Source organism: Monodelphis domestica, chromosome 1 (assembly GCF_027887165.1).
Source record: "Monodelphis domestica isolate mMonDom1 chromosome 1, mMonDom1.pri, whole genome shotgun sequence".
Taxonomy (NCBI): domain Eukaryota; kingdom Metazoa; phylum Chordata; class Mammalia; order Didelphimorphia; family Didelphidae; genus Monodelphis; species Monodelphis domestica.
The window spans coordinates 377,578,336-377,722,514 of record NC_077227.1 but is presented as its reverse complement, the minus strand read 5'-3'; the positions used below and the strand labels follow the sequence as shown (position 1 = coordinate 377,722,514).

Sequence of the window (144,179 nt, the reverse complement as noted above, 5' to 3'; positions counted from 1 at the left end):
CTTCTCTACAACTCTCAAAGATGAAGTAATTTGCCCAAGGACACAAATGCTGTAGGTATCAGTAGTAGAGTCTGACTTCAGGTCTTCCTTGAGCCAAAGTCAGCCCTCTGATCTCTATGTCACACTGCCTTTCACATGCAAAGAGGAGTAAATACAAAATAATGTCAGGGGGCAGCTGGGTGGCTCAGTGGATTGAGAGCCAGGACTAGAGACAGGAGGTCCTAGGTTCAAATCTGGCCTCAGACACTTCCCAGCTGTGTGACCCTGGGCAAGTCACTTAACCCCCATTGCCTAGCCCTTACCACTCTTCTGCCTTGGAGCCAATGCACAGTATTGACTCCAAGATGGAAGGTAAGGGTTTAAAAAAGAAAAATAATAATGTCAGCAGGACCCAGGAGTATTAACAACTGGGAGATCAGGAGATATCTCTCCTACCAGACGGTACTCAAACTGAGTCTTGAAGAGAAGTGGGGGTTCCAAGAGTCGGGATCGAAGAAGGAAAACATTCCAAGCATTGGGGAAAGCTTATGCAAGCCACAGAGGCAGGAGATGGGGAACAGCAAGTTCAAGTTGTGTTCAGGGAATGGCGAGTAGGGCCATTTGGCTGAAGTTTAGAGAGTCTGAGGGGGAGTGATGTATAATCAGCCTGGAAAAAGCTACTGGAGCCAGACTGTTAGGGTTTTAAGTGATGTGGGAATCATTAACACCCATCTCAGGGAGCAGGATTGGGTAGTGTGGGAAAGGGACAAAAGAAAAGTTTTGCCCATCGTAGCCAATAAAGCAATGAACTAGATGCCAAGAGACCTAAGGTCAGATCCTAGCTCTGGCACTTACTATCAGCATGATCTTGGGCTGTTTTGCCTTTCTCAACCTCGGTTTTCTTATCTGTAATATGGGAATGGTGAGAGTACTTGCCCCCCGCTTCAGTTATTGTGCACTATAGGAAAATGCCATAGAAATATGGATGATTATTATAATGGGCTCCATGCAGGTAAGGGGATGGAGACAGTGTTTGTAGGAGGTGAAGAGAAAGGGAATGCCTTTAAACCATGGAGTGTGGACTTCTTCATTGAATGATGATTAGATTTACAGTAGAATTATGACCTTAGTTATTGGAAGAGAACTTAGATAGATGTCATCTGTTCCAGGTGCTTCACTTCAAAACTAAGGAAACAGTCCTCAGTGAGGTTGAATGACTTGTACAAGATTATAAAGGTGATTAATGAGTGAGGCAATTAGGTGTTACGGTGCATAGAGCACCAGGCCTGGAGTGGAAAAAAAACTCACCATCTTGAGTTCAAGCCTAAGTTCTAGCCTAAGACACTTATTAGTTGGGTGACCCTGTGTAAGTCACTTAACCTTGTCTGTCTTCTTCATTTTCTCTTCATAAAAAGAGCTAGAGACAGAAATGGCAAACCAGTCCAGTATCATTGCCAAGAAAACCCTAAATGGGTCACAAAGAATTGGCTAAGACTGAAAGTGAGTAATAAAACTGAGTCTGGAATTTAAGTGTCCCAAGTCCCAAGGTTGACGTTTTCTTCTACTGCCTCCAAAATTATCAGTGTTCAAATTAAGACAAAAGCAAAATAGTTTCTTCCCTCAAGGAGTTTACATTCTGCTGGAGGGGATATAATATGTACACAGACAAGGAAAGATCAAGCCCACTGGGATTTCATTGACATAGAGAATTTTCAGACTAGGAAATTCCTTCTTCCAATGCCTATGGGCATCTTATCTTCTCTGCATTTTATGATCTAAAGTCATTTAGAAGACTAGGAGGTTAAGTAATTTTTCCCTGGGTTATATGGTCAAAGAAGTGACTAAGGTAGAAGTTGAATTCAAGTCTTCCTCCATTTTGCCAGGAAGTAATACTGCTCAAAATCCCTAGGTGCTCCAGTTCTTATATCCAGTTCTAGGCACAAGTCATTCTTCTCTCCCAAACCATTTCCCCAGGGAGTTTCTGACAAATGCTGACCTAAGGAGGGCTAGAAAGAGAGGAGGAATTACCCTGCACCCTATCCATGTCAGAGATCCAAATCTCAGCAAGTCTTTGTTACACTGAAAACAACCTTGGAATGTCAGAGGTTGGATTTTTAAAAAACATAGTATGTTCACATTTTTACAATAATAATAATAATAATGGTTTACTTTTCTACAGTATTTTCCAGTTTTGAAAAATGTATTTTTAAAAATCCTTCACAACAATCCTGTGATGGCAAAATTATATGTGATATGATATAATATATCTTTATGTTATCTATATAACATGTGTCATGGAACATAACATATGATATAACATGTATAATGCCCAAGTATTTTAACTTAGATATTAATGTTTAATATAAATATTACGCTTTCTTTTTATAGATGAGGAAATTGACATTTAAGCAGTCATAAATCAATGACCTTCCCTATGGCCATAGTTTATATCAGAGCCAGATCTTAAACTCTTATTTTCTCATTCTAAACCACACTGCTAGGTCTTCTTCCTCAAAGGACAATACTTTTCCTCAAGATTAATGAGAAGTTGTTGTTCACCCTTCATTTTTCAAAGAGGACCAATGACATTACAGAGTGATGTCTTAACTTGTAAGTGAAATGGATTGGAGCAAGACAGAATTGCACAAAGTATCAAGTCAAGTGGCAAGAAAAAAGTCAGGATGCCTAATGATGGCCCTGGATCCACTAGATGATATCCACATCTTGGATGTCTGACTAAACTCCAAGCATTCCACAGTGCTTGCTTCAGCCACCTCCATGGCCATTGGAACAAATCGTACACATCTGTCTTTTCCTCTAGAAAAGTCTTAACATGCTTGGGGTAAGACACCTCTTTAACTCACTGATAGTTTTGAGGTCTCAACCTACTTTAGCCTGTCTGCCAAGATAGTTTTACCTGGGTGTAGCCTTGCACATGCTATAGCTTCTTAGAGCCACAGGTGAGGGTTGGATGACAGACCCACACCAAAGGTAGATGAGCAGACCTGAAAAGGGTTTGCCAAGCCCTCCAACCAGAGGTGATAATCCTCCCAGAACACCCCATAAACCCAAGATGAAAGACTGGCTGATACTACAGTGAGCCCCAATGAGGGAAGGGTTCCTACAAAATAGACTCTTTACAAACAATATAAGGCTAGGAGGACAAGGGGATTTATGCCTTCAGTGTCATCTATGTGACAGTCCTGCCCCAGGTATAGACAAAAATATTTAACTGGCAACCCTTGAATTTAATTAACTCCCTATTAACAACAAATAATCTAAATGTCCTTATATTTCCAAGGGGTTGTGGAGGATGCAGAGTATCCCCAAACAGGGGTCAGAGAGGAACAGGGATAGGCTGCATTAGTAGAGGCAAAATGAGATATTTCTGGGTCAAAAATGTATGTGTTAGAAAGTCCCTGATCCTACTTCCTATCTTCCTCAGTCCCTCCAATCTGTCTCCCAATTCTGTCACAAAGGAAGCCTAGAACTGAAAAGGATCAGACATCCAACCCAATCAACAAATCAGCCCTGCAGAATCACAAACTCTTAAGATCCAGAAGGAACCCTAGAAATCATCTTATTTATAGATGAGAAGACTGAGGACCAGCCATAAAGAGACCTAGTCAACTAGTTGGGGAGAGCTCCTCACTCCTAGTCCAGTGTTTTCTCTTACTTCCATCTTCTTCTACAAACCACATATCTTATTTCTTTAAGATCTCCAGGCAGAAATGGAGTATCCCCACTTGAAATGCCTTAGGGGATAAATTAACTGAGGTCACAGGTCAATGCCCACTTTGAGAGGCAAAGAAAGGACTTCAGTGATCTGTCCACAGTCTCCTTATCTAATCCCAACCCCAAATCCTACTCCCTCAATCATCCCAATTGACAATAGAATTGGGACTAAAATCTGGACCTACTGACTTTTAGTACCATGTTTTTAACATTGAAAGCCCTGGTATCAACCTTCTATACATACACACACACACACACACACACATATATACACATATATATGTTTTTCAAGATCATGAAGCAGAAATATTGGAAAAGACATTGGACTGCAAGTCAGGGGTACTGGGTTCTAGACATGAACCAGTCACATGCCCTTTATTTATGGGTCTCAGCCTCCTCATGTGGTTAAGCTAGATAAGGGAGAAGGGATGCTAGGAGAGGCAGCATTGGAAAAAATCTAACTCTAAGATCAAAAGACCTGGATACAAGTAGTAGTTTTCTACTGTATGACCTTGGGCAAATCAGTCAATCTCTGGGAGGTTCTGGTGTTGAACTAGTGAACTATTGAGGTTCCTTCTTCCTCTACATCTATGATCTCTGGGGTCTCACCTAGCACTGACTTTCTATAATTCAAAATATTTGTTCATTATATTTGTAATCCCTTCTAGCTCTAGAACTCTTTTGGTTGAGTTCTTGAATCAAATCCTATCTGATCCCCATCTACCACTCCCAACTCTCCTGCCCTAGTCCTCCTCCTCCTCCTGAGCTTCCATTCCAACCCCAGTTCCATCCTGGTTTCCATTATGAGGACTAATCCTACGCCAAAGGAAACTGTGGGGCCCCAGCAAGAAGTCCAATTCGGCCCTCAGACATGATCCTGTAATTAACTCTAGTCAGTGCTATTGATTTTAATCATGTTCCTGGGAACTTGGGGCTCCCTCTGGTGGCAAAGTTCCCATATGGCCCCAGGGAGGGGGAGGCCTTTTGAATACATATGGGCAGTGTAGGAGGGGTACAAGGTGGGTAAGGGGGCATTTAAGAGAATGGGTATGAGATATGACCTTCTCAGAGGCTGAGAGTCAATCTCAACTAAGAAGGACTGCCAGAGTGAGCAAGAGAGGAGCCTAAATTATTGCTGTGATTCCTAGGCCCCCCCACCTCTCAAAAAAAAAAAAGAACCATTTCCTCATCTCACTAAAAATGTGAACTGATTCCATAGAAGAAGTAAGTGGTCAGTAGCAATGAGATTGGAGACTCAAAGTGAAAACTGAGAGCTGAGGATCCCTTGGAGAAACTGGTCCAAGGAGGAGAAAAAATGAAATTATCCGATGTGGCAGAGCCCTAGGGATTCAGTGTCTACTTCTGCCTCTCATGTCTCCTCTTCTCTACACCTTGGTTTCATTACCCATCTGTGACCTGGTATCCCCAGCCAGTTCCTAGCCACCTTTGAGAGGTCATTTGGGCTTTGTGCCTCCCTACCCAACCCCAACTCCAACAGGAGGGAAATTAGGTGAGCTGATTGCCAAGTGGGGTCAAGTGAGAAAAGACTTGGGGAACAGATAGAAGGGAGGGGAGTTTCAGCTAGAGAGGAAAATAAGAATCACTGAGATATTAAACCTGGATTTTCATGGAAGATGGAAAAAAAACAAAGAAGTAATTGGGAATAGAAACATAGAACACCAGAATTGGAAGGGATTTAATCTAGTATTTTCAGTTTACAGGTTGGAACACCAAAGCTGAAAAAGGGCAAATAATGTGTCTGAGGGCACATAGGTAGTTAATGGAAAAGCCAGTACTATAATCCGAGTCCAGCCCTGACTTCCACGGTAGGGCTCATTTCATTTTACTATACCAGAAGGGAAGATTAGCCAGAGGAGACTGTACAGAGTGGGGAAGGGGATTTGGGGGAAAAAAAAACATCAATATCTCCATTGGTGGGGAAGCCTAGTCTCAAGGCCAGAACAGGGAGGGGGGTGCAGTGTGGAGAACATCTCGCTGAATCATGGAGTTAAGCTTTTTAAAAAAATAATAATAAGATGAAGTAGGCTGAGTTCCCAGGGCTGGCAAGAAGCCGAGCCGGTCCTGGGCTTTGGGGAGGACAAGGATGACGCGACCATGGGGCCATTGGGGACGTCTTAGGAACGCAAATCGAGGAGAATCTGTCAGTGGCTTGAGCCAAGACGAGCTAGAATTCCAGGAAAGATAGACACACTAGGAATCCCAGACTGCCACCTCCCTACGAAGGGTGAATGAGAACAGGTCTGGGGCTGAGGGACACTACCCTTAGACCACTAAAACTGGGGGCATGTGAAATTTTTCTAAGAAACTTCAGGGGGGGTTATCAAATCTTGACTAAGACTCCTCCAAAGACAGCCTCTATTCTAGCATCTCCTTCCCCCTCCCACCCCATCTCCTCAGCTAACAGACTCAGAGACCCAGTCCCTGGGCTTGGGTGAAGGTTTATAAAGGGACAGAAACTGAAATCTCATTTGTAAAGGGTCAGAATGGAGTAAGAGAAATTGAAATCAGGAGAGGACAAGGAGGGGTGGGGCTGAGAAACCAAGAGTCCAAGTTTCAGCTCTGGCCTGAGGTCTAAAGGGCTATTAACCCAATCAGTTCTGCCTCTGAGTATAGAAAAGATTCACCTTCTAGCCTTCTTCTCTGGCCTCTTCCTGGGCACAAGCCTTCATTACTCTCCAGGGCACACAGCCCTTCATGTGAGAAGCATGAGGGTTTACACCATTCATCTCTTCCCCAGGGAGGAAAGAAAAAAGCCATTAGAAACTCCATTTCTAATTTCTATGTTGAGGTATTAGGATGTATGAGGGATAGTTACTCAGTGTTAAAAGTATGGAATTGAAGGAGAGAGTATTTTGGAAGAAAAGGAATGCTTTCTGATTGGAAAACATGACCATTATCTCAAAACTCTGGTGAGATTTTGGCCAGAACCGTCCTTCCACTCATCCTATGCAGGACCATAGCTAGAAGTCCAGAACCTGAGGTAAATTCAGGTAGGGGAAGGAGGTGAGAATGATTTCAAACTCCCCTTATCCTCAAAAGGAGTTAGAGGGGTGGGAAGTAGCAAGAGAGGGGAATAAGAGCAAAAGACATGAGCCCCAAGGAAGAAGTGTATCTAACCTGAGATCCTAAGGATGCCCAGGCCAACGAGACTTTAGGAATACAGATCAGAGGAATGTCAGTACCTTGGCTCCTCAACCTACTTCTTGGTTCTGCCCTTGAGTAGACCTCTTATAGTAGGCCATCAAACCATGAACGATTAAGGGCTCAACCCTCACAGGTGGCACCATTCATCTAGATCTCCTGGGCCCATGGGGAAAGAGCTTGGAATCCTGTATATAAATGGAGTAGAAAAGCATCACCCAATGGAAGAAGGTTATCTGGGACAGAAGCTGCCTGAGGAGCTCAGAGCCCTGTGAGGCTCTCATTTTACCACATGAGGCAATATTCTGCAGGAAACAAAGGGAATCAGTGCTATGCTACATTTGGCACACAGATATTACGGCTCTGATCTGGTCCTCTTACTTACCATAATCCCCCTGGGGGGTAGAACTGAAGAGAAGGAAGAAATCCAGGACTCTCCATGACCTCAGGACGGAAAGAGGGCAGACCCTTGGCAGACATTCATTAAGTTCTACCCTGACCCCTCCAAACCATGAGAGGAAGAATTGTCTCCTGCTATGTCCCTCCTAAAGTGAAATGACTAAGGAGTCCTGGGTGTCTTAAAACTTTTGTCCTTGAAAAGGGAAAAAAGCCAGCATCAATGTGATTTTCCCCAAACTGCGCCCCTCTAAATGCTGGACTCCGGGCTTTCACGCCTCTGGTTAAGGGAGGTAGGGAGAGATGCTCCAAACTCCTCCCTCTGACCTCTCAACCACCCTTCCTGATCACCGAGCTCCAGGCCTCCTCCCACCCCTAGCCCCCAAGGGGGTCTCTCTTGCCCTGACCCCTTGTCCGGAAAGTGGCCCCCGCCTCCCTCCTGAGCCCGAGTCATTGCAGCACTTGATCGGCTTCCCTGGCCTGGCCTCATAGCTTGGCCTCTAGCAGTCTCTCTCTCCTTCCCTCCCACTCCGTGCTTGGCAAATGGCGCTGTCTGTTCCTAAGCTATGACCCAGGGGGCCAGGGCTGGGCCAGCTAAGTAGGAGGTTGGGAGGAGGGCATGAATCTGCCCTTCTCAGAACAGGCTCCCCCTTCCTAAAGGGCTCAGAGGCCAGGGCAAAGGTTGAATCAAGTTGAGAAGGAGAGAGCAAGAAGGGATGGAGGAACCAGAAAGGATCATCAATTTTAGAACTCAGAAGGTAGAGTTGGGAGCATCTGTCTCTGCAAGAGACAAAACAGGAAGAAGAAACAAGCTTCAGGAGGTAAAGAAAGAGAAGTTAAATGGACTCCTCAAAGAATTTCTTAACCTAGGGATAAATCAACACAAAGGAGATCCTTAGCATCTGTCCTCTGTCCTGAAGACCCTCATGAACAAGTAGAGGAGCTCTCCACCTGAGCAAGTTTAGCCATTCACCTTCCTGGAGTCAGAGGAATGGCCCAGACCAATTCCCCAACAAGTTCAAACCCAGTACCTGCTCTATGCAAATAAAGAATAAAAGAAGAGTAAGGTAGAATCCCTGCTCTCTGTAAGGCTTGCAGCTGTTTTAGATTCTCTTCAGCTGGTGATAATGATTCCCTGCTCATTTTCTTTACCCCATACCCTTCTCAGGGACCTAAGAAGCGAGGTTTAACTAGCAAAACTGGTACCTGGGACAAGCATCATGAAAGGTATCCTCAAATCACCATTCTTGAGGGGGGAAATAGCTCAGGGGAAAAGGCTCATGAGGGGAAAGGCTTCAAGACTCCATGGAAGAAGAGAGAACAGACACTGCCTTTCCCATTTGATGTTATGAGAAAGAATATAGGAGACAAGATCAAGCTTGTGTGCAAGAGGATAAATCTAAGTGAGGAATAAATATATCTCTTCATTAGGTTGGGCAGGAAATGAGACATCTGGTAGTTTCCTATTTTAATTAATTATTCTTGCTAACTGGTATCAAGCTTGGTTGTTCCTAGTTACTGAAGGAGTTCAAATAATGACAATACCCTCAAAGTTAGCACTTTGAAGGCAAATGCTGGGTTGCCCTGCCTTAGTCATACCTCTTCCAGGAAGAAAGTCTTACTCTTTTCTAGTTGATCCTTCTATTTCCTTAGCTGGTATCATCAGATGTCAGTGGAGATGCTCCTGCTGGCCATGAATTCGATTGATTTCCAGAAATTCATTAAGTCCCTATTGTCCTAGGCACTAGAGGAGCTAGAGTTGATTAGACATTGAGGCTATAGAAGCATGAGTGCTAACCAAAGCATAGGAAAGAGCAAGGTTTTCAAGTCCTATATTCCCTTCTACATACTGGTCTCCTTGAGCCTATACTATGACCTCTCCTATTAGGATGGGGAAGAAGATCAGAATAAGATGAAGGAAGACCACTAGTCTCTTCTTCCTTTTAAGATCTCCTACTTGACAACATTGAACCCTTTTTAATTGGTCCTGGCCATTTCTACTTAGATCAGTTCTTCCCAATCAGGGAGATTAATTTCAAGTTGATCTAAATGTCCCTCTGCCCAAAAGGCGGAAAAATCAATTATAAAGAATAAGACAGTTTTAAGGGATCTTCAAGATTATCTAGTCTAGGGGTTCTCAAATTGGAATCCATGAACATTTTTCCATATTTTGATCATTATATTTCAACATAATTGGTTTCCTTTATAATCCCATATATTGCATTTCTTGAATTTAAATTCATTGTTCTGAGAAGGGGTTCATAAGCTGATTCTCCAGACTATTACAGGATCCATAACACATGCAAAAAAGTTAAGAACTCATGCTCTAGAAGACTATATATTTAATAAGAAAAACTAAGAATCTAATAGCTCTCAGAACCTTGACTTTGAGGTTGTACCAGGCCACTAACTTTAAACCAAGACCAAGAAGAGGTTGAGAAAGAAGGATGACAGAACTCCCAAAACAGCTCAAGATGTTGTTGGATTTAATGAATATATGATAATACTTTGACTATTATATAGGGGCTTTAATTGTGGGTGGAAATGAATGATCAGAGAAAGGCTTACATCCAAATACAACTTAAAAGGTCTTGCCAGGCAAGACTAAAGGCAGGGGCAAAAGGGTTCTGTTTTTGGAAGAAGTCAAAAGAAGTAGCCTTGGTGAATAAAAGGATGAGAGAAAGAACACCCCTGGGCTCCTAGAAAAGTGGACTGTAGAGAAGGAAGCATCAGGACATGGGAGACAGGGGTATTGAGAAGGGAAGTAGAAGGGGCTAGGGCACTATGATCCTTTAGAGATACCACCTGGCAAGCAACTGGTTTTCCTACTTTCTGCCTCCTATGACAGAAAGAAGTGGAATTTGGACATTAGACAATCCATTTTCTGAGATTTCTTACTTTGTCTCCCCTTCAACTTTACTCCCCACCATCCCTGTAGCTTGTCACTGACCATTTACTGCTTCCCCATTCACTTAACAACCTAGAACTATTTTTAAAGTTCCAGGCACTGTGTGAAGGCATTAAAGATACAAAGGCAAAAAGATAAGTCTCTCCCTTCAGGAAGCTTACATTCTAGGTGGCACAGATATAGGGGAGCAAGGGGAACAGGCACATACAGAGCAGCAAATACAAAATACATACAAAATAATTTCAGACAGAGCAAGTTAACAACCAGAGAATGAGGGAAGGCCTCAAGTAGAAGATGGTGCTTCATCAGATCCTTGAAGAAATCTAGGAATTTTAAGAGGCAGTTATGAAGTCCATTCCAGGCATGGGGGACAGCCTGTGCAATAGGCATGGAGGTAAGAACTGGAAAGTTATTCAGAATAGAGCCTGCCTCCTCCCTCTTCCATGTCAACCAGCCATATCTCTAGGTCACTAGGCTGCTTCCCCTAACCAGTGAGTGTCTTCTTGGGTTTTCCCCATTGAAAAAGTATGGGAGTTGCTCTCCAAGTTTCTAATAAATTCATTATTGCCCCCTAGGGAAGAACTATACTGATTGAAACTGGTCTCTACCCGCCAATTATTTCTCTCTCTCTGGATATCTCAAGCATTCCCTACTTGTCTAGCATCACCAATGTCTCCCCTCACTCCCACACATCCACCACCCCCCAAATTCTGAGCCCCTATGTGCAGAGACATGTACTGGGCACTGGAGGGAGACAAAGAGGGAAAAGAATCTCTGCCCTCAGAAAACTCTTAAGTAAACATTGAAATTTGGGATTCAAGTGTGGTTAGTCATAGAATCATAGATATAAAGTTCCAAGCAACCTTAGAAACAATCTTAACCAACTCTCTCATTTTATACACGAGGAAACTGAGGCCTAGAGAAGGTAAATTACTTACCCAATATTATATAGAAAAGCTAAGATTTGAATCCAGTTCCTCTGACTCCAGGTGCTAGACTCTTTCCATGGCACCAGTCTAAATGGCCTTCATAGATAAGGCAAGTTTTGAGCAGAAACTTTTAAATTTCTTGGGCATCTCATTGGCAAGGAATTCCTGGAGGGGCTGCCTAGCTAAAGCCACCCCTTCATCCTGCCTGGGGAAAAACAGAGTTATTCCCCCCCCTCCAAAGGAAACCCCAGAGTTTCCTGCCTTTTTGATCCTAACTCTGAGCTACCTTCTTTCCCATAGGGCTCTCCTCCTCAGAGATCATGCATTGAAATTCAAGCTCCGCTACTGCCAAGTAGTTAGAAATCTGCTGAGTATTTTTCTTTTTCTTTAAAAAAAAAAGGCTGGAAAATATGGGGAGAATCTGGGAATGTTTTCTCTGTGGCTTTGTAAGCTGACTCTCCAGCTCTCATGCTCTGTGACAAGTGTTTTCAGGTGGTGTAAGTCTCTGTGAATTCCAAAGTCATCACCTCTGAGTTCAACTCTACTCTTCCCAAGAGGGACTGGAAACAGAGCTTGGCTGATCCAGTGGGACACAGAGGGCTAAATGAGAGCAAGTAACCACAAGCAGGCCTGTGTCCACAGCAAGCAAATCCCCACCCTCCCCCCAAACACACAAACTCTCCCATGTAGCTTTAGTCTAAGTCGACCCTGCTTTGTCTTCCCTTCTCACTCGATGTGTTGAAGGCACATTACTTGACTAGCTGCTCTATGCCCTCCTTGAAAACATCAGGTGTCCCCCGGATCATATTCTTCCAAGGATGTCAAAGCTGCCCTCAGGTATATCTGGTCCTCCAGTATCTTGTCATCCCTTGAATCTGGGAGGCTTGGTAGAAGGGTGAGGAAAATAGTGAATTTAGAGCCTGAAGACCAAGGTTCACCAAGGTTCACGTCTACTTACCATTGGATTTTAACTCACTTTGCTTCTTTGGGTCTGTTTCCACCTTGGTAACATGAAGGTTATGACTTTAGCTAGAGAAGGGACTTCTGAGGTCAGCTGGTCCAGTCGCTTCACTTACCAGATGAGGAAGCTGAAGAAACCCAGAGAGATGAAGGGATTTGCCCAGGTCACACCTGTAGGAGGTCACAGAACCAAGTCCTGGACAACAAACTATTTCCATTTTATCTGCTTCCCCCTGGAGCCTAGACAGTAATAATAATTAATAATTATAATACCTGTATCACCTGCCTCACAAGATTATTTTGTGAAAAATGCTTTGTAAACCTTAAGGCCCTTTAGAAATGGGAATGACAATTTTTACCCTCCTCTTGATGCTGAGAAAAATCAACACACTTTAAATCGTTGTTGTCTGTTCTAGCTGAGAACGCTGGCTAGCTACTCTTTGCGATAGTGGAGGTGTGTCACAAATGGTAAGGCACAACTGAAAAATGACTGAGCAACAGCAACAAAATAAATGTATGCTTGAGAAGAGGAAGGAGGAGCAAATGTGGAGGGAGCAAGAGAAAGTAGTGGAGATACCCATAGATGAGATCTTTCCAGAGGAGTCAGGTGGAGCTGGGGAGGCATAGGGGAAAGGTAGTAAGGATGAAGATATGAAGGGAGAGGAACATCTGGGATAATAGGAGAAGGGGATGGGGCATCAGGGAAGAACAAGAGACATATATTAGACCCATTTCCCAGAATTCTACCCAACTGGGATGGTTTCTAGTCCCTCTCAGCCCTGAGGCATTCAGTGTTGTAGCAATATACATATTGCTGTGTAGCAAGGTAAGCTTAAAAATGGAAAGGACAGCCTCAGGAGAGAATGAACTCCTAGTCACTGGCAATGGTGCAACAGAAGTGAAATGACCACTTGCTGAGGGCATCAGGTGAGATTCTTGTTCAGGCATGGATTGAATTAGACCAATCAATAATCAATCAATAAGTACTCTGTTCTTTCCAACTCTGAACTTTTAAGTTTTAAACATTTTCTTCAGTTCATGCAATCAGTCCATGAACATTTAAGTGCCTGCTGTGTGCACTAGGCAGGGAGCACTAAGATACAAAGACAAAAAGCAAGACAGTATCTGTCCTCAAGGAGCTTACATGGCACCCAGGTCGGGGGAAACGTATCCATGTAACTAAATGCAAACTATGACAAAGAAATTTGCACAAGGGACTGTAGCACTAGCATGAAGGAGGAGAGGAAGAATCAAAAAGGGAACCCCAACATATTGTTTCTCATTTCACATGAGGAGTGTGTAAGAGCTAAGTGTTAAATTTCCAGCATGTGAGGATTTACACCTGGGAAATCAGCAAACTAAAAATTCAGGTTTGATTAATCAGTTTGTTGATTGGCTAGACTTAAGGAAATAATAGGGAAAATGTTAATAATACAGATCAAAATACAATTTGTTATAGGCACATTTTTTTTCAGAGAGCTAGTTGTTAAGCATCACCAACACACTCCTGTCCCATTCCTTCCCTGTTCCAAATTATCTCCATTCTACCATGAGTCCTCAGCAGAGAGAGAATTCCAATAAAGACATGAAGAGAGTAATAGTAGTAGTGGTAGTCTCTCGGTGACCGAGAATGACTCTGAGTTTCTCTCTGGGAGAAATTTTATCATTCAGCAAAATAAGGAAAGAAACCCCAAATGTGATAATAGCTTAAAAGATAATCTGCTTTCTTGATACTTAGCTAAATTCATTGATGATGGCTCTATAGCAGGTTAAAAGGATGTTGAGACAGGAGATGGGAGTTACAGAATCGGTGTCCACAGTTACAATCTCAATCAACAAGGGCTTATTTATAAGGGAACAACTTATACAATAATATAAAGGAAAACAACATTGAAAGACATCAAAATTGACTAAGCCAATGGCCAGTCTTAACTTCAGAAGACTGATGCACAAAAATTGCCTCTCTTCTTTCAACTGAAAGGTGGTGGGTTGGCAACCAATAAATCAATGAGCATTTATTAATCACCTGCTGTTTGTCAGGCCACATGCTAGATACTAGGAGTACAAATTAAGAAATTAAATAGACCCTGTCCTCAAGGAGATTCCACTTTATTTCTATCAGGGGAAATAGTATTTACACATATATCAAAAAATAAATAAAATACAAGACATTTTGGGAAGGGAAGGTCTGAACAACTTGGAGGTAGGGATATAAAGGGATAAAATATGGAAAGACTTCATATATGTGGTGATGATTCAACTGGCATTTAAAGGAAACTAAGGTTTCTAAGAGTTGAAGCTGAAAAGGGAGAATATTGCAGGCTTGATGAACAGATAGTCCAAAGCCATGGAGATGATCTGTTATGTGTAAGAGACAGTAAGAAGGCAAGTCTAGCTTAGGGGAGTAACATAGAATAAGGCAAAAAAGATAGGTTGGAGCCAGGTTATGGAGGACTTCAAATCTCAAACCCAGGCATTTGTATTTTATCTTAGAGATAATAGGGAGTCACTGGAATTTACTAAGAAGGAGAGTGGCATGGGACTAGAGGGACAGGATGAAGCATATATTTTTAGACATGGTCTATAATTTATTGGCCTTGTTTTCCTTAGCTATGTTTTTTTTTAACAAAGTAAGATCCTGTTGAGGGTTGGGGAAGAGAGGCAGTGGAAAGTGATATTCATATAAAAAAGAATCTACAAAATATTTATTTTCAAAAGGAGCTAGTTTATTGACATTTTATTGGTTAGAAGAAGCATAGTATAGTAGATAAGAGAACTGGCCTGGAAATCACAAATACCTAAGTTTAGGTTGTAAGTCTCACCCATACAGCCATGTGACATCAGGCAAGTTATCTCATCACTCCAGTTCATCAGGTTGAAACTCATATAGAAATTTCTATCAATCTGTACAAATTTATAAAATCTCTTGTTATTGCTCAGTCATTTCAGTCATGTCCAACTCTTTGTGACCCCATTTGGGGTTTTCTTAGACAAAAATACTAGAGCAGTTTGTCATTTCCTTCTCCAGTCCATTTTATAGATGAGGAAACTGAGGCAAACAGAATTAAGTAATTTGCCTAGCAAGCCTGCTAACAAAAGTCTGAAGCCAAATGAGTTTTCCTGATTCTGAGCCCAGGAAATACTCTTTCTACTACACCATCTACCTGCCTGGTTTAATTTTAAATGCTACATTTTGTTTTAAAATGTGATATCATCTATGTTTTATTGTACTTTTATTTCTTTTGTTAAATATTTCTCAACCACATTTTAATCTGGTTCCCTGGCACCGAGCAAGTTCTGACATGGCCCCTTGAGTGATTGACAACTGTGTCTAGGCAGCTCTTTAAGTTGTCCTGTGTTAAAGGATGGAGCTTCCTCATCAGGAAGTTCCCTGTACCAAGGAAGTCCCTGTCCTTTTATTATTTAGACTCTTCATTTATCATTGCTTCTATTCATCTTTAGTACAAGAAAATCTGATGTTCATAATGATGACACTGAGAAAGTATTGGAACCTGGTGAGTTGTCAAAGGAAGTTTAAATTGTGTTCAGAATGAATAATCCTTCTCTAGAGCCATGGTTTCAAATATATATAGAAACAAGATGTGTAAAAAGTATAGAAGGATCCCTTGAGAGTGCATGTTGACTTAGAAAACTACCTATTAACATCATCATCTTGTTAATAATAGATAGACTTTATATAGCACTTATTACTTGCCAAACACATTATCTCATTTGATCCTCGCTACAACTCTAGTAGGTGCTATTTATTATTTCATTTTACAGATGAGGAAACTGAGGTAGACAGCAGTTTAGTGATTTTCCCAGGGTCACACAAGAAGTAAATTCCTGAGGCTGGATTTAAACTGAGGTCTCCCGAACTCCAGTTTCCAGTGCACTATCCACCCAGTCACTTATCTGACTCTGTGGGGCATTATCTAAGGTCTACTGCATTTTTATTTGTTTTGTTAAATATTTTACAATTACATTTTAATGTGAATCAAGCCTCACTCTAGAGTGTCATGGACCATAATACAAAAGCCAGCAGACTACATGTTTGACACCTCTGCTCTAGAATATCAGCATGGTGTGGAGGTGACCCTGGGTTCTCAGACTATCAGAGTGGGCATTCTCTCCACTGCTAGAGATTGCAACCCTTGTTCAGCTTAATAAATATTAATAATTAATAAGTGTTCATGAGATGCTCTGGGGGGAGCCTAGAGCCAACTTTCTGGTGATTATCCACCCCATACTTAATTAAGCTTATCCTCCTACCAAGAAAAAGGGGAAACTATCAATAATATCCTTAAAGGTGGGAGAGAGGTGGAGAACTGTAATCCATAAATCTATTTGTGGCAGCTCTCTATCAACCAGGATATTGGATTAGCCAAAATACACCACTCTTGAATCATGATGGATAACAAGGTTTACTAAATATTTGTACCATCACCCACTCACTCAAACACAGAAGCCTTGGGCAGACACTAAGATAGGAAGTCTGAGAAAGTCACCCTGGCCCAGAGAAGCTCCGATGAGGATTACAGTCTGCCTGAGAAGGATGTTCCACTGGAATATCAAGCATCAAACTGTCTTTGGATATCCATCTGCCCCCTCCCCATTCCCCAGCTAAGTTATGAGATATTTATATATGGACCTCCATCACAGCTGGGACAAAATCTGTCAGCCTTTGCCATCTGTATCATCTGCAGAGAATACTGAAATAAGTAAGCATGATGATTCCATAAATACTCGTCCATTATAGGAGACACACCATATAGGACCCATTATAGGCATGGCAGATCATCAAACCACTCACATCCTGTGGAAATTCTGACCCAGGAGATTCAGACACAACAATGTCGGGGTTCCCTCCTCCCCTATCCCCAGCCCCGGCCCCAGCCCAGTAATCTAACTTGGTTAATTAATGTAATGAATTATGACAAATTTGTACGACGCCTCATATTTGCTGACAGTTGATACAAACACAGGCAGCAGCCAAGAATCCCAATGCGTACATTAAAAAAAAGGAGGGGGGGAACTACCAAAAATAGTTTGTAACTGACTTTGCCATTCGGCAACTTTTCCATCTGCTGCCTTCCTGTGCCTGAAATATAGCAAGAAATGGTTGTTTCTGTGAGAAGCACTAGAGATAGGCAGGCGGCAGGGATGTGCTCTCTCCTAGATCATCCAGACAAAATCCCAGAAGGCTAAGAAGCCCCCAAATCAGCCAAACTGGTTTCACTCAGAACGTTAAAATTCTTGGAGAGTAATGAGATTTGTCCTTAGGTACCGATCCTCTATCCTTCATATACACTTTCCAGAGGCAGACCCCTCCCAGAGGGAAATGGGGGTTTATTCCTAAGTATTTCCTCCCACAAAGAATTCCCCAGAGCAAGACTCCTCCCAGAGGGTAATGGAGCATGTGCCTCTTGGGAATATACAAAAATTTAAAAAAAAAACAAACTTCTTGTCTTGTCTTTTCCTGGTAGGGAAGGGAATAGCCAGTGAGGTAACTAGGACAAGGTGACTTGGGGCTGTACTTTAGGGTGTTGAAATGGGAGAGGTTCACACTTCCTTGAGTGGTCCAAAAGCCATCATCCCCACACATGGCAATTTATGACCTTCCATGGTTGAGACTATATAACCTCCCCTACTCTACTACCAAGCCCCAAGCTGCCATTTCCAGGGTCCAGCCATTGTGGTTTCCCTCTTAGGAGGCCTAACATCCCCTCTAGACCCAACAAGGGTGAGGGCTAGAATCCCCTCCTGGAGCAACTTCACTTTAAGAGTTGGATTGTCTTCTGTCCCACAGCTGCCTCCTCCCTGCCAACATTATTTTTGCCCCAGGTGGAACAAGGAAGAATTCCTTGTTTCTGCTCTAGGAGCAGGTCAGTGGATGCAGCCTCCAGCCAATGAACCAGGCTGACGTGGAGAAAGTGGCCCATTTTGTGTTCAGGTAGCCAGAGTGCCATTAATTACATCTTTAGGATCCTCCTGGTCTTTCATCTTCTGCCTGCTTCCTTCTCTCTTGCTCAGTAAATAAGTGACTATCTTTGGGGCCTCGCAGGAATACTAGAAGCCTTGATGCTTGCATATTTCTGTGTTCCTTCCGCTAACTACATCCAGAGCAGAAATTGATGATGGGAGGGATATTCCCCTTTCTGATCCTAGATATAAAATCAGATGCCATCAGGCTGAGGGAGGGGAAGGAAGAAATTGAATGGAGGGAAGAAGTAAGAGAAAGTAAGGGAGGAAAAAAGAGGGGGGGCAGGAAAGAGAAAGGAACAAGGTAGGGATAAATCAAGAAAAATCTGTCCCTGTTTCTGCTAATCTATCTCCCTCTACTCCACAAGAACCTTCTCAGTTAATCAGGGTTCCTCATTGTCCCTCATACATACTATGTCTCTTAGAATCCCTCAGTTTCCAAATGATGCTCCTCCTGATCTCTTCCTTCAGCTTCTCATGTCCCCAGTTGCCTTGAATTTAATATAGTAATAATAATTAATGACAACATTTACATAATGCTTTAAGGTTTACATAAAAGTTTATGTATGATAACTCATTTGATCCTAACAACCCTATGAGGAACCTCCCACCTTCCAGTAATCTATTTAACAGATGAGGAAACTGAGGCAAATAAATATTAACTAACTTGCTTAGTAACATGTTGGACACCTTCCAGCCTAAGGAGCTCATCTTCTAATGTTATATCTTTTATTCTCTAATGTCTGTTGGGTTTTCTTGGCAAAGATACTGGAATGCCAAAGCCATCAGGAAGCTCAGCTGTGGATGTGTCTGGTGACAAAAGGAAAGTCTGATGCTGCAAAGATCAGTATTGCATAGGAATCTGGAATGTAAGCTCTATGAACTAAGGTAAACTGGATGTGGTCAACAAAAGATGGAAAGTCTAAACCTCCACATCTTGGATATCAGTAAAGTTAAATGGATAGGAATGGGTGAACTTAATTCAAGTGATCATTACATGTGGCAAGAATCCCTTAGAAAAAATGGAGTGGTCAATAAACAGTGAGAAAAGCAGTATTATCTTATATTACATATATAATATTTAATATATATTAAAATAATATAATATATATTATAATCTTTAAAATAGCAGAATGATATCTGCTCAAATCTAAGGCAAACCACTGAACACAGTAATACAAGTCTATGCACCAGACACTGAAGGGGGCAAACTTAATCCGTTCTGGGAAGACCTACAACCTCTTCTAGAAATAACACCAAAAAAGATGTCACATTCATCATAGGCATTTGGAATGCTAAAGGAAGAAATGAAAAGATAATTAGAATGATAGGCAAGTTTGGTCTTAGAGTACAAAATGAAGCAGGGCAGAGACTATTAAGAGTTTTGCCAAGATAACTTACTGGTCAGCAAATACTCTTCTTCAACAACCCAAAAAATGATACTACACATGAATATCACCTGATGGTCCACAGCAAAATCAAACTGATCTTATACTTTGCACCCAAAGGTAGAGAAGTTCTATACAGTCAGTCAAAACTAGAGGGGGAGCTAACTGTGATTCAGAACACCAGCTTCTTATTACAAAATTCAGAATGATTTTAATTATAATTAAATAATTAATATATTATAGATTATATATTATAATATAATATGAATAATATATTAATATCATATCATATAAAGTAATAATTTAATTAAAATGAAGAAAGAGAAAACTATAAGGCCATAAATAACATCCCTTATAAATATGAATTGGAGATGATGAATACATTTAAGGAATTAGATCTAGTAGATAATGCATGAATAACTCTGGACAAAGGTTCATAATACTGCATAGAAGAAAGTAACAAAAAAAATCTGAAAGAAAAAAGAAGAGCAAGAAACCAAAATGACTATCTGATGAGGCTTTACAAATAACTGATGTGATGAAAGAAGGAAGGGGAAAGCAGAAACAAAGCGATATACCCAACTGAATGCAGAATTCTAGGGAACAGCAAAGAGAGATAATAAGGTTTTCTTAAATAAATGATGCAAAGAAATAAAAGAAAAAATTAATAGGAAAGACAAAAGGTCTCTTCAAAAACATTAGAGATATCAAGGAATCATTTAATACAAAAATGGAAATAATAGAAGGACAAAGTAGTAGCGACTTAACAGAAGTAGAAAAGATTAAGAGGAGGTAACAAGAATATATAGAACTATACAAGAAAGATCTTAACACCACCAATAACCATAATGTTGTGATCTAGAGCTACATATCCTGGAGAATGAAGTCAAATGGGCCTTAGGAAGCATTGCTAACAATAAGGCTAGTGGAAGTGACAGAATTCCATTGAGCTATTTAAATCTAAAATACAATGCTGTTAAAGTGCTGTACTCAATATGCCAGCAAATTTGGAAAATCAACAGTAGCCACTGGATTGGAAAAAAAGAAAATCAGTTTCTGTCCCAATCCTAAAGAAGGGCAATACCAAAGAATGTTCAAATTACCAAGCTCATTTCACATGCCAGCAAGATTATGCTTAAGATTCTCTAAGCAGAGACACTACTACTATTCACTGGAGGGATAAAAACTGAAGCAGAAGATTAAATACTTTGACTAGTTGAGGGTTGGTTATGGCAAATGGAGGAATTTTGAATGGCGTATTGAAGTTCACTTACCTGGACAATATATTTTCCTTAATGTACAGATAGATAATAAGGTTAACGCACACATTGACAGAGCCAGATCAGCACTTGGGAGGCTCCAAAATAAATTGTGGGAGAAAAGAAGTATTAACCAATCTACCAAACTGAAGGCCCACAAAGCCATTGGGATGACTTCCATGTTATCCCTATGAAACCTGGCCAGTCTACCAGTGCCACATCAGAAAATTTTAACTGCTTCCATTTGAATTGTCTCAGGAAGATTTTGGAGATCATCAGGCAAGATAAGATATTAAAATAGCAAGGTCCTTTTTAAAGGTAAACTGCCAAGCATTCAAACTCTACTGCAGAGAGTGAAACTGCATTAGGATGGCCACAGAGCCAGTATGCCAAACACATGTTTACTTAAATGACAGGGAACTCGAATAAAGTAAATACTTACAAGGAGGTCAAAAGAAGCAGAAGAAGGACACTGTCAATATCTCCCTGAAGAACTTTGGTGTCAATTGTGAGCCATGGGAGACACTGGCACAGGGCCATCCAGCATGGGATGCCTACATCCAAAGAAGGCACCATGGACAAAGAAGAATTGTGGTGACTCAAAAAAAAATGAAACAAAAATTTAGAGACATCTCCAATCCAAATGTTTATACAGACTATTTGTGTCCTATCTGTGGTAGAGCCTGCCAAGCTCACATTGGCCTGCCTAGCTATAGTACATTGACTTCAGCATTGTGGTATCATTTTGGTCCTCTTTAAGTATGAAAGACAATGACCAACCCTCCACTACCCCTTCAAATGTGGCTCCCAGCTCCATCACTTAACTGAAAAAACTCTGTACGAGATCATTAATGACTCTCTTGTTGACAACTTCTTTACTCTTTTTTTATCCTCATCTTTCTCTGCCTCTCTGGGGATTTGGTATTTCTCCTCTTCCTTGATATGTTCCTTCTAAGCCTTCCAAATTCATATTAGACTGAATAGTTACAGTTGAACACATTGTACCCTGACCCCAATATCATGATGTCATTAGTCCTCTTCAAGTAAAAAGAATGAACAACAACAACTTTGACCATATAATGGGAAGACAGGATTCATAGGAAAAGACAGTGATGTTGGAAAAGACTGAAGCCAAAAGGAGAAAGACAAGGGATGAGATGAATATACAGTGTCATGGAAGCAATGGACATGAGCTTGCACAAACTTCAGGAGATAGTGGAGGCTGGAAGTGTCTGGTATTCTAAGTATCTGGAGTCATGAAGAGTCAGAGCTGGTTGAATAACAACAACATTTGCCCAGGATCACACAGCTTATATAAACACCTAATGCAGGATTCAAACTAGGGTCTATTTGACTCCAAGTCCCACACTCTATCCACTGTGCCACCTAGTTGCCTATACATACATATGTATATAAAGTAATTTCAAATATACAAAGATGTAGAATATATTTATATGTGTACATATCTCTCTAAAGAAAAAGTAAGCTCTTTGAAGGCAATAATGGCTGTATTTTTTGCCTTGATATCCCTAGTGCTTAAAGTGGTTCTACTCTATAGTAGATAATTAAACACTTATTGATAGATTTTACATCGAATATCTTTCTTATGTTCTTTGCCACACCTGGAATATGTTCTCACTTTCTCTATGACCATTGGAATCTTTACTATCCTTCAAAGCCCATCTTGTATTGATACAGAAAGTCTACCCTGATAACACCAGTATACCTTGATTTCTCTCCTTTCCTACTGTTCTAAATATCAGTCAATCAACTAAAATTTATTATTCACCCTTTATATAGCTAGGACTGGAAAAAAAGACACTAAGAGGGACCACTAGATAGAACTTTAGACTTGGCAGTCAGGAAGAACTGAATTCAAATTCTGCCTTACATATTTATTAGCTACTTGGCTCTTGACAAGTCATTTCATTAGTCTTAAATTCATTATCTGTAAAATAGGAATAATAATAATAATAATAGCATCTGCCTCCCAATTAATAAGCCTTTGTAAACCTTAAAGTACTATACACATGTTAGCTATTTTTAAGTATTTAAGTATTCATATTTTACTTTCTTATTCCTGTAATCTCTATCATCCAAGAACACCCTCCTAGCATAAGTCTCATCCTTTTGCTGTCCTCCAAACCCCTACACTACCATTGTCCCCTCCCTTCACCTTATTTCCCTTGGATGTTAATAGCCCTCATTTCTAATATTGGCCTTTTATTCTGTTCATGGCTTCATCTGAGTGCTCTAATATTTCTCATAAACTTCTGTGGTCTACTCTATCCTTTAAATTTTCTAATGTCTCTTGGTTCTATGTATGAATGTGGGACAACTCCCGGAGCCACATAGGAGTTACATTTCCTAGAGTAGGGCTGGGATTCCAATACCCAGTCTTTTGTTAGAGAGTTTTCTAACTGAGGGCATAATCATGAGTAGTTCATATGTTTTGTAGCTACACTTTCAAGGGCAAAATTACTACACACCTGGGACCTTTTACACTTGCTTCATCAGATCACAAGCATAACATCTGCTTCTAGAGTTCCAGATGGCAAGAATGGCAAGAAGGCAGTGTAACCTGGGTTTTGGAGGGCAGAACAGTCTGTATTATAGTAGGAAAGCAAAAAGAAAAGAAGGAAGAGAATAGAGAAGAAAGGAAGTCTGGAAGAAAGGAAGAAAGGTATCATTTAGCACTGTACTGTAAATCATACTCAATAGTTTGCTTCCCAGCTATTTATGGATTGTCTGGTATTAATCAACAATCACTGTTCTAAATTCTGGAAATACAAAGTCAAAAATCAAATAATCCTTAACCTCCAGGAGCTTATATTCCATTGGGGAAGGCCACATCTACATAAAGAAACATATACAATAAATACAAAACATATAAAACAGAAATACAAGGAAAATTCATTGAGGAGGTACCTTAAGACAAAGAAGAAACTACTAGAGTATTCCCAGCATACCCCTCTGCCTAGTTGATTCTGTCCTAGGAATTTAGAAACTATAGAACAAAAGAATTATTATTCCAAGTCTAACTGAATCATAATATGCAAAATAATAATGATAATAATGATGATGTTGATGACAATAACAATAATAATTCATGGACTTTCATTCCTGCCACAAGTCTTCATTCAGATCCACAAATGCCACCCATCTGCATGGTATAAAGAGAAGTCCCTTAAAACCCCATGAAGTGCTTTACCCAAATCACCTCAGCTGATTCCTTAGAAAACCATCATTCATGCCCTTCGATTGGGGAAATGGTTGAACAAATTGCAGTATCTGTTGGTGATGGAATACTATTCAGCTCAAAGAAACAATGAATTGGAGGAATTCCATGTGAATCTGAAAGACCTCCAGGAACTGATGCAGAGTGAAAGGAGCAGAACCAGAAGAACATTGTACACAGAGACTGATACACTGTGGTACAATCAAATGTAATGGACTCCTCTACTAGCAGCAATGCAATGATCCAGGACAATTCTGAGGGATTTATGAGAAAGAACATATCCACATTCAGAGGAAGAACTGTGGGAATAGAAACACAGAAGAAAAAGAACCACTTGATCACATGGATTGATGGGAATATGACTGGGGGTATAAACTCTAAATGATCACCCTAGTGAAAATATCAATAATATGGAAATAGCTCTTGATCAATGACACATGTAAAACCAGTGGAATTGTGCATGGGCTATGGGAGGGGTGGGAGGAGGGGAGGGAAAGAACATAAATCATGTAACCGTGGGAAAATATTCTAAATTAATTAAAGTTATCCAAATTTAAAAAAAGAAAACTGCCATCCATGTGACCCTGGGCAAGTCACTTGACACCCATCGCCTAGCCCTTACCACTCTTATGCCTTAGAACCAATCCAAGATGGAAGGTAAGGATTTTTTTTTTAAAAGAAAGAAAACCATTATCCAAGTCCTCCAGAAAATCCTCTCCCCTCCCCACTTTTCCACTTCCCCTGTGCCTTTAAAGAGCATTTCTTCAAGTTCTCCAATGAGCTTGTATAATAAAGAGCTTGATCACACACACACACACACACACACACACACACACACACACACAATTTAATGACTCTCTTGTGCTTGAAACAGACTTAAGTTGGAGAACATTCAAAGAAGGAATCAGAAAAACCTTTTGTAAAAGGGAGTGTTTAGGCAAAGTTCTGAAGGAAACAAGGGATTCCAAATGGCAGAAGAAAGGAAATAATGCATTCTCAGTGTGAAGATGTTTAGAACAGATGTATAGGATTATAAGTAAGGAACAAAGCTTTCTTTCCAAATCCTCTTCTCTTCCTAATTTCCCTAATAGTATTGAAGGTACTGCCAACTTCCCAGTCACCCAGATCACAACCTAAGTGTCATCCTTGCCTCCTTTCTTTATCACACTGTCCCCCACATCCATTTGTTGCCAAGTCCTACTGATTTTACCATTATAAAATCCTCGTATAACCTCCCTTCAGTCCTATAACACTACCACCACCCTATGTTTACATGCACATGCATATTATATATTATTATATTATGTCATTTTATTATTCTATAAAATAATATAATATTAAATGTGGGCACATATGTGTTTTTTGTACATAATTGTTTGCATGTTCCATCTCTCATCAGACTGTAAGTTCCTCAAGAACAAAGACTGTCTTTTGCATTTCTTTGTATACCCAGCACTTAGTAAAGCTCCTGGAACATGTAGATACTTAATAAACATCTACTGACTGACTGGTTAGCGTTGAACAATAACTTTCTGGGACCAAGACTATGTAGGAATTGAGTAAAGTTTTGAGCCTGCTCTCCCCAGAGACCAAAGTATGCCCTCAAGGCGTTGAGGGGAAATATTTAGGAATTTTTTCTTATTATATGTTCTAGTAAATATCCCTTTATAAAAGCTAATTGATGCTAAATGGTTAGATGGAAGAGGGGACTAGTTACAGACCTACAAAGGTGGGAATAATGCAAGGAGTTGGGGCCCAAGCCAATGGGGTTTGAGAAGAGAAACACCCACAACCCCTGAGGGTACATTAGAACCATTTGGGGCACATAGAGACAGACAGGCTCTGGGAGAGCTGGCAGAAAACATACACTCCATAGTACACTGGTGGGTTCTCAAAAAGCACTTTTTTCATTGTAGGAATCCTCCAGAAAGAAGTCCTAATTGTAGATTTATATCTAAATAATTTGTAGTTGTATATTGTAATACATAATCTATTTCTTCATTATAGCATGGAGATGACCATAGTTGTCAAAGATTATGCCAATGGAAAGCAAGCCCTAAGAGTTTTTACCATATCAATCAATTTTTTAAAAATCTTTACCTTCTGGGGGCAGCTGGGTGGCTCAGTAGATTGAGAGTCAGAGCTAGAGATGGGAGGTCCTAGGTTCAAATCCGGCCTCAGATACGTCCCAGCTGTGTGACCCTGGCCAAGTCATTTAACTCCTATTGCCTAGCCCTTACCACTCTTCTGCCTTGGAGCCAATACACAGTATTGACTCTAAGACAGAAGGTAAAGGTTTAAAAAAAAAAATCTTTACCTTCTCCCTTAGAATCAATCCAAAGTATTAGTTCTAAGGAAAAAAAAAACAAAGAAAGGGCTAGGCAATTGGGGTTAAGTGACTTGTCCAGGGTCACTGAGCCAGAAAGTGTCTGAGGCTAAATATGAAGCCACATCCTCCCAACTCCAGAATTAGTCCTCTACCCACTGTGCCACCTAGCTGCCTCATTATGCCAATAAACTTTTGAAAGTTGTCTCAGTGATAGGCTGAGTCTACTATGAGAAACAGCTGAGCTAATTACAGGGAAGATTGGCACGAGGAGGGGGGCCACTCAGTAATGTGTTCTTTAACCATGACAACCCATAAAGCAAAACCAAAAAAAATTGCAAACTGGCCTTTGGTCCTTTGGGATCTCCATCTGCTTCTGCAGTGACAGTAACAGAAAAGGAGTCAGAGGACATCAGAATCATCATTTTTAGACTCTTTTCTAACTTTTACCCAGTTGTTGGTACTCTAAATGTAAGTAAGACTCTCTTATTGAGAAGCAAATGAACACAACCACTGGAGGAACTGAATTGCATCAATCTTGACATTCTCGGTACAAATGAAAGCTGAATAAAGAATGAGATCAGAGCTAAATGAAAGGATGGTTCAGATTGTTTTTGGAAAGGCAAATTTAAAAGATGGAGGAGTTGGTTTTATGATATATTCAAAGACAACAAGCAACAGTATTTCATGGAACATTTGATCATCTCCTACTACAGTGCTTACTTATGGCAGGAGAGGACCTGTGATTTCATTAGCTTTCTTACACTTTGTTCACTCCCATGTACTCTGTGATTCAGGGACACTGGCCTCCTTGCAGTTACTCAAATGAGAAACTCCCTTTCCCGAGTCCATGCATTTTACTCATGATTTGTGGAAGATCGGGCATTACAGTTGTTTCTGACTCTCTATGACTCCATGTGGGAGGTTATTGGCAAAGGTACTGGAGTTTGCCATTTCCTTCTCCTGCTCATTTTTCAGATGAGGAACTGAGGCAAACAAAGCTAAGTGACTTGCCCAGGGTCACACAGCTAATAATTCTGAGGATAGATTTGAATTCGGGAAGATGAGTCTTCCTGACTCAAGCCCAGCACTCTCTCCACTACATCACTTAGCTGCCCATTTACTCGTGATGAATAATAGTAAAAAGAAAACAATTACAGCTTAGTTACCTCCATCTATTGCAGAGGAAGAGGCAGGGAAATTCTAGGAAGAATTCTATAAGGGGGACAAAATGGCAGAATAGCAAGAAGAAATACATGCAGCTCAGGTCCCCACCACATTTCCTCAGCAATAATCTAGAAAACACATTGTGTCCCTGTCAGGAAATTCAAGGGGAAAAGGTGACAGTCATTTTTCTAGCCTTGATCAGCAACTGAGGTCAAGGAATCTATTACACAGAGCAAACCAGAGAATGAACCAAGTTGATGTACCAGGTCAAGTAAAGATTCCAGACTCATACAGATCACTCAAACATCGTAAAGAATGCAAGAACAGGTGCAAATTGGCAGCTGCATCACTGAGACTACACAATTCCAGATCACAATTCCAGGATGGACAGAAGAGGAGATCTGGGCATAGGGGTGGTATTTCAGGGTAAGGAAGAGTGGCCAGTAGTGGGCACAGGAACAAACTCAAAAACAAGCAGCTGCTTTCTGTCTTATCCCCTCCAAGAGAAGATAAAGGTCTCAGTTCTAGCTTCTAAAAGTCTGAAGTCTAAAGAATGACTAGGGCAAAAATCCCAAAACAAAGGGGAGCCTATAATGTGGTTGCTTTGAAATTACAAAGCTTTCTAGCTGGTTGATAGTTTCTAAGTCCAGCAACAGCCTATTGGCACTTCAACCAGGGGCAAGTCAATAGGTATGTTGCTCAAACAAACCCAAGTCAGGAATCTGCAGCACTCAGAATAGAAGGGCAACAACTAAACTGCATTGATCAGACTACTTTGGGAGTGCTGAAAGCTTGCAAGCCCCCAGCCTGAGATGTCCCTGGCTGAGATCCTGGAACAACAAAACATGCAATACTCAAAGAAAGCATCGGAAGGATCCAAGAAGACATACACCCAGCCAAGAAATTCCTTCCAGAAGTGTGCAAAGGCTGGCTCTAACATAAAGTTTGACATCAGGAAATAGGCTAGAAGAATGAGCAAACAAACAGACAAAAAAGAACTATTATGGTGACAAGGACATTTAAGACACAACCCAAGAAGATAATAACTCCAAAATACCTACAAGTAAAGCCTGAAAGAAAAGCACAGCTTGGGCACAAATTCAACTAGAATTCCTGGAAGAGATGAAGAGGTGTTTTTTTAATAGTTTTCAATTATTTTATATCTCAAAGATCAGTAGTAGAACAAAGGGGAGAAGGTGCAGAAAGAAATGTGAGCTACAGCAGAAAGAATTGAAAAGAGAATTAACTTAAAACAAGAAAGTATAAAACCCTGCCCAAGCAACAAACTCCATGAAAATTAGAATGGATCAAATAGAAGCTCACAACTCTAAGAGATGACAAGATGACTGAGAAAATAGAAGAAAATGTGAGATATCTCACAGCAAAAAAGAACTGGATTTGATGATTGAGAAGAAATAATTCAAGACTTTTTGAACAATCTGAAATTTGAGAGAGACAAAGACAGAGAGAGATTATTGTTCCAGAAATCTTTAAAAGTATCCAAACCTCATGGCCAGAGGGCAAAATGGAAATAGAAAGAATGCACTGATCAGGTCCTGAATGAAACCCCAAAATAAAAACATCCAGGGTTAGTGGGGTAGGAGAGAGCCTACAGAATAGATTTTTAATGAAAGAGAGAGAGGACTTTCAAGCATTCCTGATGAAATACTAGAACTAAGTAGAAACTTTGAAACACTAACACAGGAATCAAGAGAAACATAGAAAGGTAAATACAAAGGTCAATATGAAAGTAATTATAAAGGATTAAACAAAATTTTTTTTTCATTCCAATATGGGGAGATGATGCATGTATCTCTTTAAGATCATAGATAGAATTTAATATGACAGAGGATTTGGCTGTGGTTTGTTATATTTTAATATTAAAAGAAGAATGGAAAAATCAGGAGGGAAAGGGATATTGAGAAAGGGTTGAGAAAAGGAGAAAAAAAGATGGGGGAAATAATCTCCTATAATTAGGGCAAACAAGGAGGAAAGTAAGAGATACCTACCTGACCCTCACTCATCTGTATTCTCAAAGAAGGAATAACACACACAAATACATAATTAGATATAGAAATAATTCATTCAATTGGGAGATAAGAGAAAAACAAAAAAAAACGTGGAGGACAAATTAAGGGAAGGATTAGTCTTAAATTTTTAAAAATCTGTAACAAAGGAAGACAGATCTCAATAAAGAGTTTAAAGTACAGAAAGAAAGCATATGAATCTATGATAAGGTACAGTGTTAAGGAAAGAAAAATTGAGCAGGGAAACAAAAGATTACAACAAACCTAAAGAACTAGTACTGAACACATTCCTTCTCTCTCACTAACCTCTTGGTTTTTTTTTTATTTTTAAAAGGGTGGGGAGGATAGTAAACAAAAGGAAAAGTGTTAGAGAAGAGAATGGAAGTAAATATAATTTAAAATAATTGCTGTGATTGTTAATGGGATGAACTCACAGAAAGAGGATAGGAGGATGGATGAGAAAGCAGAATTCAACAATATATTGCTTACTAGAGATACACTTGGACCAAAATTAATTAATAGCAGTACTAAAGTACCAAATACTATTGTGTCTTAACACATAAAGAAAAAATTAAATGAGTTATAAAAAAGTAGAAAATACAACTAGAAGAGTTGTAAGATCTCAGTTTACCATCTTAGACCTAGATAAACATAACCAAGAAATAAACATGAAAGAAATTGAAGTTATGAACTCAAATAGAATTTCTTAAATGTTAGATATGATAAATGTTTAGAGATCAATGAATGTAAATAAAAAGGAGCATGTCTATTTCTTAGCTGCATATTGCAATTTTATAAAAATTAGCCATGTATTAAGGTATTAAAACCTCACAAATACAGAGAAGCAGAAATACAAAACAATAAAAATTTGCTACTAGTAAATGGTTACTGAAGAAATTATTTTAAAAATTGGAATCTAATGATCAACAAGAATGGCTAAATCAAAGAAGAAATCATAGAAGCAAACAAAAAATATTAAAAATAATAACAAGATGAAACAGGAGAGAGGGAAGAAAACAAGCATTTAAGTACTTACTATGTGTCAGCCACTGTACTAGTGATTTACAAATATTACCTCTTTTGATCCTCACAATAATCCTGGGAGGTAGATGCTATAATTAACCCACTTTGCGGTTGAGGGAACTCTAGGCAAACAGAGTTTAAGGGACTTGTACTTGGTCACATGGCAAAGAAGTATAAAAGGCCAAATTTGAATGTAGTGCACTATTTATTATGCTATCCAAGCCCAGTATTTTAGGCACTGTGCTACCTTGCTGCTTCTAATTTGGGGGATTCAGCCAAAGTAGTCTTTATGGGGAAATTTATATCTCTAAATACTTTCTTCAACAGAAGACATAAAGGGTAGATCAACATATTAGGCGTGCAACTTTTTTTTAAGCTAGAAAACAAATAAATTTTTAAACCCCAATTAAACACCAAAATAGAAATCCTTAAAATGAAAGAAGAGATTAACAAAAATTGAAAGCAAACTATTCAACAAATAAATGGAGAACCTATTTTTTAAAATATACAAACCATTAGCTAATTTGATTTTAAAATAAAGAAAACCAAATTTCTAATAATAAAAATGAATTTATAACAAATAAAAAAGTAAAATAAATTATTAGAAACTATTTCGCCCAACTATATGCCAATAAAACTAATAATCTAAATGAAATAGGAAAAGATTTTGACAAACAAAATTCTCAAATTATCAAAATAAGAAACAGTAGATTTAAATAATCCAATTTCAGGAAAAAAAAATTGAACAAACCTTAAATCAGTTCCCAAAAGGGGAAAAAGGACCTGATGGATTTATAAACAAATTCCATCAAACATTTTAAAATGCAATTATTCAAATAATACTAAAAAAATCATTTAATAGGAAAAGAAGGGGTCCTACCAAATTCCTTCTATAATATAAATGTGTTGTTTAAACCTAAATAATAGGGAATCAAAACAGAGAAATAAAACAATAGATCAATATTTCTAATGAATTTTGATGCAAAAAAACTTTAAATAAAATTTTATCAAGTAAACTACAGTATCGTATCACTAATATTATACACTATTACCAGGTTAGTTTTATGCCAGAAATGGAAGACTGGTTAAATATTAGGAAAACAATGAGAATAATTATTAATATTAATAAAGAATTAATTAATTAATTAATAAAGAATAACAAAAATCACACTATTGTGCCAAAAGATGGGGGGAAACTTTTAAGATAAAAGACCTATTATAAATAAATAAATAAAAGCATAGGAGTAAATGTATCTTTCAGAGACAGAATTATCTGTAATGGAAGCTAACACTAGAGGTATTTCCAGTAAAAACAAGGGTAAAATAAGGATGTCTGTTATCACCACTATTATTTCATAAAATGCTAGACATGCTAACCATAGCAATAAAACAATTTAAAAATTGGAGGAATAAACACAGACAAAGAAGATGCAGAATTATTACTTTTTACAGATGATATGAAGGTTTTCTGAGAAAATCCAAGTCAACCAAAAAATAAATTGAAACAATTAGCAACTTCAGCAAAGCAGTAGGTTACAAAATAAATCCACATAAATCATTAGTAATTATGTATACTACTAACAAAATTCAGCTTGAATAAGTAGAAAGAGGAATTCCATCTAAAAAATACAGAAAGTATAAAACATTTGAATTTCTACTTTGCAAAGCACAAGCAGAAACAATACATAATACACTATATAAAGATAGATTCAAATAATTGGAGAAATATTAATTATTCATGGGTACTGTGAATCTTAAAAACTACTCAGATTGTACCTTAGAAGATTTGATTTAGATATTCCCTTATTGTAACAATGGAGATACTTGGTCTAACAAGAATCAAGAATGTATTGGGAACTTTTAAAATTACTCCACCCTACTCAGACAGTGCCTTAGGGGAAGATAAAGCTGTAAACTCCTGATTGAACAATGAAAGTCCCTAACTCATACCTTATAGTAAAGCTAGAACCTTAAGATAGGTCGATTTTTAGATCTAATACAAAAAGGTGTTAAGTACCTGTAAATGTTAAATTAGTACCCAAATAGGCCAAGTAACTTACAAAAGACAAGCTTAACAAAGAGGTGTGAAGTACTCAGAAGATTTAATCTAACCAGAGAAGGTGAAAACCAAAGAAGGTGAAAACTAAGAATGGGCAGTCCTGGAAAAAAACGTCTACTGTGATTGGTAGATGTGAAAATTTAGGGGAGGTGACATAAGAGAAAAATCTCTTTAAAAGGAGGCAAAGGAACAGTTCAGGAACAATTGAATTCAGTTTGGAGAATAATTTCAGTTTGGAGTGGAAGAACCCAGCTTGGAGACTATCTTGTGGTGAGTGATAAATACTGACTCGCTCTCCCTTAGGCTCAGGCCTAGGCCATTATGGCCTAGGCCTTTTTCTACTGCTTGGTTCAGCCTGAGCCAGAGCAGTTTAAATTAATTCTCTCTCTCTCTCTTTCTCTCTCTCTCTCTCCTTCCCTTAATTCCTTCTTTCTTTATTAATTAAAATCTCTATAAATCCCAGCTGACTTGGGTATTTTCATATTTGGGAATTTCCCATGGCAACCACTTACTTAGATTTTAAATCAAAACACTAAAAATTATCCTTTTACAGTTTTGGCATTTACAGTACCCAGAGCCAATATAATTAAAATGGCAATACTACTTAAATTAATTTACTTATTTGGTGCCATATCAATCAAATTATCAAAGGATGACTTTATAAAGCTACCAAAAATATCAATAAAATTCATCTGTAGGAAGAAAAGATCTATAATCTCAAGGGAAATAATGAAAAAAAAGTGGTTAAAAAAGAGACTCTAGCAGTATAGGAGCTCAAATTATTAAAACAATTTGATGCTGGTTAAGAAATAAAGAGGTTGATCAGTGGATCAGATTAAGCACAAAATATATAGTAACAAACAAGCACAGTAGCCTAGCATTTGGTAAACCCAAAGATCCCAGATATTGAAGTAAGAATTCAATATTTGACAAAAACTGCTGCAAAAATTGTAAAGCACTCTGGCAGAAAGTAGGTATAGACTAACATCTCACAATGAATAGCAATGTAAACTCCAAATGGATATGGGATTTAGACATATAGGATGACATCATAAGAAACTAGAGGATCAACAAAAAAAAGTACCTCTTTCTATGGATATGGAAGAATTCATAAACAAAAGATATAAAGAATCTCAAGAGGTAAAATGAGCAATTTTGATGATATGATTTTAAAGTTTTTGTATAGAACAAAACTTATGTAGCTAAAATTAGAAAAGATACAGGTAAATGGAAGAAGTCTTTTTAGCAAATTTAGCTGATAGAGATCTTGTTTTTCAAATATCCAAACTGATTCAAATAAGAGCAATTAGCAAATAAATGGTCAAAGATATGAATGAGCACTCTACAAAAGAAGAAATCTAAGCGATCAATAGTCACATAAAAATATGGCCTAAAATGCACATTAAAACCACTCTGAGGTTTCACTCCATCAGATTTGCAAGGTTGGCAAAAAAAAGGGGGGGGGGACAACAAATTTTGGAATGCCCATGAGATAATAGATCTATCAAGGTACTATTGGCAGAAATGTGAACTGGTCTGACCATTCTGGAAAGCCAAATGGAACTATCTTCCTAAAAGTTATTAAACTATGCATACCCTTTGACCTGAAGATATTCAATAGTAGATCTATATTGTAAAGAATAATTTATATTTTTGAACCAATTACATGTAATAAATTTCCACACAAGTTTTCCTCAGTTATGTGATTGAACTTATCTCCCTTCCCTTCCCCATCCTGGTGCTGTCAGGCAATCTGATCTGGGTTATACATGTATTATCATGTAAAACATATTTCCTCATTGTCCATTTTTGTAATGAATAATATTATAAAACCGAAACCCCAAAACATAAATCCAAATAAATAATTGAAAAATTATATGCTTTCATCTGCATTCTAACTCCAACAGTTCTTTCTCTGGAGGTGGATGGCATTCTTTGTCATAAGTCCCTCATCATTGTTCTGTATCTAAGTCTATCACAGTTGATCATTCCATAATATTGCTATTACTAAGGATAATTTTTAAAAAAAGAAAAAGTTGTATATGTGCAAAAATAGTTACAGCAGTTCTTTTTGTAGTGCCAATGAACAGAAAACTGAGTGTCCATTAATTGAGGAGTAATTACAGTAAATGAATGTAATGGAATACTATTGTTCAAATGAACATACACTCTCATTTTGTGAGAATTGTTTTACAACTATTGTTATGTATTCTCAGCAAATCTCTTTTCTTTTTATATTTTTTGTTCACGCATTTTATTTTCCCAATTATATATAATGATAAATTTAAACATGCTTTCTAAAATTATAAGATACAAACTGTCTGAACTCTGAAGTGGTGTTTTAAATAAAATAGGGAAAGACCAACTAAGCAAACTTATCCTATATGTATTTTTTGTCTTATGTGCATTTAAGGATAAAAATGAAAGGAAGATGACAAGCAGAAGAAAAACCGAAAAGAACTGTAAAAAAAATTATAGCAAACTTTTCCATCATCAACAATAGACTCTTAACATCTCCATCCAGACTGTGCTTACAGAAGAGGTAGCAATGGGACTCGAATAAAGACAAGAAAAGTGGCTATATTAGATGAACTCTATATAGTCCAGATTTGTGGTGGAGGTGACATAAGGGCACTGAAGTATTTAGTCACAAAGTATCTGAAGGAAAAGAAGATACCAGAAGAATGGATACTATCTGAAACATTAAAACTGGGGAAAAAAAAAACTTTAAAAATCAGCTACCTACTGATAGATTTACTTCCACATCCATCGAAAGTGTTTATGAAAATCATCTACATCTATGTTGGGAACATCTTCAGTGAAGGTATTTGTAGGAAACAGGCAGACTTTTACAAGTGACATTCCATAGTTAAACCACATCTTTTCCATTACACAATTGCCTGAAGGCTTCAGAGAATACAAAATTCCATGGTAGTTACTGTATTTGGTTGGGTTTTTTTTTTCCTAATGTTCACTTCTTTTTTTGTGATTTGAAATTTTTATTTAATTAATTAATCTAGAATATTTTTCCATAGTTACATGATTCATGTTCTTTCCCTCTTCTCCCTCCCAACCCCCCTCCCATAGCCAATAAGCAATTCCACTGGGTTTTACATGTGTCATTGATAAAGACCTATTTCCATATTATTAATATCTGCATTCGAGTGGTTGTCCTACAGAGTCTACATCCCCAGTCATATCCCCATCGATTTGGTTTGGTTTTTTAAAGCAGTTGATAGGGACAGCTAGATGACTCAGTATGAGCCAATCCTGAAGTTCAAATGTAGCCTCAGACACTCCCTAGCTATGAGACCCTGGGCAAGTCACTCAAGCCCAATTGCCTAGCCCTTGCTGCTCTAATGCCTTGGAACTAATACTTAGTATCCATTCTAAAAAAGCAATTGATCTGATCAAATAAAATGTTACCATAAAAGTTCTGTTCCAACAAGGAGTCCCCATCAGTACATCAAAATTTCTTAGTATTCCTTGAAAGAGGAAACAAGAGGGATGACACTGTAGATATCAGAAAAGGCATAAAACAGGGAGACATCTGCTTGACAGGCATTCACTGCTGCCATGGAAGAAATCCAGTGCAAAGTCCAAAATGAAGAGGGATTTCCCCAAGGAGAGTGAATGAGATTCTCCACATGCTTCTGTTTGTCAGTGACATCCTGCTCTAGCAACATTGCAGAGCCTCCTGGAAGAGATCTGTAATCACTCAAAAGAGCTTGATCTAACCATCCACATGGAAAAAAAAAACCAAGCAGATAAATAATAGAGATTATTTTGTAGATTTTGACATACAGTTAGATGGATAAGCTATAGAGCTTCTCCATAAGAATGAATATCTTGGACCTCTGTGCAAAAAAAAATTGGGCCCTGAATTAAAAAGGAAGAAGAGAGCAGGCTGGATTTTGCTTTCAGAAAATTACAAAGCTCTATTAGTAATTCCCAAACTTCTAAGAAATGTTTTAATCTTAATAACTATAAATTAATATTTAATATGAATAATAATAGCTCTTTAAAGTTGCAAAGCACTTTACATATGTTCCCTTTTAGCAATCTTATGAGGTGGGTGCTATTTTTATCCCCATTTAACAGAGGAGGCAACTGAGACTAAATGGTTAAGTAACTTGACAAGGTCACAGCTGAATAGTAGCTGAGGGATATTCTCTAGGTTTTGTCATATCACTATATATCATGAAATACTCTGAATAGTCTCTGAATAATTAAACATGAGTCACACCTAGAGAGTTGTGTGTGTGTGTGTGTGTGTGTGTGTGTGTGTGTGTGTGTGTAAGAGAGCTACAACCTATAAAAACCAAAGAACTTCAAAAGAATACCTAGAATAAAAAATATCATCTGGGGACTTTGTGATTGAAAAAGAAGATGAGCTGGTTACATGGTAAGACCAAGAAATAAGGCTTACATTCCACAAAAAGGTCAAGAAGGATGAGTATTGATACTTCACACAATCTCAAACACTGGGAAGGACCACAGAATCCACTTAATCACAAAAAGAAGAAAGAATAGAAGTTTTAAAACAAATATGTTCATATAATAGTTGCATGATGTTTATATGTTACATTAGATACACATTATATACATGCATGTGCATGTATATATACTATTTGCATGCATGTGCATATAATATATTACATGTTCATATAATAATTTTAGAATGATTAATAAAATGTATCCACAAGTGTCCCAGATCCTCTTCCTCTTCCTGTAAAACAGAAGACATCAATCTATCCAGGAGTTGGACATAGTCATACAAATTATGTCTTTCATGTTTCTGACTTACGTTCACTCTCTGGAGGTAACATTCCCAATTTATTCTTCAAGAATTACATCTGTAGCTGTGCATGATGTTCTCTTGGTTCTACTCATCTTGCTGTTAATTAGTCCATGTAGTTCTTTCCAAGTTTTATTAAAATTAGCCTGTTTATCATTTCTTATGGCACAGTAGTATTCTATCACAATCATATGCCACAGTTTGTTTAGCCATTCCCCAAATGATGACCATCCCCTCAATTTCCAGGCCTTTGCCACCTCAAAAAAAGCTGCTATAAATATTTTAAGACATATAGCTTCTTTTCATTTTTACCCAGCAATGGGATTGTTAGGTCTATGAGTAGACACAGTTTTATAACTCTAGGTGTAATTGCAAATTGTTCTCCAGAATGGTTGGATCAGTTCCATTAACAGTGTATATTAGTGTCCTCATTTTTCCACATGCCCTCCAACATTGGTTGTTTTGACCTTTTGTCGTTTTAGCCAATCTGAGGGGTGAAAAATAATATCTCAGAATTGTTTTGGTTTGCATTTCATTAATCATTAGTGATTTCAAGCATCTTTTTAAATATAACTGTGTCTGAAAATTGTTCATATTCTTTGGCTATTTGTCAATTGGGGGATGGCTCTTATTCTTATAAATTTTATAAAGAGTTCTCTCTGTGTTTCAGATATTTTAGATAGATTTTAGATAGATTTGGATTTCTATCCAAGAGGCTCTCTATAAGTCCCTCCTCCCTCCCCCATTTTCTACTTTCCTTCAAATCTTGGTAACATCTGTTTTATTCGTAGGAAAACTTTTCAATTTCATGGCCTCAAAATTATCTGGTTTATATTTCACAATGCTCTCTCTCCTGTTGACTTATAAGTTCCTTTCCTATCCATAAATCTGATAGGTAATATGTTCCCTGTTCTTTTGGTTTACTTATGATATCTCCTTTTATGTCTAGATCATGTATCCATTTTTGATCTTATCGGTGAATGGGGTAAGATGTTGATTTATACCTAATTTCTGCCAAACTACTTTCCAGTTGTCCCAACAACTTTTACCAAATAGTGCTTTCTTATCCCAAAAGCTTACATCTATGCTTTTGTCAAAAACAAAGTTATTATAGTCTTTTACTATTTGTTGTTTGTCTGTCTTGTTCCATCGATCTACTTTTCTATTTCTTAGCCAATACCAGATAGTTTTGATAATTACTACTTTATAATACAATTTAAAATCTGATACTGTGAGACCTCCCTTTATGTTTTTTATTAATTCTTTTGATATTCTTGACCTATTGTTCTTCCAAATAAACTGTTATTATTTTTCTAGCTCAATAAAATGATTTTTGATAATTTAATTGGGATAGCATTGAATAAGTAGATTAGTTTAGGTAGGAATGTCATTTTAATTATATTGACTCTGAACAATTAATATTTCTCCAATTATTTAAATTTGACTTTGTATTAAAAGTGTTTTATAATTATGATCATGTAGTTCCTGGGTATGTTTTGGCAGGCATACTCCCAGGTACCTTATTCTATCTGTGGTTATGTTAAATGGAGTATCTTTTTCTGTCTCTTTTAGGACTTTATTAATAATATATTCAATTTATTATATAATTTTGAAAAAAATGATCCCTTCTCAACCAGTGTCAATGATTTTCTATTCCCTTGAGTATAAAATATAAAATCCTGTTTAGCTTTTGAGCCCCCTTAAAATTTAGCCCTAGCCTTTGCCTCCAGCCTCATTGAACATTACTCTCCTTTCCTCTGTGATTCAGCTCAATTCATCACTCAAGACACTTCAGCTTCATATCTTTGCACTAGCCATGTCCCCAGGCAACAGGTAGCCAGTGAAGTTTCTAGAGTAGAGGAATGACACAGTCATAACTGAATCATTCAAATCATGTCTTAGACAAGACCTTTTCTGATTCCATCACCACTTACCTTTCAGTCTTCTCCTCCTTCTTTAAACTACCCTGTCTTTACTTTCCCTATATTTCATATTTCCATATTGATTCTCTTAATGTAATGTTAGCTCCTTCAAAGCAGGCACTGTTTTCATTTTTGTCTTTGCATTCCCACTCCCTAATACAATGAACTTAATAAATTCTTGTTGAATTGAATTAAAATGAAGCACAGCACAATAATCAATATTCATAAGGATGACTCAGGGTCAGCAAGGGTTGGTTAAGTCAACTATCAAAGATGAATAGAGTGCTGGCCTAGAAGTCAAAAACATCTGGGCTCCAATCCTTCCTCTGTCACCTACTGCCTGGGTGACTGACCATGGGCAAGTCAATTAACTCCACAGTACCCCAGGCAAGATTCCAAGACTATAAGTAGATGAGTTCTGATTCTACACTGGAATCAATCAAAAGCATTTATTGAGCCACTACTTAAATCCCTTCATCCATGGATCTAACCTAACTTTCTGGACTGGATTTTATACTAATCCCCCTCACATATGCCATGCTCCAAGCCCAGTTGGCCTACCAATTCTATCTCCCACCTCTGCATCTTTGCATAGACTCTCCTCCTATGTTTGGTATTCTCTCCCTCTTCTGTTTCTTGGAATCCCTAAATTCCCTTCTAGGCTCTGCTCAACTAGTGCATACCCTCATCAAATCTTTCCTGGATTATTATAATAGCATCTAACTGACTCCTCTGCCTCCACTCTCTCCATTCTCCCATCTATCCTTCACACAATTGTCAAGTTGATCCTTAAAAGCACAGGGCTGGAGTTAGCCAAGTGGTTCAATGGATTGAGACCCAATCTTAGAGATGAGGTCCTGAATTCAAATCTAGCCTCACATATGACCTAGCTGTATGACCCTGGGCGAGTCCCTTACCACTCTTCTGCCCTGGAATAAACATACATTATTGATTCTAAGATGAAAGATGTGGAAGAGGCATGAAGAGAGAAAGGTTTTGTAGGACAAGCCAAGATGCAAGAGACTAAGCTGGAGACATGTTTTGTCAATCAAGATGAAGATTCTAAAACAGAATGTTCCCAGGAGGAGTGGCAGCTGAGCTAAAGAGGGGGAGGGGCTAGGAGAAATGAAAGATAAGAGTTCTTTTTTTAAAGCAAAAATGTGATCATATCATTGCCCTGATATATTTCACATGTTGTTGTTGTTGTTATGTCATGTTCAACTTTTCATGACTCCATATGGCATTGTCTTGCCAAAGGTAATCCAGCTCCATTTACAGATAAAGAAACTGAGGCAATTGGGGTTAAATGACTTGCCCAGGGTCATACAACTAGGAAGTGTCTGAGGCCATATTTGAATTCAAGCCTTCCTGACTCTAGCCCAGACCTCTATTCACTTCACTATCTAGCTGCTCCCACCCTCTAAATATATTTCTATCTGGTATTTACTCATCTTTGTGCATGTTGGCCTTCCTCCTCCCCACCCAAAAAAACAAAAACAAAACCAAAAATCCTTCTTGAAGGCAGGAAATAGCTAATGGGCCAGTTAGACTAGAATGTGGAATTTATTGCCCTCATGTGAAAAAAATACTCAATACTGATTCTAAGTCAGAAGGTAAGGGTTAAAAAAAATTGGAGGGTGAACACAAACAACTGGGATGTCAGGATAGGTTTAAATAGAATGTGACACAGGCTGATTCTCAAATGAAAGTAGGGATTCTAGGAGGCAGAAGTAAGCAGGAATAGTATGCCAAGCAAGTCAAATCTATACAAAAATTTTGGAGAGAGGAAAATGTCATGTTTTCTAGATTATAGAATGTCATTTTTTTTTATATTTCTGGGTCTAATACTATGCTATAGTTTTAGGTTAATGGAAGTCTGACCTCTGGATGTAAGAACGAACATTTCTAAACATTGTATAACCCTAACAGTGCCTTCTTAGTTATATATGTAATATGGGTCTTACCCATATGTGATTATCTTATTTTACTGCAAAAAAATGACTAAGGCATGGAAAGGACTTAGAGTTCATTTTCGTATTTTCTTGCCAAAAATATATTGGATCATGTATTTAGAATTAGAGGTCACCTAGACCAATGCCCTCACTTTACAGATTATAGAACTGAAAACCAAAAAGTAACATCTCTGACTTGCATCTCTTACATAGAGTTGTTGTTTTTGACTTTCATTTTCAAAGGCCATTGACGTCACAGGATGATGACTTGACTTGCTTGTGAGTTGGATTTAAGTGATGCAGAGTTGCACAAAGTCATTAGTCATCCCTGTTCCAAAGTCATCAAAGTCCAGTGGCAAGACAAAAATCAAGACAACTGGCTATGACCTAGAATGCAGTAGATGACTTTGATGTCTTCCATGTCTGACCAGGCTCTAAGGCTTTACCCAGTCTCCTTTGGCTGCCTTTGTGATCCTTGGAACTAATTGTTTTTATCCAGTTATTCTGCTGTGGGGAGGTTTCATGCTTAAGGAACACACACACACACACACACACACACACACACACACACACACACACACACACCTAACTTACCAATGGGTTTGAGGCAAAATCTTTTAACCTGTTAAACCTTTAACCTGGTTTAGCCTATCTTTTACTGGGTTTTAGACCTGGTTTTACTAGCATGTGGCTGAGGTGCATGCTACAGCATCTTAGAACCACAGATAAGAGTTGGATGAAAGGTAGTCACCAAAAGTGGATGAGCAGCCCAGAAAAGGCTCACACACCAGAAGTACTGGTCTTCCCTGAACATCCCAGATACTCTATAAAGAGTAAGCAATAGAATTAAGATTCAAGTGAAGCTCCCCTGATCAAAATCCACTTTCCACTATGCCACACTGTTATTTGGAAAGAAAAAAAAAACAACCTATATATCATGTTTTCACATTTCCTTGCTTCCTGGAAAAAATCTTGATCACCATTATAAAAATCCTAACATTTACTTCAAGAACGGTTTCTTTTCTTTTCTCTTCTTCCTTTCTTTCTTTTTCTTTTCTTTCTTACTTCCTTGTTTCCTCCTTCCTTTCTTCTTCCCTTTCTTCCTTTTCTTCCCTCCCTTGCTTCCTTCCTCTCCCTTCCTTTCTCCAACATCTTCAGGGACCTTGACTAAGAAGGAGTGGTAAAAACTATCTAATAAACATCACTTATTTTATAAATAAGAAAAAAGATAGGCTTACCAACTCACCTGAGGTCATACAACTAAAAAAAAAAAGCATAGCTAGGATTCAAACCTAGATTCTCTTACTACAAATCTAATGCTCTCTCATCCATGCTATTCTGTATCCTAATCTTCTCCTCTCCTTTGTCTGTGAAGACTTCTATCTACCCAGCATATCTGACATGCCCAAGCTTCATTCTTTTAACACTGGCCCTAAACAGCATTCCCTTCACTTCAGAATGTCTCAGGTCTGGGAACTCTGTATGTGAGGGAAGTATGCATGTGTATGTAGGAAGTCAGGCAAGCTCTGCCTTTGAGCAAGCACACAGGTGTGTGGCTCTCTGGGTAGGTTTGTTTTTCTCCACATTTGGAATTTCTCCCAGTAGCTGACAGTGTAAGTTGTTCTAGACTAAAGAACTAACAGAATCCCATAACTATGTTTATGAAATTCCAGAACATCTGTTGCAACTTTGGGGGATGGTAGTGGTATTTATTCTCTTTCTATTTCTTCTTGTTGTGAGGATCAAATAAGAGAATATTTGTAAAATGTTTAGACAGTGCCTCCACTTAATTTGTTGTTGTTCAGCTACATCCTACTCTTCAAGATCCCAGTTAGGGTTTTCTTAATAAAGATCCTGGAAGAGTTTGTCATTTCCTTCTCTAATTCATTTTACAGATGAGGAACTGAGACAACGGGGTTAAGTGACTTGCTCAGCATCACACAGCTAGTAAATGTCTCAGGCCAGACTTGAACTTGGAAAGAAAATAAAAACCTTCCTGGCTTCAGACCTGGCACCCTATCAACTTTGTCTTCTAATGTCCTTGCCTGTACTTAGTGGGTGCTACATAAATGCTATTCACAAAGAATTTGTATTCTAATGACAAGAGAGGACAAGTGTTAGTAAAAATTACAGCATAACTATGCAATGAGTAAATATATGCAAAGTTGTTTAATGCAAGGTACTTTGGGAGGGAGCAATTGGAAGAAAAGGTCAGGAGAGGTTTCATGCAAAAGATGGGGGAAAGGACTCAAATCACAAAAAATTGGAAAAATGCACATTAAAATAACAGATTCTACTTCACACATTGGCAAAAAGGACTCCCCCCCCCTAAAAAAAGGAAAATGACAAATGTTGGCGAGACTTCAGGAAAATAGTCACATTAATGCATTGTTAGTTGAGTTGTGAATTTGTATAGAGATTCTGGAAACAATTTAGAATTATGCCCCCATAATCACTAAATTCTGAATATTCTTTGACCCAGAAATACTGCAAAAGAAAAAAGAGGCCCATGTGTACAAAAATATTTATAGCAGCTGCTTTTAAAATGATAAAGAACTGGAAAGTAAATGTTCATCAATTGGGGAGTGGCTGAACAAATTGTAGCATATGAATGCAATGGAATACTATTGTGCCATAAGAAATGACACAAAGGGTAGTTCACAGAAACCTAGGAAGATTTGTATGAACTGATACAGAGCATTTTGAATAGAATCAGAATGATTTATGCAACAAGAACATTGGAAAAACAACTTTGAAAGATGTAAGTAAGGTCTGACCAATGAAATGATCGACCTCGAAAGACCAGTAATAGACTGTGTTGCCTACCATGAGAAGTGATGAACTCAAGAAACAAAATGGGATATATATATATTATGGACATGGTGGAATTTATTTTGTTTGATTAAGAATATTTGTTAGGATTGTTGTGAGGTTGTTGTTTTTTTCCAATGTAGGGGGCAAGAGAAAGAAAAATAAATGTTTAATTGAAAAAAGTAAAATAAGTTACATTTTTAAAAACTCAGCAAAGGAGTTTATATTTTATTTTAGAGGCAAGAGAAAGCTACTGGAGTTGTTTGAGTAGGGAAGTCACACAGTCAGATCTGTGCATCAGAAAAATTACTTTGGTAAGAGAGTATAGGATGAACTAGAGAAATGAGAGGCAATTTGTATGTGTACTAGTAATGAAGGTTCCAAATTCAGGATTTGAATCAGTATTGACTGTCTGCCTACAATAAGTACATGGCTGTTAAAGCTTTTCTTGACCCACTTAATTGATGCTTTAAACTACAGGGTATGAATGAGTATTAGTGCAGAATGTAAGACTAAATCAGGATGGAGAGTATGAATACTGCATGATCAATATATTTTTGTTTTGTTCAGTTGTTTTTCAGTCACATCAGGCTCTTCATGACCCCCATTTGGCAGTTTCTTGACAGAAATACTGGAGTGGCTTGCCATTTTCTTTCCCAGCTCATTTTACATTTGAGAAAATCGAGGCAAACAGGGTTAAGTGATTTGCCCACAGTTGCACAGCTAGTAAGTGTTTGAGACCAGATTTGAACTTGGGAAAATGAGTCTTCCTGACTGCCACCTAAATATGTATAAAAGAGGGCTATGAATTCATATGGTATATCAATCAGTCAATAAGCACCTTCAATATGCCAGCCACTGTGGTAGGTACTAGGGATATAAAGACAAAAGAACAATGAACGTACATGTATATGATTGCATTTACATATATTTATTTGACTTAAGCAGGTCTGAGCATGCTTTATAGAGTATGCATCAGTTGGGCTAGGTCATAGAATTATAGATTTAGAGCCTAAAGGGATTTTCGGGGTCATCCAATCCCCTTTCCCCTCTCCCCCGGGTTATAAGTGAGGATACTGAGTCCCAGGAAGGCTAAAAATGGCTTGCCCGAGGCCAAACAGGTAAGCAAAGAGAGGAGCCAGGAAGCGAATAACTCCCGGGGTCGCATCCAACTTCAGCATTAACGATGCTTTCATGTGAAGGGGTTTGTGAGTGTTCCCGAGAGTGGCTAGGGTCTGCCTCGGGGGTGGTGACTGTCCCACAGCCACAGTTGTGGTCAGACCAGTGGGAGGGAGAATTAAAACCTTATTTAAATTTCTTTTTATTCTCCAAGCGGAGAAACTAGGGGGAAATTCTAGCAAGTGCTAATTAAGCCCATGGGGTCGGCTCAAACAAGTGGATGGAATTCTACTTTAATTACAGGCCCAGGAAAAGGGGAGGGGGTGGCATTTTGCGGGTGGGGCCTGATTCCTGGAGCTACCTGCGGTTCCCACTTCATTTCCCCCAGCGGAACTCTCGGGCCGAACTGCAATCCCAGGCCCTGATACCCGCCGTCCCCAGGGAGGGCGGGCAAGCGCGGGGCCGCGAGGCCGGGGCCATCTGTTTCCAAACTCCCAGCCTAATGTTTGTAACAGACACGCTACCTAATTAAATAGTTAGGGAACCGGCTTTTATATCTTTAGCACCTAATTTACTATTGTTTCTTTGAAAGCGCCCGCTTCCCCGCGGCTTTGGTGCCTCGGTCCCCCCGTTTTATGGCAGCTTTCAAGTCTCCGCGCGTTTTTTGCGCCCGGGATTCCGGGCGGCCGGAGGCCTCGTTAGGACCCCAGCTCTGCTCAGGCCGAGGGAAGCGCGGGTCCGTTTTATGGGGATTCACGCTGGGCCAGTTACCACCGCTGTGTTAATTGTGTAATGACCCTCGTTTTAACGACCACTGCCTGGTGCTTTATGGGCCCCAGCTACCCCTTCCTTCCGCGGCCGCCCTGTCCCGCGGCTCACTCCAGCCCGCTGACCCACGCAAGGCGACTCCCACTCCTGAGGTCTGCGCTGGGGACCATCCGTTTCCACAGAGGCTCTGGGGAAACCCGAAAACTCCATCTCCAAGCTGACCAACTTCCCCCACCAAGTCCCTACCCTATAGGAGCTCAGGTTGGAGATCAAGAAGATGCTCTAGTGCAGCAGGGTTTGGAGAAATATTGAAAATGCGTCCTCTCACTGCCTGGACAAAGGAAGGGAGCCTCTATTAGAGAGAAGGAAGTTGCAAACTTCTCTTGCCCTTGGTCCAGTCCTACCAGGCTGAGCCCCTGGACCCAGTATGTTGAGGCGAAAGAAGCCTGCTGGCAGAATCCGTCCCCAAAACTCGAGACTTCATTTAGCATGGGGGGGGGGGTGTCTGTAACAATTCACAGCCTGAAGAGTTAGAGGTGCATGTGAAATGCTTATCTCCGTTAGGGTGGAGAGTGGGGAGTTTAGCATAGGATTAAAGGTGAAAGGGATCCTAGAAATTTTACAAATGAAGGAATTGTGGCCCAGAGATTGGAAGTGATTTTCCCAGTCGCACGTGGTACATAGCAGATATGGCTATTCAACCCAGAATCTCCGATCCCAGAGCTTAAGTTCTTTGCACTTGAGGTTAGAAAACCAAATCAGTTACATCTACAGTGGTGATGTCTTGCATAGCAGCATTCACACAGTTCCTAACCATGTGTAGTGGGACTTGGATGCGGGTAGGGAGTGGGGGGTCAGAGTTGGAAGTCTGATATGTCTCAGCACTTCGATTTACCCAGACTACTGTAGCTACTAAGCCAAACTTTCTTTCTGTGGAAGGTGGGGAGATACTGGGGGGGGGGGGGGGTGAGAGAGAGGAAGGAAGAGGGTATTCTCGAGGACATATACACATGCAAAGACTCGCCTACAAAGACTTGTCTGAACCCGCGGCTGGAGAGACTCGATCACACCCCTGCGGGGGTGAAGAAGGGGAGGTGAACGTGAATCTCAAGCTGCCCCCCTTCCTCAGTAGCTCTGTCCTCAGTGGTTAGCGTCTCGTCGGACGGTTGCTAGGTAACTGTCTGGTGCCGGCATCTGCCCCCATTACACCTAGGTGATGAAACCGAGTCCCCCGGGCAAGGGGGCTAGGCACCTACTCTCCGCATCCCCCTACCTTTTCATCCTCTTCTAGACCTTTCCCCTCTTCTTATTCCCTCCCTTTCTTCCCAGGCCATTCCTTCATTCACCTCACTCTCCATTCTCTTCTTCTTTCCCCTCCATTTGCTGGATCTCCTTTCTGACTCACAGTGGATGCAATCTGTTCTTCTGTCCACCTGTCAACCTTCAGCTGTGACTTTCTCTAGTTTAGGTCATCCTTGTTTTTCCTATCCCTGGGGGAAGCTTGGACTGGGCAGGTAGAATACTGACACTGGGAACATGGCAGTGTCACAGAGCTCTGGAGTTGTGAGTCTTGCTATGGCCATCCCTGACACTCCCGCTTCCCTCTAATATAGGGTGGGAGGAATCATTGAAAGAATCTTAGTCCAGGGTGCACAAAAAAAAAAAATCCAGGTTGACCCTATTTTAGTCCAGTTCTGAAGGCCAGAGGGAGTGGGAGCCCAGGAGATGTAGTAAACCCGGAAAGTGGTTGAAGCCTGGGACTCAGTTCCCTTGGAGAGAATTGTTCCCCAGGGTTATTCCAAACGTCTAAATATCATTGAGGGGGCAGAAACACATCAGGAGCCAGGTTCAGGCTTTTCACTTCAGTGAGGTAGAGCTAGTCCACAAGGGCAGACTGACGATTGTAATACAAGGTCGCTTTCCTTATGTTTATATTACTAATGGAACATCATTTGCAACTGGGAAATATTCCCACCAGAAATATGCAACTGGATATAATTAAAATATTTCTCATAGCTCAGGAAATTTCCAGGAAGGTCTACTAGTAAACAAAATCATGGAACCACATTTTCCAAACCGATAGCGCCTTCATTTGGGGGCCAACAAAGCAACACCATAATTGAACCCCAACCCACTGAATCTCTGAATTTTCTTGAAATTGATGGGTTTTCCAGGGGAATCGGGAAACTGAGAAATGCTTTTCCTCAGAGCAGCAAGGGCCTAATCCCCATGTAAGAGCTGATTGGATAAGAAGATGAGACAAGTAATGGAAAAGAAAATGAAGAGGAAGCAGGATTCTGCCCAAGGGCATACCTTAGATGTAGGGTCATATAGAACTCTAGACATGAAAGGATCCTTAGAGAGCATCCAGACAATCCCTTCAATTGTAGAAGAAGAAGAAGAAGAAGAAGAAGAAGAAGAAGAAGAAGAAGAAGAAGAAGAAGAAGAAGAAGAAGAAGAAGAAGAAGAAGAAGAAGAAGAAGAAGAAGAAGAAGAAGCAGAAGAAGAAGCAGAAGAAGAAGCAGAAGAAGAAGCAGAAGAAGAAGCAGAAGAAGAAGCAGAAGAAGAAGCAGAAGAAGAAGCAGAAGAAGAAGCAGAAGAAGAAGCAGAAGAAGAAGCAGAAGAAGAAGCAGAAGAAGAAGAAGAAGCAGAAGAAGAAGCAGAAGAAGAAGCAGAAGAAGAAGCAGAAGCAGAAGAAGAAGCAGAAGAAGAAGCAGAAGAAGAAGCAGAAGAAGAAGAAGCAGAAGAAGAAGCAGAAGAAGAAGCAGAAGCAGAAGAAGAAGCAGAAGAAGAAGAAGCAGAAGAAGAAGAAGCAGAAGAAGAAGCAGAAGAAGAAGCAGAAGCAGCAGCAGAAGAAGCAGAAGAAGAAGCAGCAGCAGCAGCAACACAGCAGCATATTGATAGGGTGCTAGGCTTGGTGTCAGGAAGATGGGCATTCAAATCCTCCCACCCCAAGAGCTACATGACTCCTCTAAGATTCTGTTTTCTCACCAGTAAAATAAGGGTTATGTCTCTATCGCCTTTCTCACCAAGTGGTTCAAATGAGATAAGGTATATAAAGTACATTTGAGAACTTTAAGTTAATACATAATTTGTCAGTAGCTATTATAGTTAGTACATCATGGAGCCTGCATTGTAGTGCTTAGAGCCTTGGAGTTGGGTCTGGGATCAAGTATTGCCTCCATTTTATACTGTTTTTGTGACCTAGAGCAAAACAAACACCCCTCAGGGCTCCAAGCAATTCTCTTAAGATTATCTATTACAGACTTAGATTGCCTGTGCACCTGAGAAGAGTTCCCATATTTAGGAGTTTCCTACACCAATAAGTTAACATTCATGAATGTATATATTATATATATACATATACAGATGCATTTTGCATATACAGTAAATATGTATACATATATGTATGTATGTATATCTGTGAAACAGGATTCATACTGGGTTTTCCAGGTTCAAACCCAAAGCACTTTATACCATTTCTCAGAAAGAACCAAAGACCCTGCCCGTGTGGTCTAGAAAGAGTTTGGGGAGGCTCTGAGGCAAACCATAGTACAAACATGTTAAGTCATAGCTGTTTGTGGGTGGGTTGTTAATATGCAGAGGGTACAGGTTGCCATAGATTTGAGATGCTACAGAAAAGGGGCTGTCCCATGTGCCCTTATCCTGGGAAGCTACCCTTCCAGCAGGTGCTACAGTCACAGGTACTGAAGAGCCAGAAAAGAAGGCTCTTGTCATCCAAGTCCTTGGCTCTGTCAAATGGCTCAGCATCAGAACCTTGATAGGATTTTATTCATGGAAATGACATGAAAGAAGAACTATGTCATCCGTTTTATTGCTGCCTCCTAAGGAGTAGGTTTGGAGTTTGTATTTTATGGACCTTTCCTTCTGACTTGACTTGCAGTAGAAACCTCCCATAGGTGCTGCCTCCCTCATTAGAGTGTGAACTTCTTGAGGGAAGGGACTGATTCATTTTCCTATTATCTCCAGCACTCAGCAGGGTGCTTTGTACATAGTAAGTGCTTAATGTTTTATTCATTCATTCTTGGTTTTCAAAACCCTCATTGAATAGAATTATAATAGTGAGTAGGAAGAAGTGCTTGATGGGAGAGAGGGACAGATATGAAATATAAGGACCTAGGGTTGTGTTTTGGTTGATATTTGCAACCTATGTGGCTTTAGAAGAGTACCAACCACTCAGGATCTGTTTCTCATCTGTGGAGTGGGATTGGTTGCACTAAATGATCTTCAATGTCTCTTCCAGCTCTAGACCTTCTGTGGTCCACAATAGCCTGTTTGTTTGTAGAGTTGCCCCTTTTATAGCTACATCAACATACTGAATTTTCTGATTCAGTTCAGCAAATATAGTAAATATCTATTCTATGTAGATTCTGTACTCTAAGCTAGGGATATAAATATGGCAGAGTTCTTTCCCTCAAGGAGCTTTCAGCCAACAGGGGGAAGGAAAGCAACATAATCAATATAATACAAAGGAGAGTACCACAAGAACACATGACAAATTTTCCTTAAAAAACTTGAAGAGGAAGAGATCACTTTTAGATGGATATTTAGGATGGGTAGTGGATGAGGAAGGTCTTTATAGATAAAGTGGCACTGGAGATAGACCTTCAAGAAAAAGAAGGGTCTCAACTCAAGGAAAGGTGGAGAGGGCTTTATAGGCATGGAGGACCATTTGCAGGAAGGCAAAAGAAGACAGGACATCAGGCAACAGTAAGGAATAAAAAGCATATTTTAAAAGGGAGTATTCAATAAGTCGAGAAAGGGAGACTGGGGCCAGACTGTGGAGGGTCTCAATTTCTAGGCTAAATTTCTATGTTATCCTAGCTCTACCAGGGAGTTCCTGAAAGTGGCATGAGTTTTAGAACCCTACACCAGGAAGATGAGGCCAATAGATGTGTGGGGATTGACCTGGAAAGGGAAGAGACTAGAGGACAAGAAAACAGGTTAGGAGGCTGTTAGAATAGTCCATGTGAGACATGAGGACTTGAGTTAGTGAGGACAATAGGCTTAAAGAGGTGCTAGATTTAAGAGATTTGACAACTGATTGGTGAAGGAGGTGGGTTGGAGAACCAAGACTCAAAGATGCCTGAGATTTTTGAGTTTAGGTATACCTGATGTATGAAAAGTAAAACCTGCTTTAAAAACTAAAAAGTTTAGCTGCACATCATTTGACTCATCATCCCTTTATACCATCATTCCTGATGGTATTAACAGCCTTTTTAGCTTTGGGCAGGACATGCCTTACTAGATGAGTTAGAAGAGCAGCCACACCATTTGCTTTGTACAATGTTTGAAATGAAAAGTATTATTGGCTATAGTTTCCGCCTCACCCGATTGTCTGCTTTTCCATATGAACCAACCTTCTGAGGGAGAGTAGATGAGGTCAGTGTATGAAATAAGACAGAAAAGATAGGTTACAGCCAGACTGTCCAAGCCCTCAAATGCTAGGATAAGGAGTTTATATTTGACTCTCTAGACAATGGGGGAAAAACTGGAGGTCTCCAAGTAGAAGGAAGGGAGGAGTTACATGGTCTGGCATTTGGATTTTCTGGCAGCTGTATGTAAAAGGATATTGTAGTACCAGGCCCTTGGAGGACAGACTCTAGAATGTTCTGTGCATTTTTATCTGCTTATAGACTCCAGGTCTGTTGTGGTTCTGAAATCATTTTTAGTCACATTTCCCAAGAAGTGAATTGTCTGATTTGATAATCAGGGTTTTATTCCACTCATATGAATAAGCATGGAAAAAAACTCAAGCCTGGAGTGTGAGCTAATTCAAATAGGTAGAATTGGAACTGATTAAATGGGCAGACACAAAGAATATTAGTGATTCAAATGGAAACAAATCAGGATCCCAGATTTAGAGGTGGAAGGACTCCAGAGTAAACTCCAGGGAGGTTAAAATAGATTGCCCCAAGGTCACCCGGGGAAGCACTAGAGATCCCTGTCTCCAGTGCACATACGCTCTGCTGCATCACACTGCCTTGTCGATGTCAACCAGGAGTGAGATCTCTCCTGGAATGTCCTGGACATCTGTCCTTGCCCCTGCCCCAATCGACATTTTAATCAATGGCCTAGAAAGCCTGTTTATCAGATTCATAGATGATACAACCTGGAGAAGACAGCTCACACACTAGATTATAATCAATATCTGTCCCACCACTACCGCCACCACCAAATATACATGTAAAATTCTGGCTAGAAGAATGAACTTCCTCTTGTCCAGAGGAGGGCTATAGCATAGAAAGGAGTTAGAAATCACCTTTGGGCATCAGTGGAAGGAATTGGGGATCACTTAGCCTGGAAAAGAGGACTTGGGATGGGCCTGGGAGGGAAGGGTGACCAGATTGTTGTCTTCAAATATCCCAAGGGCTGTCACGTGAAAGAGTCCGTCAGTCAGTAAACAATGAACCCGGCATGTGCTAAGCAATCTCAGAGACACTGATTAAGGCCTGACATAAGGGAGAAGGAGGGGATCTGTTAGTTGTGCTTCTACTTCTCCAGGGCACAGTCAACATATCCAGAGCAATCATTTGGCTTTCCAATCCTCTTTGTGATATACTTAAAAGTTGGGGAGGGAAAGAAAACCCAGAACATCAATCTCTGTCCTCTTCCCCATCATCCTAACACGCTTCCCCTCAGTCAGGGTGCAGATGCCCAACTGCCACAATGGCAGAGATTAAAATGAAGCTCATAAAAAGCCAGAATTCAGAGCTGGAAGGGACCCCACGGATCCAAATTTCCTTGCTTTACAGATGAAGAAATGGAGACCCAGAAAACCAAAGTGAATTGCCAGGATTCTAATTTTTCTATTCTATCCAAGGAGTTCAGAACTCCAGCTATTCAGGACATTATCAGTTTCCCTAACTTATTGCAGCCTTATTACCATGGCTGGGGGTAAAATGGGTGTATAGACAGAGGAGGGAAGATGGGATGTCAGGAGAATTTGTGAGAAATTAATCCTTCTCCCTCACATACACCCAAAGACTCCCCTCCCCGCCCCACTTCCTCCCTCCAGGCTCCCTTCTAAGATCCAGAATCTTGGTAAATTGAGAGATCAGGCCTGGGGTCAAAGAAAAGATCAAAGCAGCAGGACAAGTAACCAAACTAAGTGCTGCACAGGTCACAAAATGAGAAAAGATTGGCCAGTCCAAGCTTCCCACAGCCACAAGCACCATGTTGTTTTAGATAATTTGTTTGTTTGTTTTTAATTGTTGAGGCAGTAATACTTGGTTCATGGAACTGCAATATACAGAGAGGTGAAATAAATAGCTTATATATATATAATATATATATAATATAGCTGGTTTTAAAATATTCCCTTATCATTGGTGTACTAGATCATTTGAGTCAATGAATGTAATTAGCAGCATTCTCCAGAACTGAGAGCGATGCAGGGTCACGGAGCTAGGACGGAGCCGTCTGTCGTCAGAAGGTCGATGCGCTGAGAACTCCAAGGACACGCCATCCCCGCGCGGTGTCGCCATCTTGTCTCTGTACAGCTTGCAGCAGACAATAAATAAATGACTGCAAACCAGAGATTTTTGTTGATGGAAGGGTGGGACAAGGATGGGGAGAGAAGAAGGGTGATTTGTGGAGTTGGTTTTTTTTTGGGGGGGGTGGAGGGTGTTTTTTTTTTTCCAGTAACTTTGGAAAAAAAGGACTTTGGTTTCCCTTGCTTGTTGGTTCCTTTAATAAAGTTCTCTGGGGACCAGCTTAAAGTTGTCTGTTCCGAAAGAGAAATGAGCACCCAGTCCACTTAAGTTAGGTAAGAGTCTTTTGTTGTGGGTGGTTTCAAGTCAACAATAAATCCTTATCGCTTCCCCTAGCGTTTGGGTTCAGTTTTTTTTTTCTTTTAAACACAATGTACAAAAATAGAACTTCTTCCTTATTTTAATGTAAAAATATTTCTCTGATGCAGTTTTTTTGTGTGTGTGTCTGTGTCGGTGTGTGTCTGTGTGTGGTTTATGGTTGCACCATCCTGGTGGGGGTCGCAGGGCGGCTGCTCTAGCCAGGGTGCGTGGGCCGGATTCGCCTTGTCCGCTTGGTCACCGTTGTATACTTGAAGGGCTTCTGCAACTCAGCCTGGCCCTTGGGGTAGCGCTTCATAAAGTGTACATCCTGCTGATTCTCTCGAGTCTTGGGGCCCTTCCTTGGTCGGCCCTTCTTGGTGAAGCCCACATACCAGCCTGTGTACTTGGCAGACATCAATGCTGTGTAGTTATTCTCCAGGACCTTCTCAATGAAGACACATTCTTTGCTGGTGCCATCAGGCTGAAAAGAAGGGGAGAAAAAAAGAAATAAAGAGAGGTGAGAAAAGAGCCCCCCCTGGTCCTGTGAACTTATCCCATACCATGAACTCTGCTGCAGCCAGACTGGGCTTCTCCCAGCCTCTCAATCAACCTAGACATTCCCACCAACCCTTCTACATGTCCCTCCCCAATCTGGAAAGCTCTCCTTTTTTCTTCCCTATAGGTAAAACTGCCCACTCTTCAAGACAAAGTTCAAATGTCATCCGTCTAGAAAGATTTTTCCAATTACTCCAGTCCACGATGCCTCCTACCTCTGAATTCAGGTAATATCTTCACTTGACTATCAATCTTCTCAAGCCCTAGTGCTACATCTCTTCTTCTTTCATAGACAAACTCTTAGAAAAAGCAATCTAAACCCTCAAATTGCATCCATTGTCCATCTCCCACTTACTCCTCAATTCCCTCAAGTCTGGCTTTTCATTCTACTACTTAAATGAAAGGTTCTCTCCAAGGCCCAAAGCACATTTATTAACTGGTAGATTCAATTGCCTTTTCTCAGTTTTCATTCCCCTGACATCTAACTGTAGCTTTTGCTATTGTCCATCACTGGTTATACCTTGGCATGATCTCTGACCTTGGCTTCCAATTTCTTGGTCCTCATCCTGCCAGTCTGATCACTCCTCAAGATTTGAGGAGTGGGTTCCCCATGGGTTCCCCAAGGCTCTGTCTAGGCTCTCTTTTCTTTCCTCTCTACACTTTGTCCACTGGTGATCTCGGCAAGCCACTAGGGATTCGATTATCACCTCTCTGCAGACAACTCAAACTTATACAGTCACAAACTCTCTCCTGAACTCTGGACCCACGTTATCAATTACTTAGCGGCTACCTCCATCTGGTTGATCCCTAGGCATCCCAAACTCAACACGTTCAAAACTCTTTCTACTCCCCCTCAAACTTATCCAACCTCCAAACCTGCCTATTTTTTGTTAATGATAACAACATCTTTCAAAGTTTCATATCCTTGGAATCACCCTTAACTTTTCCTTCCACCTCAGCCCTCACATCCAGTCAGTCACCCAGTCTTTTCAACAATCCCTCTTCCACATCACTTGTTTCTGTCCTCTCTCCACTCACAAGCCTCCAACACAATTCAAACCCTTCCCACCCCTCATTTGGACTATTGCAACAGTCTCCTAATGGAGACCCCTAGCCCCCATCCAATTCATCTACCACACAGATGCCAAATTAATATTCATGATATTCATAATATGACCGTATTTCACCCCCCCAAAAATAAAACACCTTCAAAGACTCTAGTACCTCTAGGATAAAATACAAACTCCTGAACCTAGAATTTGAGGCCCTTTTCAGCCTGGCTCTCCTTACCTTTCTCTCAGTCAAACTGGTCCATAAAGGACATTCTGTCTCTTGTCTTCTTTGCACACATGGTCATCCCTGTCTGGAACACTCTTCCCCCTCCCTCTTCTGCCTCCTAAGTCCCTAGTTTGCTTCAAAGTACAGTTCAGGTACCACCTCCTCCTCCATGAGAAACCTTTCCTGACCCATTGTCCCCCATCCCCCAGGCTTTAACACTTTCCCTCCTGAAATTCCTTTGGTTTTGGTTTTTTAAACCTTTACCTTCTGCCTTAGAATGGCTACTAAGTATTGGTTTCAAGGCAGAAGAGTGGTTAGGGCAAGCTGGTGTAGTGTGTCTTCTACCCATCACTGCTTCTCATTTGCTGGCCTATTTTATTCAGAATTTAAAAATAATATACATACACTGTATCTCCTTGGTAGTCAACTGTAAACTCGCTGAAGGCAGCCTTAGGATGCTTTTTTATATCCCCCAAATCTAGCACATTCATTGATTCACTCACCCTTTGTCAAATTCCAGCTATATGTACATACATGATGTGATACAAGGATAATGAAGATGCTGTCCTGCTCTAGAACTTACCATCTAGCATAATGTGAGATATGGCACATATTAGAGGATTCTAAGAAGACCTTCTGAGTGGTTTGTTCAGTTTCCTATTTCCTACAATTTTCCTCTGTTCTGTTCAGGCTAATTATTGCCCCTCCCTGAGGATTTATCAAAACAAAGATCAAATAAGATAATTGTGTAAAGTTCTTTGTAAACTTTCAAGTGCTGTACCAACAGATAGAATGCTGGGTCTAGAGTCAGGAGAATCTGAATTAAAATCTGGTCTCAGACATTACTCAGACATTGTGTGACGTTAGGCAAATCATTTAACCTCTATTTTCCTCAGTTTCCCCATTTACAAAATGGGGGTGGGGGTAACAATCATACCTGGCTCCCAGCATTACTGAGGATCAAATGAGATGATATTTGTAAAGAGCTCAGTTCAGTGCCTGGCACATAGTAAGTGCTATATAAATGCCAGTTATTAGTATCACTATTGTTGGCCTTTGTCCCTGTGTACCAGCTCTGATTTGGAATAGGACCCAACCAAGCTCTCCCTACTTCCCTCCCATGCCCGTTCCTCAATGCCCACATGTAACTAGGGTCCATCTGCCTGGCCTGTTCCCTCCCTCTAGAGTCCTCTCTTTGATCTGCTCCTCTGACAACCTTGCCAAGACCGTCCCACTTCCCTTTCTCTGTGCCCTACCCCTATTTCTCTATTTTCTCAGTCCCCTCATTCTTGCCTTCTCCCTACATCTTAGTCCTCCTGACTCTCAATTATATATTGTGCCCAAAGACTCCAAATATGCCACCTGGCCAACCCCTCTGGTGGGGCTAGAAAAGAGCAGAGGGATCAGACAGGAGTTGTTGCAACAAGAGAGGGGAGATGGAGACCCTGTAAAACCAACCAGGTTTTCCCCCAGGGCCATCACCATGTGACTTGTATGATCACTCCTGGGTCTGTGCTGCCTTTGGCTGCATTCTAACTGTAGATTATAAATTCCTTGAGGTTAGGGATAGTCTTTTGCCCCTTTTTATATCCCCAATATTTAGCACAGTGCCTGGCACCCAGATGGCAGTAAGTAAAATTTGTGGGATTGAATGGAGCTGCCATATTATCTGTCTGGCAAGAAAACAAGGGGGGGGCTTTAGAAAGAGCCCCAACTTTTCATCTGACAGGCCTGAGCTGCCCTTATCCCCTCATCGTGTGGTAGAAAGGGCCCTAAATCCCTTTTTTCCAGAAGTCCTAGTCAGCCCATTAGGGGCCTCTGTACAGCCCTGACAGAGATCATTGCAAGGCGAAAAAAGCACAAATACCAGGCTGGAAGGACATATTAATATTGCTTGGGTTTCCAAGAGCTTCTCCAGACTTAGCCAGAACATACTCCTCGTTATGGACCAATTCTCAGCCAAGTTGGAAATCTCAAGGTCGGTCTGTTTTTTTGTTTTGAGGTTTTTTCCTTCTTTTTTTTGAGATTAAGTAGAGGGTTCCAACCTTTTGTTTGAAGTGGGAAACTGTAGGGTTTTTTTTTCCTTTCAGGTTTTCATAACTTACTGATGACTCCAAGGATTTCTCCCAAATGCTTCCAGTAACAATCACCTTTGAGTTGAGAGTGAGCACGGACACTTTGGTGTGCTAAACTTTACAAAAACTTATAAACAAATACAAAATGCTCTTCCAAGATAAAGTGTTTCATGGAAATTGCTGAGAGTTCAGCAAGTACACAGGACAGGGTGTTGGTATGCATGTGTGTCCCTGTGTCTGAGTGAATTTGAATTCAGTAGGATGTGTACGGAAAGAAGCTCCTTAGAGAATGGGAAGGAAGTTGGAAGTTGTAAAGGGGCTGTGGAGGTGGGAAAGATCCACATAGGGCTAGGGAGATAAAAAAAAAAGACCTATTATATTCAAGGGGACTCAGATTCTTGGGGAAGCATTAAATATCAGGAGCAAGAATATGGATGTTAGGATCCCAAGGGACAGCCTATCTAATGTAAGACCAAACAGTTTGGTCAGTCAGGAAAATATCAGGGATGGTTGAGGGAAAAGGTTCAAGAAAAGAGGTTCAAAATTTAGAAAAATTATAATAATTCTACTTTTAATTTCTGCTTCCCTTCACCATACTAAAGAAAAGGGGGAGGGGTTCTGGGAAGAAGAGACCTACTGCTAGATTCTGGGAGAAGAAAGGTCTGGAGCCTTCACATTAATCCTCTTTCCTTGCTGAATTCCTACTTGTTCATTTAAAACTCATCTCAAAATCTCCAAGCTCCATAAACCTCTCTGCTATATTCTCCTCCTCTGCCTCGTTCTGTCTCCCTCCTGCCCCTACTTCCTTTCCCAAACTCCCCCAATCCAGCTCAATAACAACCTTTCCCCAATTCCCCAACCCAACTCTGAGTAGACCCCCCTATAGCATTTTGTTTTCTTTTAGACCTTTTTCTAATACCAGAGTAGAGTATTTCTCCCAAGTTTGAGTGTGTCCCAGCCCCTTTGAGTCAGCAGTTCCCATATCTCCCACTCCTAAGGGCAGTCTCCCCCAGAACTGGGATGGAGCATTGGAGTACTCCAGCCAAAGCTGTATAACTTAAGAGGTTGTGAGCCTTTATCAATAAGTTCCTCCTATATGCCAGAGAGTCTGCTAAGCACCAGGTTAAAAAAACAACAACAAAAAAAAGAAAAGAAAAAGGTAGCACCTACCCTCAAGGAGCTTACAATTGCTTCTCCATTATCAGGAAATACCTATAACATACAGGCAGACTTCCTTGGCATTAAAAATAAATGAGACTCATGATGAAAAATGCCACCTTTTCTTCCAGAAAGTCTGAATGCAGACGGAAACATACTATGTTTCATTTTCTTTCTTTTTTTTAATTTGAGATCTTTTCCACAAAACGACTAATATGGAAAAATGTTTTACATGGTTACAGATGTAAAATTAATATGAGATTGACTGCCATCTCAGGGATGAGGGAGAGCAGGAAGAGAAAGACAGAAGAAGGGAGAGAATTTGGTACCCAAAACTTTTTTTAAATGTATGTTTAGAAAGTTGGTTTTACATGTAGTTGGGGGAAAATAAACTATTTTTTTAAAAGGAAGAACAAAAAATAAATTATAAAGTGTGTGACTTATTTCATTGCCCCCATGTGTTGTACCCTAAAGAGGCTGCCTGGTTTCTCTATCCTTAGTTCTTCTAGTCTGCCCTCAAGTTCCTCACCATGTTCACTTCTATTGAGTTTTTTTTCCCCAGCAAAGATGGAAGCCAAATCTTCTCCAATAACATGCAGGCTCACAGACAACTCCAGTTTGCCTCCTTCACGCCCCTATAGCAGTCTAGTGGAAAAGGAGCCATACTCTTGTAGGATTTAATGAGATATGGATTCAAATCACAGTTTTGAGGCTTACTTGATAACTGACTTGAGACAAGCCACTTGGGTTCTCTCAGCCTTGGTTTTCTCATCTGTAAAATGGGGTTTATTGATAATATCTGCCCTTTTGACTTCAGGAGGATAGCTAATGGAAAGAACTTAATCTTAAAGTGCAACGGAAATAGGAGTTGTTATAGAGATGTCATGATGAAGCCTTATTTGTTCCTTCAACAGCATGAATGGGGGCAGAGAGGTCAAACCTTGGTTAACTCACTTGTCTACCCCTCAATTTGTCTTTTCCTTCCTTTAGCACCGAGCACAGTGACCTCCCAGTGAGACCACTGGCAATGGCCAGCAAGCCAGCTGGGCCAGCTCCTCTTTCACAGCTGCCAGAGAAATCGCTCTCAAATGACTTTTTTTTTAATAATGTGGCGCTTTCCTGCTTGTTTCCTCTTTGAAGATCATGTATTTGAAGGTACAAGAACGGTCTACAAGCTGTCCATTCCCCAAACTCTAGACTGAGAATCTTCAAACAGTTCCGGCCTTCACAGAGCATCTAGACAGAGGCTCCCAATTTCTCTAACCTCATCTCCTGTTACTCCCAACACAGTTCCTCTCCCCCAGTCCAGTCAAAATCTATATCCTTCCCTTCTCCATCCCTCAACTCCAGTCCACACAGCGTGCTCTCTCCATTCCCATCCCTCAGGGTTCCTGCAGCTGGGTAACACTCAGGTAACTTCCTGATTCTATCCTAGAATCAGGAAGACCAGAGTTCAAATCTGGCCTCAGACATACTATAAATTTTACATACTATAAAATTAGGCATCTTGGCCAAAGACCCAGGGCTTTAATCCCGATTATGAGTGGTTTGTCAGGGACTCCATTTTACAAACGAAGAGACTGATAATCTGGCCTCACACACATGGGCTAGTCACTTAACCTTTGTCCACCTCAGTTTCCATCAACTAAAAAATGGGGATGCTAAAAGAACCTACTTCCCAGGGCTGTTGTGCAGATCAAGCAAGGTAATGTTGCTGGTACACAGTAGATTCTATATAAATGCTTCTTTTCTTCCTTCCTTTCCTGATTAAATGTGCCAGATTCTGATCCATCACTTGGCTTATTCCCTCATTTCTTAGGTATCATAATATGTAGTAGACTGTCATATAAATCGCTTCCTACTTTTATATTTTGCTTCCTTAAATAAATTATAAATACTCTCAAGGATAGGGACTATGGCATCTACTGGTACAGCACCTCCTGCAGGGCTCTGCACACAGCAGGTACTTAACAGAAATCAGTGGAATGAATGACTGGGTGTGACCCATTTTGTTTTCCAGTCATTTCAGTTGTGCCCAACTCTTTAGGACCCCATTTGAGGTTTTATTGGCAAAGATGCTGGAGTGGTTTGTACTTTCCTTCTCCAGCTCACTTAGCAAATGCAGACTTTGAGGCAAACAGTATTGAGGGACTTGCCCAGGGTCACATAGCTAATATGTGTCTGAGGCTGAATTTAAACTCAGGGAGGGGAAAAGAGTCTTCCTGACTTCAGGCCCACCTCGCTGTGCACTGTGCCACCTACATACCCCCTCAGTTTAGAGATGAGCAAACTGAGACCCTACCACTCCATTATTTAAAAATTCATCACTGCTTCCCAACCATCCAAGAATAATTCCTTGGTCAGACATTCAAGGCCTTACTTGATCTGGTTCCAAACTGAGTCTCCAGTCTGATTTCATACTATCCTGCTTCAGTTCCAACATATTCTGGCCAAACTAGACACCTTGCCATTCCTTAAATCTTGTCCTGCCCTCTCTATCTCTCCCAAAGCCATCCGTCCACCATGCCTAAAACATACTGCCTTCCTCACTCACCTACAGGGCTTCAAGGTCCTCCTCAGGAGCCTCCTTCTCTACATGACTGCTGAAGTGATTGTACCCTCCTCCAAACTCTGTAGCTCACTTTGAATCTCTCCTTTGGTTTCTTCTTCTACCTTGAGTGATATTTATGTGTATATATGTCTTATTCCTCCCTTCCCTTTGTTAGCCAGTAGGCTCACGTGAAGGTAAGGAGTCTATATAATTTTCATTTTTTGTGTCCTTGGACCTAAATGTAGTGCCTTGCCCATAGGAAAAAAAAAAGCTTAAAAATGTTTATTCAGCAATTTAATTGAACTTGCAATGTTAAGAGCATTGGATTTGAACCCAGATCTTACATTCTACAAGGAAGGAGAAGAAATTTACCCAAATCAGCATGATACAACTCAGCTATTTATTTTCTGAGGCTTGGGGAAGATTTGTTTTTGTCCTTTCCCCCTCCCCCTCCCCCAGTCTCAGTCACTTCATCTATAAAATCAGGGGGCCTGGACTAGATAATAAAATTCCTTACAGCCTTAAACTCCATGAGCCTTGGGATCTTCCCTTTGTCCTTATCTCATTCTATCTTGTTTCAAACGTATGAGGGTCACATCACACACACACTATAGACAAAATTATCCTGGAGAACAGAGATAGGTCTTTAGGAGAAGTATAGGGTGGAGGGAGGCTCCTTCACAGGGCAAGGCCAAGACAGGTGAATTTTTGGAGGATGACTCATAGACCAGGAGTTAGGACCGTGCCACTGAAGATTCTGCCAGGAGCAGGAAGAGGGGATGCAGAAGGAGAAAGCTAGGGGAAGAGACTAATGAAGAGAAGGAGGATGCTGACATAAAACAGGACCCGGGCTGGAGAGGATGAGGAGCGGTTAGGAGAAGAGAGGTGGCTCTGAGGAGTGGAGGGATGAAGGGAGGGAAGGGAATGGTGATCGAAGGTCAGTGCCAGCTGTACAGTCACCAATATTAATGAACAGGAGAGAGGGTGAGAATGCAGGAAACAGAAGACGGGCTCCTGTGGAAGGGGTGAGTCACCAAAGCTGGAGGGAGGGGTTCAGCCTGGCGGGACTGGGGCTGCTCTTTTGACCCTGAGGAGGATGGATAGCCTTCACTGAACAGAGCTGCACAGGACATGAGAGCAGCTCCTGCCTGGCCAGGTCCCATACCAGCCCAGATGGGTCTAGCTCTTAGTAGGTGACCATGAGAAACAAACAAAAAAAATGTATTCTAATAAAATAAAAAGTACTAAACTCAAAGCAGGTTTGTGCCTGGGAAACATCCCAAGATGCTGAGTGGGAAGGAGAACAAAGCAGGCGTGAGGGATTATGCAGGGTAAGGCAACAGGAAACAATTGGAGGACAGACACAGTCCCCACCCCCAGCATCCCTTGGGAGTCCCTCCAGTGGCAATGAGATCAGCTGGGCCTGGGTCCCCAGGAAGCCTGGGCCACCATAGGCTATACCCTCATTCAGGAGTGCCCCCTTTTCAACCACCCCCAAGTCCAGCCACAAAAACAGTGGAAACTCGATCACTAATTAAAAACACACTCTTTAGCATCAAGAAGACTTACTATGATTTTTTTGCTCTTGAGAAGCTAATGTGGGCAATGTGTCTGGAATCTTTTCCTTCCAAATACAGTATTGTACAAAGCTGGTGAGGATCCTCCCCTCCTCCCCCTGGTTCTGGCCTCTTGCCTGCTACACATTTGTCATCCAACTACACCTACTATCAGGACTGGGAAGGGACCCAGGGGTGTTAATCTCCTGGAGGTGTTAGTCCCCAATGCTGGACTAAGGAAAGCAGTTTAAGAAGAGCATCACCATATAACCAGAGAGAGGACTTCATTGCCCTTGGAGATTTAGCTAGAGCTCTGACAAGTGCTTCATATGTCTCTATCCCAAGGAACACTCCTGAGGGCCCCTTGGGGCACAGGAATGAGGGGAAGCTTTCAGAATTCATCTAGCCTAACCCCCTCATTTTTGAGGCCTGAGAAAATGCAACAATTTGCCTGAGATCACTCAGGTATATGTGTTGTAACAGCCCTGGGGCTTAAAATCCAGCTCTCCTGTCTCTAGATCCAGTACCCTTTCCCCATCTGAACTCTAGAAGAAGTTTGTCTTCTGGAGTCCAGTTCCAGAACTCCTGCCCCTAAACCTAGAGATGTCAGGCTGGGGAAAAAAGGTGAAGGCAGAGGATGTATAACCGTGCACATGTCCAAGGAAGGATGATTTCACTCCACATGTGACCACTGGCACGAAGAGGTTTCCAGAGAAACCAGGTTGTTAACAAAATAAAAAATCATATTTAAAAAAACAGCATATCCCCCACCTCCCTCCCAAAAAAAGAAAAATACAAGAGAACATTTTTGGGATGGGGTACACAAAAGCCCACCACTATCAGCAAAGCCCCAGTGTGCTAGCCAAGCAAACTCTCTCACTAGTAACCTTGCTCAAAATAATTCCTTTCTGCTATTGTGCAGGGATCCTGCCACCGACTTAATAAAATCTCCCTGTAATGCTAGCACCATGAGGCCCGGCACTGATAGAGATATTTGGATCTACTGTCCTACCATTATTAAAACAAGCATTAAGCCTCTAACCTGCTGAAGGTCCTTTCTGCATTTCAAGTGATCAAGGAGATGGCCAGGGTACCTATCTTGGTCCTGACTGAACACACCCTTACTTTGAAAGAGGATAACCCACTGGTCAGCTAGGTATCTCGATCAGGGCCCTGGACTTGCAATCAAGAAGAGGGCCCTGGACTTGGAATGAAAAAGAAGCTGAGTTCAAATGCAGCCTCAGACACTTACTAGCTGATAATCCTGGGGAAATCACCTCTCTCATTCCCAGTTTCCTCATCTATAAAATGAGATAATGAAAGGATTTACCTTCTGGGGTTACTGGAATGATCAACAATCAATGAAATAATATGTATAAAATAATTTGCAAACTTTAAAGTCCTATATAAATTTGAATTATTTGTCATCATTATTATCATCTGCTTGGTCATCTGATGAACAGAGCCCTCTGGCAAACCACTCATAATTAGTACTAAAGCCCTGGTGATTAGCCAAGGTGCCCAGCTTTACAGTTTGGGGAAGTAGGAGGAAGGGAAGAGCAGGAGTGGGGGGCAAATGATAAAAAAGACAAGAGCTGTGAGTATTCCACATTCCCTACGTCCTGCTTTTCATTTGGGGCTGACAGGCAGGGTTCTGAACACATCATTACAGTTTCACAGTAACTACTCCAAGGTAATGCTCAAGTTACAAATGAATTAATAGGAAACACTTACCTTCCCCACAAGTTTGCCTTTCCTATTCATGCAAAGGTAGAAATCTGTCTCCTTGCCTTTGATCCGGACTTGACTGCCAAATGTGTCTGTTTCCACTAGAAGCTGGGCTTGGAAAGAGAAAGAAAAAAAAAGCATTTTTTCAAGGCTGTAGAAACACTGAGGAGAGATCCTGACTGACTCTTGTCCTTCTGCCCATCCCTGTCCCTCCTTCCTTCCCCCACCATCCTTTTCTAGGATTCCTCTTGGAAAAGAGATTGGGGAGGAAGGGTCCAATGTGAAATCTCAGGAGAAGAAGAATTCTACCACCACCACTATTTATGAGCCAAGAAGGAGAGACCCAGTCCTTAGCCTCTTCCCATTCCCCCTCCTATCCTCTGAGGAATAGGGTCTAAGGCTCCCCCAAATGAAGTAATTAAAGCTAGAGTTTAATTTCAAAAAGCTAGCTTTGTGTGATCCTTGGAGCTGAACAGCAGTACCCTGATCTCTCTGCTTCCTCTTGGCTCAAGAAGAAAGGGCTGGGGTGCACGCACATGTAAATCAGGGCCAAAAGTAGTGAAGGAGAGAGGCTTCAGGGACACTGACACGCCTCACCCTCCCAAAGCATCATCATCACATAGTTCCCAGAGCAGCTGAAATAGGACCCCAGGAAGAACATCTAGAACATGGAACACCTGCTAGCACCCCACTTCTTTTTTCTCTCCAAAGACCCTAATAACCAGGCCAGGCCCCTTGGGGGAAGGGATGGGAGAAGGCAAACAGAAGGACCCTGGAGGGAAAAAAATGGGGTAGTGCTGTTACCCCTCCTATGCTGGTCCCCAAAGCCCTGTGGGGAAGCAGAGCCTATTCTTGGATCACCTGGGGCCCTGATCTAAAAGGAATAGTGACACGGTGGTCACTGAGATAGCAACAGAATTGGGAGAGAGTGAGTGGGAGGGCAGGAAGGGTATTCAGGGCTGACAACCAGGCTTTGCCTAACATGAAGACTGAATCCAGGGGGTGATTGCTCTGAACCCACACCCTTCCCTGAACCTGTCTCTCTTTACCTTTCTCCCATCCCCTATCCATTCTCTTGTCTCCTTCCTCTTGTCATCTCTCTCCTGTTCTCTTGCCTTCACACCTCCTCTACCCAAATACATTTCATTTCAGTGATAAGTAACTTGCTTTTCCTTAACACAAATCACTGCTTTGCATTCCTGCATGTAGTATCCTTTGAGCTGCAGCAAATGGACCACGTTGCCCCTAAAACACACCAGGTATGAATAATATCCCGTCTGATTTTAATAAAACACACACACACACACACACACACACACACACACACACACACACACACACACACACACACACACCTTAGGAGATGCCAGTGCCCTGCTGTGAAAATTAAAACCATCTGGAACTCCTGATTTCCAATAATTAATCTAGCCCTACTTTGACACCACTACTAATTAAAATATGATACCTCCTCTATATGCATACGCACAAGGAATTTACATAAAATTCAAAGATTTGATAAAAAAAAAACCTAATTCCATAAACAATTGGAGCTTCATTTCTACCCTCTTCCCTTCTTCCAATACTCTGTGGGTCATGGAAGTTCATGAGAATTCACAGTAAAATGGGCTAGAAATTCTGACCCCTTCATCTTCACCACATCTCATTCTGTTTCCTCTCTGAAGCACCCATTTAGCCTTCTCCATTTGATCCCTGAGATGTCGGGGCCAAACCTCCCAGTGTCTCTGAGAACTGTCTATTCCCTTCCCCCCGCCGCAGGACATCTGACTCAATTTGGGTACCCAATAGAGGGTCATTCTACAAGAGGCAGGTCTTCCTGTTCAGTAGAAGGGAGGACCCTAGAAAGGGGACTGCTTATTAAAATCCAGGGGAAGGAGGGCAAAAGCTAGCACAGGAATTCTTAGGGGCCTGACAGATCTCAGGGCTCAAGTCAGAATCAGCTGACTCAGCTATTATTGTTAAAAATTCCTTAATGGCTACATAGTTCTAAAATGAAAAAGAAAGAGGTGTGTTGGGGAGGGAAAAGGTGGGTGGGTGCGGTGGGTCTCTGCCTCTGTTCCTGGCCCAAACACCCAGACCATTCGCCCTGAAGCCCGTGAGCTCTCCATTGGTAGACAAAAACATCTCCCAAACCCACATAATACAGTATGTAATGATCCTACACTGGGAGCTGAACATTCCAGGCTTTAGTCCTGGTTCTGTGTGTGTGATAGCTTGGTAGTAGCATGAACCAATGGAAGGGGAAAATACTGTATCTGTAATGGAGAGTTCTTAGGTTTGAATTCTGACTGCTACTATGTGACCCTGGGCAAGTCAAATCTTCAAGCATTTATTAAGCACTTACTCTATATTCAGCACTGCGCTAGCAGTCACTTAAGTGAGTGTTCTCTACACCTCAGTTTCCTCCTCTGTAAAATAAGGGGGTTGTGCTACATGATCTCTGGTTCTAAAATTTTGTGATTATTTCTAGCTGAGCATAAGGGAAAATCAGCTAGAGCCATCCCAAAGGGAATGGGGACTGCTCCATAAGATAGTGAAGTCTGTGCGCAGAGGTTGGCTAACCCTTGTAGAGGGATTCTTTAATTCTGCATTCCTCTAGATAGAGAATACACCCGCCAGCAAAAAGAGATGCCAAGGAAGCCTCTAGGAACGACAGATAAACTGGTTTGGAGAGCAATGTCAGGGCCCACCAAGGGAAGGAGACAGAGGAAGGAGAGTTTGTACCCATAAACAAATGACTGCTGGGGGTTTTGGTGTGAGGTCTAATGGGGTGAGAGGAGGCAGGTTGGGAGGATTAGGGAACAAGGGGAGGAGACAGATAAAATATGGGATTTACAGTGAAAGAGAAGTGGGTGTGTGAACAGCTGCTGGGATTTCTTGGTTTGCTCTGAGAAGACATCTGGGGAAGTTTTCCTACGTTGGTGTCCAAGGTTTACAAATCTGACCTGGCCAAGGGTTCAGAGGCCAGCTAAGAAGAGGCTGAAACTTAAGAGAGCCTGACTAGGGGTGGAGGTGGAGGGGTGGTGGAGACACCTTCCTGAGGGGTATTGTCAGAGGACTAGAGGCTTTACACCTGGAGATACCAGTAAGAGAGAAGAGCTTCACCCTTTGGGGTGAAAAGAGAGAAAGGAATTGCCAAGGAGAAGGAAATAGCAGTGGCTTAAGCTCCTGAAAATCCCTGAAAGCCTTTCCCTGATGTTCTCAGGCCAATGACTTGCCCAGGGTCCCAAAAGCAGTAAGTAGCAAAAGTGAGACTCAAACTCAAGTCTTGGGTGGCAGATCTGGGGGGCAAAGGAATCAACATTTTTAGATAGCACCTTCTCTGCAGGAACTGTGCTAAGCACTTGACACATATGATCTCATTTGATACTCATTTAATAGAATATTCAATAGAATAGCACCCTTTGAAGTGCTATTCTATTCCCCATTTAACAGCTAAGGAAACTGCGGCAACTCTGAATCCTATGTCCCTCTAAGAGATGGGATGCCCCATGGGGTAGAGCTGTTTTACTTAAAGTATCTACCTAGCACAGTACTCTGGTACCAAGTAGATGTTCCATAAACCCTACCACAGGGATAGGGATGCTCTGAACCCTGAAGATGCTGATGTCTCCACAGCCAGTACAAGCAGAGGGGGTTAGCAGGAAAAACCCACCCTGGCCTGATTTGTCTAGATTGACTGAGAAGACCTGACAACTCCTAAGTTTCCAAAATCCCATCTTCACAGACCCCCCCCCTTAGACAAGGCTCACCCTCCCTGACACCCAAGCCACAAAAGCTCAGTCCCCAAACCAGGGCCTGAACTGGGCTCAGGAAGAGCTAGAAGAGGCCGCTTTGCCAAGGGAGGCCACATCCTGTTCCCCACCGCCACCACATGGGATGGAATGACCTTGACTCCAACTCAGCATTCATGACATCATGGGGAAGGAGCCAGGCCAGAATTATGTAAAGTCTTTGGGGAGTAATATCAGCCAGGGCTCCAAGAATCCACCCTGAGCTCAGTCCCGGAACCCTGCCTGCACGTTTCTGAGCATTCCCAAGTTGGGTCCTTGGCTAAATCTGCTCCCTGCCCCCTCACCAGCTCCTTCACTGAAGCCCAACTGAGAGGCCAAGAGCCACTCAGGTTCCCAGCACAAAGATAGGCCACTTGTAGTGCTACCTGGAAGAGGCTGAACAATGCTGTTTAATGCATAAAATAAAAGAAGAAGCTTGTCATATTGACATATGGCCACCAAATATTTTCAGAGTCCAGTTCACAGAATCCCAGGTTAGAAACTCCTGGACTAAAGGAAGACAACAGAGCTAGGTTGCACTGCTGCTCCAAAGAGCCCAGAACAGTATGTGTGGCTCAAGGATCTCCCTGTCCATACATGCCACTGCCCCAGCTCTGGGGAAATCGACAGTCGTCCTAGGTCAGGGGTAATCCTCAGTGCTGTTCTGAGCCCATGGCCTGCCAGAAGGGCTCAGGATGACCCAAGACAGGTACAGCTCCCCTGTTCTAGGGGGCTCATGGGATGAACATACCTGAAGAGAAAAGCTTGCTTCTCCCAGCCTATCTCAGCCCTCTGATAAATAATCCTAACTTCCCCAAAGAGGACAACTCTATTCCTCAATTGGCTCCAGTCAAAGAATAAGAAACAGAGCTAGGAAAGGAGCTCCCAGTTACAGAGGGCACTGACCCAGAGAGGGTCAATGAAGTGGCCCAAAAATGCCAGCAGCACCCAGTTAGCCTCCCCCCTTACATCTTTTGCAGTTCTCCCCCTGGGTTGGGCTAGTCACCAGCTTCCTTCCCTTAGCCACACTCCTGGGGCATCTTGGGTCTCTGCCATTTCCCGGCCAGACCTTGGAGAGCGGCCTCTTTATTACTGAGCAAACTGACCCCTGGGCCTCTCTCGCTCTCCCCCCCTTCCCCCTCCTTCCTCAGCCATTAAGTGCTGCTAATGCATTCTGCATTAGTGCTCCAGGGCAGGAAAACTCCACTTCCAGAGCCAAGGGGTTAATTAGCATTTATGCAGCCGGCTAGTTGGCTTTCTGCTAATTAAGAGGTAAGTTTACCTGGGAGGATGGGGATCTTTGGTGCCCCACCAGCAGGGGTGCTGACTGGGTATTCTGGGAGTCCCCTTAGTCTAGCTCTCCACTTCCCACTCCCCTCTGGAAAATAGCCTCCTGCTCTCTTCATCCCCATCCCTACACAATGGGAGCTCCAGGGTGAGAACTCCCCCATTTCTCCACATCAAATAAGAAGCTCTGGGAGGATGGGAAATGTCTAGCCCATCAGATTGGGAACTAAGAAAGAGGGGTAAGAGTGCAGAGGGGGTGGGGTGTGGAGAAGATCTGATTTCTTTGATGCACCAAAGGGCAGGAACATACCTGATCCTTCTCCCCTTACGACTTTCTGCCATTGCCCTATCTACTTTTCAGGAACAGAGGAGATAAAGGCGCTTCACATTTATTAATATTTCTCATCCTTTCAGGAAAAAAAAATGTAAGAAAATCTACTCTACAGATTATCTGAAATGCTCCCCTATGTACCTCTCCTAATCCCTAGGGAAGGCCAGAAATTTGGGCACCAAGGAAAATGAGATGCCTCCTGTTTAACTGTGTAGGCACTGAGCAAGTTGGGGGGAGGGAGGGGTGAATGGTCTTCTTTTGGTGACCTCCTCTTCCAGGGAGCAAAGGTCACTGGGTGGACATGCCTGAGAGACTTGGGACCAAAGATGGCTAATGTTTCTGACTCTCATGTGATGGTTCCTGAATTGATTTCAGTTCCTCCCCCTTTCCTTGGTTGCTAAGACCTCCTCCACACCACAAAGAGCTCTTAAAAATAATCCTGGGGGAAAAGTTGAGAGGTTAGAAGAAAGCCTCTCAGGCCAGGTAACCCCTTTGACTCTAGAAACACTGGAGCATATCTACAGTGGGGAGGGACGGGAAGGAAAAAAGAAATAGTCCTAGATGTCCTTGGGGTTCTCCCTGGTAAGAGAAATCCAAAGATGATGAAATTGTTCTGATATGACATGTTAGGAAGGAGTTTCAGCTGTAGAGGTGGAGTAAAGAGAGTGTGGAGGTGACATCCCGCCCCAAAAGACACATACACTTTCCAAGGTCCTATTCTGATACCTCATCTTGGTCTGGAGGTAACCTGGGTTCCTGGAGGCTCTGACAAGGAAACATAATCTTTGAGATGTCCTATATCAAGTCAGAAAGACTTTCAATTGAGACATCTATTATGCCAAGTCCTGGAAGGTTCCTTCCAGCTTTATCTACGTCCATGATCTCATGAGCCCACCAAACTAAATTCAGAGGCATTAACCAGAAGGTTGGTCACAAGGTATGGAGTGGCTACAATATTCACTTTGAATTACCCATATCAATGGATCTTTGAATTATCAGTCATAAAGATTCACTTTTACATAATAATTTAAGGTTTACAAAACATCCTTAATCATTGGGGGCCAGGCACCATGCTAGTCAAGTACAAGTACAAAAGAGAGTGAGCCCTGCTTTCAGGGAGCTTACATGATATTTTCCTCACAAGCCTAGGCAGAACAACAATTATCCCCATTTTACAGATAAGAAAGAAGAGTTTCTGAGTGATTTTGTTAAGTGTCTGACGTGGGATTCAAACATGGTCTTCTGCCTCCAAATCCAGGACTATTTCTATCCTACCACACTGCTTGCCATCCTTTCCTTCCAACTCTGGAGAGAGGAAAAGCATGCCAAGGTGTCCCTGAGAGGGGCCAAAGACAATACTCAAGATCTCTGTTTCAGAGGGTGGAACAGAAGAGGCCTGGCATCTTGGGTCCAGGCATATGAGCAAGTAGTTCAGACAGCAACTAAACCCACTCCCACCTGACAAACAGGATTATTTCCACAGGATTTAGAGGTAGAAGGAATGTACAGATAAGCTAGCATCTTTGTTTTATATATGAGTAAACTGAGGTTCCCAGAGCCATAATGAGCAGAGGCATTAAATCAGGGTCTTTCTGACTCATCCCTGTCTGCTAGGGAGAGAAAAAAAAAAGAGAGATAAACCTGGGTCTTTCATTTTGAAAATATGGTTGATGCATCTGTCCCTTTCACCTTCATCCCCTCCCTTCCCCCACCTTGATGGGAGGTAGCCAGAAGCCTGACTTGGATACAAGACAAATGCTGACATGGTGCTCTAAGCCACTTTCCATGCATCATCCTCCAGCAGGGAAAATATCCCAGTGGTGAAGGAGCATGGAGGTCACACCAAATCAATCCCTCCCTGGTGGCTGAAGGGCTTTCAAAGGCAATGGAAGGGGAGGAGTGTATCATTACTCAGTGGGAGTGAAAATGCACCCACTATAAATAGTCTCCTCACCCTCTCCCAGCCCTCTGCTGGGCCCAGAGATCCCATGGGACAATCCTGCTCACCCTGAAGACTCTCGGGCAAACCTGCCTGTCTGGGATCCTATTAGAATAATGGGAAAGAAAGGGAGAAAAATCAATCTGCTTCAGGCTGGCTGTAGCTCTAGACCTCAACAATTTCATCTCAGAGGTCAGTATAAATTAGGTGGTCAGTTCCTGCCATGGACCAAACCCCCCCCACACACACACACACACACACAAAACTGCAGCTAGGAGATGGGCAGACTGCTGTCCAAAAGTTACCTGAGCCCAGGAGGGATGGTATCAAGTTCCCCAGATGCTCCTCCAAGAAGGATCCCATCTGTTAGCCCTGCTCCCTCCCACCCCCCAAAATACATCAAGTGGGCAGTGTGGGTGGCCATCAGGCTTTGCTCAGAAGGCCCAAAGAGCCAAGCAACTGATTCACAGGATCACTGGATCTTGGAGTTAGAGGGAACCTGAGAGATCAGCTAGTCAGACTCCCTCGTGTTCTGGGGACAGAGCAGGGGCCCAGAGGTGGAGAGGCTTGCCCAAAAGACACAGGGATTAAATAAGAGCCAGATGTAAACATAGTGCTCCTTCCTATATGCCATCAGTCCCTCTTCTGGGGTGACAGGATTCATTCAGCTCTGTGGGCCAGTGGAAATCTCTAACCCATATAAGCCCTCCTCTGCCCACATCCACAACAGGACACGGAGAGCTACCTCCTCACTCAATGACAAAGCAATGTCTGCCCCTCTGGATATGCAGACAGGAAAAGATGCCATTTGCCCTAGAAAATCAAGGGAAGAAGCAAGAGATGAAAGATGAGTCAAGTTAAAGGAAATGATGGCAATTCACAGAATTTCAGAGTTGGCAGGGACTCCAGAGGTCACCTAGTTTACCCATACCTGAAGCAGACTCCCCTAAGGTCAGTTGAATGTAATTTAACAATAACAATAATGATTGTCTCTCATATTTATATAGGAATTTAAGATTTGTAAAGTATTTTATATTAGTTACCTCACTCGATCCTTACAATAAGCCTATGAAGATGGTGCGATTATTGCTCCCATTTTAGAGATGGGGAAACTAAGGCAGACAAGTTAAACACTTCATCCAGGGTTGTATAGCTAGGAATCATCTGAGGCCAGATTTGAGTTCAAGTCATCCTGACTACAAATCCAACAGTCCATCCATTCACTAGGCTGCATTTATTCAGTGTCTACTAAAAATGCCAAGATGTTGCCCTGGCCCCAAGGAGCTTACACAGAACTCTGCTACATCCCCAACAAGCACCATCAAGTCTGAACTTGCAGCCCTCCAGTAAGGGGGGGACTCACTACCTTATAATGGAACTCATTTCACTTAGAGACAGCTGTATTTATTAGGAAGTTTGGGGTTTTTTCTCATATGAAAAGCACAGAACCATAAATTTTGATCTGGAAAGGACCTCTGTAGTCAGTTAGTCAACTCCATTTCCACTGTAGCAGATGAAATCTGTCTCTCCAAAACTTCTCCCAGTGGTTTTGCAGTTGTCCATCTGGGGCCAAGCAGCCAAGCCTGCATGCAGTCTCTCTTCCACTGGAAAGTCCTTCAGATACTTGAAGAGTCATCCATGTGCCCACACCCAATCTTTCCTCCAGGAAGCTAAGCATCCCCAGGTGTTTCAAGCCTTGGCTCACAGCAGTCTAATTCAATTCCACAAATATTTACTAAGCATAAGTGTAGAGAGCTGGGCTAAGCACAATTGGAGGGGGGCGGTGTTGGGGGTGGTAAGATCCAAGCTCTTACTAGGCCTGAGCTTGAGGGACAGACTGCTTCTAGTCCAGCATGGCCCTAGTCTCAAAAATGAGTATTACCAGAGAGAAGTACTCGAGCCTTTCTCTCCCTAATCCAATCTCAGCAAAAGCAATTTGGGCAACTATAGAAGAGAAATGCATGCAAAAAGAAACTGTTGATTGTTTTTTATGACTTCCAGTCATTTCAGTCATGTCTAACTCTTCATTACCCATTTTGGTGTTTTCTTGGCAGAGATACTGGAATAGTTTGCCCTTTCCTTTCCCTAATCATCAGCCAAGGAAACTGAGGCAAACAGGGTGATGTGACCTGCCCAGGATCACACTGGTAGTAAACATCTGAGGCCAGCTTTGAACTCAAAGAAATGAGTCTTCCTGACTCCAGGCTGCGTACTCTATCCACTGTGCCCCCTAACTTATATGATAAATCCACAAATAGAATTATAGGAAATATTTAATTTTCCTAAATGTATTATATGTATTTTTTAAAAATTTATTGTTATGAATAGTGATGATGTGTCAATATATTTCTTTATCTGTGTGTGTGCTGCTTCCCTCCAGTAGAATGTGAGGTCCTTGAGGGAAGGGATTCTTCAGTTCCCCTAGCACAATGCCTGGCACATAGCAAGGGCTTAGAATGGAAGCATTGTAACACAGTGGTCAGGATCTTCCTTCCCAGTCCTGTCACTACCTAGATGTCTGACCTCAGACAAAACATATCACTTCTCTAGGCCAGAGAGCTATAAACTGGAGGGGATGGACTAAATCTCAAGTGTTCAACAAGGGGCCTATGAACCAGATGTGACCTGTAGAAGATTTTATCTCCCCTCTCCTGCACCCCCACAAATATGTGCCTGGTTAACCAACACGATGGGCAGGTCAGCAGAAGCCAACCATGTGCCTGCTACTGTTGTTTCTGTTGATTCATTCTCACAGGCTTGGATCAATAAGGAGCTATAAAAAATTCATTTGGCAAGAATGCTTGGATTTCTGATCATGAGGCACACCATCCTAAAAACATCTGGATGTCCCTGGTCAAGACCTTCTCAAGGACCCTTCTGGTTCTAACATTCTTTGATTCTAGAACTACCTGTTTGAAAGTAGGGGAGAAATGTGTGAAATCAAACTTCTACCACCTCCCCAAGGTCCCTCCTGCCCTCCCAGAGGAGTGGTGAGGAAGGATTTATGGGAAGGTGGGATGGATGGCGTCTGGACAAACCATTCTTAAAAATTCTTATACCTGGGACAAACTACAAGGCCAGGAGAGAAAAGGAGTGGGCTGGGTGGGGGCTGGCTGCCACTTCAGACAAAGTGGGCAAGAAGTATGCCATGGGGCAACTTCCTGTTTTAGTTAAGTGTTCTTCCTAATTAGATGCTAAGTTCAATTGCTTCTTCATTGCTGGAAGGTTACAAATGCTGCTGGCAGTGTCTAAATTTCAGCACCCCAGGGCCAAGTCCACATTCACCTGCCCTAGTTACTACAATCTGAAGCCTGGACTAGGAAATGTCTTCTATCATAGCTGGACAGGGAAGGAAGTTAGGGGAGGGAAAGTTGAAGAAGGCAACACTTCAAGTCTCTTCTCTCATCAAGTAAAAAAACCCTATCAAATAATGGAAAGTCCCCTTCTTTGAGCAGCCCAGCGCTGGGAAGTCTCAGAATTACAGAGATGATAATGTTCTTTTTCTTTTCCAGGAATCTCCTATGCCTGATAGCCCAAATCTCCTCAAAGGGAAATGGAATTCCATTCCCCCTTCTGGGAGGGGATCTTCCTCCAAAACGTTGGGATTTATGCCTAGGAAAGGAACTTAGTGGAAAGGGAGAAACCTGAACATTTCAAGATCTCGGGAGCAGGATGGAGAGGGAATGGCTATGGCCTGAGTCCCTAAACTGTGGAGAGACTGTCTTCCAAACATTTAGGCCAAGGAGTCAAGAGAAACAGAGTTAGCACAGTGGTTTGGATTAAATGATCTCTGGAATTTCTCCTAATTCCATGATTCTGTCAGGGATATAACTAGAACTAGTGAAGGCAGGGAACACCAAGGAAAGGAGAACTGGGGATGTAACCACAACCTAGTTCTCAAGGGTCCTCTTAAATCAACTATCAAGGATAGGATAGTAGAGACTGCATTAGACTTGGGATCAAGAAACCTAAAGTTAGTTGCTGGTTTAGCTACAGATTGGTTTATGTGAGAATAGGCAAATCAGGCTACACAGATTTGTACCTGGCACCATGCTAAGCATGCTCTATTCTGGGAAGTCACCAACTCTCAAAGTTATCTTATCTGTAAAATGGAAATAATAACACTTATATTATCCAACTCCTGGGGCGGTTGTGGGGGAAAAAAAAGTTGAACCTCAAAGCGACACAGAAATGTGAATTATTATAATTATGTCCAAGGAATTGGGATCTCCAACCTGAGATAACTGTTTGGTCAGCAGGTCAGTGCCTCCAGTTCTTTCACCCCCCCCCCCAGCTGAGCTCAGGGGCTGGAAATACTGGGCTTTTCCCCCTGGGACACTGGACACTTACACCCTAAACAAATAAGAAAGCTCTATCCGTTCATTCAAACACCTGCTGAGCACCCACTATATACAGGGTATATAAGAAGAATAATGGCTAGCATATGTGTGTGTGCACGTATACACATGCATATATGTCACAGATGTATATCTCAGCATCCCATCAGCCTGCCCTAGTTATGACTCCAGAACCTGGGCAGAGAAATGTCCTTTATAGGTGCAGGTGTGACTATGATATAGCTAGAGAGGTATTTATATATATGTATAATATATAATAACCTATATAAAGGTCTGATTCACGTATAAGTGTCTGTGTAATTGTGTATATATGCTGTATATGTATGTAAACACATGTCATATAGATGTGTATATAGGAGACAGAGAGATAGAGTATACAGATATATAAGGCAGCAAGGTGGTGTGTCAAGCCTGGCATCAGGAAGACTCACCTTCCTGAGTTCAAATCTGACCTCAGATAAGTACTAGCTGTGGGACCCTGTTTGCCTCAGTTTCTTCATCTGTGAAACAAGCTGGAGAAGGAAATAACAAACTGCTCCAGTGTGTTTGCCAAACAAAACCCCAAGTGGGGTCCTCAACAACAACAAACATTGGGGGTGGCCTTAGGACAAGCCTGTAAACTTGCCCAGGGATCCATGATGCAAGACTTCCCAACTCCAGTCCCCTCTATCTGTGGGAGCAGCTGATGCATTAGCCACTTCCAACTCTCAAGGAACTTAAGCTATAAAAGAGAGACAATAACAATAGCTCTTTCATAGTTTTTATAGTTTATAAAATGTTTTCCTCACAACTACCCTGTAAGGTAGTGTAAAAGCATTACTAACACATTGTACTGAGGCTCTAAGAAGTTAAGTGAGTTAGTGCCATAGCGAGCATTGGAACTCAGGAGCCTGGCTTCCAGGTCCACTCTCCTTTCTGCTAGTCATTCTGTCTACAAAATAGCATGTGACAAAGGTTCAAAGTCAAGCACAAAGTGCCAGGGTGTTCATAAGGAGGTTTCTCTTTTTTCTGGGACTTAAAACAGAGAAATCCAAAACCAGAGCCACTTTGGGAAGGTGGAGTTTGGAGGGGCTTCTCCTGCTCCTTTCCCATGCTCTATGGAACAGTCTGGTCCACTTCATTCCCCAGAGCCCTGAGCACGGAAGAACCTGACAGGTGGTAGAATTCAGGGGAAATCATAGGATTTAGAGTCAGAGGCCCTGGGTTCAAATCCCAGTTATATCACTTACACAAGCCTGGATGACTCTGGGCAAACCACTCCAGCTCAGTACCCTCATCTGTAAAATTCAGAGGTTGCACTCAGTGAACACCTAAGGTTCCTTCTTGCCTCTGAGTCTTCCCTGCAGGGTGCCTACACGGCAGCAGTGAGGAGCAGTTCTTACAGGAGCCTTCAACAATCCAGGATAAGCCCTGTTCATTCAGAGCTAGGAGAGAAACACAAAGGCCCTGGAGAAGAGGGGAGAGACAGCCATCTCCTTCTTTCCCCCTCCCCACCCCCTTTACCCTTCTGCAAAGGGTGAGTCAGGTGTGAAAGCACCAGGCTGAAATGCATAATGCAGTATCGACTTGGGCATTCCCATTTTCCTACTAAGTCTGGCCACATAAATCCCCATCCCAATAATATTTGTATTGATTAAATAGGTTGGAGCATCCCTGGGCTCCAGGTCTCACTTCCCTCCCTCCCAGGATAAACAGATGGGGTCTCAGCTCCTCATCTGAATTTCTAATGAGACATTTAAATGGAGCAGCAGCATGGAGGCTTCCAAGTCCCTCTGCTGCCCTGGAGGGCAGCATCCTTCTTTAAGAGGCCAGAAGAGAAGTAAGAGGGGAAATGATCAGAGTGGTCCCTTGGGGAAGTTGAGGTATTGTAGGGAGTGGAGGAAGATGGGGATGAGAGTCTTGGTACTTGGTACTTACTTGTAGGTCATCACACTGTCTGCCTGCCACAGCCAGTGAATGGATCCTCTCCTCCTCTCCCTCTCCCTTTCTGTTATTCCTTCCCTGGCACAATTGCCTTTAGGTGTTATCTTACCCTATTAGAATGGAAGTTCCTTGAGGGCAGGAACTGTTTCTTTTTAAAAGCTGTATCTCCACAGCTTTGTACAGCACATAGTAAGCACTTAATAAATGTTCTATTCATTAATTTATCCCTCTAGCTCTCCTATCTTTCTAGAACTAGAGCAGTTCCAGAATTGGCCAAGGGATTATATGCACAGATGGTTCAAATCAGACTCTGACCCTCACTTCCAAGGGTCTGCCAGACCCCAGGCATCAACAATAGAGCAGCCTGGGAGGTCCAAGAATAGAGCAGCTTATAGGCTCACCCAGAGGAGGCAATGCCCCCACAAGACTTGTTTAACCCATGAGCAAATTGTGAAAATATTATTGTGCTGGAAGAAGTAAAAAATATGAAGGATTCAGAGAAACTTGGGAAGACATGAACCAATGCAGAGCAAAGTCAACAGGAAGGACCAGTAGAACAAATTACATGCTGACCACATTAATATAAAAGAAAACAATGTGGAATGATATCAGAAAATTCTCAACAACGGAGTGCCCAATTGTGACTTCAAAAGATCACAGATGTAGAGTTAGAAGAGACCTTATTTTTAATATTTTTATTTATTTTTATTTACTATATTATATATATTTTATAAATGGGTAAACTGAGATTTGGAGAGATTCGGTGATATGTCCTAACAATCTGAGGCAGCATTCAAACCTGGGCTTTAACAATACTACTATATCAGAGGTTTTAAACATAAGCCCCACAAACCTCTTGAATGTAGCCTGAATCAAATTAAAATTTAATTTTGGAAGGGTGGCCAGGTGCCTAGAGTGCCAGATCTGGAGCCAGAAGGTCCTGGGTTCAAACCTGACCTCAGACACTTCCTACCTGTATGTTCCTGGACAAGTGACAACCCCAAATGCCTATCCCTTTTTAGTCTTTACTATTCTGCCATGAAACTGCTACTCACTATCAATTCCAAAACAGATGGTAAAGGTTTTAAATATATGTAATTGAGAAATCTTTAATAAAAGAAATAAAACTAACGGGCAGGCATCTTTCTGGACAGGTTGGCTGCCTGTTTCTCTGAGTGATCTCAAGCTGCCCTCCCTCAGCTGATGGTCAGGTCTGCTTCCTGCCTCTCATTAGAGAAATAGCGACTACAGGTAAGAAATAAGGGACTTGTCAGACTCAGTCAACGTTTTGGTTTGAGCTAATGATACTTCTTCCTTACAAGGGAAGGTAGTCATTAAGAAATGTTACATTTTTGAAGAGCATGAATTAAACATTTTAAAAGACTTGTTTAGCCGACTGCCCTGTCAAACTTTCAGCCACCCTCCCAGAACTCCAGGGGAAACTGCCGTGGAGGCCAAAGCCAAATAGAAGGGGTGGAGGGAAGAAAGGCAGAGGGAAAGAGAATGGCAAAATCACAAGATGTTGAACCTGGAATGCACCTTATGGCCACTAGGTCCAACCCCCTCATTTTATGGAGGAGGAGAAGCGGCTTGCCCCAAAGTCAAATGATGGTAAAGGGCAGTGTCAGAGCTGGAGAGCTGGTGTTCTGACTTCTAATCTAGCCAAGTTTTGTCCCACTGAAAATAGAGGGAAGAGAAGCATCAGGGGGAAGACTGGAGAGAGGGAAATAGAGAGGGCAAACAGAGAGGAAGGGTAAGAGATGAAGGGGAGAGGACGTGGGAGAGAGACAGAGCACGGGAGAGACGCAGGGACCCACAGAAGGAGGGCGAGCTCCCGGCCAGCTGGGCAGAACAGGGCTCAGAGCTCAGCTTGCCCGGCCCAGCCCAGCCCCCGGTGACCGTGCAGCTGCCACACTCTGGGATCCCAAGATGAGGTCAGCTCTGCCCCGGGGCTGAGTGAGTGAAAATAAATGGAGACCAAGATAAAAGGTCCAAGAAATTATTTGTCTTGTTGTCATGTCACAACTGTAATGGGGCAAGGTCTGGGGGCCCAGCAGGCCAGGCATCCTGCTGTTTCAGCTGGAGAGCTCCCAGGGCACTACGCCCTCTCCCCCTGCCCCCGCCAACGCATCTACCCACATCCATCCGCAGGCCCCAAGTCCCTTGGCCCCCCAGCCCTAGGCCACCTCCCCCAACACACATGCACGCATGCAGCTTTCACTGTCTGAGCCTCCAAGTCTCCAAAACCAACTCATTTCAGTCACCAGACCTCCCTACTCCCTACCTCCTCTCCAAGGATCTGACTCCTGGGAAGAAGCCGCTTAGGGCTTTAGAACAGTCCTTCCCTATCCAGACTCAAAGGGCAGGGCCCAGGAGGAAGAGTGCAAAGTCTCTAACTTTTCTTCCAGTTCTTACATTCTAAGGCTGGGGGTAAGAGGTGGGGAGGAGACACAGAGACAGAGAGACAGAGTCAGAGAGAGAGAGAGAGGAAGAGGGAGAATGAGAGGAGAGGGAGGAGAGAAGGGAGAGGGAGGGAGAGGGAGAAGAAGAAAGAGAGGGAGAGAAGGGAGAGGAAGAGAGGGAGAGGGAGAGAGGGAGGAGGAGGGGAGAGACAGAGAGCATTTCCTAGGCCTCTGCTCAGGCCCAAAGGTTTTCCTTTTGGAAAACAATAAGATACCAATAAGATAAGGGGTTAGGTTGTTTTTTTTTTTTCAGGGTTTTTTAGAAGGAAGGAAGAGTAATGGCTTTTCTTTTCCTCACTATCCCTTGAGCCAGAAGTAATTTGGGAGGTTCAGAGGACCCCATGTGATCTCCCAGTGTTACCCCTACAGTTTAAGTAGAGCTTTAAAAAGTTCCCTGAGGGGCACCTCAACGGAGCTTTGTCACAGGGCACAAAATTAAGAGAACACTAAGAGACAGAAACAACAGATCTTAGCTCTGGTAGGAAGCTAACAGATAGCACATACCCTGGGGTGAATTCCTCTTCCCTACCCCCAACATCTCCCTCCCTCTCCAGCAGTAATCTTTTGCCAGTGTCCCAAGGTCTTTGTTTTACTCCCATAAGGTATTATCTTCTATCCCTTAATTGGGAGTGTACTGACTAGTTACAGCTCTGGGTTCTATTATATCCCTAGAGTCAGGGAAGAGAACAGAAAGCATTCTACAGAATTATTGCATAGTGAAAGCTAATATGGTACCTATTGCATATATACACAAATATGCACATACTCCCTGAATGGCTTCTCCTGCCATAGAATCTCAGAACTAGAAGGAGTCTCAAAAGGCATCTAGTCCAATTCTGAATAGGAATCCCTTCTACAAAGCCCTTTTCCAGTGGCTTTACAGATTCTACTTAAAGGCCCACGAAGTGGGGCAGCTCAGCAGCACAATGGATGAGTGCCCAGGCTGGAATTGGGAAGTCCTAGGTTCAAATCTGGCCTCAGACACTTCCTAGCTGTGTAGCCCTGGGCACATCACTTAACCCCAATTGCCTAGCTCTTGCCTTCTGTCTTAGGGTTCTTACTAAGACCTAAAGTAAGGGTTTAAGAATAAACAATAAAAGTTTATGGTATTGGACTGCCCATTCACTTTGAGCAGACCAATTGTGGGGAAGTTTTTCCTATCTTTAGCCTAAATCTTCCTTATTAAAAGAAGGACTATCAGGTCAGCAAAGATTCTGGGAGAAGCCCTCAATCCATACAGTTTCTGGGATAAGAGGCTGGTGAAGCAACAGATCAAACCACTGGACTCTCAGCTCAGGAGGGAACTCTGTGTACCCCTTATGCCCTCCCTTGTGTCCTCGTAGCCATCTCAGCCCCTGACCACCCCCTACACCCCACTATCCCTACCCCCCTCCAGGCCATGACTAACTTCCCTAGAAGGAGAGGTGGCTGGAAGAAGACCGAGTCTGCCCAGTGAAGTCTCCTACCATATTTGTCTCCATCTTCCCCTTTGGCGCTAATCCTCCGCCCCAACACCTGGATATGCTTCCCACTTGTCCGGCTGTACAGCTGGTACAGCCTCAGTTGCTTCCTGCTCACATCATCCCGAGCTCTCGTCTGGTTCTCCACATGGATACGGAAATCCACGTTCTCCTCGGCTGCCAACACCTGTAAGGGGGAAAGGGAGGCGGGGAAGAGACAAAGTGACTCTGGGAACCATGAGCATAGGGTCCTGAGTTCTCTCTTGTAGAAAAGGTCTTTCACGGGACTCAGGGTGGAATGGAGTTACTGGGGATGGGAACAAAGGAGAGCTGGTGCTGATGTCCCAGAACTCCTTTGTTTGGTTTCAGTTGTGGTTCTAAGCAATTGTGGGAAGGAACACATGACTCTCTTAAGAAAGGGTAGAAGATTAGGTTTGGAAAAATAGAATAATGGATCTAGGTTTGGAGCTGGAAGGAACCTCAGAGGTCATCCAGACCAACCCTCTCATTTTTATAGATGAGGAAACTGAAGCTGATAGAGGGTAAGTGACTTACCCAGTATCACACAGCTGAGAAATGAAGTGACTTGTCTAGAGTCAAATAGCTAGGAAGTGTCTGGGGCAGGATTGAAATCTTATCTGTGATATCACATTGTCCTTCACAGTGGAATCGAGAGATCTGGGTTCTAGTCTTGGCTCTATCACTGACTTGCTGTGTGGCCTTTAATTTCACACTGCATCAAATTTCCTTCCCTTTAAAATGGCAGCAACAACATCTGTCCTCTATCCTCACAGTATGGTTGTAAGGCTCAAATGAGACAACAGATGAGACAGCACTTTAAGAAGAAGTGTTATATAAACAAAACATATAGCATAATAGCTTTCAAGAGACAGCAGGGTAGACTGAGGGATGGAGCAATGGCATCGCCTGTTACCCAATTAAGGCAGACTCAGAATAGAAATTCAGATTCACCCTCTGACTCAAGATTTTGGAATCACAAGATAACACTCTTCTCTCCTGCTCCCCCAAGCCTCACCATAAAATGACCTTTCTAAGAATCAAGTTGCTTTTTCCAATTTTTCTTGCACTGGTTTTATTTCTTTTAATTTTTCCTCAACCTCTCTCATTTGTTTTTTAAAGTGTTTTTTAAGCTCTTCTAAGAACTCATTTTGGGCTTGTGTCCATTTTATGTTTTCCTTTGAAGGGGAGGGAGGGAGGAGATACCTAGGAATTTTAATGTAACAAACAAATTAATTCATTAATAATTTTTTAAAAGAACCAAATTCTTCCCCTTTCTTTTCCCCCAGTTTAGCCAACATAAAGGGCTTCTGAGTCACATAGTGGAGATATTGTCACCCTGAGGCGAGATTCTGATTCTTGTGCAAAGGATAGGAGTAGCCTAGAATCTGCCAGGAATTTCATCAGGAATAAGAATATCCATCTTGGCCTTCTAATACTCCCAGGACAGCCTCTATTCCAGCCAAATCAACATCCTCACTGTCCCCAAGATATACCCTAAGCATCCCAACCTCTCTCTATGCCTTCCACATAAGAGTGCATAAAGTAAGGGCATGGAATAGCAAACCCTGGGTGTGCCAACACACTAGGCCCATGCTTCATGCATTCCTATGTCCTGTGATCATATTAGTATCCCTATTCAATGCAGGTCCCTACACTCATCTGAGTGTCCAAATCCTAACCATACTTCAAGGTCCAGGTCAAGCCCTTTCTCTATGAAATCATCCCTGTTCATTCCAACTCACTCTGGATGATGAAACAATGAAAAGAGCTTGGGTTCACTTCTCATCTCTAATGTTTAGCACTGATGTGATCTTGGGAACACTGATTAACAGCTCTCAGTTTCCTCAATTGTAAAATGTGGAAGCTGAACTAGACAGTCTTTGAAGTCCCTTCCAAACGTCTAAGGTATTCACAGTACAAACTGTGAACCTCACATACTGACAAGTTTTGTTCAGGTATCTCCCACACGATTACAGGACAATGCATTCTATCCCTTTGCATGCTATCCCAACCCAAGGTTTCACCCCATGTGGGTCAAGTCTCCAACAAGGACTAATCTAAGGCCTGGATTAGGGGACATTAATACTTGGAGACATACCTCTAGCAACTTCCAATTCCACTTTGGGCTTAGGATCTCCTAAGGCAGTGGTTCTCAACCTTTCTAATGCCGTGACCCTGCAATACAGTTCCTCATGTTGCAGTGACCCCAAACCAAAAAATTATTTTGGTGGCTTCTTCAAAACTGTAATTTTGCTACAGTGATGATTCAGAATGTAAATACCTGATATGCATTATGTATTCTCATTGCTACAAATTGAGAGGTTGAGAACCACTGCCCTAAGGAAACTGAGGTCAGTTTGGCTTCAGCCTTGTATTTCATGAGGTCCATCTTGCTAATGCCAACAAGGAAATTTAACCCATTGAGGGAATCCCAAATTTTCCAGGAAGCTCACACTCCAATTATGACCTCAATATGTTTGTGTGTGAGAGAAAGGGAGAGATGCATGTCATGATTTATACCCCAGGTTTACTAAACGGATTTAAATTGTGGTCCCCCTTGGGTTCAGTCGGATGAATGGTAGCCTGTTTATAGGATGGTCTTGCCTAGAATCCCATCCATCTCTGAATCTGAATATTGTCAGTATCCTGATCCCTAGGCAGCACAGTGCTTCTCTATAGCCCCTAGGAATAAGTCTCTAGCATTCCTTATTCATCCTCAGACACCTTCTCATACTCACTAGGGACCTTATTGATCAGAGGTCAAACCAATCTTATGACCCCACATCCCCCACAGATAAGCAGGAAGCCACTGTTCCCCAGAAGCCAGTCCCACATTAATGATTTTCTTCCTGACTCCTCCAGACACAAAGTGAGTGACCTAGGGTCATCAAGAGGTATTGGGTAGAGCTTCTTCTCCAGGATGTGGGAAAGAGTCATCCTTTTCTCACAGCTTCCACTGCCTGAGCTAAACTCTCAGCTATCAGATAAATGAGGGAACACCCAAAGATGCTGTAAGGGGCAGGGATGACCATTGCGGTGTACCATGGAATCCTGAGATTCAAGATCTTAGTACCATGTGTGGTCCAATCTGTTATTTGCATCTTCAGATACATAGCAGGTCACATCACCTCCTCTGGAAGCATAGTCTAGTGTGGCTTAAGACTCTGGTCAGGAAGAAGCACCCCAGGACCTCTTAGTCCAGTGTATAATGTGGTCATTTCCCCTTTCCTTCTTGAAAAGATTTTCTCCACCTGGGTACTTGGTTGTAGAATTAAATATGATATACACAGTAGAGCACACAGGTCTACACATAAACCCATATATGTGAATCTCCCTTCTCAGGAATGCTGGAGAAGCCTTTCTAATCACCTTTGCCTGAACCACTCCACCAAGAGTCATCTCTCAAAGCCTGCATGTGGACCTGGGCTCTCTCCCCTCCCACCTTTTTCAACGAGCCAAGAGAGGGGCCCTTTTCTGGACCTCTGGCTGCCATCATCTGCTGAGGCAGTCCAACATTTTTTTATTAAACCTTTTACAGATTTGCAAAGGATTCATACTCCTGAACAACCTGAATGGAAATCAATGGTATTTTTTTTTTTGTAAATTGACTCACGTTTTAAATGCAAGGGAGGGGTTCATTATCTTAAAGTATTCCTAAAGTTAGGACTTTTCCCCAATTTGACTTTTAACATAAACATATTTTCCAAGGTCAGTTTTTTGTAATGGAATAACACCTGACCCAAGAATAACTTGCTTACTTCCCATTCCCCTCCCCACCCCAAACTTCATTTGGCTCCAGGATGAAATGTCAGAAAATATCTTCCTGTCTCCCTGTTTCTTGAAGGTTAATGTGTATGAAGAAGCAACCAATAGCAGTAACAGCAACACACTATCTTGATGGCCCAATAAGATTAAATCTCTTTGCTGATACAAGGTCACAAGACCAAAGGATTTAGTTGAAAGGCACCTTAGACACCTTTAAAAAAAAACAACGGAGAGCATGTAGACTTTTAATTTTTGATTCTCACTAGCTTAACTGATTTTATTTTAAAATGAAAACTACATGCCTCCCGTCCCCCACAAATCCCACTGTTTCCAAGTTCAGAAACCTTTCCTTGATTGGCAAACGTCTGACTGTACTTTAACTATGCCCCTCAAATCAAGAGTTTTTCATCAGGGTCAGAACAGTTATAAAAATAGGAAGATTTTAAAAGAAGCAGGGTACTATGGAAAATGTGCATTAGCTAGGTCCAATTTCCTTATTTTATAGCTAGGGAAACTGGGACCCAGAGAAATTAGAAGACTTCAAGTTATCACACATTTTACAAAGCAACTAAGGCTATGAGAAGGTATTGTGCTACCAAAAAACGCAGTAGGGAGGCAACAATGGAAAACATGGAAGGTCACACAGGTGAAAAGTAATAGATTTGGGATTCAAATCCAGGTTCTCCGGTTATATATCCAGTGCTCTATTCACTACAGCATAATGTCTCTGTCCAGCACTGTGGAGCAGCTAGTGGGCAGAACTTGGAGGCCTTGAGGCTGCAAGGCATTAAGAGTCACTTCCTCCTAAGGGCCCCAGGCCCAAAGAGACTGAAAGAGAGAAGGGGGGGGGGTGGAGGGAGGGAGAGAGGAGACCGAGATAGAGACTAAAAGGGGCCTTTTCCTGGCCCCTTCCTTCTCTGAATCCAGGACCACCCAGGATCCAATGCTGCACAGGAGTCACCTGCTGTGTGGCAGATACAGGCAGGCCCTTATCTCCACAGCACTCCTGACTTAGTTTTTCCTCCTCCAGGTGACCCTTCCCTTAGTATAGAGTACAGGAGAGAATAACAATGGAGATTTAGATAGCTTTTAAGGTCTGTCAAGCACTTTATCCACATTGTCTCATCAGATCATTGCTACAACTCCCAAGCATCACAGTTCCTATTTTACAAGAAAAGTAAGCATTAGAGAGAGGGTAAATGATTTGTTCATGGTTTCACAACTGAGAAGTGTGAGTAGCAGAATTCAAACTAAAGCCTTTTACTCCAAGTCCAGCACTCTTTCTTTAGAATTTGGATGCAACAGACCCAAATTCACGTCCTGGATCTTCCCCTTACTATTTGTGACACTGAAAATGCACTTTCAGTTTCCTCTTTGGTAAAATGAGGGAATTGAAGTATGCGATCTCTAGGGTACCTTCCAGTTATAACTTTTATGACCCAGATGGGGATTTTCCTGTATCTCTAGCAGTTTTACAGCCTCCAGGATCTCACCTATATCCCAGTGTCTGTTTAAAAGTCCTTCCAATCTCTTTGTATGATGTAGATAACACCATGAAAGCAACCTGGTTCTCGGTCCCTCTTTCTCCTTCAGCTTCTTTTCTCTCTAGGACCCAACCTAAGAGCTCTCCTCTGGATCTTTTCTCAACCCCTCCTTCCTCCTGGGACTCCCAGAGATGGAAGGGGCCTCCCCAGGTCTGCCTCCAAATGGCAGCACATTTCAACCCATCATCCTCTGTAATATTTCCTGTGCTCTTTATGAAGAGTCCCTGACACTCCAGCCTGAAAAACACCATGACTGTCATCCTGCCCTCCTGGAAATCACCAAGGAAACCCAGGACAGGCAGGACTTGTGGTGAACAATAACTGAATGGAGAAATATGTCTGAGGTGTTTTTCAGTTTATCAAGTCTTTTCCATACATTATCTCATGAGTTTCTCACAAATCCCCCGGGAAGTAGGTGGTGCTCTCTACCTTATTCACAGTACAGTAGGTATCTCCTCTTTTACAGATGAGGAAACTATCACATCTAGAACTTATGTGGTGAACACAACTACCAAGGGGGAGATCCAGGATTTTGAGTCCAGAACCAATGTTACTTTGCTGTCTTTCAACCCCAGTACAGCTGCTTCATGGACACTCTGAACCAGACTCAGGAGGGAGGGTCAGGAGCGATAGAAGATAAGGGGATTTCTCCAATTATCAGTCACTTGACCAAAAAATGGAGGGTGTAGACAGAAACAAATTTTTCTGTTTAGGCAGGTGATACTAGTACCTCATGGAATGGATGTTCTGACATCCATCCTTCTTCAATACTAACCCTCCCTCTATCACATCAACCCTCCCACCTCACTCTCCCTTCCCAAGTTCAAGCTCCTCTTCTTCCTGTTTCTCAGACCAAAAGAAACAAGACAAAGTCCCTAAGAGTGAGAACTTGAGGCTGTCTTATATCATGAGATGTTTAAGGCTATGGATGAGCCTTTCCTAAGAACCAGCTTCTAAAGATTTCTAAAAAGAGTCACCTCCCCCTAAGTCAGTCAATGATATTCCCCAAATCCAATATCTATTCTCTGCTGGCCTTTTGGGATTTACAGAATTTTCAGAGCTGAAAGAGATTTTATTTTATTTTATTTTTTTAAACCCTTACCTTCCATCTTGGAGTGGCAGAAGAGCAGTAAGGGTTAGGCAATGAGGGTCAAGTGACTTGCCCAGGGTCACACAGCTAGGCAGTGGCTGAGGCCAGATTTGAACCTAGGACCTCCTGTCTCTAGGCCTGGTTCTCAATCCACTGAGCCACCCAGCTGCCCCCTGAAAGAGATTTTAGAGAAGAGGTCATTTGGTTGAATGACTTCATTTTCCAGAGGAGAAAGCAAGCCTAAAGATATTTAAATTATTTGTTCCTGGTTACTCAGGAAATGGGGCTAAGTCTGGATTTGAATTCAAGTCTTATGACTCCAAATCTACTCTCTCTACTAGAAGTCATTCTTTTATGACATATGGGGGGGGGGGGGGCAGAAGAGTTTGGGCAAATGATGTCTATGCCACTGATTAGAGATAGAAGTAAGGAGGACAAAGCTTCCCAAACCAGATCCCTTTCCACCTAAACAGAGCTCTAAGAGATAGAAGCAGATACTCAACCTCCTACCTCCCACAACCTTTATTTCCTCTCCTTCCCACTAACCCATAAATAGAACACATTTGTGTCACCTTCCCACATGGACACCAGCTCATTCACATGTGCCACAGGCTCTAGGAAGCATGCTAGGGAAGTCTACTTGTTTCCTACCCATCCCCAATTGGGGATCCTCATCTATATGAGAACAGAGACAGCCAGAAGAAATAGCAGAGACACACATCGATTTTATGGACACATGGAAACAGAATAGAGAATGTTCCCATCCACTAGCATAGTATCACACACCGCCCCCGACATTTATCATTTAGACACACATACACTCCTTCCCCAGGAGAGCAGGAAGAAGTCCTTAGTTCTAGAACTAGGCAGGGTTCTGAAGAAGGGAGAAGAAATAAGGAGTGGTGCCTCATCTCTGGCCTAACGATAATAAGGTTTGCTCACAGTCCTTCGAACTCTAAGAGGACCAAGAACCCATCGCCATGTTGGGCTCAATGTACACAGCGTCCAATGGATAGGAGCTCAGAGGGCTCCAACACAGGCGGGGCACAAGTAGCCTTTATGAGCATACGGACAGAGATGACTCCAAATATGCACAGCTCATGTTTCTTTTGAGCTACTGCAATTCTGCTTTGTTCATAGAGCGCAGTGATTCTCTGGCACAGGCCCTCCATGTAGACTCTCCTGTGCCAGTGTCTCCCAGATCTCACAATCAAAACCAAAATTCCTCAGAGAGACCTTGAGACTATCCTTATATCACCTGTATATGTATTTTTCAGCAGCCAAGCAGCATAGTTACAACATTAGGCCTGGAATCAAGAAAACCTGAATTCAAATCTGACCTCTGACACTTATTAGCTGTGTGACCATGGGCAAGTCATTTAACCCAGTTTGCTTCAGTTTCCTCATCTATAAAATGAGCTAGAGAAGGAAACGGCAAACTGCTCCAGTATCTTTGCAAAGAAAATGGGGTCGGAAAGAGTCAGGCATGGCTGAAATGACTGAACAACAATAGTTTTTTCATCTAGGCTTGTGATTTTAATTATGTTAAGAATTCTCTGTTGGAAAATTCTCTTTACCAATGCAGATCTGCAACTGTTCTACAACTAAGTCAAACAAGAGTAGCACAGAAAAGTCAAGTAACTTGCCAGGGTCACACAGCCAATTTGTATCAGAGGTGGGAACTGGGCCTCATGACTTGGAAACCAGATTCTTTAACCATTAAACCACATTACAGCACACTGATATGTGTGTATGCTTATTCTCATGTATGTTTACATGCATATAGAGATTATAGATTGAGAGATGGAGAGAGAGAGAAAAAAAAAAAAGGAAGACAAAGTTATATACATACATGCATATAGTTAGGTGACCTGGCCAAGGTCACACAGATAGTAACCTGAAAGCACTAAAGTCTACAAAGTATTTTCCTTACAACAATCCAATTAAGTAACACAAGTATTATTCACCTCATTTTACAGATAAGCAAACAGAGGCTCAGAGAGGTCTAAGTGGCTTCCTTATAGCCACAAAATTAGTAAACATCAAAAGCAGGATTTAAACTCAGTTCTGTGTTTAACCCAGTGTTTTTTCAAACTACTGCTTCAATCAGACTATGCTTACTGTCAAGTGGCATTTCCTATATCCTCTGACTAACCCTTCCCTTTGTTCTAGGTTCTTGAAACTGTCAACGAAAAAGAATAAGATTTAAAAAACAAGTGGGTTGAGAACGTGGGAAGAAGAAGGGAGTGTTCCCCAGATGCCAAGCTAGGATAAGATTATCTTTTCCAAATTGCTTGTCTTAAAGGATCGGTCACCTCCTCCTCCTCCTCCTCCTTCAGTAGTGGGGCCTTACTCTCTGGCTTCAATTCTTCCAGGAATGATAATCTGAACATTGGTCCATGGTCCTATTCTCCAGGATGTGTAATTCACCTCTTTCCCTAGTATTAGTCCCATCCATTCATCTGTCCTCATACCAGGCAGCTCTCTGGCTTCAGAGGGAAGAGAGAGATACTTGTTAGAACACATAAAGTCTGAGGGGAAGAAAGGAAAATTGACTTTTAAGAAGAAAAAAGCAGTGGGGGTAAAAGGAAAGAGAAAAAGAGAGGGAGAGAGAAATCGGAGTGCCAAAGGAACTACCTTTGACTACGGATGAGAAGAGATAGGTACCAAGAAAGAGAAATAGATTATGATTAGCAGGAATGAGCACACACACACAGACACACACACACATACACACCCAAACAGAGGCATAAAGAGACATGACTAGATGAAAATAGAGGAAGAAGGGATAGAAGAAGAAGGAAGGAGAATGGGGTAGAGTCTCTCCAGAATGGTTATCAGACTTCGGCCTAGCCTCAGGAGAGTTCCCCTTCCACCTACGGGGAACTTTCATTTCATTTTACATTCCCCCTCAAGCCCCTCAGAAGCAATCCTACTCCTAGAGCCCTAATGGAAAAGTGAGAAGTCATGAAGGATCTCCTGCTTCAGCTTCAGGATCTCCAAGTCTTCGCCAAGTCAAAGGGCCGACATGAAGCTGGTGCAACTGAATCGTCAGCCCAGACTAAACTCCAGAGCTCATGATGAAAACTTCCTCTCAGCACAACTCTGGCACAAGCCAGGGGGAAGAATGGAAGAGAGGACGACGGCTCCCTTTGAGCGTGGGGTACGTGGCCGGAGGCCGCCTCTCTCCTGGAGGGGAGCTCCCAGACAAGCATGGGGAAGAGGCCTCTTTCGGTGGCACTCACAGCCCTCCCTCACCACTCCTCCAAATTACTCAGCATCTACTTCATATATATTGCATTCATGGAGAGAAGCTCCTCAAGGAAAGGGATCGTTTCTTTTGTGTGTGTGTGAATCCCCAGTGGCTTAGCCCAGGATCCAGTGTGGGGGAAGGGGGGTGGGGCTTAATGCTCATCGAACTGAATTCTCTTGGCTAGGTATATAGAATGCCTATAGGAAAACTGTGAGATGGCTCTCTTCACCAACGACCCATTCTGAGGAGCCTGGGTGAGACAATTCCACTAGGAGAAACATCTGGTTTAGAAGCACTCATATACATTTGCCACAAGAAGTGGTGCTAAAGGTAAAGTGAAATATTCCAGGACAACAGAATTAAGGACCACATCGACGTGAGACTGGGACCCTGGTGTGATGGATTGCTGGGTCTGGAGTCAGAAAGACCTAACTTCAAATGTGACCTCAGACATTTACTTGCTGTGTGACCCTAGGCAAATCACTTAACTTGTATGCCTCAGTTTCCTCAACTGTAGAATGGAGATAATAAACACCTACTCTTAGGGTTGTTGTGATGATCAAATGAGATATTTATAAAAAATATCTTTTAAGTGCTTGTCACTTAATTAGGGCTATATAAATGTGTTCCTTTCTCCCTCCCCAATCAATAACTCTCTTTCTGACATAGGAGCCATGATGAGAAATAAATATCCTAAGTAGTGCCCTTCTATATCAATGGGCAAAAATCAAGCCTTGTACAAAGTAGGCATTTAATAAATGCTTAGCAAATTGAACCAAACAACATTACTTGCAGAGTCACAGAGTTCAAGGATGCCCCACATTTCTTCTTTCAGCCAGGTTGCTCCCTCTCTCCTAATCTAAAGTCACGTTCCACCCATTCCTTGAAGCCTTGGGGGATCTCCCCTCTCCAAACGAACATGAATTCTCCCTCCAGTGTGAAAGCATGTCAGAGTTGCTGTTCACCTCTCCTTTTTACTAAAGACCTTGCAGCTATGTGGGAGCTCCCCAACCCCAACACTAATAGGAAGAAGGAGTGACTCACAGATCATTAAACTGCTAAGACAGATGCTAGAGCCCTCTTCATCTTCGTATCACCAGTCACCTACAAGACCACACTCACCGAAGGAATTGAAGAAGTTTTTTTGAATGGAATTGACTCCCCAGCTGCCATGTCACTCACTACTCTCAAATGCTTATCCTGAGATAATTTTTTTTAAACCCTTACCATTTGTCTTAATTGATACTAAGTATAGGTTTCAAGGCAGAAGAGAGATAAGGGCAAGGCAATTGGGTAGAGTGACTTGCCCAGAGTCAAACAGCTAGGAAGTGTCTGAGGCCAGACTTGAACCCAGGCCCTCCTGTGTCCAAGCGTTGCTCTCTATCCACGGAGCCCTCTAGCTGCCCCTTCCCAAGATAAATCTTAAACTGAGAATTTCTATTCTCACTTTTCCATACTGTCCCTTTCCCTGGACCCCAATGCTTTCTAGTCTCCCTTATTTCCCTCTTCTCTCCTTCGCCTGCCCCCAAAAAACATTCTCCAGTGATGTTGATAGGCTGATTGACAAAAGGTCCTGTGACCAACATTAGGAGCTGTTTACTAGTCTGATCTCAGCAGGTGGGAAGTCTTGCCCATCAGAGGAAGTTCAAAACCACTGAATCCCCCACTCGCATTCCATACATTAGCCTTTGATGCACAGATCATCGGTACCAGGCTGTGGGCCCTGCTGCCTTGGCCAACCCAACGAAAGCTGTTTGGTTTGGCAGGTTCAAAGATGGGAGAAGGAGGGAGAGGCAAAGGGGGTGGGGGATGAGCCCGGGAGAGAATGCAAACACCATCCATGAAGGGAAGGGTCAGAACACATTTCAAATAATAACAGTACAGCTCCTCTGCTCACCTAAACAGAATCCATTCTCTGAACTCCTTTGTGAAGTCTCTTCCAGTCATCCCTGCCCAGGGTGAAGTCTCCAGACTTAGGGTCTGCTCCACTCATCTGGTGCTTAGAATAACATGCCTTATATTGTGTAGTTAGCTTTTTTTTTCATCCTTACCTTCTGTTTTAAAATTGAGACAAAGTATCAGTTCCAAGGCAGAAGTGCACTAAGAAGCTAGGAACTTAGGGTTAAGTGACTCACCCAGGGTCACACAGATAGGACGTGTCTGAGGTCAGATTCCATGGAGGTCTTTAAGCAAAAGCTGGATAAGCACCTGTACCTATGCTGTAGAAGAAGTCCTGGGTGAAACAGGAGTTAGACTAGATAGTTTCTGAGCCCCTTTACAAGTCAGTAATCCTATGCTTCTCTTATTCTTTTCCTACTATCACAGTATAGTGCTAGACCCAAAGTGGGAACTCATTCTCTGAAAGAACTAGAATTTAAGACTCTCTCAAAATGACCAATGTAGAGCATCTTTTTTAATGCATAAGACAAAGAAATAGAAATAGCAAGAGGAAATTTTTTATTTCAAAGTAAAATTATGATTTCTGCTTATAATTACTTGTACTTAAAGTATATTTGCAAAAGAGGATTTGTAGTAAAAAATCTTATTAAATAGAAGAAATTATTTTTACAACCTTATGTTGCACATTGATGTAATTGACCCATCTAGTCCTTCTAAAGTTAAATGTTTATTAACGTATTAATAGTAACTCAAATACCTTTTTTCACTACTTACACGAAGGGCTAACTAGTTACTGCTGTTTAAGGCCTCTCTATCCAAAAAAAGGCAATAGATCACCCCCATTATCCTTTAGGGGAGTCTCATTTTGCTGATTATTTCCTGAGGCATTTAGGAATGCTGCATATGTATCATAGATTGGAGATGGGCAGAAATTTTGGTTGGACCCAAGGTAAAAGAAACCAATTCTTACCCCCCCCCCCTTTTTAAAGTATCTTTACACTTTCCTATCACCTGATTTCCCATTCACTTCAGATCTGTGTGTTAGTATTTTTCTCACTTTGAGTCAAAGCTAACTCAAAAAGTCATCAGATAAAGAAAATATACCCTCTTGACTCTTCCCATCAAGTCTAGTGGGAGGCTCAGGTGAGGGCTACCCCTAACAACTCCCTCCTGGATAATACCTCAAACATCGGACAGACACTGACTGCATCAACCCCAAGAAATGTTTTAAAAACTGTTTCCTAATCTCAGCATGTATGCTTGACTCCAACAATGTCCAAAGTCCACCTCCATCCCTCTCTCTGGGATATTAGCACAAGGAAAATTGTAGAGGGTTCAGTTGTTCCTGTAGGAGTTGAGCTACATAGCCTTTGAAGGTCCATTGTAATTGGACTATTGGAAATTCCAATTCTAAAAATCTGTAATTATTATATAATAGAGTTTTAGAATTTGTCAATCTAGAAGGGGCCTCATCAACTCTCTCAATCAGAGACCCTCCCAGAATGCAGCCTGAACCAGACTAAAATGTATTTGGGAAATGTTTAACAAAAATAAATTAAACTACAATGTAACACAGATAAATGTTAATTTGTGGTTTTCTAAATCAATATGCTTTGGAGTTTGACAACACTGCTCTAATCCAATTCTAGTTTTAAAGATGAGGGAACCAAGACTCTGCTCTTTAAGGTTAGGATTTGCCCAAAATAGCAAAAAAAAAAAAAAAATTCAAATCCGGGTCTCTCTGTGTTCTTTCCACTTACCACACTCTAATTCCATGATTTTAATTCCTTGCACTGGTACACTCTAGATCTATTCTACAGGAGGTCATGTGGTACAGGGAAAAGAGTACTGGATTTAGCACTAGAGGTTCTGTGTTCAACTCTTGGCTCTATTACTTCCTGTAAGTATCTCAGCTTCAATTTCCTATTGAGTAACATGAGGAAATTTGAACTAGCTGGAAGCACCAACTCAGAAACAGAAATGAGGATTATCAGTTGAGAAGTCTAATAGATCTAAATGGATCAAATCTAATAAATCAAATTTAGAGCACTATTTATATATATATATATGCATATATATATATAAAGTCTAATAGACTGAGATGGATCAAATATAACTGATCGAACATAGATATATTTATTTCTATAATAGATTTTAAAAGATAAAATCTAACAGATCAAACTTATATATCTAGATTTATAAACTCTAATCATTCAAATTTATAGATCTATAGCCTAATATCTCTAAATAGAACAAACATAGATCTAGAACAATCTAACAGAACAAATAAATCTATTTAGATCTAGAAAGTCTAATAGATCTAAAAGGAAGAGATTTAATAGATCCAAAACCTGGACCAGAAATGAGAGCTAGAAGACACAGCAACCAGAAAAACACATTCAATGCCATTCCTAAAGAAAAGTTTCCATGGACTCTAAGAGGTGGGTCAGAACCTTAGTTTCTCACCTACTCCCTCTCTAAGGAGATCTCTCTTGGTAGGATCTTTCACTCCAGGACCAATTTGTGCTTCATTTACTTCATTCTTACAGGGATGCACCCATTTCTAGAGGTTGTTTCAGTCACTCATAGAGAGTGCTAGTCAAGTCAGAAAACCAATCTGCTTCTTGGATAAATTCTATGTAATCTTAGTCAAGTCACTGAACTTCTCTCTGTAATTCCATTTCATCATCTGTAAAATCAAGGCAATTATACATGCCCTAGTTCCCTCAGCAGGTTTTTGTGAAGATAAAGTGAGATTAGAGATGTGTGAACACACTTTGGAAAGTTAAAAGTATTGCACAAATATAATAAGCTGCTCGTGGGGGAAGGTGTGGAGAGAAATCACAGGGACACCCCAAGAAATCTTCACCCTTTGGCCACCCAGTGAGCCCTAGTTTCCTATCATCATATAGGAGGGTACTGTCTCCTGACTGGCCCCCTCCCCATCTTGGCCCTTCTTAAGGGACTCAGTGAGGAAGTCGGTCAGAAAAGGGGTGGGGGGGTGAGGGAGAGGAAGGATGCAGAGGACATTCTATCCTTCCAAGTACCATGTGGTGGGGGAGGAAATGAGCTAGAGAGAAAAGGCAGTACACAGGAGAGGTGGAAACAAATCATCAAAACTCTAGGCAGAGAAGTGTCTTTCTCCATAGCAGCAGCACCCCCTCTCCCACCCCCCATCTTCAAGAACTGCAGCCTCCCTCCCACTTTGCTTTCCGCATTTTCCAGCCTCTCTCTGTCTCAGGCTAAGCCCCCATTGCTGGAACCGGACAGGGAACAATGTCAGGCAGGTGCCGGAGAAGCAGGGAGTGAAAGACCCAGGCCGGTGTCATTGTCAACGTTCAGCCAAGTGCAAAAAAGCAATTTACTTGTCACGGTTTCTGCTCTTTGCTTAAATTTTTAAAATTCTTCCAATTTTAACCATCTGAGGTGTCCTGAGTTACTCGGATAAGGGGTTTTATTAAATTCCAGGCTTTCACTCAGTGGGGTCCTGGCCAGGGGAGGGAGAGAGAGGGCAGAACTGAAACCCCAGCTAACAGGGCAGGTCAGTGTCCTCCTCTGGATATTCGCCTAGAAACATGGCTTTGATTTCAGGGTGAAGGATGGGGGTCCCTGCAGGGTCACCCTGTGGCCTGCATAGGTCTGTGTCTCCTGATGACAAGAAGGCATTGAAGTACAACTGACTGGCCTGGGCCATGTTGCATTTAACAGAAGCATGGTGGAAAACCCCAGAAATCACATTTTTAGAGCTGGAGGCAACTTTTAAAGGGAAAAAAAGGAAAGATGTGGGATTTTTTTTACTATTTTGCAGCAAGACTGCATTACTTACTGCACGGATTATAGATGAGAAATAAAGATGGAAGGCACTAGATTGTTATAGTAGGGAGACTTTGGAACATAGATTGTTCAAACTAGAAAGGGATTAAAGATAGTTTAGTCCAGTCCCCTAATTTTACAGAAAGAGAAAATGAGGCCCAGACGATAGGACTTGCCTGGGTCATAGAGGCAAGGGAGAGAGTTAAGACTAAAGCTCTAGCCTCCTGCTGAGGCTCTGGTTCTCTCTGCTATATTGCACTGCCTTCACTAGCATTCTACCTGCCTCAATTTTTCCCCAATTACTCCCTTGAGGCTATTGAAGAATTTTAAGTAAACATCATTGTCCCATCTTCTTCTCCTCAAATGCTTTCCATTTCTCTCAGGCTAACGCCCCTCTTTGGATACCCTGGTGTCCGATAAGTGCCCACCACCCTTCACCTTCATCTTTCTAATTGTTCTCATAAAGCCGCTGGGTGGCAAGATCAAAGAGACTATCCACATCAGCTGGAGATCAGGACCACAAAGTACTTCTTTCAGGGGTGCGGAATCCTAGAATAATAGCCCCATAACCCCTTCAGGTATGGCTGTGCACTCATGACTTTTTTTCTCCTGGAAAAGGGAGACAGAGAAGCCCTGCTCCTTCACCCTGGGATGCTGGGGGGAGGGCGAGAGGATGGAGGTCAATGTCCTCACTGGAAAGGGTTTGAGGAGACAACTAGATTATGAGGTTCTAATATCTAAGGTTGCCTCACTCAGACAGACCACCCAACTGCTCCCCAGAAGCACCAGCTCTCATTCTAAAGGGGGGGGTGGATGGGAGGTGGAGGTCAGGGGAGGAGGAAAGAGGCTCAGCTTCTTACAAACACAAAGACACAAAAACAAAGACCACACACACAAAACCTTCCTGGGCCCCACTTCAGGAAGCTCAGGCACTGGCCCCAGGCAGGTATCCACATCAAAAAGCTGAGGGTGGCATGAGGGTCCAAACTGTAACATGCTTCCTCTTCCTCCTTTCCCAAGCCCTTCTCCTATCCTCCTTTTCATTCAGAGGCCAGTTCAATTCCATGATACTATTGAAAAGGAATCCTAGATTAGGACTGAATGGGGATCTTAGATAATCTCTAAATCCACTCCCAGACCCATATTTGATAACTAAAGTCCACCCCAGATAGGAGATGTAGAATGAGTAGAGTACTTCAGGCCCTGACCTCCATCTCGGACCAGGGGTCTCCCCTCCCTCCTAGCAATCCCCACACTCCCTACTCCCCCGAGACTAACACACAGGGTCACATCTGCTCTTGCAAACGGGCTTGTCTTAAGTTACTGGCTCCTGCCTTATCGATCCAGAGAGCCACCCGGGACAGGAGTCACCGACCCCAGAAAGCCATGCAGGAGGAAAGGACAGTCTGTCCAACCGCAGCCCTTCCAACCCAATCATCTGGCAAGCTGACCCTAATTGCCCAGCACACTTAACTTCCAGAATTGTTGCTAACGACTCCCCAAAGGGGTGGGGGTGGGAGGGAACAGCAAAGGCATCTGTCCCCAGGACCTGAAGAACAGGTCTTCCCTGGGGCAAAAGAAAGTGATTAGCCAGGGAGGGGACACCACGGAAGGGAGAAGAGGTAGCAGAAGTCCCTTTCACACACACCTCTTGCCCTACAAAAGCCCCAACAATAAATCTGTGATACTTCTATTTCTAGGAAGTTATGTGTGCCCCTGCTCACTAGGACAATTATCCAACAAACTCCTGGCATTCCCACTAGAAAATCTGGGAAACTACAGACCTCTAGTCATCTCTGCCTCTCAACAGTTACCTGGCATTGTAAGGGTCCAATACAAAGGGCCAGCCTCCCCTGGACGTATTCCCACACCTGCCCTCAGTCAAGTCAGGGGGAATGGGGGAGGTGCATAATCCCCTTGGCTAGAGTCCAGCTCCCCTCACTGGTCTCCTCCCTCCCTGCCCCAGGTGGGTGGGGGCCCCAGCAGCTGGGGCTTTGGGCTTCCTCTCTCTCCTCCCTCCCCCCCACCCCCAGTGGAGAGGCCGCCCCTGGTCTGGTTCTAATCGTAGCTGAGGCAGCTCTCTCTCTCCTTTTTTTCCTTCTTTTCATTATTTCATGGTTTTGGAAGCCAGCGCGTTCCAACTGTCTGCATGCCAATAACTTCCCCAAGTCTGAAGGCTGCTGAAGTAAGAGATCAGATTTTAGCAAGTGCTTTCCAGGCGGGGCGCCAGCCCCTCTCTTGATTCACTGAGAACTACGAAGGGGAACAACCCTAGGTCTGAGCAACCTTCAGCGAATGAGTGAGGATTCACCCTGCTGCCCCCCCTCCAAGGGTGCTGTCCACATAGCCCAGCTAGCCCTCAAACTGTCAGGGTCTCTCCTTTTTTGTCTTTCTTTCTACTCAAATTCCCCCATCCCCCCTTTCTCCTTTCTCTTCCCCTCCCTTGAAATGCAGCAAACGCCTTTGAAACCACAGAGTAATTTACAGCTGAAGGTTTCTCTCTGGACTAGAAATCAGCTCTGCTGAAATAAGGAGTCTTTTTGTTTTTATAATCTAGGAGCAATTTTCAGGGAAAACAATGTCAAACTCCTCGAATGGGTCTTGGATCTGGTCATATTTCTGCAGCTGATCAGCGTCTCCTGACATCAAACAGTCAAGGAGAAAAAAGAAACACATCAGGTTGAGGTACACAAGGGGGATAGGGTCCGTTGTGTCCCCCACTGAAGGCCAACGGTACCACCCCAGGGCGCCTACTTGCTTTCCACCCTTCCAACATCCCAGGAACAGGTGCATAGCCAGTTCTGCCTCCCTCTCCGGGCCTGTTTCACCCTCGCTGCCCGGGGCCACCAGAAAGACTGGGGAACAAGAGGCTGGGGGAAGAGGTGCCTCCGGCTGGTTGCCCGAGGGAAGGGGGGGTGTAGCTAATGGAGAAAGACTCCAGCCATAGGCAGTGAGAGGAGAACCCAGAGAAGCTTGAGCGCACCCTCCACCCGGGAGACCATTAGGACTAGGGACAAGACCTGCCACCCGGACGTGGAGAACCAAAGCGGCTAGAGCCCTAGCACCTGCCGCTGGGGAGGGCGGGTCCGCGTCCCCCCAGTGCCCGCCCGTGGAGAGAGCCGAGAAATGTCACGTACCTGTACCTGTAAGCACAGCAGCAGGAAGTGTAAACATCTGCAGGGGGGAGAGAGAGTGAGAGCCGGTCAGACGGGGCGCTGGGTACCCGGGACGACCGCAGAAAACAGCAGCCACGGGGTGGGAATGCGAGTGGGGATGGAAAGTGGGAAGACATCGGGGGACCGGACAGACGCTAGGGATGAAAGGGGGTGGGGCGGGAGGGAGGGTGAAGGGGACACCCAAAGACCTAGCCTGGGGAGGCGCGGCACTTACAGGCAAGTGCAGGAGGAGAACACTGAATACATCGCTGAGAAGGGAGGAAGGCGGCGGCTTCTAGCCCGAGGTCACGTCACTGCGCCGGGGCCCGGGTCCCAGCCTGGACATGAGAGGCGGCGAACTACAGCGGGCGGCGCCGCGCGGCTCCGGGGGGGCTCCAGCGGCTCCGCTCCGCGGTGCTGGGCCGGGGGCCGGGGAGAACAAGGACGGGAGCGGGCGCCGCCGCCAACGCCGCCGCGGTCGCTGCTGCTGCTGCTGCTCCGCTGCCCTGCCGGCCGCTCCCTGCGGCATCAGCACCCCCGCTCCTGCTGCCTCCTCTGCCGGGGCCCTGAGCCCTCGGGGGGTCAGAGGAGCTGGCGCTTCGGCAAGACCGGGAACTTCCGAAGCCAGGGGAGGGGGTGCCTGCCCGCTCCTAACCTCCTGGGGTCGCTCCGGACCCGACTCCTGGGTGCTGCGGCTCAGAGATCTGACCCGCTGCCTCTGGAAGCCTAGTCTCGTCTGCGGCGCAAGCAGGTTATTCCGGGGACAGCATGGCCGGCCGGGCAGAAAGGTCGGGCGGGGCTGCCTCTTTGGGGGGTGGCGCGGGGCTGGGGGGTCAGGGCGCTGGGGCCGGGGAGCACTGCTTTGGGGAGGCGTTAAGGCCGCTCCGTCTGGGCTCCCGCCGGCTCATGTTTCCTACTCGCCCCCTCTCCGTCCGTTCGCATCACCACCTCCCACCACAGGCGGCGGCCGGGGCGTTTTCAACGCGGGCGGCGAGGGAGGGGGGCCAGAGGCGGAGGGGGGGCTTAAGGGGGAGGGAGGGCCGGGGCCGGAGCGAAGCCGGCACAATGAGGATGCGGGGCTGGGGGGCTCCCCCCTCGGGGCGCGGCCGGACGGGAGCTCAGCTCAGCGGTGTGCACCGCGCCCACATCAAAGGCGGCTCTGGAGCGGCACCGGCGGCGCAGCCTCCTCCTCCTTCTCCTCCTCCCGGCTCCTGGCTGAAAAAAAGGGGGTGGGGTGGGGGAGGGGGGCGAGGTCGAACTCTCGGCGATGGTACCGGCTTCTCCGGGGGGCAGGGCGAGGAGGCGCCGGAGCTTATTCAACAGGAGAAGTCAGTCTCGGTCCGCTGAGCCGGGTCTGGAGAGTCGCGGAGCCGTCGGAACTCGCGGACGCAGTTACGCTGCGGACAGCCTGCCCGCTCCGCGCCCCTGCCGGCCGCGGCCAAACTCCAGAGCTCATTTCCAGCCCGTCAGGCACTGAGCGTCCTCGCACTCACACACTGACTGGCGCTCGGGCGGGGAGGGGGAGCGGCGGGGTGAGGGGGCGGGACAGGCCCAGCCCCCGGGGCGGCTCCGGGGAGTGGAGGGGGGAAGGCGGTAACACACCCCGCGGGCCCACGCGAGATCGCGCCACCTCCTCCCGGCAGCCCCCAGACGGTCGCCCCACTTCGAGCTGCCCAAAGCGTAGCGCTTTGGTACGGATGCTCTATGGTCCACACATTACATTGCCTTTTGCACTTTGCCTCCTAATTCTTAGCGATTCCTCGAACCCCTAGTTTTTTCCCTGCCTGCTTACGAGGCTGGGACAATTTTTTTTTATCTTTTGCCACTCAACATTATTGGGGGGCCCCGGGACGCCCCCTCTGGGCCTCAAAGCCTTCGGCCATTGCTTTCAGAAATATAAATGGCTGCGGAAACGCTCGGCTGCCACCTAGTGATCCCTATGCGTCGTCGCAGCCTGTCGCCCTAACAAGTCTGACCCCAATCAAGATTGTCAGGGGCTCAAACTTTCCTCAATCCTTTAATCCCTTTCCACCACCACCACCCAAGCCCCTCTGCCATCCTCACCCTCACTCCAGTCATTCACTAACAGCTCTGGGACTTTTATTTCATTCTCTGTAGTTTCTCAAACAGTTTATGCTCTAGCCAGATTCTTTACAAATCGGTCTTCCCTCCACGTGTGCAAGTCCCCAGTTACTTCAGCCTCTTCCCTTGACAGATGGGTTTAGAACTCATGGTCACAAGGAAAATATGGGGAAGCAAATTATGTAAGGGCTTAGAAATCTTGGTATTAAAAAAAATGTTCTAGCATTAAAAAAAAATCAAGGTAGAGCTGTTCCCATTCCAAAGCATAGCAAAATTAGAGGTTGACTAAATCAGGAGGGGTGAAGTGGTATGTTTTCCTTAGATCAGAAAACAGTGCACCCAAGCCTACACCTCTAGAATCATCACAGAATTATCACTAGGTCAGGTGTAAAAAGCTCTAGCTAAAATTATTTGAGATATCTAAGGCAACATCTCAACTTTCAGATAGGAAAGTGACAAAGCAGAGGAAAAACTCTTATGGTAATGTCTAAACACAATTGATTACAAGGTCTGCAAAAAAAAAATTCAAAAATACTGTTTTCTGAACACCTATAAATGGAATAAATATCCTCCTTGAAGAAATCATTAGCACCAGCCTTGGCTACCCGTAAAAATCTTACAGGTCAAGACTAGTAGCTAACAAGTTTGCTTTGTGATGGAGCCTAAGCCTCAAAATTGTAGTGCTCAACTTGATCCAGGCCTAATTCACCTGAGCTTTTATAGAAAGGTGTCATTTGTTACCTGAAACACCCTCAAGAAAAACCTTATGAATCTACATTTTCTTAAAATGTTACTTGTGATTATTTCCCAAAGGTGCAGAAAATGCCCCTCTAATGAACTAGTATTGAAGGTCGACTTGCCAGTTTGTACATAACGGAACTTGCGATTCAAAACTCCTTTCCTACCATCCTACCTCTACCCCATTGTTAACACTGCCCCTTCTCAGAATCAGACCCTGCCCCAATTCATCACAATATTCGTTTGCATAGGTCATGGACTCTTATAGTCAAGGTCAAATAGGTAAATAGACCCAATTCGTAACGGAACATACTTTTAATATTACTCAGCCTTTTCCCTTAAAGCAGAAAAAATTACTCCTTAAATGTATTATTGGCTAAACTAAAATTTCAAGGTCTAAGTAACAGTTAACCAATTATAAATATCTTGGTCCCAATAGTAAGCCTAGTTTCTAAATAGCAGAATTTAAACATAAATTTAACCCCAACCCCCTACCTCCATCCCATTTTGTTGGCCTCAAATTACCTCCATGAGCACTTAAGACTAGATAGTTCTAAGGCTGCTGGTGCAATGGATTAGTTTTTATTTGGAGTCAGGAAGATCCTCAGACATTAGCATTGTGACCAATGGGCCAACCTAAGTCTGCCCAAAATTCCTCATTTATAAAATAATGGTAGCACCTATCTCAGTTATTGTGAGGATAAAATGTGGCTTGGCAAACTTTAAAGCAACGAATTTAAAAAATCCTATTGAAATATTATAGTACTGTTAGTAGGAAAAAACGCAAAAAGTAACAAGTTGGCAGTAACAGGATGGGGTAAAAAGAGGACAATGTACACCTGAAAAATCAAAACACGAGTGGTTTCTGGTTTCTGACCAAAACCCAATGATTGACTTTTAAAGATGAAATCCTTTCCTTGGGAGTCAAAAAAACCTCAATTTAAGATGACCCTAATTGACCTCTTATATTACCAGAAATATTTCCAGTCAATAAAGTTCCATTTGAAGAAACTTTTATCTTTGTGAATCAAATTCAGTCAATCCTACTCAATCAAATCCTGGATAACTATAAATTGAATATGCATGTCTCTCAAAAAGCATGCCATGAATACAACTAATTGGCTAACAATAGAATCAAGGTTTTAATTTGCTTTAACTTTTGAACTACTAAATGTTTATATGAAATCCAAAATTTCCTTTGATACAAGTGTAATGGAAAGTAGCCCCCACCCCAGAAGAGTGCTGATAAAAACTACTAAATACTATATGAAATTATTTTTAAACTTAAAAATAAAATTCCACTCTTCAAAAAAGATACATGAAGTTACTTCATATGCCTCAATCCTCAAGCTGCAATAAACTAAAGAAAGGCTAAAAAAACTTCAAGAGTCTTGGGGTATTCCTAATTTGCTTCCAGATTCCATCTTTTTTGGCTTCAACACAAATTAGTTGATTTTTAAGGTAATCTAGTTCCCATAAAATCTACAATCCACTCATCTTTAAATCTTCCAAAGTAGTGGTGGACAAATGTCCCTGTCCCTGCAACCATTATTTCCACCCACACGAACTAGATCAAAATATCATTGGGAAATAATTTTACAAAACTTTATAGTTCAAAACTAAGCTATAATATGCAGCTCATGGGTCAAAGTCCCTAACCAATATCCTGGAAGCCTTCTCTGGATGCCAAATAACTGTTACTAGTTAGTTCTCACTACTAGTCCACCTTAATTTTTCTGACCAAATATGAATGCACTTTTAAACTGTTATTAGTAATGCTGTACCTTGTTTACATATCACTTTTATTGCCTTTTGGGTCACAAAACTCTTCCATCTTTTTTCCTAGTGCTTGTCAAAATAGAAACCAGAATTGCTAGTTGGCATTTAGGCATAACCTTACCATTACCATCTTTTAAATATTGTTAATTTCTTGCCTTCATTATTTATAAATCTGCCTATGGTCAAATAATTGGTGGGCAGTAGACTTAACCCGTTATCAATCTACAAACCAGAGTCTTCATTTCTCCCCTAAATATTTCAACACCAAAGAAAGAACCTTGGAAATATTATTTCCAAGTAGAAACTTTGGTATTTATGAATAAATTTTGTTATGGGCTAATGAATTAACCACCTGGGAGAAGAAAGCTTACACTTGGATTATCTGACAGGGAAAACCAATGAATAAGAGTTCACAAGTTTATTGTGTTCAGCAAGTCTGTTTCAAATGTGTTCAGCAATGCTTGATGTAACAGTTCTGGTTATTAGCATTTTCTAAAGAGAAAAATCTTGTCCTAGAAATCTTTTGTTGGAGAACAAAAGCTCCCCCACCCCCCATGTAGAATACTGAACTTGCCAGGATACTCTTACTTAAGGGTCATTGTCATCATCACCATGTACCATTAATGCAGGGGGGTGGGGGGGCTTGAAAATGGGCTTGATTTCTCTTAACATCAGGGTGTACCCTTGGAATTTTAAAAAGGAATCTCGATTTCAGCTTTTTTTGGAACAGTGAGCCAAACTCCCTCCCCCCAGATAAACTGGCAAGTTTCTTCAAGTTTTCTGCCACAAAGTGCCCTTCAAGCTAAACCAAAGCGAGGGTGACTGTAGGGAGACACAACAAGGAACTCAATAGTCAATTGCAACTTTATATTTCAGGCATTCAAGTATAATATTCAGATACAGTTCCATTTCTAAGAGAAACCATACCAAAGATCCCAGGAAACAGTAAGAAAACATTTGCTACTATACTCCTACATAAGCCAGTTCTGTATGACATGCATCACAAGTATCTGGGTAAGGGAGGAAAGAAGACTGGTTATACTGCTTTAGAACACAGAATTGGCAATCTCATCTTAGTGAAATGTTAAAGTTAGTTGAAAAGATAAGTTCCAAATAAACAGTAAAATCTTCATCAAGTTTGCATTACTCAAGCCACTTTTCCCCTGACTTTTAACTGTTCACCTCAAGATTAACTTTAGCTAATTGAATTTGAGAGGCAGCATTGGAATAGTGGATAGAGAGCTGGCCTTGGAATCAGGAAAGCCTGGGTTCAAGTCCTGCCCTCTGATATTTGCTGAGTGACTTTTTTAGAAAGTCACAACCTCTCAGAGCCCCCCCAGCAAATAAAATAGAAATTGGAGAAAGTGCAGATCTACATTGTTGGCAGATCTACATTGTTAGAGGAAATTCCTCACAGAAATCTGCCTATACCAATGCAATCACAAGTCCCATCAAAAAGAAACATTCAAATTTCAATTTTGAAACATTACATTTAAGTGTCCTTGCATAATCCCAAATCAAAATGGAGATATTCCTTCCCATCCACAAAATAAAGAAACAATATTACTTTATTAAAATACTGAATTTATTTCACATGTATACTTTGTCTCCCCACCATTTCCATTTGTCTGACCACCACTACTACTATGCCCTATCATAACATTCCATACATACTTAAATGAAGCAAAGGGTGGAGTTCCATCTTTGAAAACTAAACAGGCATTTTGGACAACACATTCTTGGCAAAGTAATCTGGACGACATTTATCAGACACGGTAGGGAAAGTTCTCACTCTGCATTATAAAAAGGACAGCCAGATATCAACTGTTACAGAAATAAGACGGAAAATTTTAACAAACTGTTCAAACTTATTTTCTTAAAGAGATTTCCTCCACAGCCAGAGATCTTGAATAGCCTGAAAATGAAAAGAAATGTGGTCAAAGAACTCAACACCACAGACATTAATAAATTAAACTTCTTTTTTGCACAATTCTTAATATCTCTTTCCCTTCTCTGCTGTTAAGGTTCACAACTGCAAAAGACAATGAAGACCAAATATTAGGATTAAAAACTTGACTTATAATTGGTTCACAAAAAAAAAATACTTCAAGAACTAAGACTTGTAAAAAAAATTATTTATAAGGCACTTCAAAGGGGTTTTGGAAAAATTTGTTACCTTACATATATCAAGTCTTAAAAATCTCATCTATAAAAGGATTTTCAGCAAAGGAAAGCAAGAGGAAGGGTGGGGACCAGTTTGGCAAACATTGGCTGAACTTCATCTGCCCTGACTTTTGTCAGATCAACTTCAGTAGTGAAAGCTAACTGCCTTCACAACATTTTCTCTCACGAATTTGTGATTGTTGATTTGATACTTGGATCAAGTCAACTCTGAACCAGTGAAAGGAATTAGGAAAACATTAAACTTTCTTCCAGTGACAAAATTATTTCAGTTACAGGAATTGAGAGAAATTTAACACAAGTTTAACCTAATGCAAGTTGAGTAATAACTAATTCAGAAACCTGCTTCCTGATTCCACCTTTTGGCTTGAACACTTAAGTTAGTTGACTTTGGGAAGGTAATATAGTTCTCATAAGATCTACAGAGAAGTTTCCCCCAACACCCCTACCCCCAAAAAGAAAGCTAAGACCAGACTGGTCCAAGTGGCCAAATTCAGCAGCAAGGAAAACCACAGCTCATTTCCTTAGCCAAGAGTGCCAAAAGTAAAGTTCTGTGGGTTTAGTAACCAAGAGATAATTTACCAACCATACAAAAGCTGGAAAAAATGTACTAAAATATTAACTTCTTAATCCCTGCCAACCAAATCCCTAAAACAACTTCCATTTATTTAATCTGAAGTATTGTCTGTGGTTAGGAACCTTTTTAAAGAAGCCAGAATGTGGAGATTAAAAGTGTAAAAGGAGAATCACAATAAATCATGATGGAAAAACTTATTTGGATTTTGTCAAATTCCCAGAAAATTCAGTTACCTCCTGATCAGACATCCGGAAGCAATTCTTTACATAGTTGATGAATTTGCCTTCCACTTTTGGGAGGGAACCACCCTATTGAGACAAAACCATGAAAGGTTAAACACAAAAATATACCTCTAGAAGTTTATACAAAGATTCTATTAAGTGGAAGCCTCCAAGATAAAGAGCCAGGATGCTATTAGTCAAGTCACTTCTTCCTTGTTATTGAGGTAACCAGTAACTAGAACATAATATATCTTTTTGAGGTCCACTCATGGAAGCTATAATTTTATTTCAGAGGCTTCCTTCCATGTTCCTTATAAATTCCAATAGTGCTATGTTAATTTCAACAGTGTAATTCTACTCAATATTTAAAAAAATAGAAAGCTTAGCTTATATATCACCTATATATTCAACAAAATCCAACCCTAGAATGTATGTTAATTGCTTTTCCTCTGTGCCTCAAAGAATCTAAATCCCAAGATGTTAAAAACTACAACTAAAGATCCCTGATAAAATCATTCTGTTCTTATTTGATATTCACAACAACCCTGAGGAAGGTGCTATTCTTATCCCCATGTGAGTGTCATATAGCTATTAAGTATAAAGGTAAGGTTTCCTAGCAGCTTTCTAGGCATAACATATTGGTTTTAAGTATAATGCCATTTAATTCACAATGTTGCATCCTATTACTTTTATGTGGTCTCCAAGAGAGGGAAGTCTAGATTTTAATTCCACCTGACACATACTGGTCATTTGACCCAACTTTTATTTAAGTGTCCCATGAAATTTCCAAAGTTACAGAGATATATGCAACAAGAGTTCCTTATAATCACAGGCCAGGTCCCTATCTCCACATGCTAAGTTGGAGCAATCTCAAGACAAATTTCATTTAAATTTTAACTACTAGGTTGAATTTTTCCTGAAAGAAGGGTCTTAAAGATTGGTTATAGTTTGGATGCTTGATGGCCAAAATGAGATTTTAATCAGGTAGAGACTTGAGAATAATATCCTTTCAAGAATAGGAAGTCAGGGAATGACTGAACAAAGTATGGAATGTGTGCAACAGAGTATATGATATGCCTTGCGGACATAAAAAGAATGGCATCAGAGATACTTGGGGATATCTATGAAATAAATAACTATACTTATAACAATGTTAAACCTTTAACAAGTTTCTTCATGGTTAGTTATTACTTATTTATCAATAAATGATTCATCAGGACTGAAGATCCACTTCTTGAAAGAGATGATGAGATTATCACATACATTTGGATGACAATCACTGCTTAATTATGCATTTGTGTATTTTAAATGGCTTTTGTTATTTAAAAAATAAAGCTGGAGGTAGAGTGGGAAGATAAAATGTTAATGGAAATAAAAATTAAATTAAAAAAAATACAAGGATCTCCTTAAGATTTCTGAAGAGGGTAAACTTATTAGTGGCCTTATGAGTCTTATAACTACTGAAACAATCCTACATTAAATGATTTGTGCAAATGGCAATGCTAGCATTAAGAGGTTCAAGTCATTTTTTATTCCTATTATTTAATACTATGGTGCAAATAATTATTGTACTATAAAGAGCAAACTACACGTTTTCAAGATGCTTCTCTATCCCATTTTTGTGAGGAGCTTAATTCGAAGAAAGCTGGTAATTCATCTAAGAACAGGAACAACACAGGAATGAGGACTTTTTGTTTACCATTGGCCATAAATATCCTAAATACCAAAACCTTACTGCTTAATAAAGGTTTTCCAGTAGTTTGGAATAGACAAGTTCTATGTCTATTTTAACCTAAAAGACCTTTCAGATGAAACAATGCCCAAGTGCTTATTAACCTCTTCCTTTCTTCTGTTGTGGAAAACAGAAATCTACAAAATAGCGTATTAAAGCAAAATTAAGAATTCAGAAACAAAAACATTTCTAAATCAAAATCAAAATTTGTTTCCAACAACTATATGGGTAGAAGGAACCCCACACCCCCAAATTTGAATTCTGCTACAGAACTAATAAAATGAAAAATCTCTACAAAGTTACAATAGTCTCATTTTTAGGCAAGATTATTGATACTCAAGGCTTTTTTAAAAAGGTCATATATCTAAGAAAAAAAAAACTCATGGCTTAGTTTTTTTTCCCCTAAAACTCCAACGCCCTCTGCTGGCATTTCTGTACAACTTTCATACACAAATAGAAGGGAAAGAGATGTGGTTTTAGGAATTTCCCCCACAACCTGAATTCAATCTGTTGAAGAGTTAAGACAATTTCCAAGGGAAAAAACTCCAAAAAGGTGTAAACTTGCAAAAAAAAAAAAGCCTACAGGAATTCCTAAGCTCCTCCTTAACAAAAATTCATCTGCACTCACCTTTTCAATGCTTGCCTGCATTTTTGCTTTAATATCCTCTAGAGAAGTGGGTCCTTTGGGAGTCTTGGGAGTCTTATCCTGCTTTTTGAAGGAATCTTGACCCTAAATGTTTCAGAGGAATTAAAATTTAATTCAAATGATATTTCAAAAAATACATTAAATAACCATTCCTTCATTTATCTCAAACTCAGTCACCCATTAACCAAACCAGTCTCAAGGTTGACTTATAAGTATCAAATACTGAAAATGGCTCATTTCCTAAATAATTTCTAAAATATGAAAACCCTGTCTGGCTTTACAGCACTTTACAAAACAGAACCTGCTTAAACTAAGTAGATTCCAGATTTCTTCCTGTTTTTAATCAGCATTCCATTAAAACTGCTTACAAAAAAAAAACCACAGCCTTAAAACACACGTAGATAAGAGATAAAGGAGGTAAAGGTAAATACCTTTCCTATATGCCTATTTAAATAAGAATGTATGCTTTTATATAACATTAGTTTATAGCTGGATGGGATGAACCCTTAAGAGATACAATAGAATCCCCTCATATTTTCCATAAGCCTCAAGAGTTGATAAGACACAGATGGTATTAAAAACATCAAAATCTTTTCCATTATACCACTCACTCAAGCCAAATCTTCATTACTTGCTTCTACTGATTGAGGAAGAGTGCTTTAGTAGAGTGGATAGTACCGAGGATGGCCCTCCTTGACTTTGGAATTCAGGTTTGGTTTTTTAAACATGTTCTAACTGTATGGAGAAGTCACTTAACCCTTCACCGTTTTTAGAAACTCCACATTAAATTAGTTCTATATTGTCTCTGAAGTACAACAGTACCAAGTTGTTTCTGGATCACTTACCTTTGCTTTTGGTGTGGACGGCTTTGAATCTTTTCCATTCTGGTTTGATTTTTGTGCATTTTTTGCTGCAGTATCACGAACAGACTGCAATTATAAGTTATTAATATTTTTAATAGATTCCTAAATTAAGTCTTGTTACAATTCTCTCAAAGGTGTGCTTGTGCATAAAACACAAAACAGTAGCATAAGCTCTTCCCCCAAGTATGTTATGATATATTGAATCCCGTTCTGTTTAATTTCATCCAAATTGCTCGTTGAGTTTTTCTGACAATCACAAGAGACAAACCTGATTAGGTTTGTCCCATCAGAGGAAATCTGTAGTAGTTTAAAGAATACAAAATAGTTCACAACTAGGGATAAAAGACAAGTTATTATCTGGAGTTCTATGGTAAGAAACAATACTTACTTTCTTCACTGGAGGGGTCTTTTCTTCACTTTCCTCATCTTCAAAGTCATCATCATCGTCACTACAATTTTTAGAAACACAATAAAAATGAGTCACTCACCTCAAACCACTGATTTTTAAAACTCACTACTGTAAAGCTTTGGAGTTCCAAAGCTCCTAATTTTGAATCTCCTTTTCAACAATTAAAGGCCTACTGTAGTATATACTTTGTAAAAATTCACTACCTGTTTGCAATTCCCTTTTTTCTTCCTTTTCTGTTACTGAAAAAGATCTATATACCCACTCACATCTTTGTGACTTGTTCACTGATAATGGTGTTTATTATATATTACATGAATATATATATATATTATAAAGGTGTGTATTACTGAATGTCGTTATTGTAGCTCAGTGTCCTACTTAAGTTTCTTAAGTTTATGAAAATATTGAGTTTCTGCTCAATATTTTCATATAATTGGCTTTTCAAAAGGGGCAATAGATATATATTAAGACATTCATGATGAAAAATATAAAAATCACCTAGAACAATATGAAAATGTCTGTCAATGTCAATTTTGATGTTCTACACTCTCCCTTTTGTTGCTAGTTTTAATCTCATCTCACAATCATGAGCAGCATAAAAAAAAAAAATCTTTCGTAGATTTCCTTTAAATAGCAAAGTCAAAGGCCATGGATTCATATCAACCTTCATTATACACAGTATCTCCCCCCACCCAAATCTCAGTGCAGTTTTAAATTTATACAACAATTTCTTTCCATAAACATTCAGGCTATTAACCCTGAGGTTATGAGGACAAACCAGAACTAGGAATTCTACTTGGCTCTTCTCAAACAGTACTTCTATGAGAAATAAAAACTACTTACTCTTCATCATCATCGTCTTCTTCATCATCTTCTTCATCTTCTTCAGACAGTTTTACCTTTTTCTTTAAAGAAACAAGGGATAGAAATAATTATCTTAATTGGAAAATAAGTTTACAAACAGAAGCAAATGTAAAGTTGTATTTATACCTGTGGAACCTTGCTACCAACTCCAGGAGCAGATCTTTTGCCAGACATGTTTAGGAGTTTCATATCATCTTCCTCTTCATCATCTGATTCTGCATCTTCCTCCAGAGCTAAAAACAAAAGGAATTTTGTGTTAATAATAGTGGCTAAATTTAATTCTTAAGTGCTTCTTTCTGTCTTAAAACTGAATTCAGGAGAGGAAAAATAAACTGAACACATCATAGTAATATGTGCACTACAACAACCTAGACTCAGAAGGTGCCTCAGAAGCCCAAACATAATTCTTTAGTCATGGTGGTGCAAGTTAAAAAAAAAAAAAGCAGCATTTAAGTAAGAAACCTTTTTCTTAAGAAAAATAAGACTGGAAATTTAACAAATAACTTTTTAAAGAGAAAGACAACATACCCACTAAGTGCTGGCCACTCACATGTACAGGCCCTGAACCACATTTTAACCGCAAAACTACTGGTGGTGTAATCTCAAAGCCACCTAGAGAAACCTAGAAAAGAAAAAAAAATTTGTGACTAAATGCTATAAAATGGGAAATAGCATGGAAGAATCATTACCCTTGAGAACATTTAGTGTATAAGCTTTATTGTCTCAAACAAGTCAAATTCATTATTAAGTCACTTTAAAAAACTATTGTTAATGAATTATCTTAGCAAAGTTTCCTACCTTGGTCTCTGATAAAATAGCACTAAAGATATTATATTTATATGCAAAGCATATGCCACAAGGACCCTCATATTTCAGCAGTTTGTGGTAAGATTGACCCTGGATTTTCACTGGCAGCCAGACAAAATGCAAATTGGGACCATGTGGAAAGTCTTTAGGTTATGTCCAAGGTCTCACCTAGAGGAACTAATGTGAGGCACATTAGAGGGGGTGGGGGCAGCTTGGTAGCTCCGTGGATTGGGAGCCAGGCCCAGAGAGGGAAGTCCTGGGTTCAAACCAATACATAGTATTGATTCCAAGATGGAAGGTAAGGGTTTAAAGAAAAAATAATGCCACAGGATCATACACCAGGCAATGCTTTTGGATACATTAATTCACAAAGGAAAAGTCACAATTAAGTACCATGTGCCATACACTTGGGCTATAAAGAAAAAATACAACTTCTTTAGGTGCTTACATTACATCAAGAGACAACTGCATAAAACTGTACACAATGAAATTCGAGAGGAGGTACCAACAGCTAGATATGAATAAGGATTCATATAAATGATATCATGTGATCTTAACTTTGAAGGAAATTCAAAATGCCACTATTAAGGAAGTACAACTAAGGTAAAGAAAATATAACAAAAATTCTGCATCTCTGAAATGCTGAGTTCTATGCAAGCTTAATCCCTCATTTGTCTCTTTAAGCCACTAAAATTATTAATTTGGCCAAAGCAGTACAGAATAGGAATATACCACTTCCCCAACTAGTAATGGGCTTGAAACTTGAATATAGACTTGAGATGCAACCTAACCTAACTAATCTAAATAATATAGTAAAAAATCAATAGTGAATGCTTTGACTTGCTGGTAATACTTGCAGCACCTACATGTGAAGCAGAGTATCATCTCTAAGTCAAAATACCTAACAGTAATTTCCACCTCTGATACATAGTGTATAATGCTGCAGGACAAGTCACTATATTCTCAGTACTCCAGGCAACTCTTAAAGATTATGTGGTAGAGTTGATGAGGGCCTACACTGGTAAACTGATTTAGTACTTTTTAGACCTTGTACTTAAAAGTATCTACCTCATAGGGAAAGGTTGAATAAAAATGACAGATATAGCAATTCTAGCTGTGCAAAAAAACAAAACAAAACAAAACACAGAAATGAGGGGAAGAATTTGGTATCAATTCCTAATGGAAACATGTGGTAAGATAAGTACCAAGTCCTAATCTTAATTGGATGACAAAAGTTGAATTATATAAAAGTAGACTCAATGGATTTACCACTTGAATATTTATCAGAGAAAAAAAAATTAAGTCTTACAGTAGGCTGAACAGACATTTTCAAAGATGCCAATGTTACTTTAATTGGATTTCCTTCATAGTTCAGTGCCTCTGCTTCAACAATATGCAATTCATCCTTTGCACCAGCCCCTAGACTCACCTGTTAATGGAGAAAAGAAAAGCAACCTTTTAGTAATTCAATTTAAAAAGCTTCTCAATCAACTGTTACTTGGTAAAAGGATAGTGAACAACCAAAAAAATTGCTACATGCATTATCAGGAAATTTTTCACTTTTCTTAACCTTACTTCTTAAGCACTTAATAAATAAAAGCTATGGACAAAAACACGGATCAACCCCTTATTTTGATTTTGAATGCCCAGGTACAAGATACTGTCATGAGTACCTTAAAGGAAGCTTATTTCTGACCCATAGGAATAGAATGACAGATTTAATTCCTCAATTAACCATAAGAACATTATATTCCATCTAAAGAGATTTATTTTTTAATACCATTCATGAATGCTATTTTAAATTTGCACCATCAAGGCACTCCTGGAAAAAATTTTATCCTGTTAAGAGATCAAAAGGATGCAAAAAGTAAATTAAATAGTAAAAAATTTACTTACAGTCCTCAATGACAACTGGTGCTCATTTTCATCATTATCTACCTTAAAATGATAATCTTTGTCAGCCTTTAGTTCACAACCTGAAAATGAGCAAAGCCAGAGTTGTAACTTAAGTAGCATTTAGATTAATCTCCTAAAGTTTAAACATTATTGTATCACTTAATTTGAGCCTGTTTCCTCTTGTGCAAAATGATGGCTAAGATTATTTGCTCTACCTTTCCCTCAAGGAAGCTGGGAAGAAAACAGTTTATAAAAAGCTCAATGAATAAACAAGTCTGTATTTGTTTCAGGGGGAGAAGGATCCATTCCGATATATAACAGGTGGTGGAGTGGGAGGGAAAGAGACAGATAAGAACTTTTCATTCCCAGAGTTTTAGTAATTAGTAGTACTTTCGTACTTAAGTCTAGGAACCTATAAATGTGCTTAACTTTTATCCAAAAAAGCATTTTCAAAACATTAGGGTTGCCACAAAGAACTACTTCCCCAGGCCATCTTATTGAATGAGACAAAACATGTCCAGTTAAGTTAAAAAACAAGTGCATATAAATATAGGACTGTATTGAAATTTGATATAAATTCATCAATACAAGAGGATAGTTTCTCCAAACCATTATGGATATAATTACCACTCAAGCTACTAATCTGTGCTCTTCCCTAAACTCAACCACCACGATAAAATTCCTCTTCGTGCCATTTTTATCACTGATTTAAGGGATTTTGCATTTGCAGGCCTGAGCCCTTAGGCCTTGTGGCGATCCTACATTTCCCCAAGCTCTGCAGCACACCCACGTAGAGGGGGCGCGGGGACTAGATGCACCAGAAGTGCCTTACGCCTCAGCCGAAGGCCTCGAGGGCGCCACGTGCTTCCTCCACGCAGCTCCGCAGCACCAATGTTTTCTGCCCACGTGCCCCACCCCCCTCGGTAACGGGCCCAGCAACGGCGGCAACCAAGCGGGTCCCTGCAGAGATGCGGCTGCGCGGATACGCCAGTGGCCTTATTAGAGACGGCAGGAGGCCGGGCTCAACTAGCCTAGACGTAAGGCCGTCGCCGACCCCTCCCTAAGCCCCTCCTCAGCTCCACGAAAAATTAAATCCGGGCCTCTCAGTCGTCATCCCCTCCCCCCCACCGCCAGGCCTGCAGCCTTTGCCTCCACGGCCCCGTGCGCATCCGTCACCAGCCACCCCACATCAGGCATAAAACCCCTTCTCCAACACTAGTTCGCTACAGACAAGTTGTTCCCTGGCCCCTGGGTGTGCAGTTTGCATTTTAGGGACAGGCCTCCAGCCCTCGGGGCCCATCTAGGCCCCAGGCTCGATCTGCAGCAACCCCCCCCCCCCATACACACAGGCCCAGGCTCGCGGCTAGCCGCCCCGCCCCCATCCCTGCAGCCTCCTCCAAATACGCGGCCGTTACCGAAAAGGAAATTCTGGGGCCGGAGGGGGCTCATATCCATTTCCATGGAGTCCTCCATTCTGAGCAGCGATATTAAGGAAAGCAGAGCAGGGCGGAGAGGAGAGCGATGAGAAGGACGGAGAGATCGGAACTGGCTCCCGAGGGGCTCCGCTCAGGACGGAATCACACCGAGGAAAGGACGCGGGCTCCCTGCGCACACATATAGTCCCTCACAGATCTCGCGAGATCTTCCGCCGTGCGCACGTGCACGGATGGCTGGTCTCGTTCCCCGCGCGTCCTCGTCTTTCACTCACAGAATAAGTTTGGTGCGCGCTACGCTGACTGCCTCCTCCGCTGGCGCGCCCCCGACGTCTTCCGGAACGAGCACTGCGCCGCCATGTCCTCGACCCTACCACACACCCGCACACACAGGCACGCGTCCGGCGGGTGCTTTACACCCTGGCGCGGCCCCGGCTTAGAGGAATCGGCACTGCCGACCCTGCGCAAAATGGCGGCGACGTCCCCCCCCCCTCCCCACCCCCATCCCCACCATTTTAATATTCTTTTCGAAGAAATTAGCCAGAGATGGAAGAATCCTACTCCATTCTTCTGACCGATCTGGGCTTGTTTGAGAAAGGCTTTCAGCTCTAGCCATAATCGACCCCCTTCCTCCCTCCCCTGAAACCTCAAGAAAGAATCCGTAGCACTAGTTCCAGAATCAGATGACCTGAGTTTGAATTCCCATCCATAATACAATCTCTGTGACCTTGGGGAAGTCGTTAAATCTCTCTGGGCCTCAGTTTCCTCCATATACAAAATGAGAGTGTTGAATTAGCTGGCCTCTGCCCTTTCCTGTTCCAAAGGTACACAGTGAAAAGCTGAAAGGGACCTTTATTGTTGTTTAGTCATGTCCATCTTTTCCAGACCCAATGGACCATAATACACCAATATTGCTATAGGCAAAGATTCTACAGTGGTTTTACAGTGCCTTACAATGGAGTAAAGCAAACAGAGGTTAAGTGACTTACACAGATTCATATAGCTACTAAATGTCTGAAGAAAAATTTTAACTCAGGTCTTCCTAACTTCCTGACTCTAGGTCCAGCACTATGTTCTCTGATGAAACCAGCTACCTGGACCCTAGAGGCATTTAACTTCATCCCATCCCTCATTTTCCAATTGATGAAACTAAAGCCTAGGAAAGGGCAATGATTATTCACTATCATATGGGTATTATATGGTAGAATCCATATTTGAACCCAAGATTCCTGACTCATAATCTGCTTTTTAGGCCATTCCAGGCTAAATCATAATTATTTTTTAATCATTCCTAAAAACTAGTAATCCAGAAAGGAATTTCATGAGATTGTCTTAGAGTTTGAAGGGACCTTGTCATAGTTCAGTCATTTCTGTCATATCTGGCTCTTCGTTATCCCATTTGAGGTTTTCTTGGCAAACATACTGGAGTGGTTTGCTATTTTTTTCTCCAGCTTATTTTTTTTTCAGATGAGGAAACTGAGGTAAACAGTGTTAAGCAGCTTGCCCAGGATCATACAGCTAATAAGTATCTGAGGTCAAATTTGAACTTGGAAAGATGAGTCTTCCTGACTTCAGATCCTAAAGGAGCCATTTATTTCAACTTCCTTATTTCATGGAATTTCCAAAGAAATTAGCACCCAGAGAAGGGCAGTGATGTGTTCACAAGCCCACAAGAAGCAGACCCAGAGTTTTAATCTATATTTTGTGATTCAAGTAGAATTTGAACTCTTGGCTTTGGTTCAGAACCAGTATACTTTTCATTGAACTAGATTACTCCCCCTCTACCACAGCAGGTTCTGGCTTAGCAGAGGAGTGGGATACATTATATTGCATTGTAATGTCATGTTAAGAACTACCTACTTTTAAACTAACTTATGAGGAGCAGGCTGTCACCCTCATAAGATAAGTTGATATTAACAGGTGTTGAGACTAGACAAATGAAAAATGCCAAGAAATAAATAGAGAAGAGAATTGGACAAGATCATATTTGGGAAATTATGTAGTGTTTTAGATTATCCCATTACATCAAAAGCACATTATCTCAGCCCTTGCTGTTCTTCTGTCTTAGAATTAATACTAGGACAGAAGGTATGGGTTTAAAAATAAGTAAATAAAAAATCTCTTTAACATCATTATTCTGGTGATGACATAAGACTCCATTATCCTGGTAGAATCAAAATTACAAATTCAAAGAAAGCCAAATGGTGGTTGAATGTAAGACTGTATGTAGTTAGCAGCAACAATGTAAAAAAGAAGCAACAATGAAGAGAATATTGAAGTCATGTATGAATTAAAAAGGTATCAAGAAAATTACATGTACAGTATGGATCATGGAGTCACAAGGCGTGAGGCATGACTGGCCAACAACAAAGATTCTAACGTGGTTGTAAACATAGAGAAAGGAGCCAGTAGTCCAGGAGAGATTGAACTCGATAGAATAATTTAAATTCCCATTCTATCATCAAGGAGTGAGCCAATCAAGAAGTACTTATAAGTCCCACTATTCACCTGGAGCTGCACTAAGCACTGGGGATACAAAAACAAAACAGCTCCCGTCCACAAGGAACTTACATTCAATAGATGCAAGCCCAGGCCTTAACCTAGTTAAGAACTGCTACCTCATCCCTGAAGGGTGGTGCAAAGCAAGAGAGAAGAAAAATACCAAACTTTTGTGATGTGAACTTAGAGGAGATAAGAGAACTAGTAACAGTCTCAGCTTTCTCTGTCATGTAGGCGGCTAGGTCATCTGTTAAGCAGAAGGGAGTGAGAATGACTTGGGGTTTGATGAGAGGAAGTTTATAACAATTTTTGCTGGGTGTATGATAGTCAAATAGGGAAGAATAAAGGAATCATTGTACAAAGGTAAAGGCCCAGTCGAGATTAGTATAGTAGTGGTAGTCTTTCAGTGATCGAGAATGACTATTGTCTTTGTGCAGTTTCATCTACGGTGTACCCTCATGTGGCTTTGGAGTCCAAAGGCTGAGGCGCACAGTTTGTGGCACATGGGGCATGGGACGCCAGTTGTTACGGGAGGTGCGGTTGTGGCCTGGTGTCGGCGTTCACGCGCAGCGGCAAGACGTCGACATCGCTCATCTTCAAAGGTGGTGGCGGCATGGTGAATGTGGGTTCGCCAGCTGCTTCTGTCAGAGGCAGCGAGTTCTAGTTGCTTTGGTATCATGCCAGCCCACTTCAAGTTGGACTTTAGCTGATCCTTGAATCTTTTCTTTGGTCGCCTTGTTTCCTGAGTCCAGCTGACAGTTCTCCATAGAATACCTGTCTTGGTATTCGCTGTGGGTCCATGCGGATGACATGTCCAGACCATCGTAGCTGGGTTTTGAGGACCATGACTTGGATGCTGGTGGAGTTGGCTCTGTCGAGGACTTCCTGGTTGGTGATTCGGTCCTGCCATCGGATCCTCATGATTGACTGGAGAGAGCGTTGGTGGAATTGCTCCAGCTGTTTCATGTGCTTCCGGTACAGTGTCCATGTCTCACAACCGTACAGGAGCAAGCTGAGGACCACTGTGTTATGCACTTTGAGCTTCCTCGCAGTGCTTACACCTCTGTGTTGGAGGACTTTGCAGTGCAGCCGCCCGAGTGCCTGGCTGGCCTTTTGGATCCTGGCATTAGTCTCATGGTCTAGGGACCCGTCGTTGGCGATGGTGCTGCCCAGGTACTTGAAAGTGTTGACGTTAGAAAGCTGCGTGCTGTCGATTGTAATGCACGGCTGGTTCGTTGGCCTCCCTGGTGCAGGTTGGAACAGTACCTCTGTTTTGCTGAGGCTGATAGTCAGGCCAAACAGTTTTGTTGCGGTGGAGAACCTGTCCACAATGGTATGGAGATGATTTTCTTGGTGGGCCATGAGAGCACAGTCATCTGCTAAGAGAGCTTCCAGGATGAGTCTCTCTGTTGTCTTTGTTTTTGCAGTCAGGCGGCAAAGGTCAAATAGTGAGTCATCCAGTCGGTATTTGATGTAGACACCCAGGTCTAGATCCATCACAGCATGTTGTAATACCTGGGTGAAAAATAGGTTGAATAGTACCAGAGCAAGGACACAGCCTTGTTTCATGCCATTGGAAATGTTGAAGCAATCGGAAGTCTCTCCACCAGATAGGACTTCCCCTGTCATGTCGACATGAAAGAACTGGATCAGTTTGACGAATTTTGCTGGGCAACCGAGCTTGCTAAGGATCACCCACAATGGGTCCCTGTTCACTGTGTCGAACGCCTTTGTCAGGTCTATGAAGACAATGTAGAGACTCAGGTTCTGCTCAAGGCATTTTTCCTGCATTTGCCTCACCGTGAAGACCATGTCGACGGTGCTGCGATCTGGTTGGAAGCCACATTGTGATTCAGGCAGGTTCTGCTCTGAAACAGATGACAGGAGTCTGTTGAGTATAACACGGGCGAGGATCTTTCCAGCAGTGGAGAGTAGTGAGATGCCTCTGTAGTTGTCACAGGCTGCTCGTGAGCCTTTGTTCTTGTATAGGGCTACGATGGAGGCATCTCTGAGTTCTGGGGGCATGTCTTCCTCTTCCCATATGCTGGTCAGCACTATGTGGAGTGCTGAGATTAGATAATGTCGATATTAGATAATGGGTATATGGAGTGGACTCAGCACAATGGCATGATTTCCTTCAGTAGCATCCAGCAATTCAGAAACAGGAGTAGAGAAAGCAAATAGTCACAGCGAACCAGTGCTGATAACTGACTGGTTGTGGCCAGAAAGACCAGGGGGAAAGGGATTCAAGGGCAGAAGACAGAGAACTGGTTAAGGCCAAGACTGGGAAGAGAGAAGAGTGAGGTCAGAACTCTCAGAAAAAGATAGAGAAGCTGAAGGTAGTAATGAGGCTTCAGAGCTCGGGAGGAAGAAGACAAGAGGACAGGATTGTGATGAGAGTGGTGAATTTCAGTGTGTCAGGTCATGATGTAGCACAGTTTTTCTGCCTCTGTCACCTACACACTGCATGACCTAGGCAAATCCCTTAATGCCATGGGGGCATTAGTTTCCATGTCTGAAAAATGGGGAGGTTGGACTGGATGACCTCAGAGGTTCCTTCCAACAAGAACATTCTGTGATTCTGTAACATCAATCATATCGGTATCTGAGAAGTTGCAACACTTGGTCTAATAAAGAATGAGCTATTAATTGGCTTCTCAGATCTGTGGGTATGCTGCTGTCAACATTACCTTGGGGAGCTCTTTGGGCTATGAACATGGAGAAAGGTTAACTATCCCTAACCTGCCCATCTCCTTATTTCCTTTCTGTTTCTAGATCAAAGGATCTTTATGTTTCTTTGACCTTCCTGGTCAGAGTCCAGGGGAAGGATTTTGACTCTTAGACAACAAAAGTAAAACAGTAAGAGGCAGTATAGTATATGAGATAGAGTGATGTCTATTTTTGAATCAGAAACCCTTGGGTTCAAGCTTGTTTCTGAAGTATGCTGGCTTTGTGATCCTGGGGAAATCACAGCTTCTGTGCTGTAGGTTGCAGGGCACGTGCTAATGAGTGTTGGGAGAGGATGTTTGCTCTTGGAACATTTCCTATACAAATGAAATCACAGATCCCATTTAAAAAAAGCAGCTAGTGTCATATTAACTCCTTTTTGCCTCTAAGAGGGCATGATTATTGCAGTAGCCTTCTGGTTGAGCCCCCTGCCTCAAGTCTTTCCCCACTACCATCTTCCCCTCAGCTGCTTAAGGGACTTTCCTGAAGTGTAAGTTTAACCATGTCACATACACTGCCTCACCCCCACCCCCACCCAATTTAATAAACTTCAGTAACACTATTACCTCCAATATCAAATATAACATCTTCTGGCTTTAAACCCCTTCACAAACCTGGACTCTTTCTATAATTATAGCTCCTGACACTTGACTCCTTTCAGTTTTCTTTTCTATCTAGCAATGCTGACCTTGCTGTACCTCAAACAAAATATTTCATCTCCCAACTCCATTCCCTTTAACTGGCAGTTCCCTAAATTTCTGAATGCTCTCCTTCCTTACCTCCATCAACTGTATTCTCTGATTGACTTCAACACAATTTAAATCTCCCTTTTGGTAAGAGGCCTTTTCTTATCTTTGTCCCCTATACCTAACACCCTGACCCTTTCCCCTCTTTGATTCCCTCCAATTTACAAAGGATATAACTTGTTTCTTCATAGTTGTTTACCTGTCACTTCCCTCACATTAGAGTGTGAGCTTAAAGACAGGGATCTTACTTTTGCCATTCCTTGTTTCTTCAATGTTTTGCATAGTGCCTGGCACACTTAATGAAAACTTGTAATTTTAAAAATTATTGGGGTTTTTTTTTTTAAACACTTACCTTCTGTCTTGGAGTCAATACTGTGTATTGACTCCAAGGCAGAAGAGTGGTAAGGGCTAGGAAATGGGGGTCAAGTGACTTGCCCAGGGTCACACAGCTGGGAAGTGTCTGAGGCCAGATTTGAACCTAGGACCTCCTGTCTCTAGGCCTGGTTCTCAATCCACTGAGCTATCCAGCTGCCCCCTATTGGGTTTTTTAAAATAAGTAGAGATCTAATTTCTATCCCTCCTATCTTTTACCTTTTTTTTTTTGCTTAAAGGAGTAACCAATTTATTTAAAAAAAAAAATTTTTTTTGGTTACAATACTCACTTTATTTCCCTCCCTCCCTTCCTGCAGCCGATGCGCAATTTCATTATTACTTGTGTCCTTATCAGAACCTATTTCCATGTTGTTGTTTGCACTAGGATGTTAATTTAGAGTCTACATCCCCAACCATATTCCTTCTTCCCATGTATTCAAGCAGTTGTTTTTCTTCTGTGTTTTTACTCCCACAATGTTTCCTCTGAATGTGGATAGTGTTTTTCTCTTAGATCCCTCCAAGTTGTTCAGGATGACTGCATTGCCACTAATGGAGAACTCCATTACATTCCATTGTACCACAGTGTATCAGTCTCTGTGTACAATGTTTTCCTGGTCTTGCTCCTCTCATTCTGTATCAATTCCTGGACGTTGTTCCAGTCTCCATGGAATTCCTCCAGTACATCATTCCTTTGAGCACAATAGTATTCCATCACCAGCATATACCATAATTTGTTCAGCCATTCCCCAATTGAAGGGCATCCCAGCTTTTTCCAATTTTTTGACACCACAAAGAGCGCAGCTATGAATATTTTTGTATAAGTCTTTTTCCTTTTTATGAATATTTTTGTATAAGTCTTTTTCCTTTTTATCTCTTTGGGGTACAAGCCTAGCAGTGCTATGGCTGGATCAAAGGGCAGACAGTCTTTTAGTGCCCTTTGGCACAAATTGCCCTCCAGAATGGTTGAATCAATTCACAACTCCACCAGCAATGTATTAATGTGGTAACTTAGGCACATCCCCTCCAGTATTCATTACTTTCCTTTGCTGTCATGTTAGCCAATTTGCTAGGTGTGAGGTGATACCTCAGAGTTGTTTGGATTTACATTTCTCTGATTATTAGAGATTTAGAGCACTTTTTCATGTGCTTATTAATAGTTTTGATTTCTTTAACTGAAAACTACCTATTCATGTCCCTTGCCCATTTATCAGTTGGAAAATGGCTTGATTTTTTGTACAGTTGGTTTAGCTCTTTATAAATTTGAGTAATTAGACCTTTGTCAGAGGTTTATGTAATGAAGATTGTTTCCCAATTTGTTGCTTCGCTTCTAATTTTGGATACATTAGTTCTGTTTGTACAAAACCTGTTTAATTTGATGTAATCAAAATTATTGATTTTACATTTTGTGATTTTTTCTAGCTCTTGCTTGGTTTTAAAGTCTTTCCTTTCCCAAAGATCTGACAAGTATACTATTCTGTGTTCGCCTAATTTGCTTATAGTTTTCTTCTTTATATTCAGGTCATTCACCCATTCTGAGTTTATCTTGGTGTAGGGTGTGAGATGTTGTTCCAAAACTAATCTCTGCCATACTGTCTTCTAATTTTCCCAGCAGTTTTTTATCAAATACTAGGTTTTGGTCCCAAAAGTTGGGATTTTGGGGCTTATTATAGATTGTCTTGCTGAGGTCATTTACCCCTAGTCTATTTCTATCTCTTAGCCAGTACCAAATTGTTTTGATGACCACTGCTTTATAGTATAGTTTGAGATCTGGGACTGCAAGTCCTCCTTCCTTTGCATTTTTTTTCATTATTTTCCTGGATATCCTTGATCTTTTGTTCTTCCAAATAAACTTTGTTACGGTTTTTTCTAATTCAGTAAAAAAGTTTTTTGGTAGTTCAATGCATATGGCACTAAATAAGTAAATTAATTTGGGCAGGATTGTCATTTTTATTATGTTAGCTCATCCGACGCATGAACAGTTGATGTTTTTCCAATTGTTTAGATCTCATTTTAATTGTGTGGAGAGTGTTTTGTAGTTGTGTTCATATAGTTCCTGTGTTTGTCTCAGCAGATAGATTCCTAAGTATTTTATATTGTCTAGGGTGATTTTAAATGGAATTTCTCTTTCTAATTCTTGCTGCTGAGATGTGTTGGAGATATATAGAAATGCTGATGACTTATGTGGATTTATTTTGTATCCTATGATTTTGCTAAAGTTGATTATTTCGACTAGCTTTTTGGTTGATTCTCTAGGATTCTTTAAGTAGACCATCATACCATCTGAAAAGAGTGATAGCTTGGTCTCCTCATTGACAATTCCCTCTAAGTGTAATTCTTCTAGCTGCCCAGTTGATAACAACAGTTTTTAAGAGTTACCAATGAATTCTTTTCTTATAGGGATACATATCATTTTAACCTATTGAGTCTGTTAAAAGAAAAGTTTTTTGTCTTGTTTTGTTTTTATTTTTCCCCCTCTTTTTTAATTACCTTTTGATGGTTCTCTTGTTCTGTGCTTGGACATCAAATTTTCTGTTCAGGTCTGGTCTTTTCTCTATAAATTCTTGGAATTCTTCTATTTTGTTGAATGACCATATTTCCCCTGTAAGAATATAGTCAGTTTTGCTGGGTAGGTGATTCTTGGTTGTAGACCTAGTTCCCTTGCTTTCTGGAATATCATAACGCATGCCTTTTGGTCCTTCAGTGTAGATGCAGCGAGATCCTGTGTTATCCTCACTGTGGTTCCATGGTATCTGAATGACTTTTTCTTGGCAGCCTGTAATATTTTTTCTTTGGTCTGATAGTTCTTGAATTTGGCTATAATATTCCTGGGTGTAATCAGTTGGGGATTAAGTACAGGAGGTGATCTGTGGATTCTTTTAATCTCCACTTTTCCCTTTTGTTCTAGAATATCAGGGCAGTTTTCTTGAATAATTTCCTGTAGTATTATGTCCAGGCTTTTTCTTTAGGCATGATCTTCTGGTAGACCAATGATTCTTAAACTGTCTCTCCTCGAATAATTTTCTAAATCTTCTGTTTTGTGAATGAGATGTTTCATATTTTCCTCAATTTTTTTCATTCTTTTGGTTTTGTTTTACAGTGTCCTGCTGCCTTGTGAGGTCACTTAATTCTAGTTGTTGTATTCTGTTTCTTAAAGACTGGATTTTGTCCCTGGCTTTTTGGTCATCCTTCTCCTTCTGGTCTGATTTTCTTTGGAGGTCATCTTTCATCCTCTTTGCTTCATCTTTCATCTCCTTTGCCTCATTTTCAAGCTGATTGATTTTGGCTTTCAAGACACTATTTTCTGTTTCCAGATGACTTATCTTAGTTTTTAAGTTATTTTCACAATTGTCTTCAGCCTCTCTTAATTGTGTTTTGTATTGCATTTTGAATTCTTCCAAAGCCTGTATCCAATTCGCTAGGATTTCTGATTTTTCCTTTGCTGATCCCTCCCCCTCTGTTTAGTTCGCTCTTTGCTCATTACCTGTACAGAAGCTCTCTATTATAATTTCTTTCATCTTTTTCTGTTATTTGCACATATTTACCCCTTCTTTGTTCCCTGTATTTGTGCTCTTGCTCCTTTCATGTTGTTGGTTTTGGAGATTTCTGTCAGTCTCCCCTCTTGAAGCTTTGACAGATGGTCTCTCCCTGCATTCTGTAGGGGAGGGGTGTTGTAGTTTGAGTTTCCTTGTCCTCTGGAGGCTTTTGATTGGATTAAGTTCAGCTGGGTTGGGCTGGATATGCCCTGAGGCCAAAACCTCCTGGAAAGCTAGAGCAATATGGAGGGTCTTCGTAGCTCTGTCCAGGCTGCCAGCTCCACACTCCCTCCCCAGCTCCCTCCCCGCCACCTGTGCTCAACGCTCTGAGCCTGGCACAGCCCTGCCTGCAAGGTACACCCTCCAGACCAGTGCCTTTGCCCACCCAGAGGTTCCTGCTGCCACTGGAGGCTCAGCGCTCTATATGGGGGAGAGGGGTCCTGGGACCTTCCTTCTGCCTTCCCCTTAATCCTGAGTGTTCTCAGATTCTGGCTTTTGGGGGTACCTTTTGGATTGAGTCTAGCAGGAGGGTTCCTTGGGTCTGTCTTGTTGTTAGGTTTGATTTTCAGTCTCCTAGGAGCAGTCATTTTGTGATCAGTAAGGAAGGGTTTTCAGAGGTCTGAACTTCTGCTGCTTCTAAGCTGCCGTCTTGACTCTGCCCCCTCCTATCTTTTACTTTTACTAACATTGAAAAAGAAAAAAGAATTAGCACAAAATGGAGGACAATATTTGATTTGGTTCATAAGATGGAGTTCAATTATAATTACAATTCTATAATTCCCCCTTTTGATACTTAAAAGACTTATCTTTTATGGATTATTTCATTATAAGTCTAAAAGTATTGCTTATAAAAACAAAATAACAAGGTTAAAGTAAATTGAATTTTCTTCTAAAAGTCAATTCTACATAGTTATGTTCTGGACCAAGGTATCAAGCTGAAATAAGTTTCTTAGAAGTCAAATTTGAACAAGCTTTGATACAACAGGAATACAACACTGCATGAAAAGTAGAAAAACAATGAAGATTAAGAAGGCTCTATTTGATTATGGAAGTCAATTTGCCTTCTCTGGAGAACAAAGAGAATATTTAAGAAAACCAGAAGGAGAGAGGTCCCATTAAGGGGTATAATAAACTATTTTTTATATAATAAACACTGAACTACAGAGGGACAAGGTCCCTTCCTGGGTAAAGACCAGAGCACATGACAGGAGAGAAGTGACCATACCTGTCCTTAGATGCTTCCACCTAGGAAGCACTAAAAACTTATAGGCCTCTAGAACTAACTTTGAAAACAGCAGCATGATAATGCCTGAAGCTTGGAACAATGCATCCTCTACCCTGGGAGGTGTCAACTTTAATATAAAGTTAAAAGTCAAGGAATATGTGGAGGAAATGAGCAAACAACAACAGCAACAACAACAACAACAACAACAACAACAAACCCTGACTATTAAAAGTTACTTTAGTGACAGGGAAAATCAAGTCACAAACTCAGAAGAAAGCAATGATGTCAAAGCAGATATAAGCAAAGCCTAAAAGAAAAATGTGAATTGGATAGAAGCATAAATAAGAAATTCTTGGGGTGGGGAGGGTGGCTCACAAAGGACTTTATGTTTTGGATGTAGCAATGGTGACTTTGATATCTTCTGAGTTTGTGTTTTGGTCTTCTCTGTGACCAAAATAACTTTCTATGATGAGTTTCTTTTTTGTTTGTTTTTTGTTTGTTCATTTTCCAGCCTTTTTCTTGTCTTTTAACTTTAAAATTAAACTGTTACAGTTTTACAATTACAGTTCCTGTAGTGAAGAGGGCACAAACTTTAGGTCCTTTGCATAGCTACTTTCAGAGCTAGCTCAGGAGATCTATAAGTTTTCAATTGTTCCAAGGTAATATGATCTAAGGAAAGATGTGATTAATACTCTCCAGGTTTGTGCTCTGGTCTTTGAGTGACCACAAGCACACATTTCTGCCCTGAAACTATGACCAAGATCCCCTGCTCCTCTGTGACCCCAAGTGCTGGTATATATGCTAATGCTCCTCCTTGACCTGAAATTGTGACCCAGGATTGTGACCTGCTTCTGCTTATGGGCAATGCAACAGAATCTGACACTCAGAGCCAGCAAAGGGACTCCTATGATTTCCTTCTGATCAATTGTCTGACACCCTTACCATCTGTGGCTGAGTTCCTAGAGCCAATGCTGCTGATTCATCCACCTCCAAGACCTGCATGGGTTTGTCAAGGTGGGACTGGCCTTGGTGCACTGATCTACATTCCATTCCTATCTCAGTGTAATAAACTTTTTGTACTGACCTTTTAAGTTATCTTGGGCTGAAAATGTGTTTTACTTCATCCTTTTATGGGTTCTGCCATTCCAGAATTAGTTTTGAAGTGTTATATTAAAGTTGTTTGGAGGATAACTTAATAGAGATCAGTTGGGTCTCTCTGTACTTTCTCTGTCATCTTGGCTCTACCCCCCCCCCCCAAAAAAAAGGGCCTTAAAGGGGGAAGCTAGGTGCTTCAGTGGATTGAGAGCCAGGCCTAGAGATGGGAGGTCCTAGGTTCAAATCTGGCTTCAGACACTTCCTAGCTGTGTGACCCTGGGCAAGTCACTTAACCCCCACTGCCTACAAAAGGGGAGGAGGGCTTAAAAATAAAATAAGAGAGATAAAGGAAAAATTGGGAAAAGAAATGAGAACCATGCAAGAAAATTATGAAAACAAAGTCAACTCCTTGGTAAAAGAGCCACACACATACACTTAAAGAAAATAACATCTTAAAAAACAGTTCACCAAATGGTAAAAAGAGGCACAAAAATGCACTGAAAAGAACTCTTTACAAAGCAGAATTGGTCAAATAGGAAAAGATACAAAAGCTCACTTAAGAAAATAATTTATTAACATTCATGATTATCTCACTAGATACATAAAAAGCTTTTGGCAAAATGCAAAATTCATTCCTATTTTTTAAAAAAGCACTAGAAAGCACAGGAGTAAATGGATTGCTTGAAATTAAAAAGCATTTGGACAAACAAAAATGGTCAAAAGTGTGAAGATTGGATTTAGCTATCTCCTGATTGTAACAATGAAGATACTTAGCTCTTCCTTTATAGTGAAGCTAGAATTGTAATTCACAAAAAGATGATAACTTAGTATTTAAGTAGATCTGCCCATTTTAACCATAAAAAGAGATGTTAAGTAACCCAAAAAGACATAATCTAACCAGAGAATGTGAGAACTAAAGAGTGGACAGTCCTGGAGAAAATATTTTTTTATGATTTTATTTATTTTTTTAAACATTATTTTATTTGGTCATTTTCATACATTATTCATTGGAAACAGATCATTTTCTTTTCCTCCCCCCTCCCCCACCACCCCTTCCCTAGCCAACGCACAATTCGTCTAGGTATCACATGTGTCCTTGCTCTGAACCTATTTCCTTGTTGTTGGTATTTTCATTAGGGTGCTCATTTAGCGTCGCTCCCTGATCATGTCCCTTCAACCTCTGTAGTCAAGCAGTTGCTTTTCCTCAGTGTTTTTACTCCCTCAGTTTGTCCTCTGCTTGAGGATAGTTTTTTTTTCTTGTAGATTGATGCAGATTGTTCAGGGACATTGTAAAGCCATTACTGGAGAAGTCCATTACGTTCTCTTGTACCACAATGTGTCAGTCTCTGTGTACAATGTTCTCCTGGTTCTGCTCCTCTCTTTGGGGTACAAACCCAGCAGTGCTATGGCTGGATCAAAAGACAGACAGTCTTTTAGTGCCCTTTGGGCATAGTTCCAAATTGCCCTCCAGAATGGTTGGATCAATTCACAACTCCACCAGGATTGCATTAATGCCCCTACTTTGCCACATCCCCTCCAGCATTCATTACTTTCCTTTGCTGTCATGTTGACCAATCTGCTAGGTGTGAGGTGATACCTCAGAGTTGTTTGGATTTGCATCTCTCTGATTATAAGAGATTTAGAACACTTTTTCATGTGCTTATTAATAGTTTTGATTTCTTTGGCTGAGAACTGCCTGTTCATGTCCCTTGCCCATTTTTCAATTGGAGAATGGCTTGATTTTTTGTACAACTGGTTTAGCTCTTCATAGATTTGAGTAATTAGACCTTTGTCAGAGGTTTTTGTTATGAACATTGTTTCCCAATTTGTTGCTTTCCTTCTAATTTTAGTTACATTGGTTTTATTTGTACAAAAACTTTTAAATTTGATGTAGTCAAAATTATTTATTTTGCATTTTGTGACTCTTTCTAAGTCTTGCTTGGTTTTAAAATCTTTCCCTTCCCAAAGGTCTGACATGTATACTATTCTGTGTTCACCTAATTTACTTATAGTTTCCTTCTTTATATTCAAGTCATTCACCCATTCTGAGTTTATCTTGGTGCAGGGTGTGAGGTGTTGATCCAAACCTAATCTCTCCCACACTGTCTCCTGGAGAAAATCTAACCAAAGAAGATGAGAACTAAAGAATGGGCAGTCCTGGAGAAAAGCATCTGCTGTGATTGGTAGACGTGAAAATTTAGGGGAGGGAAAATAAGAGAAAAGATCTTTAAAAAGAAGATATAAAGGCCAGAAGGGGACATCCAGCCATTCAGAGATTCAGAAATTTGGACATTTCGGTCATTCATATATTTGGGCACTGACTCGGAGGAGCAACTGGAAGACAAACACCCAGACTTCTTTTTAGACTGTCACCATTGGTGAGTGAAAGGCTGACTTAGTGGACTTGCTTTTCTCTTCCCCTGACTGGGGCTTAGAAATTTTAATTGATAAAGTGACCCCTCCTTTCTGGAGGTGTGAAGCCTCCAGGTAATGTCCATCTTCTTGAGACTCTCTTCCCCTGGCTGTGACTTAGAAATTCAAATTGGTATAAGAAGAAGCCAGAGTTCGTTCTCTCTTTCTCTCTCTCATCTTCCTTCTATTGTAAATATGGTAAATAAACTACCATAAATTCCATTTACTTTAGTAATTCATTTTGGGATTTAGAAATTAAATCACTGGAAACCACAAAATAATATATTTCAGTGTCAATCAAGTAAATTTAACAAAAGATAGAAACAGGTGCCACAGGCAAGGTCCAGACTTACTCAAGACTCCAGGGGTTCCCAACATGTGGTGAATGATGAGTCAAACAAATATCAAACAGAAGACAGCTTAATCATTACAGCCATGGGATTGCTTTGCATCTGATAGCTGCTCCGTCATTCCCAGGCCTGGGGTTTATTTTTATACCCATTTTCTTGGCACACAGATACATTACCTAACATACATGTCTAAATAGAGATAATTGGAAAAATGATACATTAACTTTTAACAAATCACTTGACTAACATTCTATATTCTTAAATTGAGATTACAGACAGAATAAAAGGTTGCACACAAGATAAATGATTTTGTCACAGGTGGCTTAATTTTCTCATTACCCTGTGAGAATTTTTGAGCTTACAAACAATCAAGGAAAATTACTTATTGCTTTTAATAAAATGGAATAATTAATCAACAGTTCTTAAAAGACAATTCATCAGTCATACCATTGAGGTTGAGGGGTACTAGGAACACAATTCAAATTTAATATTAGACTGGTGGTTTACTAGGGAGTTTTGGAGTTCCTGGTTTGTGAAGTTGAGTCACTGAGGCATATTGAAGCTTGGTGTACCTATAGTGTACCTGTACATATTGTATGGGCCTTTATGATTGATTTGTGTATTGGCTTCATGAGAATAGGTTTCTGTGAGTGGTAAAGTTTTGGGCTTGGCCTGTAGCTGTGGTTTTACTGAGGATTATGTGTCGAAGTAAAAGTTAACTTATGATAATCTTTTGGGATAGGGTTTGAGGGTCTGATCTTTTGGTGATGTTTTAGAGGATTAGGGTACAGGTATTTTGCTCTTGCATTATTCCTTTTGAGACTAGGGGGAATAATAATTATGCCAATTCCATAAGTAAGGGGCATTGATGATAGAGGTCATGCAAGGGGAATAGAATGGGCAGTCACATCTTGCCAAGGGCCACTCTGTGGCCTCCTTAGCTACCACACGTGACTCTGTCAAGGCGTTGTGGCCTGATGGCTCCCAGCAATCCCACCCACCCCTGTTTCCTGCTTTCCTTCTAATTTTGGCTACACTGGTTTTGTTGTGCAAAAATATTTAAAATGTTATATAATCAAAATTATCCATTTTACTTCCCTTGCTCTTCTCTATCTCTTGTTTGATCATATACTCTTCCCTTATTCATAGATGCTGTAGGTAAATTTTTCCATGGTCCCCTAATTGGTTTATTATATCATTTTTTATGTCTAACTCATGTACCCATTTTGACCTTATCTTGGTACATACAGTGTGAGCTGTTGACCTGTGCCTAGTTTGTGCAAAATTGCTTTCCAGTTTTCCCAGCAGTTTTTTTTATCAAGTGAATTCTTGCCCCAAAATGCTTGGATATTTAGCTTTATCAAATAATAAATTAATATGGTCATGTACTACTATATATAACGTACATAATCTATTATAATGATCCACCACCCTATTTCTTAGCCAGTACCAGATTATTTTGATAATTACTGCTTGGTAATATAACTTGAAATCTGATACTACCTGGGGGACTGCCTTCAATTTTTTTTATTCATTCCCTTGATACTCTTGACTTCTTGTTCTTTCACATACATTTTGCTAGTATTTTCCCTAACTAATAATCCTTTGGTAGTTTGATTGGTATGGCACTGAATAAGTAAATTAACTTATATAGAATTGTCATTTTTATTATGCTGGCTCAACTTACTCAGGAGTAATTAATATTTCCTCAGTTGTTTAAATTGGTCTTTATGTGAGAAGTATTCTATAATTGAATTTCTATAGTTCCTATATATAGCTTGGCAGATAGATTCCCAAATACTTCATATTATTTACAGTTATTTTAGATACATTTCTCTTTCTATCTCTTCCTGCTGGACTTTGTTGGTAATAATACATAGAAATGCTGTTGATTTATGTGGGTTTATTTTATAACCTTCAACTTTGTATTTTTCCATGGTTACATGTTTCATGTTTTTTCCCTCCCCCCTACTCAAATTTCTAGTACAATATTGAACTATAGTAGTGATGATTGGCATCCTTGTTTCACCTCTGATCTTGTTGGGAAGGTTCTAGCTTATCCCCATTATAAATAATGTTGTTCTTTATTTTAAATAGATACTACTTATTATTTTAGGAAAAACTCCTTTTATTCCTAAGCTTTCTAGGATTTTTAATAGTAATAGTTATTGTATGTTATCGAAAGTTTTCCCACATCAATTGCTATAATCATATGATTTTTTTGTTTTGTTTTTGATATGGTTGATCATGTTTATAGTTTTCCCAATTTTGAACCACCTAGCATAAATCTAAGCTAACCATAATGTATGATCTTTTGATATATTGCCATACTCTCTTTGCTAGTATTTTATTTAAACTTTTCATGTCAATATTTATTAGGGAAATTGGTTTATAGATTTCTTTCTCTGGTTTTGCTCTCCCTGGTTTAGATATCAAAATCATATTTGTGTTATAAGAGGAATTTGGTGACATTTTTTCTACCTTTTCCTCCAAATGGTTAATATAGCATTGGAATTAATTATTCTCTTGATGTTTGATAGAATTCACTTGTAAATACATCTGATTCTGGGTATTGTTTTTCAAGCAGCTCTCTTATGGCTTGTTAAATTTCTTTTTCTAAAATAGACTTAATCTGTATTCTATTTCCACTTCTGTTAATCTAGGCAATTTATATTTTCATAAATATTCATTCATTTCACTTAAACTGTCAGGTTTATTGGCATATAATTGGGAAGAATAGTTCCTAACAATTGCTTTAATTTCATCCTCATTGATGGTGAATTCATCCTTTTTATTTTTGATACTGGTGATTTGCTTTTCTTACTTCTTTTTTTTAATCAAATCAACCAATGTTTTAACTTATTTTGCTGTTTTGTTTTGTTTTGTTTTTCATAAAACTTCCTCCCAGTTGTATTTATTAGTTCAATGATATTTTTTACTTTCAACTTTATTGATCTCTTCTTTGATTTTCAGGATTTCCATTTAAACATTTGTAGTGGATTTTTAATTTCCTTTTTTTCTAGATTTTTTAGTTGTGTGCCCAATTTATTGATCTGTTCTTTCTCTCTTTTATTGATATAAGCATTTAGAGATATACATTTCCCCTTAAGTAATGTTTTGTCTACATTCTTTGTCATGTTCTTTAGTGAAATTATTTGTTTCTATAATCTTTTCTTTGAGTCACTCACTCTTTAAGATTAGATCATTTGGTTTCCAATTAATTTTTAATCTCTGCTTCCAAGATCCTTTATGAAAAGAAGTTTTTATTACATCATGGTCTGAAAAGGATGCATTTAATAGTTCTGCTTTTCTGCATTTATCTGCAAGGTTTTTAAGTCCTAATGCATGGTCAATTTTTGTGAAAATGTCTGAGATGTCAATGTGGAATCTAGAAGTCCCCAAACTTGTAGCCTAGAAAGATTTAGTGATTCCCCAGTTTTATTTAGCTCAGAGGTTAAAGTCTCAGGTTTGAGCCTGTTCCTATGAGAATCCACAATCCACTTCAGATGGGGGCTAAACCCAAGCTAAAGTTGAGTGACTCTTTGGTGCTATAGGCAGTGTGTCAGTCTCGCAAGCTGAAAAGCTTCTGAGTTCGATCCCCAGAGGAGGCTGTGATCCTGACTTCAAGGAGGCTGTGATATACTGGTAGAGGCTTCTGGAGATGAGTAGAGTCACTCAGCTTGGACTTTAGCCCCCATCTGAAGTGGATTGTTAAACCTGAGATGCCCCTCAGGGTGGATTCTCACAGGAACAATCTCAAACCTGAGGCTTTCACCTCTGAGCTAAATAAAACTGGGGAATCACTAAATCTTTTTAGGCTACAAGTTTGGGGACTGCTAGATTCCACACTGACAGAGAAAAGGTATCCTCTTTTTTATTCTCATTCAGTTTTCTCCAGAAGTGTATCATCTAAAATTCTATTAATCTCTTTAATATCTTATTTATTAGGTTTTTTTCTAATTCTGAGAGGGGAAAGTTGATGTCTCCCATTAGTATAGTTTTACTGTTTATTTCTTCCTGTAACTCATTTAACTTTTTCTTTAAAAATTTAGATGTTGTGCCATTTGGTACATATTTATTTAGTATTCACATTACTTTATTGTCTATAGTACCTTTTAGCCAAATGTAGTTTCCCTGATAGTCTCTTTTGATTAGATTTATTATTTTTATTTAATTAATTAATTTATTTAAACCCCTTACCTTCCATCTTAGAATCCATATTGTGTTTTGGTTCCAAGGCAGAATACTGATAAGGGCTAGGCAATGGGGGTCAAGTGATTTGCCCATGGTCACACAGCTAGGAAGTGTCTGAGGCCAGATTTGAACCTATCTCTAGGCCTGGCTCTCAATCTATTGAGCCACTCAGCTGCCCCTCATTAGGTTTATTTTTGCTTTTGATTTGTTTGAGTTTATGATTGCTTACCTTCCCTTTTTCACTTCAGTTAAAGCTTATTTTAACTCTATGTGTGTGTTTCATTTTAAGTCTGTATCTTGTAAACAACAAATTGTTAGATTTTGTGTACTCATTCATTCTGATATCTGCTTTTGTTTTATTGGAGAGTCCATCCCATTTGTAGACACAATACTGATTCTTAACTGTGCATTTCCTTTGGTCTTTTTTCTATTTATATTTCTCTCTCTCTTTTTACTCCATCCCTCTTGATTAGCCCATTTAGCTTCTTACCATTGTTTCCCTTAATTCACCCTTTCTCTTATCAGCCTTTCATTTTCTCTTATCCCAGTCCCTCCTACTCCTTTGAATAAAGTAGATGCCTATTCCCAACTGAATGTTTGTGTGGGGGGAGGGTGTACACATACATGTTCTTCCCTCTTTGAACCCATTCAGATGAGAGTGAGGTTCAAGCACTGCCTGTCCCTCCCCCATTTCCCCTCCAATATAAAAGCTCTTCTTTGCTCTCCTCTTTTATGTGAGATACTTTCCCCATTTTTCCTCTTCCCCTTTCTCTCAATGCATCCCTCTTTCTCACTCCTCTCTTTTTTAAGATTATATCAACTTAAAACTCATGCCCATGCCCTCTATGCAAACTCCTCTTAAGTGTCCTAATAATGATAAAGTTTTTAGGAATTACATTAAAAACATAGGAATATAAATAGTTAAACCATAATAAAATGTTATAATTTCCCTTTAATGTTTACATTTTTATGCTTTGCTTGAATCTTGTATTTGAATTTAAACATTTGTATTCAAGACTGATCTTTTCATCAGGAAAATTTGAAAATTCTCTGTTTCATTAAATACCCATTTTTCCCCTGAAGGACTATATTCAGTTTTTCTGAGTATGTTATTCTTGGTTGTGATTTTAGCTCCTGTGCTTTCTAAGTCTTCCACTCCTTTAATGTAATGGTTGCTAAATCTTATGTGATCTTCACTTTTAATTCCTGGTAATTGAATGGTTTCTTTCTGGTCACTTTCAATATTTTCTCCTTGGCTTGGGAGCCCTGGAATCTGGTTATATTATTCCCAGGAGTTTTCATTTGGGGATCCTTTAAAGGAGATGATGAGTATTGTAAGGATAATTTTAGAATTTTGACTCAAAAATCTAAATTAATTGGTCACCAGGGAAAATCTCAAATAATAAAATACCCAAGTCAGCTGGAAATTATGGTGATTTTAATTAATATAGAGAGAAGGAATTAAGGAGAAGAGAGAGGGAGAGGAAAGAGTTAACTTATACTGCTTTGACTCGGGCTGAGCCAGGCAGGAGTTAAAGGCCTTGACCAAAGGGGCCTCCCTAAGCCCAAGGGAAAAGAAATCAGTCTTACCTAAGTCACCATGAGACCATCTCAAGGAAGCTGTCTGAGGGAGCTCCTCCAGGCTGAGTTCCACACCTGAACTGAACTCCAGGCTGCTCATACATATCTTTTCACCCTTATGGCTCCTCCTCTAAATTTTCACATCTACCAATCACATCAAAGGCTTTCTCCAGGACTGCCCATACTTTGAGCTACTTCACACTTCTTTGTTAAGTTCACCTTTTGTTAGTTACTTGACCTTTTTGTGATTAATTTAACCTTTATAGGTACTTAACATTTTTTTGTATTAAGATACTAAAAATAGACTTAGCTTAAAGTTCTAGTTTCACTATAAGGTGAGAACTAAGAACCTTCATTGTTCCATCAGGAGATTACAACTTTATCTTCCCCTAAAATACTGTCTAAGTAGGGTGGAGTAATTTTAAAATTCACAGTATATACTCTTTAAAAAAATAGAATCCTTATCCTCCATCTTAGAATCAATATTATATATTGGTACTAAGGCAGAAGAATGGTTAGGATGAGGCAATGGGGATTAAGTGACTTGCCTAGAGTTACACAGGTAGGAAGCATCTGAAGACAGATTTAAACCTAGAACCTCCCATCTCTAAACTCTGGTTTTCAATCCACTGAGCCACCTATCTGCCCCCTACTGTATTCTTTTGGTTTCTATTTTACTGTGTGGTTCTAAGATATTGTGGCAGTTTTCTTTTACAATTTCGTAAAATGTAATGTGTAGCCCCCCCCCCCCCCCTTTTTTTAATCATGGCTTTTAGGTATTCCAGTAATTCTTACATCATATTTCTTCTCTCTATTTTCCAAGTCAATTGTCTTTCCAATGAGACATTTTATTTTTTTCTCATTCTTTTGACTTTGTTTTATTGTCAGCCTCCACTTGCCCAATTCTAATTTTTAAGAAATTATTTTTTTCAATAAGCCTTTGTACTTCTTTTTCCATTTGGTGCTTTTTAAGGAGTACTTCAGTGGTTTTGTATTTTTTTTTTATCATTCTATATTTTAAGTTGTTTTTGTTCTTCAGTATTTTTTATGGCTCTTCTACCAATCTGTTAATCCTTTTTCATAATTTCTTGCATTACTTTAGTTTCTTTTCCCAATTTTCCTCTATCATTCTTAATTGATTTTTTTTAAAAAACCCTTACCTTCCATCTTGGAATCAATACTGTGTATTGGTTCCAAGGCAGAAGAGCGGTAAGGGCTAGGCAATGGGGGTCAAGTGACTTACCCAGGGTCACACAACTGGGAAGTGTCTGAGGCCAGATTTGAACCTAGGACCTCTCATTTCTAGGCCTGGCTCTCAGTCCACTGAACCACCCAGCTGTCCCCTTAATTGATTTAAAATCATTTTTGTCTTCCTTTAGCTCTTCCAGAAATTCTTATTGAGCTTTTCTTATCCAATACATATTTTTTGAGTCTTTGTAGCTGTTGTTTTTTTAACCTCACTTTTTGTCTTAGTAACAACTCTAAGACAGAAAGACAAGAGCTCAGCAAATGAGGTTAAGTGACTTTCCCAGAATCACATAGGTAGGACGTGTCTGAGGCCAGATTTGGACCCAGTTTCTCCTAACTTCAAGCCTGGTTTTCTATCCACTGAGCCACCTATAGCCCCTTGTATCATATCATTGTCTTTTTTTTTTACTTTGTTTCTATACTTTCTATCAATGTAGCAAATTTTTATGGTCAGATTCTTTTTTATTATGGTTGTTTGCTCAGTTTTCCTGACTATTTCTTGACAATGAACTTTATGTTAAAGTTGCACTCTGCAAAAAAAAAAAAAGCTTCAGGCTTTTTTGCTGCTAATTTCAGAGTTAATCCTGGGGGGTGTAGTGGTAGTGGTAAATTTTTGGCACTTCCAAGTTAATATAATCTAGGGAGAGATGTGATCCCTGCTATCCTAATCTGCATTTTGGTCCTTTCCTAGAAAGTGCCCCTATTTCCTTGTAGCCACCAGCACTAGTGCTCCTGCTGCTCCACTCTGGTATTTCAACCAGAATCTTGTCTCTCTTATTATCACAAGTTTTCCTCTCCACCCTAGAATTGTGACCTTCAACTGGGTATGGGCAATAGAATTCCCAACAGTTCCCGCTGCTGTACCCACTGCTGACACAGGGGTCCCTAATAATCTCTCTCTAACCAGAGGGTTGAGAGGCTTCCCATGGAAGATGGGATTCAAGTTGGCATTTGAAGGAAGCAAAGAGTTGGACATGAGAAGGGAAAGCATTCCAGGCTCGAGGTTCAGTCAAAAAAATGCCTATAGCTGAGAAATGAAGTGACTCTTTTTAATAGCCAGGAGGCCAGTGTCATTGGATTAAAGAGTTGATGGTGTAAAGTGTATAGAATAATAAGTGTAAGAAGACTTGGCAGATGAAAGAGGAAGGGGACTAGTTATGAATGGTTTCAGACACCTAACAGAGGATTTTGTATTTTATCTTGGAGGTGATAGGGAGCCACCAGAATTTGAGTATATGTGTGCAGTGAGGGAACTTACACAATTGGATCTATTCTTTAGGCATACCAATAAGAATCATGACTGAATGAAAGATGATTGGGAGTCATGAGAGACGTAGGGCAGGCAAACGAACCAGAAGGCACTTTTAGTAATCCAGGAATGAAGTGATGTGGTCTTGCAGCAGTGAAGGAGATAAGGGGATATATTGGGAAATATTGCAAAGGTGAACACATATTTAATATAACTAGGAGCCACATCCAAATGAGTAATTTGCTAAAGGATATGAATAAGCAGTTCTCAAAAGGTTAATTTTGAACTATTAATATCCATAGATTGTTCAAATCACTTATAATAATAAAAATACAAGTAAAAATAACTCACTTCACATTCCTTCACAAATTAGTAAGAATGACAAAAAAATGGAGATGATCCCTGTTTTGAGGGGCTATAGAAAAATAGGCACACTAACATGCCATTGGTGGAGCTATGAATTGGTTTGATCATTCTGGAAATCAGTTCAGAATTATGAAAAAAGAAGACAAAGAAGACTAAAATATCCATACCTTTTGACATAGAGATTCATTGCTAGACATATTTTCTAAGGAGTTTAAAGACAAAAAGGTAGATTTAGTATACACCAAAATATTGATAGCATTGCTTTGTGTGGTAACAAAGGACTAGAAATAAAGCCAATGACTATGAATTGGTCATATATTTAGAAATGAAAATGATATATAAATTTTTTAAAGGAACTAAAGATTATAGAATGTACAAATAAATACAGAATGAAATAAGCAGAAGCAGGAGAACAGTAATCACCATGACCCCACAAAAAATGTAAATGGAAAAAACTACTAACAGGCAGCTCAACTCAGAATAATCAGAAGTGGGAAGAAAAATAGTTCTAGAAAAATGAATAATGAAACATACTTCTCTTGGTAGAGAGATAGAAGACAATGGAAACAAAATATTGTGTGCACTGTCAAATAGTTATTTTGTTGGTTTATTTTGCTCAACTATTTTTCTTTGTTAGAAGAGAAGGTTAAATGGGGGAGACTATATCTAGAAATAACTGAATTGCGAAAAATGAAAAGCATCAATAAAAACTTTTTTCAGGAAAAAAACACCTTTATTACTATCCTTTGTCTTGAAGCCTTCTGGAAACCTTCACCAACTCTTTTTAAAAATTCTAGAACTTTCATCCTTTCAACTATGTCCTTTTTATCCTGTATATAACTTGTTTTGTAAGTGTTTGTTTGCATCTTGTCTCTTTTATAACTGTATCTTCTTTGAGGGCAGGAACTATTTTTGCCTTTTTTTCGTTGTTGTTGTTGGTATCACAGCACAGTGACTAGAATATACTAGGTACTTGATAAATATTAACTGATTATCTTAAGTATTGGAGATCAACAATATTATTTACAGGAATTGTGCCATTTCCCCTTTTTGATATCAGACTCTTTATGGAGGTCATTTTCTTTTTTTTGTCTTTGCTGATTTTTTCACTAAAGCTTTTATATTTATTGTAATTATAGATATCTATTGTTGACTGGGAAAAAACACAGAACTATTAAATAGTCAAAATCACTCTTTAATCAATGGAAAAGGGGTTCAGTGCAATAGTAGGCCTTGACACAAAGCTGCACACCACACACAACTGCATAGAGTCTGAAGACTAAACTCTGGCCACTCTGGACACGACCCCGGGGAGTGCCACCATGCTAGATGACAACTCAGAGGAGCCATTAAAGTCAGGGAGTTTAAACACCTTTCTAGGTGAAACCTGGGGATTAGGATGAGATGGACAGTTGAGTTCCCAACAGGAATTAACAGTGAGGGGCTGATGCTTTATAATGGATACAAAAGGGAAAGACCCAGCCCAGGGCTGGGCCACCTTGATAAAGGATTTTAGCCTAGGGGGAGAAACCATTGGGACAAAAGAGATACTCAACATCTGATGGGATTAGCTTTTCCCTACCCAAACTATCAGGAGATCTATTGTTAGCCTAAAACCAGGGAAGTAGGACTTTCCCTCAGAGAGAAAACTCTCCCGTGACAAGGTCAAAACCTGGGGTTTCTGCCTCCAAGCTAAATAAACTGGGGATCACCAAATCCCTCCAAGCTGCAGGTCCAGGGACCTCTAGATTACACATTGACACTATATTTTACATATCTTCTACCCCTCATTTGGTTAAGAATTTTCTTCCTAGTAATAGTTCTGAAAGGTATCTGCTCTCATTCTCTACTTGTTTTTCTTATAATAGTATGACCCAAAGCATCTACTATTGTTTAAGTGTTGTGGATAAAAGTATTTTTTAGCATATGAATTCCCTGCCAGGATTCACTACCACTAAGGTAGAAATTTCAAGAGCAAACTACTCAGGGAATTGTTGGCCTTGGCAGTTATCACAAAATCTAGGACCACACCTTAACCACCATCAAGGAGACCTACAACCTGAACATTTTACCCATGCACTGTTGAACACCCTGGGAACTTTGAGACCAGAACAAAAACTTCAGTGGGATTTTTTGTATGTATTTCTATGGTTTATATACAATTCCACCACGAGTGATGTTATAGGTTTCAGACCATCCTTGTCTCTGTTTGAGTGAGAACCATGCCTACCTGATGACTTGTGCTTGGATATTTCAGATGAAGGAGCTGATGCACTTACATTCAGTTCATCTCTCAGTTGAAGGAGAAGTTGAAAGATACATGCTAACTAGCCATGGCTTCAGTTCAGAAGATCTGTGAAAGGAGTAAAAGACATTGTCACACAGAATATAGCTTCAAGACCTTCCACAAAGGGAGTCCTACTGACAAACTTTGTCATTCAAGGCCCTCAAAAAGTAGTTAGCAAATAGAATGCTAAATATAAAGTTATACAGATATATAAATATAATTATACAAAGTATATATTTCATAAAATTATATGAAAATGTAAAGATTATATTATAAATGATTAAAGATCATATGTTAAATAGATATTAATTAAATTATATTTAAGTGAAATATATGCAATTATAATATAAAAAATTAATAACCAATAACTCCAAGTATTATATTTTATAAGATTTATTAATAATAACTTGAAGGAAAGAAATAAAAAAGGTAATTATTGTGGAAAGGAAAACTGAAGCAAGTTTTGGGTTTTTTGCCACTCAGGTGGAACAAACAGCAGTTGGAATGTTTGAGAGAAGATATTGACAAGAATGACAGTTGGTGGGGGGGGAGGGGCTTTGGGGAGTGACAGTTGGTTTTGAGGACTCTCTCTCCTGGCCCTCAGACTGGAAGGAACCTCTCTCCCTGCTTGGGATAGCAGTACCTCTATTCCTGGATCTTTCCCAACTGTGTGCTCTACCTGGATTCCCGTGATTGTGTCATCAAAAAAGAGGATTTAAGGGGAGTGGTTTGAACTGTAAGGTGGGTGTTTAGGGGTGTCAGCCTGAAGAGACAGACCCAACCAGCTCTGAAGATCAGAACCTTTTCTTCCTCTTGCTGTCTACTGCTAAAGACTTTGAACTTAATAAAACTAGCATAGATTAGCATAGACAGGAATAAAAGAAACCCTCCACCAGCCTGCAAGGCCTGGCTTCAGCTCAAAAACTGAGAGAGACTCAAACCCAATCTAGGGCAGCTCTCCAGCCACTGACCCTCACCTGACACCCAGCTCTCACTTGTGGCTCCTAGTAGCTGCTAGCATGCCGCAGCGGCCACACCCCGGGCAACGGCTTCGACAGGCCGGCTAAACCTTGTGAGGGTAGCCATCGGGTTGACGTTGACCCCTGGTGAACTAGGGCTTTGCTCACCCAGCATGTGAAGACTGCTTCGGCGGAACAGGCAGAAGAAACCAACAAGAAGGTTCAACGGCTGAGAAGGCGATGCAGCAAGGCACTGTGGAGTGCTTAGGGTGTGATGGAGCACAAAAGACAACATGGCCATCCAATGCAGCTAAGGAAGTCTCCAGGTGTAACGACCTTTCGTGCCAATGGACCCAGGCTTCCAACGCCGAGAGAGTGGGACTGTCTCTGTGCA

The 144,179-nt window shown here is 41.2% G+C and overlaps 2 protein-coding genes across 3 annotated transcripts; both read right to left on the bottom strand.

The window, feature by feature from the left end:
* Positions 1 to 52,714: 52,714 nt before the first annotated feature.
* FGF18 (fibroblast growth factor 18) lies at positions 52,715 to 101,103 on the bottom strand. Its single transcript, XM_007474004.3, has 5 exons — positions 100,950 to 101,103; positions 100,697 to 100,733; positions 82,181 to 82,361; positions 64,630 to 64,736; positions 52,715 to 54,203 (listed from the first exon to the last, which is right to left on the bottom strand). The coding sequence occupies exons 1-5, from the start codon at positions 100,979 to 100,981 to the stop codon at positions 53,937 to 53,939; spliced, it is 624 nt and encodes a 207-aa protein (XP_007474066.1). The 5' UTR covers positions 100,982 to 101,103; the 3' UTR covers positions 52,715 to 53,936.
* A 5,056-nt stretch (positions 101,104 to 106,159) lies between these two features.
* On the bottom strand, positions 106,160 to 117,591 carry NPM1 (nucleophosmin 1). Of its 2 annotated transcripts, none has more exons than XM_007507809.3 (11): positions 116,925 to 117,591; positions 115,510 to 115,589; positions 114,923 to 115,042; positions 113,335 to 113,428; positions 112,933 to 113,039; positions 112,786 to 112,847; positions 111,922 to 111,982; positions 111,516 to 111,599; positions 110,653 to 110,754; positions 108,305 to 108,379; positions 106,160 to 107,228 (listed from the first exon to the last, which is right to left on the bottom strand). In XM_007507809.3, the coding sequence occupies exons 1-11, from the start codon at positions 116,980 to 116,982 to the stop codon at positions 107,190 to 107,192; spliced, it is 882 nt and encodes a 293-aa protein (XP_007507871.2). In that variant the 5' UTR covers positions 116,983 to 117,591; the 3' UTR covers positions 106,160 to 107,189. The 2 variants fall into 2 exon arrangements, with proteins under 2 accessions (XP_007507871.2, XP_056667552.1); XM_056811574.1 differs by having other exon boundaries at positions 106,160 to 107,345; positions 116,925 to 117,324.
* Positions 117,592 to 144,179: the final 26,588 nt, after the last annotated feature.

Bases quoted from the DNA above. Each gene is read 5' to 3' on its own strand.
- FGF18 (XM_007474004.3), bottom strand. From the start codon at position 100,981: ATGTATTCAGTGTTCTCCTCCTGCACTTGCCT. The intron at 82,362-100,696 runs GTACGTGACATT...TCCCCCTTACAG, and splicing joins TGCTGTGCTTACAGGTACAG to GTGTTGGCAGCCGAGGAGAA. The intron at 54,204-64,629 runs GTAAGTGTTTCC...CCTTCTTTTCAG, and splicing joins AAGGCAAACTTGTGGGGAAG to CCTGATGGCACCAGCAAAGA.
- NPM1 (XM_007507809.3), bottom strand. From the start codon at position 116,982: ATGGAGGACTCCATGGAAATGGATATGAGCCCCCTCCGGCCCCAGAAT. The intron at 111,983-112,785 runs GTAAGTAGTTTT...TAAAAATTGTAG, and splicing joins GAAGACGATGATGATGAAGA to TGACGATGATGATGACTTTG. The intron at 107,229-108,304 runs GTAACTGAATTT...TTTCATTTTCAG, and splicing joins TCCGGATGTCTGATCAGGAG to GCTATTCAAGATCTCTGGCT.